This window comes from Chionomys nivalis, chromosome 19 (assembly GCF_950005125.1).
Source record: "Chionomys nivalis chromosome 19, mChiNiv1.1, whole genome shotgun sequence".
Taxonomy (NCBI): Eukaryota; Metazoa; Chordata; class Mammalia; order Rodentia; family Cricetidae; genus Chionomys; species Chionomys nivalis.
In genome coordinates, this window is record NC_080104.1 from 36882786 (window position 1) to 37026964 (window position 144179).

Here is a 144179-nt window from a genome sequence, read left to right on the forward strand (position 1 = left end):
CAAATACTCTAGAATTCTTACAGAGCTACAATGCTTCTACTCCCAGGAATTTTAGATAAGAGCTACTCAACTAGTAAGAAAAGCCCTCAGTCAAAATGGATTTGTGTGGGAATAAAGCAAATATGTTTCTCACTTCCCACAGGGTGGAAGAGTCAAGGGAAGTCAAAGGACACCTTTCCTGGTGGCTCCTCCAAGCCCGTGAAACACGTCAAGCTCAGCTGCACCCTCCCGAAAAGGACCCTGCTCCCCTTCATCTCATTCCCACCCCCAGTACACACTGAGGAGGCAACAGGACCACTAGAGGATCCAGGCTCTCATCTCTAACTCCATCTATTTCACTGCTTCTATCTAGTCTGTAGGTTTTTCTCACCAGCATGGTATCGCCGTAGAAACCACATCTCAGATTCTTGCTCATTTTCCTTGAAGTAGCATCAATTGTCCCAGGAAGGAAGAACAAGCGGTAAGCAAAGCTCATGCCAGCAGCTGGCTTTGAGTCACTGAAATGAGTGCCCCACCTTGTGACTGAAGAGTGGGGACGTTCAGATTGATAAGCCACTTGGCTCTTGCTGCCAGAATTCTGCATTCTCCCAGTTCTCTTTTGGGATCTGTCCACGGGGGCAGGGATCCTTGGTTGCCAGTCACAAAATAGGAAGTACTTCTATAAATTCCATAGGTGGGGGCAGTTCTTGAATACCTTACCCAGGGATGAGAGCTTCTGTTATTTAACCAGAACTGCTTCCGAAATGCCTAGGACCCCATGCTGCGGCTCTCACAAACGGAGAGGAGACAGATAGAAACAAGAATATTGTGGATCTGTCACAATTTTGATGTGGTCCTCATAAGTCATTTCAGTTTTCACTGATGTACACATCAGCGTGAGGTGAAAGATGTACCACCCCTCCTTGCAATCACCTGATTCTACTGCTTTTCTCTCTCCCTTCCTCACCCCTTCCCTTCTTTCTCGTCTCTGTCCTCCATCACTAGTTCTGTGGGTCACAGGTAATGTTGAATCTGGCAGACCTTACACTCAAAATCCAAGCCTGGCATGGATCCATAGGCCAGAGGTTCAGTTGGGCAAAAAAGACGGAAGAAACACAAAAGATGGTCCTATCACCCAGCCTAGGATTGTGTTGTGAAGGTTTCCCTGTATTCGGAGACTGTACTTTTGCTTCCGGGCCACCCAGACCCAAATAACCACATAGAAACTGTACGAATTACAACAGTGTTTGGCTGATGGCTTAGGCATGTTTCTAGTTAGCTCTTACATCTTAAATTTACCAATCTCTATCAATTTATGTATCGTCATGAAGCTGTGACTTACCAGTAAGGTTCTGGCATCTTTTTCTTTTGGTAGCTACATGGTGTCTCCCTGACTCCGCCTTCTTGCCTCCTCTACCTCTGCTTGGAATTCCCCCCTTGCTCTATTCTGGACTGCCATCAGCCAAAGCAACTTCTTTACTAACCAATGGTAATAAAACATATTCACAGCATACAGAAGGGAATCCTGCATCAGTTTCCCAAAGATTAAAAGGCCAGAGCCAACTTTTGATTTGGTCCAGAGTAAGTCACAGGAAGATTTAGGAGGACTGTATTAGCAGGTGTATCAGTAACATCCATAATCCTTATCAGTGGCTCCCATGAGGGCCCGGGTATGAGTGAAAAGGCCAGTGAGGCCCACATCAAAATCATGATAGGCCATCTTCCCACCTGAGAGTTTACACAGTACATCTGCTTGGGACTCCATAATTTTTCTCCTTTGCTTGAATTCCCTAATAGGATATGTAGGAGATACTCATTTATTTGATCCATATAGCATTTCTTTGTGAGTTGCACCTTATCAGCATAGCAGGAATTAGTCAAACCAATGAAAACCGGTCACCAGGACCCAGGAATCGAATGATGGAGCCTAAAATGCTTAGCCAAAGGCTTCTGTTCCCTATCTGTGATGGATGATACTCCTTTAGACATTTAATCTAGGATACTTGGAACCGTCTCCATTGTCAACAACAAAAGGTGAAATCTTCAATACTCTTGGAGAATGAGCTTCAAAGGTTTTGTATCTTTTTTTTTAAGGCGTCTCGGCTTATTTTGACATAGCAGAAAAGTTTTGCATGCATCCCAGCTTCCACTGTTGTGACAGCCGCACTTAATGAGCGCAGAACGATCAGAAAAACATCCTTTGCCTTGAGTTGCCAGTTGGTGACAGGGGAGAGGTGACGCTGTAATCAGAGCACTGGAGTCATGCACACATCTGGGGAGGTGGGATGCGTGCACGTCTGGCCGATACCAGGTGGCACAGCACACGGCCTCGAAACCAAATAAGACCCTCAGCCCCACATCCCATGAAAACCTTCCTCAAACAGCGGGGTTAGGACTAGGCTGGCCCCCTCGGGCTGTTCTGCAAAAGGTTTGTTCAAAGTCAAGTTCTTCTAAAAATTCTACGTAGCTGTCTTACTGAGAAAACATGTTTTAGCTAATCTAGCATAGTGATAATTAACAAACTCAGGAGAAAACGAAAAAAATAAAGGGAAAGGCACACTAAATAATTCGTGCATAAATGCTTAAATTTGTAAATAAAGGACTTCCATTAAATATTGATGATCGCAATAGATTGAATTATTTTTCAGCAAATATCCAAGGCTCATATCTTGACACAGAAGCATAGACCTCTGTGGGAAGGGTTTGGCCCACTGTAGTTAACCTTGAGTCTGAGCCTTATTCTGCCAACGAAAGAGCAGATGGTTGGGTGCTGATACGGAGCCTTGATCCTCACCCCATTGTGGGCTTCTACTTGCGCTTCAAAAAATCATAAGCCAGCAGCTGGGAAAACTGTAAGAGAAAGAAAAAGTCACAAACCTGAATTCAGATCCCCACCAAGCATGCAAAACGCCAGGTGTGAAAGTCATACGTGTAATCTCCATACTGGAGAGGGCAGAGACAGGAAAATCTGTAAGGCTTACTGGTTAGTTGGTGAGCTCCAGGTTCAGTGACAGACACTCTCTTAAAAAGAAAAACATTAGCTTAAACTGGCCATCCCCTGTGATGAGACTGGTGCCCAGCCCAACTGCCATCAGAGAGGCTTCATCCAGCAACTGATGGAAACAGATGCAGACCCACAATCAAGCAACATTATGTGAGCCCGGGGAAGCCTGTGGAAGAGGGGGAGAAAGGACTGCAGGGGCCAAAGGGGGAAGGACACCACCAGAAAATTTGCAGAATCAACTAACCTGCATTTAGAAGGGCTCACAGAGGCTGAACCAACAGCCAGGGTTGTTGCATGAGACACTCTATACATATGTTACAGTTGTGTGCCTTGGTTCTCTTGTGGAACTTGTAACAATGGGAACAGATACTGGTTCTGACTCCTTTGCTGGCTGTGGGGACCCTACTCTTCATACTGGGTCGCCTTGCCCAGTCTTAATACATGGAGAGATGCTTAGTCTTACTGTAACTTGATATGCCAAGTTATTGATACTCATGGGAGACCTGCTTTTTCCTAAGCAGAAGTGGAGGAGGAGTGGATTGGGGGTTGGGAACAGAGGGAGGGTAGGGTGAGGACTGGGAGGACAGGAGGGAGGGGAAACTGCAGTTGAGATGTAAAGTAAATAAGCACATATATTTATAAAAAAGGAAGAGAGAGAGAGAGGAGGAAGAAGAGAAAGAAAAAGAAAAGCTAAGATAGGAAATAGGCAAGGAAGATGCCAGAACCTCTGGGCTCCACACACGTGTACACATGGGCACACACATCCACACACATTAACATATACACATGTATACAGCACACACACACACGCACACACTAATAAGCCAGGCAGCTCTAGACCCTCTGAAGATTCTTATAGAATGAGAAGCAGGTGAAACAGACCTGAACTCAAACTTGGCAGGGCCAAACAAAGTCATCCACACTGAGCATGTGCACAGCAGAGCATCCTGGGAAGAAGGCTGCCTTTTGAGCCCAGCCTCCCTCCACCAGACAGCAGCTGACCTGCAGCCCAGGAAGCATGAGCAGAGATGATGCCTAATTGAAGTCCCTGAGATTCGGGGTTGTTTGCTATTCAGTCTCATTGTGTTGTTTCATAAGCTGTTGATGGAGATCGCCAACAATGTGTGCTTGATTACGTGACAAAGAAATGATTCCAGCTGTGCGCAATGCCTCCTGCTGTTCTGCGGACACAGATTGAGGCTGCTGTTGACTGAATGTGTTCCTCCTTGAAATTCATGTTAGAGTCCTAAGTGCCAGCGGGGCAGTTTCTGGAGCGTTAAGGAAGTGATTTGGTCTCCCTACCATGTAAGAACAAAGGAAGCCAGCCGTAGACAAATCGGGAAGAAAACCCTCGCCTGGAACTTTGATCAAAGGGTACCTTGGCCTTGGACCACTCAGCCTGCAAAACTTTGAGAAACGGGTTGTTGAGTAAACTTCCTGTTCTACGGTATATTTATCACATCCTGGAGTAAAGGAGAGAAACCAGATGAGACAAATATGAAATTCAACCTATTGTGTTTACTGAACAGTGGGTAACTAACATCATTTTGGGTGACATTTACTGCTTTTCTGGTTCCACCTCGGAGACATGGAGCAGAGGCAGCTTTCGTAAGACTTCCCACACACTCTGCAGTGACCTTCCTGCCTCTCACAGGTGATATTAGTCACCTTTTCATTGTTGCGACCAAAATGTCTGTCAGAGGAATGAAAAGAAAAAGCGCTTGGGCTCCCAATTGCAGGAAACCATGCCAGTGAGGACGGCAGGCAGGGTAGGATAGCTTAGTCTGTGCTGCCAGGAGGACACTGGGAGCTGAGAAGGGCGCAGGGACAAAGGGTCAGGCTGGATTGTCAAAGGCCACCTGCTACAAACAGACTCCTGAAAACCAGACCCCACCTCCTAAAAATTCCACAGTTCTTAAAATCCCCCCACCCACCAGCTGGGGAACTGCGTTTGAAACCCGAGTCCCTGGGGGCCATTTGAGATTGGAGTTCTAGCACAGGTGAAAATCAACCCCCCACCTGGGTTCAGCCTTCGCCTTGAGTCTGACTCATTCCCATGTGGCTCTAGCTTCAGCTCCTGGATCCCTTCAGTTCTGGAAAGACAGCAAGAGCAAAGAACCTCGTGAGGCGTGGTGACAATTAACTCTCGAGGGGAGAATCCTGTGGGTGTCTAAAAGCTTACTCTAAGTTGTATTTATTTAATTTATGCTCCACTGATGAATAATTAGGGCAGGAATTAATTTTGAAATGCAAATGTGCAGTGGGTCTCCCTCTTTCGTCTTGGATACCCTCTGTCCTCACTGCTACTTCTGTTAGAGTCTTAATGGATTTAGTTAAGCAAAGGAATGAAATTATTTTTTCTAATGCTTTATTTACTTGATTGAATCACACTTTTTGTCAAATATTGACAACAAATGTTTGTTCGAGATCATATGGCACAGAATTTAATAGAAATAAAAGCCTGAAGTACAGACAGAGTCCATCATCTGCTTCGGGACATGTGGGTGATCTAAATGACGGCTGGACGCCAGGAAGGAAGTTTATAGTCATGGGCCTGTCTACCCCAAATTCAGGTGGCAGAGGCAGGCAAACCCCTGCGAGTTTGAGGCCAGCCTGGTTTATAGAGCAAGCTCCAGAACAGCAAGGGTTACACAGAGAGATCCTGTCTCAAAAAAAAAAAAAAAAAAAAAAAGGAAGGGAGGGAGAGAGGGAGGGAGGGAGGGAGAGGGAGGGGGAAAGGAGGGAGAGGGAGGGGGAAAGGAGGGAGAGAGGGAGGGAGGGAGGAAGGAAGGAAGGAAGGAAGGAAGGAAGGAAGGAAGGAAGGAAGGAAGGAAGGAAGGAAGGAAGGAAACAGTCCCTATAAGGCAGGGTTCTCGCAGCTGAGAAGTACAGCGCAGGGTAGCATGCTGTTTGTGTCTGTGTCTGTTAATAGCAGGGCAGTGATATCTTAGAGAAAACATGGAAACCAAAAGGAGAGAGGCCTTCTTCAGCATAGGGTATGGTGTAAAGTGGGTTAATGTGAAGGAAGATGCCAAGGCAGAGTTCAGGATAGGACCCAGTGTCCCTTGCGGGAATATGTACAGGGATACTCCTTACAGCGTGTGTGAAGCCCAGGAGGTAAAAGCCACGGTGACAAGCAGAGAACGTCAAGGTACATCCTGGAGCGTGGCTCATGAATGGAGAGCAGCAACTGGGGTTCCGGCTGGTAATCCAAACAGGCGCTGTCTTTCACCTTCTCTGTTCTTCTAAGAAAAATGGGAGGCTGAAGCACCCCATCTTTTGAAACCACAGTACTTCTCTCCACTAATGTGTAACTCGGCTTAAGGACGCTGCCGAGATTCTGCCCACCAGTCCTCAGGGAAGCCTGGGTCACTGTCTTAGTCCTGGCAGTGTGATACAACCTGGAGTTACCCAAAACGGCTTTGATTGAGCAATTGCCTTTGTCACATGAGGTGAGGAATTGTCTTGATCATGAGTTGATGGAGGAAGGTCACACCCACTGTGGGTAGCACTGGCACTGCTCCCTGGGAAAGTGGTTCAGGGATGTAGAAGAAGGCAAACTAAGCATGAACCTGTAAGAGATCCAGAGAGCTAGGACCCTTTCCACCTACTGGGTTGCCTCCACCAGCCTTAAGATGGGGGGAGGTGCCTAGTCTTATTGCAACTTGATATGCCATGTTTGATTGATAACTCCAGGAAGACTGCCCCTTTCTGAAGGGGAAGGAGAATTAGTGAGTGGGGGTTGGGGAAAAAAAGAAACTAATTAGGATATGAGAGAAGAATAAATTAACAAAGAAAGAAATGCAGCAAGCAACAGTGATCCTGGGTCCTTCCTCCTGCTTCCTGATTTGGGTTCCTTCCCTGTCTTTCCTCCATGGTGGACTACGATCGGGAAGCATAAGAAACCCTTTCTTCCCCGGGTCACTTTAGGTCAGTCTTCTGTCACAACAGCAGAATGAAACTAGGCTAGTCATCAACCATACAAGTCACCTGCAGCTAAGACTATCTCCTTTTGCTGAAGTACGTGATAGGAAACCGGCATGCAGATCTGGTGGCTTAGTTTTCCCACAATGCTCCACTGGCTGATGATAGATTCTGAGTGTTGGTTTTATTGTTGTTGTTGCTTTGTTTTGTTTTGTTTCTTAAAGTAAGAGTGGGGGACTGGAGAGACGGTTAAGAGCACTAACTGCTCTTCCAGAGGACCCGGGTTCTAATCCCAGCACCCACAATTGTCTGTAACTACAGTCCCAGGGAATCTAACACACTCATATAGATATGAATGTGGACAAAACACCAAATGCACATAAAATAAAATTAAAGTGAGAGTGGAGGTGGGTGTATATAACACCAGCATTCTTCCACAGGGTTGAAAGTCAAAGGGAGGCCAGCCTGGACCCTTAGGAGACAAGGAAGAAATAAAAATGGGGGAGGAGGTGGTGGAAAAGAAAAGTAACTTCCTCATAAACCCAGTCCTTAAGTCAATCCCCAGCACCAAGAGAAAATAGGGGATGAGGCTAAAGGCTCCTCCTTGGGGTAAGCTCTCAAGCCAAGGGGGAAACCCTGGAGCAAGCTTGCTAACAGCGTGAGATGCTGTGCTTCTTGTTCAGGGAGACACTCTGCTTCCATATAGAAGATGGGCATCAACTGAGGAAGCCACCCAGCATCACCCTCAGGTGCCCCCCCCACATGCTCCCACATACATGTGAATACACACACAAACACGTGCAAGTAAAAGATGAGACAGCCTTGTTATAAAAGTCTTCTTTTTATCCAACACCAAAATCATTTGTCTCTGTTTCCACCCATGTAAGAGATGGTACCATTCACTAAGAACTAATAAAAGACAGTCATGCAGGCTGGATTTCACTGGGGCCCTTTAGGGGTGGGAAGATTGTACAGTTTTGTTTCGTGAACTTTTCTGTTTTATTAGAAGAAAATACACACGCACACACACACACACACGTAATTAGACGGAGCACATGTGCAGAATCTAGTCCCTGCTTCCTGCCGGCTGCAGGTTGAGGTCATCAGTAAGTGAAAGCAGGACACTTCCATCTAATTGTGGATTCCTCGCATGTGGAGACAGACTCAGCCCTGATGATAAGGATTTTTTGAACAGAGAGAGAGAGAGAGAGAGAGAGAGAGAGAGAGAGAGAGAGAGAGAGAGAGAGAGAGAGAGAACAGAGAGTTGTCATTGTCTACCACAGTTTGTGAAGGCTGATTTTCTCTTCCTCCCTGCAGGGACAGCTACCAGGTGTCCCCTTTCCAACCAAGCTTACCACCCTAAGGCAGACACGAACCCTGCACCCGCAGACTAGAGGCCCAGCTTCCGGTGTGGGGAGAGGGAGAGGAGGGCTTACCAGGTGCAAGAGAGACCCAATGTCACCTGTCTGTGCCCTATCTCTGACCTCTTCAACTACTTCGGAGTTGGGTTCATTGCCCAGGAACTGGACGAGCCTTACTGTGAGGGAGTTTATCATCAGGTCTAAGTCTAGATACCCAGAGAACATGTGGATGGGTTGTTCCTAAGGTAGCAGGCAACTCGTGTTCCCTATCATCTCTAAAAGGAAGCCAGCTGAGGGCATTGAGCAAGCATAGGATGCCATTTCAGGGTTGTTTTATATGGGCTTGAGTTTCTTTACGATCCCCACAGTTCTCAGTGACAATGAGACTTTTCACACTGGTGTTCTCCGTTGTTTAGATAACTTACGAAATTCAAACGGTATAGATTTGATCGTATTACGTGCAGTTGGGTATCTACAGAAACCGGTTTCTATATCCCCACAGATGCCAAAATCTGAGAACATTCAAGGCCCTCATATGAAAGGACAAGAACCTCGGAAGTCTACACACATCCTCAAATATACCTTCGCTCGTGATTAGATTGCTGCCCTGTCAATGGCGGCTACACGGCATTGCTAAAAGAACAAAGGTGCGGTTTTCAGCCATCACACCATACACGGTCTGTGATAGGTCCTATACCGGCATGGAATCATGGAGACGGAAAGACAATGGCAAGAGCAGCATGGCTTTATTACATGAGGTTTGCTACATTACGCATCCTGCATTGCCTAATTACGACGAGATAAGCGGTTCTTCTTCCACTCTGAATCACAGGGTGCACTTTTGTTGACCCTGCCAGTTGGAAACCCACCTTTTCCCTGGATGGATTAGAGTGGTCCTACCACAGCGCACACAGTTGACATCGAAGACCCTGGACCTGCATGAAATCAAACAAGACTTGGGTGTGTAAAAGGGGGGGGGAGGGGTTATCTGCCGCAAAGTACTTTAAGAGAGGAACAGCTAAGCTAAAATGCTTGCAAGAGCTGTTCCACAGGTATTCTTGTTTGTGTGTTTGTTCGTTTGAACTGCAAGGGCAAAGGTATGAAAACTTAGTACCCCTGTTGCTGGGCTGTGGAACTAAAGGCCCAGCAGAGGTCCAGACAACCTTGACTGAAGTCAAGGGCAGGAGACTTGGGCTCTCTGACAGGTCGATCTGAGTCAAACACAGGGCATTGGCAGAGTCACACTGGGCCTGTTAGCTTGAAGTCTTGGGACAGATGGGGACTTGGGGTCCTCTGATTTCTTTCTCTAGCCTGGTCTTTTAGAAGAGTACAGCTTTACCAGGCATCATCTACGCGATGTCATCTGCCACTGCTAACCAGGGCTTCCATGTCAGCTCTCGCCAAAAGCAGAATTCAGACAAGACTGAAATAGAAATCATTCTGTAGGGCAGTTGATTTCTGTGTTTCTTGTAAGAAATCCCATGCAGACCCAGAACTACACCTACAGAATCTTAAAGCATAGCAAGAAAGGTTCAACTATTTCATCCACACAGTAAGTTTTCCACGGACACTTACCTACACACTCTATCAGCAGTGAAGGAAAACTACTTTTGATTAAAGAAAAAGTGGAAGAGAATTAAAATGCCAATTCACAATTTTCAAAATGAGAGGTTTGACGTTTCTTGACTCGTCTTCGGGCTCCCCACCCCCAACCCCAGGTGAAAATGTCACATCAATTTCTCCTTACAGGCAGTCATTCCCTCTGCTGTTACTGAGATCCAGAACTGACAGTGACACTTGGCAGACTCTGTTCTAATGTCATACCCATGTCACCCCTTCATCTCTGCAGGGGAGTCAGAACACGGGGATCGCAAAGATGAGAAAGGAGGTCACTCAGGCGCTGGACTCTTCCACGTTGGGTTTCTTCCCATTATGGCCCAATTCTCTCTCTCTCTCTCTCTCTCTCTCTCTCTCTCTCTCTCTCTCTCTCTCTCTCTCTCTCTCTTCTTTGTGTCTGTCACAATATGCCTTCCAATCTCACCCGTCTCCCATTCTATCCTAAATTAAAACAAAATAAAATTTAAGAGAAAAAGAAGGGGAACTAATGAAGGCGGGGAAATTCTCATCACGGAACCTTCAGTGTGACACAGTGAGTCACACAATAAACCCCGTTATCCATGTAGTTTTACATGCAGACATTTATGGAAACAAATCATGGATCTGGGTTAAGGCTCCTGGTCTCTGCTGCACCATCGATGCTGGACCCTCACTGGGATTCTTTCTGGACATCCCCTTGCTGCCCTGTGTCATGGAAATCCTGCAGCTGGGTTCACAGGATTGACATCCCTCACTCCCGCCCCCATGCTCCAGCAGAAGACAGATGGGATAGATGTTGAAGTGGTCTGGGCCTGGGTAATTGCAGTGTTAGTCAGACTACCAGAGCTCCCCTGTGTTCACCACCAGGGTGGGCTCTCCAGCATTGCCCTAGCTTGTTCACCCCAGCAGCGATGAGCAAGGGGAGGGTATGGCCCAGTTATTTATTAGAGTAAGAGCTAGTTAGTAACAAACCTGAGCAATATACCAACCAGTTTATAATTAATATAAGCCTCTGTGTGTTTATTTGGGACTGAATGGCTGTGAGACCGGGTGGGACAGAAACTTCCATCTATAGAGAAGAGATTTAAAAAGGCAAATAACAAAAGAGAGAGAGAGGGGGGGGGGAAGTTTTGTTAAAGAAAGGCTAGATGATTATAAAAGAACAGAACTGCAGTCTCTTGAGGCTTATGATGGTGAATGAGACAACAACCAAATGGCTTTGAAAATTATTATATCACAACTTGTAACATATTGATTAAAGAAGACCTAGCCTACAGTTTTACTGGATGCTGAAGGTATTTTCAAGAAGATGAATTCCAGAAAGCTTTAATGGGATCCAGAAATGATAAAACAAATGGCAGAACATTATCAGAGTGAGGGTCAAGAGGAATACCCGATTCCTCATTTTTTCATGACATAAAGTTCTCAACAAATAAAAATAGATGCAAACTATGCCCCCATCATAAAGAATATAAAGTCCCACAACCAACATGATACTTAATGAGGAAATTCAGAAACATCCTCTTCTAAGATAGGGAAGACAGCTCTGGCCATCTTTATATAAGACCCTGCTGCACCTCCAGCCAATGTGATTAAGCAAGTAAGTACATTTAAGCATTCAAGTTAAAAAACAAGAAATGGAAAATGTTGGTGTTTGTAGGTGACATTATCTTACATAACAGAAGTAACCTAAATTTCTATCACATTCCTGTACAGTATAGCAATAAACAACCCTAAAACAGAAATGAAAAAGCTAGTCCCATTTGCAATGATATCAAAAGATAAAATACTTGGGACTAATCAAAGCACAGACATTTCTGTATAATGATCTGCATAAGCCTTCAGTGAAGGACACTGAACAAAAATAATCAGAAAGAAATTTTGTGTTCACAGATTGGAGAGCTTAGCATGTCAATAACATGCAGCTAAATCTACAGATTCAATATAATGCCTATAAAAATCCAAGTGTATTTTTTTAAGAAATAAAAAAATAATCAACCTAACATTCATGTAGATTCACAATGGACCCCCAAATAAACAAAATGCTTCTAGGAAAGGAAAAACAAAATTGGTTCCTATTTTCTTATATCAAGACATACTGCCAAAATACAAAAATTAAAACAACGTGGCACTTTTATGAAGATACAGACCAAAGAAATAGGACAGAAAGCACAGAAACAAGCCTTCATCAGTAATATTAAATGACCTTCCATATGAATAGGTGAATTCAATGTGAAAAAAGACTTTCTGTTCATCAGAAGATTGAGTATTTACCTTATATATATTGCCTCATATATACATATATATAGAGAGAGAAATAACTGAAATATACACAGACACACACCTGCCCAATATACCTCTGTACACACTCACACACACACACACACAGAGAGAGAGAGAGAGAGAGAGAGAGAGAGAGAGAGAGAGAGAGAGAGAGAGGATGCTAATGATCATTTCATCACCATATACAAATCAAAACCACAAGGAGACATCACTTCACACCTACTAGGATGGCCATACCAGAACTACAGAATGACAGTAAGGTTGAGAGCACCTGTGTTGACAAAGATTCTGGGAGGACTCTTACGGAGATTGTAAAACAGAACCTCCACCATGGAAAACCATATGTCAGTTCCTCGTAGAAAAAGAATTTCCATATGACACACAATCCCATTTCTGGGTACACCTCCAGACTTCAGACTTCAGAGTGGGGTTCACTAGACAGCTGTGCATAACAGCCAAGAGAACGGAGGTGTCGTCTCTAAATATCCATCCAAAGATGTGAGTACAGAGACAATGTGGTTCATTCACACAATGAAACATTGTGTGCTATTTAAAAAATGTGTGAATCTTTAAGTTAGGCCACTAAGTGAAATAAGAAGTCGCCAAAAGACACTACCATATGATTCCACTTAGTCAAGGGATGTCAAACCCTTAGGAACACAATATACAATGGAGGTTATTAGAGGCTGGGGAAGGAAAGAGAGGGAGAGCGTCAGATGTTTGACCTGAAAAATTCTGGAGGGCTTCCCTGACACTGTTGAATTATCATTCATAGTCCAAAATGGTTTCAGTTTTATGCTGTGTGTGTGTGTGTAATCACAACAATACATTAATCTTTGAATTTTCTTTTTTATGTTTTATTTAGAGTGTATGTGTATGTGTGTGTGCATGTGTGTGTATGTGTATGTATCTGTGTGTATCTGTGTATGTCTGTGTGTGCGCGTGCGTGCATGTGTGTGTAGGCCAGACCAATTTGTGGAGCTGGTTCTCTCTTTACACAGATTCTAGGGATTGAACTCAGGTAAAGGGACGGGCATGACAAGTATCTTCACTCACTGAGCCATCTCACCAGCTCCACATTCCCTCTTCTTAAAAGGAAAAAAATCAAAGCATGGGAAAGTTCCTTTGTGGTAGAAAAACGGGGCCTGGGGAGAAAAGAGATTTGCAGGTCATGAGAAAAACAATCAAGAAGAAGCGTGTCTGGCAATGAAAATGCACAAAGATCAAACTGGATCTCAAGAAAACAAGTCCTGACTTGGGATATAGACCAGTGGAAGAATACTTCCTTAGTGCATAAGGGCCCTAGCCTTAGTCCTTAGCACCAGGATTAGCAGGGCTCCAAGTCCATCTTAGGAGAAACTGCTGGAGATGACATAAGCTTGTCTCTTGTCCAGTAGTCCAGCTTTAAACCAAGTCAAGTAATGAGTTTTCCCACAAAAACTGACCCTTGGCTTCCCTGGATGGTGTCTCACTTGGAAGGAAACCAACCCAGTGCTTGACCAGATCCCACACCAAAGCAAACCAAAGTGACATCTTGCCCAATCCACCGTAGGTCTTGTGTCACTCATCCATTCAGTGGGCTGTCCCTCTGTGCTCACTATCGTAGGAGCCTCGCCTAAGGGATTTGGTACAAATTGGCCCTGAGAAACTGGCATCTCCCAGACACCCACCAAGTGTGCTTTGTTCCTCGCGTGTTTTTGGTGTTTACATACGTCCCAGCTTGTGAACCTCCAGTACCCTTGCTTTTCTGTTAGGAGTTAGTAAATGGCTTGGTATGCGGTTTTTCTTTCATTAGCAACAAGCAAGCAGTTTGCATACTTGTGGATAAGAAGACCAAACTAAAAATAACAGAGGATGCCATGGAGGCCATTCAGCACTTAGTCAGCCATGACTAAATTCTAGCACACCAAGAAACATGGAATACATAAGGGCAAACACAAGGGTAGACTGTGGCAAGAGAGAGGAGAAAGAGTATAGAGCACAGAAGAAAAAGCAATAGAAAACCTGCTAAGGTATTCACAGCAATATCACATGCCCCAGGGTTCTTAGAAACCCATGGAGACAGTTAGACTAGGGAAGATTACTCCAATAGAAACCTTGCTCTTGAGAAGAGACAAAGACCTTGAAGACCTTGATGTACACCTCTAGTTGACTAGTCATGAGAAAGGTACAGGAGAATCATGAGAACACAAAGCAAGCAGTAAGTTTTTGGGGGGCTGAAAAGTGGCTGCAGCCTCAGCTGGTGTTAGGAGCTCCAGAAGCATTACACTATAGTTCACACATAGACACACAAACACATACATGCCCAGGCACACGCATGCACACACACACACAATCCGGCACAGAGCATGATAACTTCAAGCCTATTCCTATAACTATAGTATCTCCTGCTAGTAAAAATAAGCAAGCTTTTACTAATACTCAATTAATTAAATATCATTACTTCATTTCCATCATGACCTCTTCTCCCTGTAACCTTAACCCATCACCCCCTTCTCAGCTCTCTCTCAAATTCATGGCCTTTTTATAATTTTCATTATTACACATATGTAAATAAATATATAAGTGAAACCTACTGAGTTCATTTAGTGTTGCTCCTATGTGTATGTTTTAAGGATTGACTATTTGGTACTGAACAACCATTTAGGGTTCTCATCCCTGGAAAACAATAATTCTTCTTTTCTCAGCAGTTGATAATTGCCCATAGTTCTTCATCTAGGGATGGGGCCTCATGAGATTTCCCCCACCCACATTGGCATGTCAAGCGGTGTTTTCATTGTTTAAGTCTTGTTTAAGCAGTTACATTGTTGGGTTTTCATAGTGTAACTTCTAGAAAACACAATCTGAAGCAAGCATTCTTTTTGTTTCTTTTTAAAATTAAAAATGGATTCTTTTCTCATACAATATAATCCAAATATAGTTTCCCCTCCCTCTACTCCTCCCAGTTCCTTCCCATCCCTTCTTCCCTCTAGATCCATTCCATCTGTCTCTCAACAGAAAATAACAGGCTTATAAGAGATAGCAATCAAACATGACAAAATAGAATATAATTAGACAAGCAAAAACTACCAATCATATCGAAGTTGTGATGTGGAATATCCTTTTGTATGTGTTGCTCTTATTGGTTAATGAATAAAGCTGCTTTGGCCTATGGTAAGGCAGAAAATAGCCAGGGTCAAAGAGATATAGAAAGAGACTAGGCAGAGTCAAGGAGATGCCATGTAGCTGCCAAAGGAGAAGGACACGTTGGAACCTTACCAAATAGTCACAGCCTCATAGTGATACAAAGCTTAATATAAATGGGTTAATTTAAGATATGAGAGTTAGTTAATAAGAAGCCTGAGATAATAGGTCAAACAGTGTTGTAATTAATTTAGTTTCTGTGTGATTATTTGGGTCAGGGCAGCCAGGAAATGAAAGAGCAGTCTTTTTTGTAAGTTCACTTACAAAATGGTACCCACTGTCTGGGGGCATGGATCCACATAAGACCTAAAAAAAGGCTTAAGGGAAAAGAGGGCTTCTAGACCCACAAAAGAAAACAGGAGCCAAGCACAGCTTCTTGGTAGTCACATTTTTTTCAGATAGGTTCTGTTTGCTGACCGCAAGTAGAGGTGTGGCTTCTTTAAGAGAAGGCTTTCTGACTCAGCATTAGCAGCAAAAATTAAAAGACAGTTTCCTGGTTTGTGTTGGCAGTACAAACTGCATCTTTTGGGAGGTCCTGCACTTAAACAGAGTTTGTGAATATAGTGCTACTAGTTGCTTAATGGCAACATAGACCCGCTACATCCCTGGAGCTGGGGTGGTGAGTGTGGCTCGCAAAGGTGGTGGAACATACCTCTGCCATGTTGGATGGTGTGGAGCCAACAGACAGGGCTGCAGAGTTCATCCTAGCCACACCCGCTTAGCATAAAAAAAGGCACTCTTGGTCAGAAAATTATTAAAAGTATACATTAAAGACAGATTCAAACAAAAATAAACCTCTGAATGGGTCACAGTGTGTTTAACAAATATACATAGGCTTGGGAGAGAAAGGAAAATGTTAAGAGACAATAAAAGTAATATTAAAAAGTACAGACAGTCATAAATTAAAGATAATAAAATAAATATTAAGAATTAACAAATTAAAAAATAAGTCATGTAAAGATGGAAAATATACAGAGAGTCTGGATTATGCATATTACTATATTTTCTTTGAATTTTTTGACTGTGAATGAACTAACAAGAGAGAAAAATTTCATTGTATAGGCTGCTAAGCAAAACCAAAATATGTATTTTTAAAGGTAGCTTGACTTCAAAACTTGAGTCTAAGTATATGTTACTCTGGAAAAGAAGTTCTGATTTTGTTTCCACAGAAGATGAGAACGTGTAGATTCCTTCCAGCCTAATGTGGTTTGATGGAACAAGACCCGTGAAAGGTCTCCAGGAACCCTAACAATACTTCACCCAACAAACAGCAGGAAGCGGTCTGGAGAAAACAATGCCCAAACTCCCAAAATGATTGTTTATAAATGTTTGTTTTAATTTAAAGGGAGTTGATTATAAGTGATTAATGGTTACAGTCAATTTCAAAAACATAAGTAAGGGAGATATTATATATAAAAATGAATACATTGGTATGGAGTTGATTTATTGATACAAATTTAAGGTCAATTTTGTTATACATATATTTCTACTCTTGTTTAAGGTATTATGTTTCTACAGCTCATTTAAAAATGTAATGTATAATTAAGAAATGTAGGTTAATAGAGAGTCATCTGCATTAATCAAACTTTTAATCACTTTAGTTAGATTTTCTAACTACAAAAAGATATATTTCAGCTAGATAATCTTCAACTCTTCACAGACCTACAGTATATGGCATTTAAAATGTTTTAAGAACTTGGGTTTTTATCGACAGTAAGGCATGTCTGCTTCTGGCAACACCAATTATTTCAGAGAGATTGATGGGCATCAAAGAAACTCATTATAGAATTTGTCTTCAAATGTGACAAGGCTAGCCATTTGGGCATAAAAACTGCTCTTGTCTGGACTTCTTGATGGTATGCTATACGAACTTCTGCATATGCTGCAATCCAGAAGAAGCAGGCTCCAATACCAGTGCAGGAATGGATGTGCTGGTAAGGTGAGAGCAAACAGAAGAGAGAAAGGACCCTGCCTTCTTCCATTGTTCTTATACAGACTTCCAGCAGGAGGTGTGACCTTCCCACCTTAAATGTGTGCCTTCCTGTCTCGAGATCTGAATTAAAGAGAGGGCTCAGCGATAAAGAGCATGAGCTGCTCTTCCAGAGGTCCTGAGTTCAATTCCCAGCAACTACATGGTGGCTCACAACCATCTAGAGTATGAGCTGATGCCCTCTTCTGGTGTGCAGGTGTACCTGCAGACAGACTACTCATAGAATGAAATAAATGAATTAAAGACATGTGTCTTCCAGTTTCAAGATCCGGATTACAAGTGTGCCCTCCATTTCTGGATTGTAGTTCATTTCAGATTCAGTCAAACTGACAGTCAAGAATATTCCTCATGCCGGGCGATGGTGGTGCACGCCTTTAATCCCAGCACTCGGGCGGCAGAGGCAGGCGGATCTCTGTGAGTTCGAGACCAGCCTGGTCTACAGAGCTAGTTCCAGGACAGGCTCCAAAGCCACAGAGAAACCCTGTCTCGAAAAAAAATAAAAATATTCCTCACACATGTGAAGTCTCTGTTTTACAAGCATCATGAACATTTAAACAAATTAGCAAGCAAATACCAGGGTGCCTCAGTTAGAAGAGGCTAGATTGAGTAACAAAGGCCCCTGTTTTGAAGAATTCGCACAAAGGAATTTGGTTCTTGTTCATCTCACAGTACTGCACAGGAATTCATATTTCAGGAACACAAATCTCCAACATCGCCTATTTCAAATTTCACATTGAATATTGTTATAAAGGCAGAAAATTACTCAAAAGGTCTGCATGAGGCCTGAGACTGTACATCTCTGATTAGAAGCACCCAGTATCAATGGCTTTGGTCTGAGGACAATTCCTTAGTGAGCTGGCTAAGAGAGTATTGCCAGGTACAGAAGAAGGCAAGGAGTAGACACATCTGCTGCTCTTTGAAGCATTGCCTTGTGATACTGGCATTTCCCTCTACATTCACTCTGCCCATCTTCATGGTCTCCTTAATAGAAGGAGGGTGGCTGAGTGGCTCTACTATAGGAAGGAAGAACCAACTGGGGTACACAGTTAAAGTCTTTACCATATATCCTCCAAATTCAGCTGCCACTCACCATTCAAGAGGTGGTTGATATCACCACTTTCCTCTACAAATATAAAAACCCAAACTTGCTTTGGCCCCTTACATAAAATGGAATGGCATGGAACCTCTATACATCCTCCCGAATACTTGAATCATTTCTAGATGACTTACGCTGCTCAGTACAAATAAACACTGTGCAAATGATGGGTGAGACATGTTACCTAAGGGAAGGTGATGTGGGAAAGTCTGTTACCAAGGAAACAGTGATGTGGGAAAGACTACATGTGTTTTGCACTGACACAGTTTTTCTCAAATAATTTTACTTTTGGCTGTTGAATTGAAAGCCAGAGAGCCCACGTATGCAGAAGGCAGACCACACATTCAAAGATAACAGTGAGACAAGCAGGTTTTTTGGATATCCTATCAAAATATGACCTTTTCAGAGTTCCGAGATCCTAAAGAAGTGCAAATTAGACCTTTTACTGTGCAAAAATATAAATAAAATTACATGGTGAAGCTACATATTATAATAAATGAAGGCCTTTAGAATATTTTTGTTGCTTTGTTTGACTTGTTTATTAAAAAAAAATAGTTTAAGTAAGACAAAGCAAGTTGATCCATAGATAGCTTTTTAAAAGCAGGGTTTCAAGGGAAGACCCAAAGATGAGGAAATAGCAACTGAGTACCATGTAAGAAACTGAAGAGAAATGGATGCAAGGTTTCGGGGTGTGGAATCCAGGAGACACTAGCCAAAGGGGCTAGTGATCCATGGGCGGGTAAAGATATTCCTTCAGCAACAAAGAAAATGAATTTTTGATTCAAACAAGAAGAGGCTATGATCAGCAAAGGGGTCAAGATCACAGAATGGGAGCAAGGACAGTTTCATTCAAAGAAGGTGCCGCGGAAAGCAAACATCAAGAGGCAACCTTGTATAGACCTTTGCCTTCATACATAAAAACTGACACAAAATGCATAAGAGGTCTAAACATGATACTCAGAACTAGGAAAATACAAGAGGAAATGTTGGGAAATTGAAATGAACAACGATTTCTTGGCTATGACCCCAAAAGCACAGACAATAAGAGCGAAAATAGACAAGTGGCACCATACCATACAAAACTTCTGCACAACACAGAAAGTGGTCCAGAGAGCAAGGTAAAAATATGTAGACTGGTTGGGAAAAAAAGACCTTCAAGTCAGATATTTCATAAGAAGTTTTATCAAGTACATAAAAACTACAACTCAATAAATAACAAAGCTGAGAGTATAGCTCAGATTGTATAGTGCTTTTCTAAAACTTCTGGAATTTCTCTGGGTTCAGTTCCCAACACTACACAAATTCAAGCATGGTGGCACAAGCTACTTAGGAAGGAGAAATGGGGAATTCAGAAGTCCAAGGTTATCTTCAGCTACATAATAAATTTGAGGCCAGCCTGGGCTACATGATGCCATGTCTCTAACAATCTGAAATGATATTAACAATCTGATTGAGAAACAGGCCAAAATCTTGGGTTGATAGTTCTCTCTATGCAGATGATTAATGAACACATGAAAAGATACTCATGTCAATAGTCATCACAGACATGCAAATAAAAACCAGAGTTGCATATACACAATGACCCCATAAAGAAAAAAGAAAGCAGGAACTATCCAGTTTGACAAGGATGTGAAGAAACTGTGGCCCTTGGACCATCAATTTGACTGTAAAATGGTTGGCACCTCTGTAAAACAGGACAGCATCTACTCAAAAGATTCAAAACTTAACTATCATAAGACCTGAATCTGACTTCCAGATACACATACAAGAGCTAGAAGCATGACCTAAAGGAAATAATTCCACTTCCATGGTCGCTGGGTATTATTTTTAAGAACTCAGAGACAGATGTACCCAATGTCACTTAGGAGGTGAATGACTAAATAAGGGAGACAGATGCCTGTGATGAAACATTGCACAGGCTCTAAACAGATCTCAGAGCATGGTACAATATGAGTTACTGCAATGGTAGACGAGCTTAGAAGTCCTTAAATCAGACACTGGGTGTAAAAATTGGAGGTATAGATAATGCCAAAGATACCATGAGTGAGGCAGGACAGTGACAGCCAATGGTCTGTGATTCCTAGCACCCCAGAAATTCAGAGAGGGTCGATTTCGAGAAGGCAAAGGCTGCTCAGTGATTGTCAAACACAGAACAGGGGCCAAGGGCTCCGAACCTGAGACAGCCATGATTGCCTGGTACCAGGGCTTAACGAGGCCCAAAATTGAGAAAAAACGCTCGAGAGATGAGTCCTCACTCAAAGAAAATGGCCAGAGGTAAAGAAGAGGGGCCTCACCAATCACCCTGCTCTTGATGGAGGGGTCCAGGTATCCTTATCCGTTCCTTGGAGAAGCAAGGCTGTTGTGTGTAGAACGGATTCCAGGAGTCTGGCATGCCTCAAACTGCTGGAGGGCAGGAGGAAGCACCAGGAGAACCTTCCTGGTCAGGGAACCAATGTCGTAATTTAAAAAAGGGCATGAAGGGAAATCATGCCATGCAACAGGGCTCACATAGGAGGTTTATTGAAAGAAGAGAGAGAAAGGGGCAGAGAGAGGAACAGAGACTGGTTCCTTAGGGACAAAAGTGGCAGAAAAAAAAAGAGAGGGGAGGGGAGGAGGGGAGAGAGGAGGGGAGGGGAGGAGGGGAGGGGAGGAGGGGAGGGGAGGGGAGAGGAGAGGAAACGTGGCTCCCCTTTTAAAAGGGAATGTCGCAAATGAGCACGGGGGCAGTGCTCTTAGTGGTTGCAGCTGGGGATGTATCCTGTCAGGACCAGAAGCGCAGATCAGCACAGATGCCAGAATACTAACAGCTGTGGCTACCTCCGTTTTGACAAGTGTTGAAATAAAACTGGAAAAGAAAAAAATTAAAGGCTAGCCTAGCCAATGGTGCTGGCAAAACTGGACATCTACCTGTACAAGAATGAGAACAGATCCACATCTCTCACCCTGCATAAAAATCAACTCAAAGTGGATCAAAGACCTTAATTTAAAACCTGTACTCCGGGAACTTCTAAAGGAAAGCCTGTAGGATACACTTCAAGAAATAGGTATGGCAAGAACTTTCTGGCAAGACACTGACAGCGCAGGACAAAGCCTGAAGAATTAACAAATGGGTTGACAAGAAATGAAAAGCTTTCTAAACATCAAAGAACACACTCAGCACTGAAAACAGACAGCCTGCAAAAATGGGGAAAACTTTTGCCAGCAATACTTCAGACAGGCAACTAATATTCACAATTTATAAAATTCCAACAAAATTAAGCACAAAAGAAGCCAATGGTTTATTGAAATACTGAAATGAATAAATAGTTCTCAAAATGACAAGCATTGGCTTGGTAGCACATGCTTTTAGTCTCAAGAAGCAGAGGCAAGTAAGTATTTGTGAGTTTGAGACCAGCCTGGTCTACTAAGTGATTTTTAAACAAGCCAGGACTATGCAGTGAGACAATGTTTCAAAAGAGAATGAGAGAGAGAATAAAGAGCCAGTAAGTATTTTTAGAAGTGTCCTTAGCCATAAAGGAAACACAGATTAAAGAGACTTTGGCATTCTATATTTTCCTAGGCAGAAAGACTGTCACCAAAAAAATTGACAACAACAGACACTTTCTAGAATATCGGGAAAGAGGATCCCACTCTCAAAGTTAGTGGGAGGATAAACTGATACAGCCATTGTGGAAATCAGAATGAAGGTTTCTCATAATATTAAAAAGATAAATAACTGTATGTCATAGCTGTACAACTTCAGGGCAAATACCAAAAGACGCTACACTCTACCACAAAGATACCTGTATAACTATGTTCATTGCTGTTCTATTCATGATAACGAAGAATTAGAACCAGCCTAGACACCCATCTGCAAATGAATCAATTATATGGCACATGTGTTGGGCTGGAGAGATGGCTCAGTGGTTGAGAACATTAACTGCTCTTCCAGAGGATCCGGGTTCAATTCGCAGCATCCACATGACAGCTCCTAACTGTCTGTAACTTCAGGATCCAAAACCCTCACGCATCCATACAGGCAAAAAATATCAATGCATACAAAAATTAAAAAAATAAAAAAAATTGTTTATTAAAAAATAATATGGCACATGTGTACATTGGAATTTTATTCAGCTATAAAGAAAAGTGAATGGGTAGAGTCTGAGGGTATTACATTAAGAGAAGTGATTCTGTCTTGGAAAGGAAGAATTGGCACCATCTCTTTCATAGGCAGACCTAGCTGACAACATTTATATTTATGTGGTTGTGAGTGTAGGTATAGACCAAGAAACTAGGAGAAAAAGACTATGAGAGGGGAAGTGAGATGTTAATGGAGGGGCAGGTGGGGGCAAAAGGAAACTTCCATGGAAGTAGATGAGAGACTGGGGAAACATAGAAAGGGGAACAAAGGGTGAGGAGGTGAGTAGGGGAAGAAAACCAAAGGGGTTTGTTTGAATATGCCATAATGAAACCTAAGCCTTTGTGTGCTGATTAAACTATTAAAAAATAAAAATAGGCCAGGCAATGGTAGTGACACAAGCCTTTAATCCCAGCATTTGGGAGACAGAGGCAGGAGGATCTCTATGAGTTTGAGGCCAGCCTGGGCTACACAGTGAGTTTCAGGACATCCAAGGCTAAACAGAGAAACCCTGACTTGAAAAATAAAAAAAAACATAAAAAATAGGTAAAATAAAAATGAGTTTCCTGAGCTCACAAGTTGTAAGGACAGAAGACCAAGTATCACTGTGCCAGTCCTGGAGAGGACCCTTCCTGCTGGTCGTCTCATGGGGCACAGTAAAGTGTAGAAGAAGCCTTTAAAAGGAGAAGAAAGAGCCAAGACAAGCTAACCAGTGGGGAGGAACCACTGTACTTTAATAACAGCCCCCTTTATAAGAGACAACAAGGCCCCCACTAAAATTAATCTCTCCAAAGATCTGAAATTTCTGTCTTAGGGTTGCTATGGCTGTGATAAAACACTGGCCAAAATCAACTTGGGGAGAAAAGTGTTTATTTCATCTTACAGTTTGTACTCCATCAACCATTAGAGTATGGTCAGGAACTCAAGTTAGGAACTTGGAGCCAGGAAGAGATGTTGAAGCCATAGAAAGATACTGTTTACTGAATTGCTCTTCATGGCTTGCTCAGCCCACTCTCTTATATAGCACAGTGTTGTAAGAGGCCACTTGTTTGTTACCAGCCGCTCAGACCCAAAATCTTATTGGCTAGCTCTTACATCTTAATTTAACTCATGTCTATTAATCTGTTTAGTTTTCCCCGCCTACCTCTATTCTGCCCTGCACAGGCCCAAGACAGTCCTTTATTAACCAATGATATTCACAGCATACAGAGGGGAATCCACATCAGCACAGGACTGCCTGTTCAAGAGTGGTATTGCCCACAAGGGCTGCACTCTCCCACATTAATTCTCAATCAAAAAAAAAAAAATGTATCACAGGCTAACCTGGTGGGAGGGTTTTCTCCGCTGAGATTTCCTCTTCTCAAATGACCCTAGTTTGTGTCAAGTTGATATAAAACTAGTTGGCACAAACCCTATTAGGTCACACCCTTAAGGGCTCACCACCTCCAACTTTATCATAGTAAGGACACCAACCCTGAGAAGAACCATTAAAACTGGTCAAAGCCACAGCAGTCTGCCTCCCAAACTCTACTGTACAGGGGATCTCCTCAAAACGTTTTTTGAAAAGTCCAGGACCAGGCTCCCTCTTCTAGATATTCTGACTTCACTGTATATTTAATCCATGCTACATTACTGTAGCAAGGTACCAGAAGTGACCAATTGTGGTAGTCCGAATATAATTGGCCCCCATAATCTCATAAGAAGGGCAATATTAGGAGGTGTGGCTTTGTTGGTGTGTGTGGGGGCTTATTGGAGGGCATGTGTCATTGTGGATGTGGACTTTAAAGTCTCAAATATGCTCAAGCCACACCCAGTATCACAATTCACTTCCTGTTGCCTGCAAGATAAAGAACTCTCAGCTGCCTCTCCAGCACCATGTCTGCCTGCATATTACCATGACCCACACCATCATGATAAGGGACTGAATCTCTGAAACTGTTAGTTACTCAATTAAATGTTTTCCTTTATAAGAGTTGCCAAGACCATGGTATCTTCACAGCAATAGAAACCTTAACTAAGGCATCAATCTTAAGAAATAAAATTGGGCAGGGGTGGGGGTCTCTTAGTCTAGGAAATTTCAATCAGTGTTGTGGGACTTGGGGGCAAGGCATTGTACCACAGGCAGAGTGAGGGGAAGTCATTCAACTTGTGGTTAAGTATGAAGAAAGGAAAGGGAGGGAGGGGGGGAGGGGGGGAGGGGGGAGGGGGGAGGGAAGGAGGGGAGAGGAGGGAGGGGGGAGGGAGGGAGGGGGGAGGGAGGGAGGGGGGGAGGGAGGGAGGGAGAGGGAAGAATTGTGATCTCAAAATTCTTTTTAAGGACGTGGCTCCAAAGACCAAGAGACCACCTAAAAGGCCCTGCCATCTCTCAGTAGTATTGTACTGGGTACCAGCTGTAACACATGGATCTCAAGAAGAGACTTAGCCAAACTACAGCAATCAATGTAAAGTTAACACTACCACAATCAATCTGAAGTGAACACTACCATGCCACCAAGATAGGGAGTCACTAGCTACAGACTTCTTCCTTGGGTAACAAAGTCTGCTGGGAAGCATCCAAAGCCTAACCCTGTCTGTACACAGGGGTCCTAAGGTGTATTAAATAGGCACTATAATAGCTGCCCCATGCCTAGATGTAACCTGGACACGGGGACTTTGGAAAACTTCCTGGGTGGCCCTAAGAGCTTCTTAGCCAAGCACTGTACCCCCACACACACACATCCCTGAAATCGGAATTGCCCAGAGTTTTTTGTAGGACAGAAAGTGAAAGAAAGAGAAGGGTTTAAGGAAATTGGTTCAGGTCCCAGGCCTGCTGACTCAGCAAAAAAAGCACAGGCGCTTCACACTGTGAGGCTATGGCTCCAAGCTTGACAGCTTCGTGTGGGGTGCTGGGAGTTGACAGGGGGTCTACCTTATTCTTATTAGTAAGGACTGGGAAAACCCACATTAAAAATATTTAGCAGAGGAAGCAAGCGTTTCTGAGAGGGAGGAGGGGAAGAGGGGACAGAGAGAACAAGAAGGACTCTGTTCATGTAGCAAGAGTGGGCAGTAGAAAAGATGCTTAAGACACAGCCTCCAGGCTCCAAGGTATAGCAAGGACAAACCTCAAGGTCATGGTACAGAGAATATCTACTAAAAGTTCACCCTCTCATGATAGACTAGGTGGATATTTCTTTTCCTTTCTTAAAAAAAATTGTATTCGCTCTTTGAAATCTTGAGTTTGATAATATTGACCTACACAACATTTGATCATATCCCATCCCTTCCCTATCTGCCCAACTTTGAGTCATTTTGTTTGTTTGTATTTTTTTTTAATCCTTCAAGATCAATTTGTACTGCCCAAATATTCTTGGATGTGTAGCCATCCGCTGGAGAGTGGTTGATTTGCCATGGGTATACTGTTAAATTAAAACGCCTCCCCTCTCCCAGTGGCTAACATTCCTAACTGGCTGGATTCAGAGCTGGCGTCCACTCCCCAAGTCCGTGCCAGGTAAGGGCCATGCACTGAGCTCTTCCAACAAGCTTGCAGCGCTACAGCCACAGTCACATGGTAAGGACTCAAACTGGTATTTGCACAGAATATTTTTGTCAGTTGAAATGGACATCAGTGAGAGACATAGAGTGGCGGATCTCAGCTTGGTCAACCTGTACTCTTGGGAGGGGACAGGAGCTACCACCCAGGACCAGAGTAAGCAGGACAAACTACCTACCTTGTGGCTTCCTAAGTCTCTGGCTTAATATCCTTCTGTAACCCAGAGCCCCATGACGTGGTTCAAGAGCAAGGTGCTTCTAGAAGCTCCTCATCTGAGTGTCCACAGGGGAGAGGATAAGAGTGAGAGCTGACCATGGGATACATGGTGATCACTGTTGTTCTCAGTGAGTAGCCTTGGCCCCTTCAAACACAGCAGAGCTGTGCTCTCTGAATCAGTCTAGGCTCCAACCACACTGAATCAGAGACCAGCCTGGAATCTCTCTTTATTCACAGTCCGATGTTTTCTCACCCTCCTGTAAGCCTGGCTCCGTCACCTGAGTTCTGTGGCCCTGTCCAGAAAGAGGGAGCCAGGGTATGCATAGTGACAGTCTACAGAGCTGCTCAGACACATGGGATTCAGATGAGTATTGTTGTGGGTGAATATCAGCAGGAACAACACAGACAGGCTGTGGGGGCACTGTCGGCCTCACCATCTCTAAAATATTTCATGAGAAAGGTGTAACTTTGGCGATTAGATCTCCCGGGCATCTTAGAGTCACTCTGTTCGTCTCTCTTATTCCACCCGTGATGAACATGAAGCCCAGGAAGAAAGTATGATGTCAAAAATCTAAGCCACTACTATCCAGCTGAATGTACCTGCTTCATGCAAATATTTCTGCAGACCTCAAAGGGCTCCCGAAGACCAAGGAGGCTGGGTAGCAGCATCTGTAACAGAAAAAAATGACAAGAAAGAAGAGATTGTTTGCCCATGCCATACCTCTGCAGACTCAGAATGGGAGCTAGTCATTTCTAAAACCATTCAAATTCAAACCTGTGTGTGTGTCCTTTAACTTCTCATCTTAAATGTGTGTGTTCTTAACTAAGAATGGTTTTACACATCTGAGTCACCACCGGGAATGGGAGGATTGAAAGGCTAAGGTCAGTCCTATCTGGAACGCAAACAGGAAGATGATTTAGGATACCATTCTGCTTGTGACTGCCCCCACATACATTTCATAAGTGAACCCCAAAAGAAAGAAACGCCTATGGTAAGGTTTGTCCCGTGGCTAGATCACTAATGTCGTGTGTGCGTGAGTGACAGTGTGGATAGTGGAGACAAGCCACTCAAAGGATCCTACCCACCATAGAACTATGTCTCAGCTTCTGAACAAAGATTGTCAAGGAATCTGACAGTTCTTATCAACACCCCTCCACTTCTCTCATTTTAAGAATTCTGCACTGGTCTGCTTTAAAATCCAAACCTAGATCAACTTGAAAGAGTCTTTTCCCAAACCAGCACATTTTATAACAAACCAGAGATTAAAACAGTTCTGATTCTATGCACCCACAATACCTCAAGTAAAGTCAGAAGACAGTTTCCTGAGCCCAGTCTGACAGATCTGGGCCCGGAATGCATGATGGGCCAGTTATTTCCTTCTCTTGTCACCTCGGTAAGAAATAATCAGTTTGAGAGAGTCGATAGAAAGAGTAAAAAGCCAGCATGATGCACGCATGCAGTTTTCTGAGGCTTCTTGAGAATTATGCTGTGGCTGTTTTATTTTTCCAATCATGTTAGAAGTGGCAGAGAATGCCCTCACTCTCAGGTGTGTGATTAAAAGGGCTGCACACTATTAGAACTGCCCCTCCCTCCAAAAAAAATCACAGAGAAAAAACAGCCTGACAGGTTAACAAAATTTTATATTGTTTCCAGTTGAGAGAGAGAATAGCCCAAGGCAGAAACATTTTGTTTCTGGTTAAATTCTCATAAAAAGAACCCTGCGAAATGTCTAACATGAACACAAAGCATCCTTTCTGTTTTTTTTTTTTTTTTAACCTTCCCTCAGATGTGGAAATCTAGGAATGACACTCCATTCCGTGTTTCACAGCCACGGTGACTTAAGTAGAAGTGTCTCTCAGCTCCATGAACTTCTGTTTCTCCTGAAGCGAAGGGATGAAGGATTTGTTAGCTGGTCTAATGGCAATGACTTTTCGATAGACATGCCCGGAATCATTGATCACTGTGTCCTCTTCTTGCTTGCATTGGAACACTGTTCAATTTACACCAATTAAAGAATGCTTGGCTTGGATATTGAAGAATAATTAAGGCATGCAAATTCCCCAAAGGCTTCTAAAAGTGACATCTGACTAGAATGTTGATCGCGGCACGAAGGCCACATTCGTATTTAAATAGTCTGACTGATACACAAAATCATTACAACATCTCTCCAGGAAGAGTGACATTGGGTCAATGTAGGTACTTTTCCTGGCCGCCCTAAACAAATTTGACAAGTCTAATTTTAAGTAATTGCTCCGAGTTTAGTGGCAGGCTCCGTCCCCATAAGGGCAGCTGTCTAGACCACATCTTGTAATTGAGATGCATCTTTAAGCTCTATGAGTCAGCCCAGTGCGCCTGTGCACTCTCAGGAAAGGTCAAGGACTGGTGACATGATGTGTCCTCTTCAAATTTCATCGGGAGGACTGCACTGTCTCTGCTGGACAACCTTGCTCCATCTCATCCACTCTAGGAAAAAATCGAGTCATTCCACCAGATGCGGCTCTAGAGTTCCCAGACAAACCAGCTCACAGTTTGCTTCTGAGTCAACAGCAGTGCTGCAGACTGGTTAGGTATGCAGCATCTTGGGTCCTTCCACCCAGTACGCCTGTATCGGCATCTTTGGGCTAAGACTGTGTAGTGAGGTTGAGAAAGTGCTTGCCATCACTCTGAGACCTTCCATGTCTAGCAGCCACTACGGTAAGCCCACAGACAGACCCACCTTCCATGTGATAGTACTGGGGATACATCACAGCCATTTGCCTAACTGAGGGCACAAAGCCAGATGAGAGTGGACACAGGGGTTGATGGTTCATTTTTTTCTCAATTTTCTTAAAGTAGGTGTAACTTTAATCTGTGTTGTGTCCGTGTGTGTGTGTGTGTGTGTGTGTTACAAGCATGTACATGTGCCAGTGTGTATGCCAATATGCACACATATAGAGGCCCAAGCAGGATGTCCGGTGTCACCTCTGTAGCTCTCTACCTTATTGCCTTCAGTCAGTATCTGCCTCTGAACCAGAAGCCCGCCATGTCTGACATTTTAAGTGGGTGCTAGGCATCGAACTCAGGTACTCACGCTTGCCAACCAAGTGCTCTTTTTCACTGCACCATCTCCCAGGTCCCCGCAGCTTAAAAGCTTAAATGCTAACTTTAAATTCACAGTTTAGTGAAAATTCGGCCAACTCTGCGAGCTGGTGATGTTCTTCAGCTGGAGTGTCGAGCCCGTGTTGGTCTCCAATTTCTCATTCTGCCTACTGCTTATCCACGGCAAGCAGATACGGCACAGGACCTGTGGTGGTGGCTGCTTCTTGTCCTCTCTGGGATATCAGAGCTGAGCATTCGAGTTCCAGGTAAGCGGGAAGCCACTGGACCAGTTGTAAAGGAAATTGCATGACTAACGGGAAAGCCCTCAGAGGCCCCTCTTCAGTTCAGACGTTCCTTTGTCTGTCCTTCCTGCACGAGATGATGGACAGGACACATGCAGCTCCTGGTCATGGGGGACAAAGGACAGATGTCATTAAACCACTCATTGGGGGATATTTGTGACCACCAGTATACCCTGATATCTTTCAAGACCCCCAGATAGACCCTCCCCCTTTTCTTAAAAGTACTTGGCCTGGATGGAAGACAGGTGGAAGAGAAGAAAGTTTTAGGATAAAATCAGATAGGATGAGGTTTCCAAGGAGATGGGAGGGTACGTACACAATCTGCGTTACTAACCAAATGACAGGTTTGAGATTTAATTTTCCTTCTTAATCTTTTTTCCTTTAAAATAATTATTGTATCTTTTACAGTTTGTTCCAGCCTGCCAATCCTCGAGCTACACATCATCTGTACTTGTCTAACTATGAGTGGGTGGGTAAAACCAAAGCAGAGAGATTAAGGGCACTATCCCATGAGGGCTAGGCCAGGATGCCCCACCCCACTAGCCCCCCAGCTCAGCTGGGGAGCTCAAGCCCCTTCCCTGCCACCACCCAACACTTCCATTTTCACCTTGGCTCCCCTCATAGACTGCTAGCCCTCTTTCTCCTGCTGAGCGCCCTCACCCCCAGGTAAGCCCCTGCAGCCTGCATCCCCAAGTGGCCCTCTTCCTTCATTCTTTCTTTCCGGGTTGTTCTCAGCAGCAATGCAGACAGCCTAGGCCTCCTTCATTCCTGCTCTGTGTGGGACAGGCAGTGAAAGGTGCCTCTGAATGGAGAGGAGTAGACAGGGTGAATTAATGGCAGAGGCAGAAGAGTAACACAGCCCAAGCAGAACAAAACGAGGGTGACCCGCACGAAACAAAGCGCCACAATAGATCATTTCTGAAAAGTCATCCAGCAGCTTTGAAACCATGGGCTGTGGGCTCCAGGGCAGCGTCTCATCCACGGCTTTCAGGAGGCATGAATGGACGGGAACAGTAACTCTTTTTCATGCCTCTTTCAGGGGGACTTGTCGGCCGAGAAGGATTTACCATTCAATTCCCATACTTTTATGTGGGAAATTAGGAATTTGTCCCTTTAAAAGAAATTGCCTTTTAAACTCTCATAAATTGTTGCGATTTTATAGATTCACCAAAACTTCTTCTTCCTTCCACTTATATATCATTTTTAAAAACACTCATAAATACACACTCATATGCACACGCTCGCACGCGTGCACACACACACCCAGATCCGTCTTCTCTTCTTTGCACAGAGATCTTCCATTCAAGACGTGTCCAGTGACAGAAACATTCGTCTTTCCGTTTCATGCCCTGTTGGATTTTGTCTCCCCCATAACTATGTTATTTTATCATTTTTTGTCAAACTCTCAAATTCTTTTCTGAATAGAGAAGACAAAAAAAAATAAAAATAACACCGCCGAGATGCGCAGGTGCCAAGTGCTAGGCAGAGCTGCTGAGATGCAAAACTGACCAGGGCATTCAATTCATTTTCAGCAACCATGTAGAGGTCTGTCTGACTCCCTCCACCAGCCCTGGGCACAGCACTTTCTGAATTGTGCAGTAAAAACAATCAAGTTTTACTAGGAGTCAGCTCCATTCAGTGCTCCCAGCCACCACGGACTGATCGTTGGTCCAACACTGGGCCTTACTACCTGCCTGTTTGCTTCCCAGAAGTCCACTGTGTTTGGCCATATTAATCTCATTAACCTTCCCTATCAGTTTCAACAGCAGTGAAGACTTGAGAACGTGGAGTTCCTGGCAAACAAGTCAAGCTTTGGCTCCCTGCCAGTACATTTGAACATTTGATCTGGCTCCCCAGGCCCCTTCCAGAGGCTTGCTGCTTTCTTTCCCCCCTTAGGAAGAAAGCACAAACAAGGGAGCCTTGCCATACAAAATGCAGCCATGTGTGACTCCAGGCTACCTCCCCTCCCTCCTCTTGCCAGTGTTTCCTGGTCCCCAGTCCTTAGAGTGGAGGGAGCTGAGCTGATGATGCTTGCCTTTCTCTGGGGTCGGTCAAGCATGCGGCACCTTAGGCAGAGTCCCCCCCCCCCAGAAGGCTTTAGGCAAAGAGGGAGGACTGGGGGGAGCAGAAGGTCTTCCTCCTCAGCAGGTCTATATAAGGCCAGACTGAGGGCTTCTAAACACTTCCTCCGGTGTAAACGCTGACACTAGACCTCTTTATAGATAGACAGATATAGATTTCTTAGACAGCAGGAAAAAAATCTAACCCCATAGAAGTCTCTAATTCAGTGATTCTCAACCTGTGGGTCACAACCCCTGGGGGGGGTCAAACAACCCTTTCACGGGGGTCGCCTAAGACCATCAGAAAACATGGCTATTTACCTCACAATTCATAACAGTAGCGAAATTACAGTTATGAAGTAGCAACAATAATAATTTTATGGTTAGGGGGCCAGCACAGCATGAGGAACGGTATTAAAAGGGTCACAGCATCGGGGAGGTTGAGAAGCACTGCTTTAAACAGACTCAACTTGGATGGAGTCAGACCCTGACATCGCTTCCTGTAGTTTTTTTTTTTTAAATCAATTTGTTTTATTTCTGAAAGTGTTAAAAACCTGAGAAAGAAAGTCCTAGTACTGACTTTATGGAACTATGAGCCTGAACACTGAGCCCTTTTCTTACTCGTAATCATGTCAAGAGATAGACTGTTGCTTTTTAAATGTAATTTATATGTATGTGTGTCCACCTGCCTGGGTGAGTGTATGCACACATGTGTGTGAAGGTCCCCACAGACACCAGAAGAGGCCATTGAATCCCTCAGAGCTGTGGTTATACACGTTTGTGCGCTACTTGACGTGGCTGCAGGGATCTGAACTCTGTCTTCGTGATTTAGCAAGTGTTCATAATTCTGAGCCATATTTCCAACCACAATACTGCCCTTTTAAGAGAGAAATATGCCTTAAAATTAATATTTGGGGTTGAAGATATAACTCAATGGTAAACTTCCTGACTACCATGAGTGAGACCTAGGTTCCACCCATAGCATTGAAAGAAAACTTCAATTAATATTTGAAAAAAAAAATGGGAGCTCTTAAATACAGGTATCATTTGCTTGTAAAAATAGGTAGCTTTAATGATCTGGGAAGATTTAATTTGTAATTTAAAGTATTTGTTTTGATTATGTTTAATTTAAATATATGTTGCTATTAGGTACATGTTGCAATATACTTAAGTATCTAATTTCAAATTACAATATTTCCGCTTCTTTACTGTCTTCTAAACCTGTAGAACTTCCAAAGTCCAGGACTTTCTAATCCTCATGGCAACAGCTCTCACATCCTTCAGAAACAGCAACACTCAGCACCTCTGGGGAAGTCTTTTCATCAACCTCACCCACACCACTGAAGTAGGCACATTGACAAGCTGACATCACCACTGAGTTCCCAAGCAGTTACTCCAGCCATTTGGAATCATACAGCATGCTGCTTAAGAAATCCTTCTTCCAAATTAAGCCACGAGAAAAACAAAAATAAGCTTTTGCTTATATTTTAATTAAACTATATGGTTAGAAAACCTTTTCCATGATTTTGCCTACAACCCTTGCAGCCTGCGGCGCTATATGCATTTCCTCTCCGTAGCTGTGACAAAGCAGTTTAAGGGAGGAAGGGTTTATGGGGGCTTCCAGTTCCAGAGGAGACACTAGTTCATCGTGGCAGCCAGAGCTCAAGGTCATTGCCTCACAATGCATCATCAGTCCAGCAACAGAAAACAAAGAAGAGGTGGGGACCTGTATTCAACTCTCACTCTACTTCTTGAATGTCCTCACCTTCCCAAACAGCACCACCAGATGAAGACCCAATTGTTCAAACCACAGGGGTCAACGCACAGTGGTCAGTGCAACTGCAGAAATGTAACTTGCCATGATGCTTTGCCCACAAAACAGTTAACATTGTAACATATTCATGAAGTGACTTACCCTTCTTCCACCCCATGTCTCCCGTACAGTGTCCCTCTACCTTCTTTCCTCTTGTTTTCCATTCCTTGTATCCAAGAATTTTTCCTTGCCCCAGGGATTTTGCATGTATTGCTCTGGACTTGGAATGGCACGCCACCCCTTGCATACTTAGCTTCTTCTCTTTGTTTTAGGCTCAGCTAAAACATCAACTCCGCACAGTGACTTTATCTGATCATGCCATTGGAAGGTTAGGTCAAGTTTCTTTTGTTGGCATCATATGTAACATGTAACACATTCCATGTAACAGTCACAGAATCTATAATCTAAATCTTTGTAATGATGAAAAGAAGAAAGAATTGAGGAAAACAAAATATTAACTTGAGGCCAGCAGTAATTGAGTAGCGATCATACTACATATATTCAGTACAAGTAATTGAAGGCAATGTTAACTTGTCAGTCTAGGAATGATCTAGATTATTCAAGGTCAAATCTAAGGTCACATATTAATAAGGACTTGAAATTCATCAACTCATAGGATTAAATCAATTCTCCTTTTACACAGCAGTATGGTATTATTGGACCGTCCAGGCTAGCAAGATGCTCTGTTTCAGGTGGTAATGATGAGATCTAGGCTCCGGGGCAGTTCCCAAAGGCACAGGACATTGTTTGGTCCAGTGGAGATGCCAGCATAGTGAGGGAGAAAGCAATAATCTAGTGTACAGTGACATCCATTGAAGTCACACAGAGTTGTTTGTACCACTTGGGCTCATGTTTCCCAGTTGAGAAGCTGATCTCACATGATGTGTAGGAGGCTGGTAAAGATCATCTCCAGCTGTGTGACTGTATGCCCAGGAATAAAGGAAAGACAGACTGGACAGCTAATTTGTCACCTTTTCCTTTGGCTGGAATAGAGAGATCTCAAACTCAGCCCCGCCATCACCCTATAAACCTTGTGGCAATTGAGGAGGCAACTCAACATAAGGAAATACAAATAATCTCTACTGCCCTGTGTAAAGACTCCAATATACCCAATCCTTCTCTCCCTCTCTTACATCTGAAGCTAACAATATAGTCAGATGTATTGCTATTTCAACAGCTACATTCTCCCACTGAGACTTTCTCTGTCTGTTTAAGAAGGACTCGGGAAAGGCAATTGAGTGTCATGAGGGAGACAGAAAGACAATATCCTTCCATGTTCCCAAGAGAGTCCCAAGAAAGAAAGCTCTTTCTATGAGTTCTTGACCAAAGTACTTAATGTTCCTAAGACCCAATTTGATCACCTCCCAAGCAGAAGCTGCCATTCCTGTCTTAGGGTTTCTATTGCTGGGAAGAGACATAGACACCATGACCATGGCTGCTCTTATAAAGGGAAGCATTTAATTGGGGTGGCACACTTGTAGTTTGAGAGGTTCAGTTTATTATCACCATGGAGGGGAGCATGGGGGCATACAGGCAGACGTGGTGCTAACTGCATCTTGACCAGAATGCAACAGGAAGTCAATTCAGACACTGGATGATATCTTGAGCATAGGAAACCTCAAAACCCGCCACCACAGTGACCACAAGACCATACCTACTCCAACAAAGCCACACTTAATAGTGTCACTCGCTATAAGCTTATGGGGACCAATTACATTCAAAGTACCACAATACGTAGTTATATTATAGATAGTCTCATTGAATTCACAACTTCATGTGAAGTTCTAAATTTGGAGGTTTGTTGGGTTTTGTTTGTTTTTAAGATTTATTATGTATACAGTGTTCTGCCTACACACCAGAAGAAGGCACCAGATCTCATTATAGATGGTTGTGAACCACTGTGTGGGTGCTGGGAATTGAACTTAGGAACTCTGAAAGAGCAGCCAGGGCTCTTAACCTCTGTTGGGGGAAGCTGCGGGCTGTGTTCCTGCCGCCCCAGCTCCTCCTGGTCGCCTAGCTAGCTTATGCCCCAAAATAACAACACACAAACTGTATTCTTTTAAACACTGCTTGGCCCATAAGCTCTAGCCCTTACTGGCTAATTCTCATATCCCGATCAACCCATCTCTAATAATCTGTGTAGCATCAGTCTTACCGGGAAAGATTCAGCATGTCCGACCTGGCGGCTTGCTTCATTGCATCTGCTCTGGAGAGGAGCCTCCAGAGCGGCATCACGTCTGCCCCAGAGAGGAGAGGAAATGGCATCTGAGCTCACTTCCTCTTTCTCCCCGCATTCTGTTCTGTTTACTCCACCCACCTATGTTCTAACCTATGAGGGCCAAGCAGTTTCTTTATTTTTTAACCAATGACCTTCCTCCATCAAACCTCTAAGTTGCTTCTCCAGCCCTTTTGTTTGTTTCTTAGAAACATTTAACCATATTCTCTAAATTATTTCTGTTTCACTCAATGCTCTTTTTGTGCTGAGCAATCCACCTATTTCTTCATCCTGAGGAGTTGGTTCTCTGGACTATCTTCAACTCCATGGCTACCTACAGCCTTCTTCCAAACAGATCCATAATCTGTCTCCATTCTTATCCTACTCGTGATTGTCTTTGTTTATGATGTTGTGTGGTTGTCCCCCAGTTCATGAGTGTTGGGAGTAGTGAGACCCCAGATCCTGAATTTCTTGTAATCCCCTGATCTGAGTGCCTACAGCTGCTCTGAGCACGAGACCTTCAGGAGTTCCTGATGGCAGGAGAGTGGTTTCTGGTGGGTTTGGCTGGGGCGTGGCTATCTCTATATAATCTGCCTCTGAACACAATAAAGGGAGCATTCTTGGGGAATTGAAGGATGGCCCATGTCTCTGTCTCTTTGTCCTTGTGTGTCTGTGTATTTTAACCTCCAGCCCCTTGCCCGAAGCTCGCAAACTGGGTGCCAGCGCACAGAGCAAAGACACGGAGGGCGCAGTGCGCGGCACGTGAGCACTTTCCCTACGGATTGGACTACGAGCCCTTCCCATAGCAGATAGTTCTGGCAGCCATAATGTCTCACACAATGGGACTTCACAATATCCACTCAACAAACACTCTTTGATTTATTGAAACGGATTAAAGTAAGCTCTACATGACCATAGAAACACAAATAAATTCAGAAGACTAGTTCCAAACATTGGCGGATTCCACATTTTTTTTTTTTGCTAGTAAAATATTATGCTTATAGGTTTGTCATTCATGGCCCACTTGCCCCTCTCTGTAGAAAAAGCTGAAATGTGGCTAAAGTTATATAACACCCTGGAACTTCTGGTAACTCGGGCTATTTCCTTCTGGGTGGTGTTTATTCTATGCCGCAAACACCTGAATTACTGAAACTGGAGTCCTTCCAGGTTCCCTGGTTGGGGTTCTAGTACCTTGTGGATTGGCAAATATGTCTGACCAAAAAGAAAAAAAAAATGTAGGGAATGCTTGGCCTTTCGTTCATCTGAGAATTACACCTTTTCCAAGAAAAGCTAAAAGGCTCATTCATGCTTTCGTTTCTCTTCCTCCAGGCTGGTTTCCTGAGGATATTTCTTCTCTAGGCCGGTGTGTTTTCTTTCTTTCTTTCTTTTTAAATAGGTTGCAGTAAGACGAGAATTTTAGACTTCAATTGGATGAATCTTGGTTTTGAGTCTGTTATGAAAACGGGCACTATTCCCGTCATCTCGTCTGTTACAGAGGGAAAACAGCTCGCACATGAATGGCGTCCACTCAGTGGCCTCTGCTGACCAGCTCCCCCACAGCGGGACTCGGATCCACATGGAGTCTCTCAGCGCCGTCTCTGATTAGCAGGGCTCACTAATAGGCACCATCCGGGAACTGAGCTGTTATTTTTTCCTTTCTTTCTGCATCACTTTTATCATCAAGAGAAGTGGAGACTTTCACATGTCAAGGGCTTTCTGCACAGGAAACTCTAGTATGGCCTTCACACACCCTGAATTCTCTAGAGGGGAAGTCATGGAGTGACCCGGAAAACTTGAGCAGAGGAACAAAGCTCCTTGGCCGGAAGGCATCCATCTGGGGCTTCCAGCGGGAAACTGGGGAATATATATATATATATACCACCCGCAAACCTGGGGCTTGCTCCAGATCACCTCTATCCTTGAAACCTATTTTCAAAATAGAAGATGTCATGAGCTGCAGACCTCTGGTCTAAGATCTCCTGCCCTGAACCACGCAATAAAGTTAAACGCAGGGAAGAAAAATACTTTGTTTGGCTCACCTGGAAGACTTGGGCCACGGAGAACTCGGCAGGCCAAAGTAAAAGTCTCTTAGAAAACCGAAGGGCCTCGTCAACAAAGGCAACCTTGCCGTGCAAGTTAATGTACCATTTCCAAAACGCCAACAAAATTGGTACCCATTTTCTCAAAGTGGTAAACCAGGCAGGGTTGCGGAGAGGGTATTTTGACCTTTATTCATGATGGAATAAAAGTTCGTGGTGGGTGAGGAGCATGCAAGTGGAAGCCGTGTGGGATGTGTAGGGCCTCAGGAGGAACAGACTCTAGGCTGTGGGGAGCTTGTCGACCTGGGCTGTGGACAGGGAGGTCATTGTTCTCTAACAGCCTCCATGCAGCTGAGGATTAGACAATCTGCACAAACCATAGGCATTCCTTTACCAGAATGTATGGTAAAGGTTCCCTTACCTGAAAATATATGATGATGAACTACGTGACTTATCAAAGAGCCATTAGTTGGTCCTAGTATGTGGTACACACCTATAACCCCTCCTAGAGATGCTGAGGCAAGAAGACCGTGAGTTCAAGAGAGCCAAGGATGTATAATGAGAATCTGTCTCCAAAGACAAACAAAACAAGTCATCGGAGAGCACAGTGGCTTGACCACACACCAAAAGGGGTGTAGGGTTAGCAAGAACCATTACGAAAGCATCCAGGGGGTTACAGGATGGAAGGATTTGCCCTTTGCATAGCATGAAATCCTCTAACCAACTGCCGCAGTCGGGGTCCCAGGGGACACTGAGAGCCTACTCCAGAAAGTAACTAGGGAGAAGTCAAGAATCAGTTTCTGGAAATAAAGTCAGCGTTAAGAAAGTCAAAACAGTGTTAAAGAGCTGTCAATCCACACCCACCCCCAAGACTGATGCAGTACTAGGGAACTCTGAATCCTTCACTGGAAACGATGGACTTCCTCCGGCTGATTCTCACCCCTAACGATGGTTACCTTTCCCAACTGAAAAGGTTGATTCCCATCATTGAGAAGAAATGACTCTCACCATTGAGAGGGCTGACCCCAGCCCCATTAGAAGAACTGACTCTCACCATTGAGAGGACTCCCTACACTGCAGATTGTGGATTCCTCCTTTGGGAGGGCTCTGAACCTACCTCACCCCCGCCCCAAATCCATAAAAGCAAGAGTGTCACATTCTGGCCATCAGGAAAGCAGGGACTGGCCATCAGTATCTGGGACTCACCATCTTGCTATCTATTCTTCTAACCCAGCTGAAACTTGAAAACAAGAAAGTCATTGATGCCACGGAGTTCTCCACAAAAGCAGGAAAGTGGAGAAGGTGTAGCGAGCGCAAATGGAAAGGGTCCAGTTCACAGCCTCCACACTCCCATCCAAACTTTCATTTCATTGCCTAAACATAAGTTCCTGGAAAACCCCAGCCAACTCAGCCTTAATGGTGTCCCAAAGATCTCAGTCCCTGTACACTGTTTGCAAGAATAGATTTGTTAAAGATTGAACATGTTCATTAAAAAAAAAAGGAACTGCATATTTAACAGCAACTGTAAAATAAAAGGCAACATTTTTTTTTTACAATGTAATACTATTCCTTAACTGGGCATTTCCCTATAGTAGACTAATTCTTAATTTGTCCATTCTGCCTAAAGCCAGAGAGCCAAGATACATACAAAATAAAACAGAGGCTGGGCAGTGGTGGTGCACATTTTTAATTCCAGCACTCAGGAAGCAGAGACAGGTGGATCTCTGTGAGTTCGAGGCCAGGCTGGTCTACAGAGTGAGTTCCAGGACAGGCTCCAAAGCTGCAGACAAAGACTGACCCGAAACCACACCCCCCCTAAAAAAATAAAAATAAATAAATAGAAATAGAATAGGCTAAAACCAATGCACTGAGAGTCTATGTATGCTTTAGCTGGAACGAAGAAAAGTCAGGGGACTACAGCATTTTGAATTGCTTTTAATGCAAGAATACAGTAACTACAGCATTCTCCAAATTTCCCAGACCCCAGAACTAAGAGAGTAAGGCAACTGTTGCCAGGATTGCTCAGCAAGCTGGGCTCAACCACGGAAAGATGGCAACAGTGGAAAGATGTGGGCCTTTTTTACCACAGGAGCTTTTTGGAGACCAGTGCTGTCTGGATTTGATGACAGGTAATGACATTAACTAATTAGAAAACTAATCACATTTTGAAGCAGTGGAAGCTGAGATCATGATAAGCATAATCAAATCCCTGACTTCAGGGCTTCGGGAATTGGAGGATAAGTTTCCTCCATGCACAAAGCTTGACCAGATGCCCTTCGGGGTCCTTTGTCTGGATTTTTAGGAGCTACAGAGCAGCGTTCGAACCTGTTGTGAACAGCAGCACCCAGTGTCTGGATGTGAGCTCAGCAAGCCAAGTGTGCTCCAGGGTCTTCCTAATGAGTCCCAACTGACGGAGGATGTACCTTGCCTTTCTGCTCTCAGGAGCCCCATCAAGGTAAGCTTGTGACTCTACAACCCCTATTTCTTCCTCTAAGCCTCTGAAGACCTGTAACCCCAACCCCTACCTCTGGCCCAGCCGCACTGGATAATCTACAGCCCACTGGAGCCTCCCTTAATTGCTGTCCAATTCTTGCAAAGGTGAACACATCTATCCCATTTGCCTTGGCACATCGATGGGAGAATGCCGTGAAGTCTTGTTTAATTGGTGTTGTAAACAGTTGTCAATATAAAGTGTCTTGCTAGTATGGAGCCAAATTAAAGGCCCGAGTGTTTGACATATGAATATCACAGTCGCTAAAAGGGAATCAGACACAGTATTAAAATGAGAAGCTGGGTACTTTCCAGTGGTCTGGCAGTGGCCCCTCTGTCCATTCTGTGTTTCCTTCTAAGGCCTCTGGCCTTCTGGGAAGAAAGGGGCCAGGCCTACTGCTTTCAGAGCCTCGTCAGTCTTTATGGAGACAACAGAGCAGGAAGCTGTGCTGTAGAAATGCCCTGGTGGTTCTTCTCATCTGTTGATATTTCCTAAGCACCAATGTAAGACTTAAAAGGAAATGAAATCCTGATGTAAACACTGTCCCTGTCCCCTGGAAAATGATCTACCTCCACTCTCTAGCGTGCATGCCCATTCACTCATCCTACAATTAAAGCTGTTCTGTGAGTTTACCCTCACTGTTCAGAAACCGAGCCATCACTTACGAAAAAGAGAAGCATTCAGAGACGTGGGTTTCAATTAACTTTGCCATTGATTTTTGTGTAATTCTGGGGAGGCATGACTCTTTTGACAAAATGGGGACAAGGAACTCAACAGTTAATAGAGGTTCTGATGACAGCAGCCAACCAGCGTTGAGACGTTTGCAATCCTGACCCTGCAAAAAAGGCAAAACCAGGAGGCAACAGGATTGGAGGTGAGGCCTGTTGAACTGCCCCCAGCCTGAAAATCTGTCATTCATACAGGATGATATTGAAAAGTAAAATGTGTCTGTGATTTATTTGTTTGTTTGGGTTGCTTAGTTTGGTTTGATTTGGCTTAATCTTTTTGCCTTTTGAGACAGGATTTTACAGTGTAGCCAGTGCTAGCCTCAAACTCAAGATTCCCCTGCCTCTGTCTCCCCAGTGGTGGGATCACTGCTATGCATAGCCTTTTGTAGCTATACTTTTTCATCTTTAGGCAGTTCCTACTTTGGGTGATTTACATAACTGGGTTTTCTGGAAAACTGGTAAAGAAGATATATGCCTAACTTTGCTTTTCTAAACCCTACAATTGTTTCATAATTGTGAAATATCTATTAGTCACATGAGGTAGTACACACATGCACACATGTGCGAACATACACACACACACACACACACATACACCATGCCCAGAAGAATAACAGAGGAGGTCTCTGATATGAATACAATGTTTAATGTGGTATGTCATGAGATGTCTACCAGAGGAAGAAGTCTCTATGAAATAGATTTAAACTAACAGTTTAATCAGATAAGTATACAACATTCATCTCTATCCCCAGCAATATGATTGGGGGATAATGAATGAAGGGAAGTCGTTCTTTGGAATACATCTCTAAATGAGTAAATCCAGCTGTCATCAGAGGTCTTTCCCTGGGGAGTGTTGTAGGGCGTCTATTGCTGTGATAAAGCACTATGACCAAAAACTTGTGGGGGAAAGACTTTATTTTTTCATCTTACAGCATGCAGTCCATCATTCAGGGAGACCAAGGCAGAAAGTAAGGCAGGAACTGGGAGGCAGGAGTTGATACAGAGGCAAGTAAGGCTGGCCCACCATGCCTTGCTCTGCCTGCTTTCTTATAGTATCTAGGACCACCCATCCAGGGATGGCAGGCACAACCCACAATGGGATGGACTCTCCCATGGTGATCATCTATCCAAAAAAATGCAACACAGGCTTGTCCCCTCGGTGAGGGCATTTTCCTCAACTAAAGTTTCTTCTTCCAAAATGACTCGAGCTTGTGTCTAGTTGACATAAAACTAGCCAGCACAGGGAGGTAGGGGTGGGGGATGGAACAGGATCCACCTCAGGCTTCATATTCATAGACAGGTAAACCTTTAGAGACAAGGAAATAAACAAAAAGGAAATGTGGGACAAGGAACTATTATTCAAAGTTTACTGAACTTTCCAATGATGAATTCTGCCCTGACACACACTTATCAAGTTTTGGAAGACCTGATGGTGGAGCAGGGGTTCCTTTCTCTAGGGGAGGGAGAAAGGAGTGATAAATAACCTTTCAAAGAAGTATAAGGAGAAAGAGTTAGAACCAAGATCCTCCTCAAACACAAATGCAAAAAGTGAATTCACTCAGTTTCAGGACTGCTCAAGTAAACCACACAAGGCAACCTATTCCTAGCTGAATACCTTGAAATCATTCCTGATAATGGAGCTCTGTCATGGGGATGCCGACATCACCTGATGTCTCCAAGGAAACAGTAGGATTATGGAGGGGACTTCCTAGAAGTACCATTGCCCACAGTAGTACTTAGGAAGCTGCTGTTTGTACCTCTGTCTACTCATAAATCAGTCCTGATACAAGGGCTTTGTCCCTCACCACCATGTGGCATGGGTCCTGATTGTCCAGTCCTTCTAGAGATGTATGGGAAGATATGAAGTGGCTTTCCTGGGATCTCATGGTGACTAGGTGTGGTGATTTGAATGTTATGAACTATCGTTTTTACTGGATATGCCAACTTGTCTGTCCTTATAGAAACATAATGATTTAAATATGGAAAACAAAGACTTTTGGTTTTCCTACTGTCATTCTTCAGCATGAGTCAAATTAGTTTATCTTTAAATGGCAATTTGTTAGAGTTTCATTAAAATCACTAAGTGAGTGCAGGTCTAGGGACAGAATTTGCAGCAATTTCTGAAATGACCCTAAGTGTACTTCTTTCATTTTGTGCCACATATTTATGTTCGGCAGCATTCTTGGTATTGGTAATCATGAAATAAAAATATCAGTCAATATTGAAAAACACTGGGAGTGTAAAATTATATTTCTTTATGATCTATTGTCAGTAAATATTTAGTTTCTACACAATATATAAATAGATAGAAAGATAGATGATATATCATAGACAGATAGATGATAGATAGATAGATAGATAGATAGATAGATAGATAGATAGATAGATAGACTAACAGACAGATAATAGAGAGATAGAAGATAGATAGATACTGACAGAAATATATGTACCTGGAGACATATAAAAATTTATTTGGTAAAAACATAGTCCCAAGTAGAAAAAGTTCAAGAAGCTGGATGCTTTCGTATATCCACAGGAAATGTATTTTGACTTCGTGCTACATTTCCCTATCTGTAAATGAAGACAGTGTGCTACATACCTCACGGGTTTGCTAAGAAGCAAGGCGGTTGCCATGCAGTGCCTGTCCATACAGGGCCTTTCTGGTGTCCTGATAGTGCTTCTCATAGCAAATCCTAAGGCTTCACGGACCAGCAATCAAATCCAAATCAGTGCTGCCTGCAAGAGACACAAAGAGAGACCCTTTCACCTGGGCAAAACTCTTCTCCATGGGCTTTGAGGGTGAAAGATGGTAGCAGTGGGGAGCAGGCTCAGGGTACGCCTGGCACAGCTGACTGGTCCTAGTCTATGGGAACTGACCGCTGACCTCAATGCTACATAAAACTGTTGGCATTCAGGTGTGCTGAAGGAGGGGCATGGCTTTCTCACCCACAGTGGCACTATCCACAAACAGACTTCCTCTGTGGGGTTCTTCTGGTGACCTGAGGACCATGCGCTTCTGCAGAGACATTTATACCTGAGTGTGAGGGAGTATTCTAACCAATAATCAGTATACCTGCTGACCTAAGAACAAAACAAAGTTAACCCCATCTCTGGTTGCATAGGTGAAATGCCAATCATCCTGCTTGAACAGACCTTACCTGAATTCCTGGTACATTCTCTGATCCTGGGTTAAGAAAGACAATTGCATTTTATTCAGAGGTGATGGCTGGTATGGCTAATATCCACAGAGTCTCTGCCACCAAGCTAAATATAAAAGGCAATAGCAGAGTAATAATTTTAAAAATAATAATAACCTTCAACTATCTATAGCCAGCTTTTATGGGTAAGAATGGATCTTGCTTGATATGCATCAAGAACTAAAATTGTAGCTAATCAGAGGAAGGCGCACACCTAAATCTGGCAACAAAGATGGCCTGACATGTATGCCAACACTGTTGTGGTGAAGAACAAAGTCACTGAAGAGTTAAGACTCCCATCAACACTGCCTGCCCAGTGTAGGCGGAGGCTGTTTGTTTGTTCCCGGCAACCTAGACCTGAAATAATCACACAGAAACTATATTAATTACAATACTGTTTGGCCGATAGCTTAAGCATATTTCTAACTAGCTCTTACATCTTAAATTAACCCATTTCTATTATTCTATGTATTACCACGTGGCTGTGGCCTACCGGTAAAATTCCGGACTTCTGTCCCCTTCAGCAGCTACATGGCATCTCTCTGACTCCACCTTCTTTCTCCGAACATTCAGTTTAGTTTTCTCTCCTACCTCTAACCTGCCCTGTCATAGGCCCAAGCAGTTTCTTTATTTATTAACCAATAAATGCAACACAGACAGACTTCCCACATCAGCCCAATGCCAAATTCACCACGGTGCTTAGAATGATTGATCACTTTCTGCCCAGCAATGGATTTCACAGAAGACACAGAACAGAATCTCTCCTTGGATTCCATGACTGGCCCCTCCCCTCCTATTTGGCTCCTTTGTGTCACCAGAATATGAGACTCCACCACCATCAAAGTCCATGTCCAGTTTCACTTAATCCCTAGGAAGAAGAGGAAATCATGTTCCATGAATTGAGGAGAACTATTGGGACTGACAGATAAAGTCTTCCCACCCCAAACTCCATCAATCTAGATGAGTCAGTTTATGCCCTGGAGGAGTGGTCTTCTAACACTGCCATTAAAACAAGCCAGTGTGGTTGACAAATACCTGGGATCCAAACATTCAAGAGGCTGAGGCAGAAGGATTGTCAGGAGTTTGAGGCTAGGCTGGGGCACACAGTTACATAGTGAGTTCCAGGTCTTCCAGGGTTATAGATTGACAGCTGTCTAAAAAGAAAACTAAAAATAAATAAAAATAAAACACGAGAAAATGTGTCCTTTTGCAGTTCTAGGGGCCCGGGTTCTGAAATTCATGTCCTTCTTGTTGAAGCAGGGTATCAACAGTGTCCCCCAACAAGCTTCCAGGGAACCCCAGCTGTTGATGGCTACATCAGATTGCCAGGATCACATGATTCTGTTTCCTTGGCCATCCTGTCCTCCCTCCCCACTGGGTGTCCCACAAGCCTTATCTCCCTCCCATGTGGACACTGGGGTTGGTAAATACCACCCATCCAGGAAATCTAGCACAGTCTCAGGCTCCCTCCATCATTTCTTCAAAGTCTTTGCCCTGTGGCGTCAGTTCCTCTCATTCCAGGGGCCAGTGACAAATGATCCAGCAGCCAGTTACTGCTGAGGCTGAAGCTTAGTGGCCTCCAAAGGCTTGTGTATCATAGGCTTGACGCTTAGGGTGGCACTATTGAAAACTTAGGAGATGGACCTAGTGGAAAATCGGTACATCTTTAAGGATGTGACCTTGAAAGAGGTTGGGAGTTGTGAGACTCCAGCACCCTTCCTTTCTTCCCCTTAGCATCTTGGCTATGAGGCAAGGGCTCTGCTCTGCCACACACTCCCACCATGCTCTGCTGCCTCTCCACAGGCCCAAATTGATGAGGTTCAGGAGATCCTGGAATGAAATCATCACCCAACATGAATATTCTTCTCTTTTTAAGTTGATTATCACACATGTTTATTACAGTAACAGAAAACTAAGACAGTTATGCCCCCATGCCAGGTCGGGGCCGCATCAATAAAACACCCTTTGTTTGCTCCTCTTCTTCCAGCCACAACCACTATGCCCCAAACCCTTCCTACTCTGGGACCAACTTCTCCATTGGAGAGGCAGCACATGAGATTTTCCTCAAGTTCTCTCTTTCTGGTAACTCAAACTAAATCAGGAGGACCAGTGCACATGCTAACAATGGGCATGATGATAGGAGTCATGATACAAGAATTCTCCGAGTTTACAGGGAGGAATTGTAAAAAAAGAGGCTGATACACCAAGAAAAATGTATGCCTTTTAAAAAACATGCATCTTCAGTAGTGGCATTTATACTGTGTCAAGAAGTTTATTTCCATCCTGAAAAACATTTCCAATGGGGCAAAATTAGAATGTCAAGGTGGACACAATTAGGAAGTAAACAGAGTGTGGTGGTCTAAATGAGAATGACCCCTATAAGATCATAAGTTTGGATATTTGGTCACAAGTTGGTAGAATTGTTTTGAAGGGTTAGGAGTCATGGCTTCTTGGGAAGTGTGTCACTGGAGATAAGCCCTGGGGTTTCAAAAACCCACTCCACTCACAATTAGCTCTCCCTGCCTGGTGCTTGAGGATCAGATTGAGCTTTCAGCTACTGTGGCAGCACCATGCCTATCTGCCTGCTGACACACTCCTAGCAACAATGGTCATAGACTCTACTACTCTCTGGAACCATGAGTCCCAAATTAAATGCTTTCTAAGTTGCCTTTGGTCATGATATTTTACAATAGCAGTAAAGAAAGTAATCAAGATGGAAGGGAATACACTGTGCTAAGAGGGACTTACGCGAGCTGATGAACATACCCCAGTTCCCTGCGGAGGGGTGAGTACTATCTGCCACAACACTAGGTGTGACTTTGAATATGCTTTCAATGTGTGAAGCAACCTGCATACCTCCAATGGGCAATGTGTCTTATGTCCTGGGCGTGTCTAGGAAGCAATATAGCACATCAACAAATGTGTACAGGCTGTGGAGCTGTGCCTGCCTACATAGGTGGGGAGAAGAGCCAATGGGGGAGCAGGGTAGAACTTTCTGCTACAGCCCTCAGAGGTGACACGCGTGTAATTTTTCCATCAGGCAATTTTGTCGGTTCCTTTGTTTCAGAGACTCATGTAACTTTGAGGTAGGTTCTGCAAAGAACAGGCAGACAATCACACCGAACATGAGGGAAATCAAAGGACAAATACCAAAAACAGAAGCTATCATTTACACACCTGTCTTCTACCAACACAAGGAAAGTATAAAGTACACACTTTAGTGGAGTTTTTTTTTTTTTTCTGAGTACTTTACTACTGTTTCCAAGCTGGCAAGACAGAGGCGTGTAACCAAATGTGTATAGCCGCACAGCTGGGAGCACCTACCTCTGGCACAGCCGTGTTTAACAGGTGTTTATTGAGCGGCGCAGCTGGATCATTTCTCTTGGAAAGATTCCCCTGGGCCGTGTATTTTCAGCCTCCCAAGCCTATGTTGTCTCCATCCGTTCGTAGCTACAGTGATCAGCTCCCCACATTCCAATGTTCTTTCTCTTTCCTCCTTTGGCTTTAACACACACACAATGAACAAGGTGTCGGGACAACATTTTTCTCAATGGCAATGCATTGGGCCAGCATTTGCTACTGTGGCAAAGAACTTGAGATAGTCAACTTTAAAAGAGGGAAGGAAGGTTTGTGGTTTGGGAGTTTTCAGTCTATGACTGGCCAATCCTGCTGCAACCTTATCCCTCAGATGACAGAGAGGATAGCATGATTTTATCTTTATAGATAACGTCAACCACCAATACAATAGCTTAAGCTGGCCAACGGCTTGGTACCCTGGCACCTCAGCATCCGAAACGCTGGGGTTTCAGAGGTACACCACCACACTCGGCAAGGATAGCTACTGCTTGGCCTAGAAGCATAGCTGTACAGTACTGACCTTAGAGCACTGACATCTTTATAAAGATGCCACCCATCCACAAGTTCCTGTCATGTCCAGCTCGCCTTGGGTTACAGACAGAGCAAATGCCTGGTGTTATCTGTGTCTGTCACAGAGCTGACTAACCATGGCAGGACCTTCTCTCTAAATTCACTTCTTGCCCTAAATTTTTGCTTCCTTCTTTCTCCATGCCACTTCTACTCATAAAATTACTGAGTCGCCAAGGTTTGGGAGCATTTTATTTTAGTGAATACCTTTATAAAAATACGTATGAGAAGCAGGTAGCACAGAAACAGAACAGTGCTTAGCGTGTGCTCAGTCCAGAATACCATCTCCAGAAAAACAACAAAGGACAAAGAGACAAAAATCCTGACACATCTATTTCTTCAGCTGTGTTTAATAGATACCGAACTAAAATGACTGATATTAGGAGCCAAAACTTTTTCTGTAAAGAGCCACTACGTTTCTTAGGCCATACAGTCTCTACCATAGCCACTTGGTGCTGTCTGCACAAGCCCCATAAACAATACAGAAAACAACGGGCAGGTCTAGATCTAACAGAACTTTATTAATTGGAATCAGCAATGGGAAAGACACATCCCAGGGACCCTTCTTGCCAACCCCTGGACCAGTACCAACTTGGAGGAAAAATTCTATCGGATGCATCATTTCTTCATCCGAGCACTTCCTGTTGGAGAAAAGTCTTCATAAGGCTTGATGAACACTCATATCTAGGCACTCTGTCCCTCTCCCTCAACGTCCTTTGATAAGTGCCAGTTGGCAAGGGGACCGTCCTTCCACGGCAGTTATTCTGAAAGACAAAGCAGGGGTAGAGATGAAAGCCAGGCCCAGGTCTTTGTGCCATGCTCAGCATATCAAGTGGTCCTCTTCAGATCGGACTGTGCTGGCTGTACACCTTCAGAAAGAGACAGAACCATTCTTTCGCTCAATAGTCTTCCGTGTGGGTGTGGGAGGGAAGGTTGACGAAAAGGCCCTTCTGAAAGGCGGGCTGAAAGGAAACCATTCTCCCTGGCACCACGGACGACTCTTTCTCATGTGAAGCTGCGTGATCACTTTTCATTTCACTCCTCAAGCACCCCATGGCACCCATCCACGTATTAGGCTAATAACTGCATGAAGCTAGTTAAAAGGAACCCGAGCAATTATTTTAATTAGAAGAGAACAAAAATAACACTCCTGGCTTCTGTTTTGAGGGGGCAAGAAGGAAGTAGTCAGGGTTCAAAAAGATCCCACAAAATATTTTTTTGTGAAAGGAAAAATAATTAAGGCCAAATTTAGAATGTACTCGCAATAAATGGGCCAAATAAAATGAATGGCCCCACTGTGCAGCCAGGACCCATTCACAGAGAAGAGCTCCAAAAAGCTCATTTCTATGTGATACCATCTTGAGGACACAGCCAATTTTACACAGTGAAAGTGAATGTCTAGTAGACTTTAATGATCCTTGTGAATCCCTCACGCACCCTCTTAAAGAGTTTCTGTGTAAACTCTTTTATTAATAAGAGACAGGGGCAGGATCTGGCTCAATTTGCCTTTTAAGCAGGATTTTTTTTGTTTGAATTTTTAAATTGCTCTGGAGAAATCTACCTTCACAGCAGATCCCTGTTGCTAATCTATTCCATACAAGGTGGCCTCCGTCACAAGAGGACTTTAATCGCTGGACAGCGCTCCACGACACAGGAAGAGCACGGAGCCACAGATTTCCCCAGCCTTGGCCTCAAGCCTCCACGGAGAGACTCTGCCACTCTGACCTCTTCCTCACATCTGCCTCTTCTAAAAAAGAAACAAAATGAAACTCAGAGCCCTCAGCTGGTTGCTATTGTTTGTGCTCTGTGTCTCTACAAATGCTAGCTGAGCACCTACCCCCCCACACACACACACACACAGGCACGAAGTTACAGATTCCCACAGATTCCCCCGGGCCTGAGCTCCGCGCACACAGCTCCATAACCATTTACTCCTACAGACAAAAACATGGGCAGAAACAAGAGCCAGCCGCCCCGGCTCGATGGGGTCAAGGTATTCTAGCCTGAGCTTATTATTAAAGAGTAGATTACCCGAGAGAAACACATGGATGTTTCACGCAGAAAGACCAGCACAGGCAGAAGCTGAGACACCCAGAACTCTGGTGCGCAGACAGAGCTAGCCCCACTAAGTGAGCGAGTGATCCGTCAAAGACAAGAGGAGCCGAGAAAGCAAGTTGCAAAGAGAAGCCCCAGCCAGATGCTATAGTTTGAAGACTGGTATCTTCTCCGGGTCCCGCTTTATCCTAGGACAGAGTCGGTCTATTGTCACTTGTAGCCTAGGCTATGAGTAGGGTAGCCTGGGCTATGAGTAGGGTAGCCTGGGCTATGAGTGGGACATCTGAATGCTAATCCATCCTTCCTCAGGCGTTCAACTGCTCACTCTTAGAAGGAAAATGGACCAACTCTTGTTTACCTCTTGTTGAAAAGCATGAGGTGATTTTTGAAGTTTGCTTTCTGTTGCTATAATTAACACCACGATCAAAAGCAGCCAAGGGGAGGAGAGGTTTTTATCTCACCTCACACATACAGGTCACAGTCCATCGCTGAGGAAAGCCAGGGCAGGAGCAGAAGCAGCAACTACAGAAGAATGCTGCGTGCAGGGCTCACTGTCATGCTCTGGCTTGTTTATATAGCCAAGGTCCACCTGCCTAGGGATGGGGCGGGCACGGTGCGCTGGTCCCTCCCACAGCAATCAATTGAAATAATCCCTCACAGATATGGTCACAGGCCAATGGGATTGCAGCAAGACTTCAGTTAATGTTCCCTCTTCCCAGGTTACTCTAGGTTGTGTGAGTTGGGAATGGGAATTAATTAGGATACTGCTTTTGCCAGTAGTGAGTGTGATGTTATTAAGAGGTGTGGCCTTTGGGTGGTGATGACATCATGGGCCCTCTACCTTCACGAAGGAGAATCGTGCCCTCATTTTACAACAAGGCACAAACTGGCTCCCTGCACCTTCCACCATGCAAGAATTCCACCACAAGACACCATTTCTACAGTCCAAACGGGACACTGTTGCTGTTGGCACCTTAATCTTGAGCTTCTCCCTCTCCCAGAACTATGAGCAATACATTTCTTTTGTTTATTAATTACCCAGGCCAGGGCCAAGAGTGTAGCTTAGAGGTCAAACACTTGCCTGCCAGGCAGAAAGTCCCAAGTTTCATCCTCAGCAGCACAGAACAACAGATCACCCCATCTAAGGTCCGTGGGGAAGCAGCCCACACAGACTGCAATAACAGGTCACAGGTGAGCCTGTGCCAAGCCTACATTCGCACTGTGAAACTATACAAGCCACCTCACAGCTGGCAGCAAGGGGCTGAGACGGTCAACTGTTCAGTTCAGAGGCCAGGCTGTCGGTGAAAACAGGGTTGGCCTAGGAAGAGAGCAGGTGAGAACCGGGAGCGCGTGCCATAGGACTGGAGCAGGTTTTAAAAATAAGAAATCTCTCTCAGGAGCAATGCCTGAGGGGGTCAAAAGCCAGAGTTAAAGCCAACTTTGAAGACTCACCCTGAGGACCACGGGCTTTAGTTGAGTATCATCACTTGTCCCAGGAGGCTTTTTCTGTCATAGGTTTTCTTTTAAACCCAAATGGCCATTGATCGTGGCTTCCAAAATCAAAATGGAGTAACTAATTCCAACCTAGGCTACATGAATATACTGTTGAGTGCCGTTCAGAAACTCAGCCAACAGTCCAATTCCATTTACTTTTTAAATTTATTCATTTTTATTTTGTGTGCATTGGTGTTTTACCTACAAGCATGTCTGTATGAGTGTGTCGGATCCCTTGGCAATGGTGTTACAGACAGTTGTGAGCCGCCATGTGGACGCTAGGACCGGAACCTGGGTCCTCTGGAAGAGCAGTCAACGCTCTTAACTGCTGAGCAGTCTCTTCAGCCCCCTATTTACTTTTCTATGCAAATCTTACGCAAAGCCAGAGCTTCCCGTTTCAAGTCTAAGCTAACACACACAGGAGACGGAAAGGAAGAGGAGGCTATGGTGAGTGTTCAGGCCACTGCAGACAGGTTTAATCGCTCTGTTAGATTACCAACCTTCTCAGGGGGTTCCCTGTGAATGCAATCTGAGAGAAATCCATCTCGCGGTTTACGAGCTAAACCTGATGACACAGTGGAGGAGAACCTTATGGCAAGTGGCAGGAACACTTCATTCACAAGCGTCATCACCAAAGTACATATTGCACGAATCCTCATGCAACACGTGCAACAGTATGTAAAGGAAAACGCCACAGCCAGGTTGGGTTCAGTCCAAAATACCAGACGGGTTAGCATTCGAAAGTCCATCGGAAAAAAAGAATATGAGAGAGGCGATGACTGTGTTGAATACAAGATAAGTTCTAGCAGGAGAGGGGCTGGAATGGGGCATAAAAATGACAAGTCATTGTCTATGAGCATAAAATTGTCATGGAATTTAAAAATATGAGGGAAACCCACCGAATAATTTGTCACGCTGGTGGAAGGAAGAGAAAAGGGCATATCACTGTGCACAAAAGGAGGGTTTCACTTAGGGTAAAGAGGTCGACATGAAGCGCTGGGGAAAGGTCTTCCCAGGGAATGGCGCATAAGCAGATACTGATAACAGAAGTCAACTTGACTGGTGTCATGGGCCAGGAATACAATTGTGTGGTATAGAACATTTTGGCAGTCACAGAACCCTTGGGTTCAATCTCGGTTATAAGAAGAGAAAAAAATGATGGGAGAAAAAAAGGGAGAACGAAGAGGCGGGAAAGAATGGCGGCAGAGGGGGAAAACGAGGGTCATGTAGACTGTGGATTTAAATATAAAACATGAAACAGCAAACTTACTGGAAAATGCCATTAGGGTGTTTTCATGGCCTTGGGATAAGAAAAGCTCTCTCGAGATAACGAAAGTGCCAACCAGAAAGAAATTAACCATCCACAGAAACCACAAAGAAAATGATAAGTCAAGTACAGAAGACTGGTAACGTTCCCAACACTTGAACCCATAAAAGATTCATATATAAAATGTATGCATATCTCCTACAAATCAGCAAGAAAAGATTATGAAAATAAGCAGTCTGTGTTGAAGCAGTGGCTCGGTAGGTAAGAGTGCTTGCCCCACAAGCATAAAAACTGAATTTGAATCCCCAGCACCCATTGACATAAAAGCTGAGCACTATCTTCCATGCCTCAGTACAGCAGGAGCTAAGTCAGGTTGTTCCCGGAGACATGACCACACAACCAAACCAAAACAGTGAGCTTGAGGTTTGGTGAGACACCCTTTCTCAAGGGAACAAGGCAGACATGAATAGAAACAGACACCCGATGTTCTCCTCTAGCTACCACATGCACACACACACACACACACACACACACCAAGCAGGCAACTCGAGAAGAATGTCCATAAAAGGGAATACTCAAATGCCCAAAATACCTAAAAAATATGTCCAGTTCTGCCGGGCGATGGTGGCGCGCGCCTTTAATCCCAGCACTCGGGAGGCAGAGGCAGGCGGATCTCTGTGAGTTCGAGACCAGCCTGGTCTACAGAGCTAGTTCCAGGACAGGCTCCAAAGCCACAGAGAAACCCTGTCTCGAAAAACCAAAAAAAAAAAAAAAAAAAAAAAAAAATATGTCCAGTTCTTTTAAGAATCTAGGATATTGCCTATCTGTGGTGGTGCACACCTTTAATCCCAGCACTCGGGAGGTAGAGGCAGGCTGATCTCTGTGAGTCGGTCTACAGAGCAAGTTCTAGTATAGCCAAAGCTACACAAAGAAACCCTATCTAGAAGAAGGAATCAGGAAATTGAACTAAGTTCACAATGCCAGTCGACTGTGTGTCACCAGAATGACTAGCAAGCATGAGCTGGGCTGGGGAGGGAGCAGCTACATTCACTGCTCCAGACCGACACAGTCTCCTTGGAAAGGTACTCATATTCAGCATCATATATTAACATCGAGCAGTTCTGCCCTGCAATTTAGCGATTTCCCATCCAGTGTAAATACAGACTAAGCATAAAGCGTGCGCACACTCAGCAAGACGCGCTCAGGAAAACGCACAGCCGAGCTCCCTGAAATCATCTAGAACTCAAAACCATCAAAATATTCATAAAGGGGAAGAAGGACACACTGTGCAGTATGTGGTATTTTATGAAGAAAATATACTACAATTATAGCCAACATAATATTGAGAGAAGAAAGCCAAACACAGAAGACCTATCCCATGTTTAATTCTGTACTACAGCAAAATAACTTAAAAAAAAAAAAAAACTATATATCTGCTGTGTGGCTGCACTTATATGAAGTTCAAAAAAATGAATAAATAAAGCAAAACAAATTCCTGGAGTCAAAAAACAGGATGTGGGTAATTTTGGGAAAGAAGATGCAATTGCTTCATAGAAGCAATTGGGAATATCAGCCATGTGATCTTTCTTGTCCTGCCATGGGTGGGTGTGGCTATGGGATGTGTTAGGTCCAGATCAACGCACTGAGGCCCACATTCCTGCTTCTCACACCCTCCCCATGTGGAGCTCCAGCGAATCCCTCACTTGAACATTCCAAAGATTCTTCTTGCTTCATGGTGTCACTCAACATGGGTGTGAAATAGGTGGGGAACAGGAAGAATGGATTCATGCCAGACGCAGAAGGAGAGGATGCTTTTCAGTGCGCTAAGAAGCAATACATTAAGAAGAAGGAGGGGGAGAGAGAGATATCCAATGTGAAAAGAGTACCTATTAACAACAAGGACAACAGAGAGGCAGAGGACACAGAAACTCACAGCTAGCCAAAGCCAGTGGAGTGTCCAGCCACAAATGAAACACTTGCAAAGAGGGAAAGGAAGGTTTTAAGGGTTAGAGGTGAGAAAAGCCAACAGTGCTTGTGGACATGACAGGACCAGGGCCATTGCACACATAAACTCACAGCACCATGGTTGCCTGTCCAAGACCAAGCTACTTTGCTTTCTAGCATGGAGCTATTGACTGTTGACAGCTGCTAGGGGAAGGAGAGTCAGTTTCCCTTAAGAGTGTGATCCCAGGCAGGTCTACCATGCTCCAGTGAATGGCAACAAACCTAGGGGTACATAAATAGCACGAATTGCAATCAGTGGTTATTAAAAACAAAAATTAAAAAGAGGACTTGAAGTTGGGAAGGGTGGGCCAATGTGGGAGGAGTTGGGGGAAGAGTAGGGGCAAATATAATCAAAATATATTGTATGTATATGATAAAATTCTCAAAGAATTAATAAAAAGATTACTCTTAAATAAAAACTGTGTGTGTGTGTGTATGTGTGTATGTGTGTGTGTGTGTGTGTGTAAAATAGAATGTTATACTTAAACAAAAATACAGAACTAGAGGCTCCTGTGTTTCAGTATGGAAAGTGGAATTAAAAAGTAATAAACATAAACTACATACAAAGCACTTTCTTATTTAATGTGTGTAATGTTCATGTCAACAAGTTGCAGTGTGGGGAAAATAAAATCCAGCTCCTCCCCCCAAAAGCTGGCTCCAGCAGCCAGGGCTGCATCTGCAGAGTGGTAGCGTTGAATCACAAAGCCTCCTATGCAAACAGGTAGAAGCCCACCCCGAGTCGGGGGTCAAGGAGAAAGGTCCCCCGTGGGATAGTGTTTCACAGTGCTGTGACCTAATCCTGAACAGCTCTCCAGTCTGCACAGGCGTACCTGCCTCCACTCCAGGCACCTGGCTGGAAGCGGGATGCTGGGGTGAAGCAGGCTATTGTTTCTAACCTTGGGAGGCAGCACCTGAAGGCCTGTGTTTAGGCTACACCATGTGTTTCCGAAAGGTAAATGCAACAAGGAATATAATCAAAATTGTTCCTAACACTACTGTTTTTACATCAACAAGCTATAAATGTATGGAAGAACTCAACATGCACATGAAATAAACAGAAGGTAGGACTACGCCGAGCTACCTGAAACACAGCTCTGGAATTTAGAAGCCTGACTTTCAATTGCTGTGTTTTTTAGATAGGAAACAGTGTGAAAAACACAGACGATATTCATCAGAGTGATTGTCCTGTGCACCTGTATACCTTCTATAATTTTTTTTTCCTGGGCTTTTTACTTCAAGGAAATAGCTAGCTAATGACATTTCAGACTTTGGAAATTTTTCCCAATAGCACACTGGAGTTCCCTCGGGGAGGAAACTGTGAGTGCGTGGATTTTTTTTTTCCCGAGATCATTAACAGATATTACAAACCAATTCAAACTGCGCATTTTCTTTGCAAATTACCTTTAACTTTTAGAACCATTGAAGGAAGTGGTGGGGGGGGGATGTGAGTGATTTGATTTACTTAACTTGTCGACAAATTGCAGCATTGTGCTCCAACGGTGACTGCATTTCCAACCCCCCAAAAAACAGATCTCTAACTATCTCTAATAGATATATTTTTCTAAATTACCGCTTTGAATGAGTGATATTTCCAGAGAGTAACATTGTCTTTTTTTTTTTCCATTTAGCAAGTTGCCCTGGATTTGGGGTGTTTATCCTATTGGTATGTTTAAGGTAAAAAAAAAAAAATAAATTAAAAAAATAAAACAGAGCCCCACACTGTCTATCTGAGGCCTAATTAGGTCTTTTCAGTAATTAGTTGATTTATCCTCTCCTGGGTGCACGCATGGTGATGCTTTGGTTGTTGGTGTACTGTGCCTTTCAGAGGGGAAGGAAGAATTCTTTTATCTCATGATCAAAACCTAGTTTCCGGGCTAAAAAGCTAATATTTGGGTGAGCAGTCCCTCATTCCAAGATTACATCAGGCCTGATTCTGATTTGCATGTTTTCCACTCAAAGGACCCCCGTGGACTTCAAGAGGAGTCTCCTACAAGGACCAGCAACGTGGGAGTCCTGACAGGTTCCAGGGCAAAAACTACACCAAGCACTGCTCAAGTTGGAGCCCAAAAGCGGGACACAAAACTAAAGGGTCTTCCCTGCCTATGGCATCCCATGGTGCACATGGGAAATGTCCCCAGGCCTGCTAACTGCTATCCTGGCTTCTCGGGCTCCTAAGGTAAATACGTGATGAATGGTGGTTAATTTATAAGAACATGCATAAGAATATTCTTTGCATTTGGTGCCCAATAAGGCTTTTTGATCATTGTTTGAGGTGCTGGAAGTTTCTTTTTCCCCATTTTACAGTAACAAATCCCTACCCCTCAATTGACTGCAGTACTTGGGAAAGCCGGCCCCTCACCTCACCTGGGCAGTGCCAAAGAGCTGTCCCCAGGGGCATGGGCACAATGGAGCCAGTGCCTGCCCAGGGCGTGAGAATGAGAAAGCCAGCCCACCCTGCTGGGCTTTGGCATTCAGGCGAGTTGGCCCCATCTTTGCCAGGGCAGTGTTAAGAGCTGGCCCTGATGGTATGGGTACAGAAGAACCACCTCGATAGCTTGAGTGTGAGAAACTCAGTCTGTCCCTTGCCAGCTACCACAGGCAGGAGACCTGGCCCGGCCTCTCACCTGAGCAAATCAGGAGAGCCAGCCCTGATGGTCTGGGTATAGAAGAACAACCGGGCTCACCAGCTCAACTTCCACCCAGGCCCAAATCCAATGCTTTGAGTCAAGCCACCCAAACATCTACTGCATCTAAGAACTGCTGAAGCATGTGAAGAGGTCACTCCTGCAGAACCAAAGCTGCAGGATCTCCATGACACAGGACAACAACAGGGTATCTGCAAAGGACCCCCGTTAAGGATCCAGCATTGATAGTTTAGCAGACGCTAAAGGCGTCCAACCAGATGGGTGACTCATTACAACGAACACTGGCAAGTAAAGCTGTTTGGGCAAAAGAATAGACAGGGTGACACACCATGAAACACTGCAGCTTCCAGAGCAAGATGGGCGTTGTTGTTGTTCAATTTTCGTTTTTTTATTTTTTATCATTTTTATTTTTTGTTTTCTTTGCGGGGAGGTTGCAGGTGGAGGGTGAATATAGAGGGACGGGGAGAGGAGTGGGATTGGGGTGCATGATAAGAAATTCACCAAGAACCTATAAAAAGTTTTTAAAAAATTAATGCAAGAAGCCAACTTAAGATGAATCAAACAGAAGAATTTCATATGTCTCCATATGTCCTGCTAATAGGAAGTGGGCAAGACACCATCTGAAGAGTGTTCTACTTGGGGAAGGAACCATTCTGTTATCAAGAATAAAGGAACTGGGCCCATGGTGGTGCACGCCCTTAATCCCAGCACTTGAGAGGTGGAGGCGAGGCAGGAGGCTCTCTGTGAGTTCAAGGCCAGCCTGGTCGACAAGAGCTAGTACCAGGACAGTCAGGGCTGTTACACAGAGAAACCCTGTCTCAAAAACAAACAAAGCAAAAAGAGTAAAGGAACTTTTGGAACCTCCCACTATGTTACAGGGTAGATAATATCACCCCCACCACCACCCATGCGAAAGACGATGGTGTGGGCTTCAGAGATCTCTACTCCAAAGTCCTAGGGTCCGAGTGTAGAGAGAGACTGAGGAACCCAGATCTATCCAATGCCCTAGCCAACATTTGTCTGTCTCAAACTCACAGATGATTTTAAATGCCAAGTTCATAGCCCAGCATCTGACAGAGAAGCACACCCTCAGCCCATGGTCCTCTAATTTGAAATCAGACAAAGGGTAGGTACTAGATTCTACATTTGCATGATTAAACTGCAAGCAGTTGGTTCCCACACAGGTTTCCCAGTGGGACCCTGTCAGGAAAGGCAGACATGGTTGGATGTCTAAACTAGCATGAATGATAGGTGGGTATTACAAAATGCTGACACACTTTAGAACTTCAGAAAATAAGACACAATCTTAGCATGAAGGAAGGCTGACGGTCCCAAGAGGATTCTTATCTGTGGGCAGGTACCTCAATCAAAATCATCACAGCTTCAAATGTGTGTTGGAACAGGGGTGGGCTGAAACTCCCATTGATCCACTTGACCTGTGCCCCGCCATCAGAACTTTAGAGCTCTGATCAAGTCTGCTGGGGATATTCAGGCCATGGAGGAAAATTAGAAGGTGGTTTCCTGTCTGCCCAGGGAGCACATACTGCCCCAAACTGGCTGCCTCCAAGTCATATTAGGAGAGGACATAGCTGTTTCTAAATGCCTTCCTGTTCACTAGACTTTCACAACTAGGTCTTCTGAAGCCAACGGAAGCCCAAACTATTCCTTGTGTGGCCACTGGGACCCTTCCCCCCAGGAACTCAACTCTGAGAAAGTTTGCCAGGAGTGTTCGTGAAGATGAGTTCCAGCTGATTCTTCTATCCTTTAACAAACATCCCAAAGAAACATGGATACCGACCTAGACTAGTATGCTGGGTAAGAAGGGCATGAGACAGGTGCCATTTGGGAAAATACTCCACGAAGGGCCATGCGGAGAGGCCTTCTCATGCCTCTTCTCTCCACCTTCAGCTACAGGGCTGAACACTACACTGTTTCCCACCACTCGACCCCTCCGAGTGGCATCCAGATCTAACGCTCACTCCACCCCTTACCTGGATATCCCTGTCTCCTGCTGATCCCTTCCTCTTCTACCCTGACTCAGAAAGACCTGCCATGATTTCTAGATATGGCTCTTCCCAAGCACAACCCAGGGGACTTGCTTCGGGACTGTCATGGCCATGATGGAGATGCTTTCTCTCTTGGTCCCTGGTGAAACGTTCATCTCCTGGATTCGGGAGAAGAGCAGTCATCTCGGCATCTCTTCTTGTTGGTCTTTAGGCCCCTGCCCCGTGTGAATGACTCAGGAGATGAGTTGTGCCTTACCTGAGTAACAAACACTAGTATCACAGCTGCTGCAGATGCTGAGGCAAAAGGATCGCCAGTCCCAGGCCCATAGCAAGACCCTATCTCTAATTAAAACAAATTTAAAAAAAAAAAAAAAAAAAAAACAAGAGCATTTAAACCTCATATCTGCAATTAAAAAAAAAAAGCCTATCACTTTGTTTCATTCATTACTCTTGGCCATCCTTGAAGCAGATCAGAAGATAGTTCTCACCTCTTTCTCTCCTCCAAGTTCAAGTTCCTTCCCGCAGTTAATCCCTGCCGTGCCCACTCACACCTGGTCTGAAGGGATTGTTGCCTGCTAAGGACATACAACTTCCCAGGTCATCTAAGGTCCCCATGCCATCAGTGTGCAGGCTAGCTCTGAGTGCAGCGCTCTGTGGGCCCAGGTGTGACTCTCAGGCTGTTCCGCGGGACTCCATCGACAGCTAGCAGGGTTTCATGGCAGCTCGGAACTTTGTCCCATCCCCTAATGAATCTCCACTTGGGAGAAGAGGGCTTTTGAGAGAAATCTTTTTTATTCCTTAATTTTTTTCTTTGCCTTTATTTTCGAATTAGAAAAAAAACTACATATTGTAACAATACTTTCAATGGTGAGAAAAAAAGCAGAGATGAACATGTCTCTCTGCCCTACCCATTACCCTGGTCTTGAGACAACCAGTACATGCATAGCCCATACCTACATTCAAGTCTACTACATACGATACGTTGCACATAGATGTCCCGTGCTGTAACAGTTTGTGTGCCTTTCATCATCTGAATAACATTGCGATGATGGGAGAATCTGAGCACATAGCTGTGTCTTTCATTACCTACCTATTTTTCACACTTTTCCCCGGGTACATTACTCTAAACACTTTCAAGAAAACACAGATTTGCTTTGGCCAGAGGGTCATGGCTGTCTTTAGTGACCTCTATTTCCAGTTATGATTTTGCTGCTGCTGCTGCTGCTATTGCTGTTATTGTGGGGTTTGATGCGATGTTTGTTTGTTTGTATGCTGAGATGCAACCCAGGACCTCATTCCTGCTAAGTATTATTCTTTATTACAGAGCTCTAGCCCAACCTCACATTTTTGCCCCCGAGCATTCTTACTGCCCTGGGCATGCTGGGATTGGGTAGATATTGAGAGAAGCTATGTGGGTTTCTTAACTTCTCATTTGGTTCTGAGGGATAACCTGTCTTATACACCTGTTGGCTTCTTATCTTCCCCTCCTGATGGATCTACTGTCCGATTGTGTCTAACCTCATTCTTTCCCTTGTTGCTCCCAAAGTCATCAATATTTCTACTGTGGACCCATTTCCCTTTCTCCATCTACTGTCTAGAAAAGAGTACCCTGGTCCTTAGTTGGTACCTTCTATTTGTCCTTCTGCTTCTTACCTTACCAGGTCACACATTTGAGCCACATTCTTATGCCTTGTGTTGTAGGTTTCAAATAGAACAAATCTTTACTCTAGCCTTTAAAGCAGAGGCTAAATATACCTACTGTACACAATACACTTTGCTAGGTGAGAGGGGAACTATTACTAATTTTTTTGTAATTGTTTTTATAGCCAGATGTGGTGGTGTACATCCAGGGTATCAGCTCGTAGGGAGGCAGAGGCTGAGATGAGAAACTCTTTAGAGTAGAATAGTAGGAGGAATTCAAGGACACACTCAACAGCCTCATCTCAAAATGAAGACAGACTCAGGAAGACCTCTCAACAAAAAGCCACAATAGCAATGGGCCGGGCGGTGGTGGCGCACGCCTTTAATCCCAGCACTTGGGAGGCAGAGGCAGGTGGATCTCTGTGAGTTCAAGACCAGCCTGGTCTACAAGAGCTAGTTCCAGGACAGGCTCCAAAACCACAGAGAAACCCTGTCTCGAAAAAAAAAAAAAAAAGAGAGAGAGAATAGCAATGCATGCAGTCACAACTGGGTGAGAGTTATCCTTGGAACAGGAACGAAAAGATGATACCTGAAGTGCAGAAGGAAGTGAAAAATGGAAAGAATCTAGAAATGAGAGCTTCTTATTCCTGCAGGCTAGACATAAATGGTAAGGGGAGCCTGACTGGGAGAGAGACCATCCCATGGGCTGCATGAGTGCGTATAACAAATGAAAGATCTGGTGATTCATCTTTTGCTTAAGTGACCATTGACAATGCAACCTGTTCTCCTAAAGATCCTTCTGAGTATGCAGCTCAAACAAACCCCCCACCTCCAGCCCCTAGATGGCTCCCCCTCCAATGCGCATCAATCAATTTCCCCAGCAAGAAACAGACACCCTGGCACTGTCCTGTAAGAAGTCTTTGGAGCCACCAGGGTACCATTTTGTTACCCTAAAGGATAGCTGAAATATTTCAAATTAATTAAATGCATCAACTTTGAGTTATTTCTTCCCACAAAAGACAAACACACACAATAAAATAAAATAAAATTGTGCCGATTCTTCCCCAGAAGCCCTCTTGTCCACTTGGACACCAGGCTGTGGTTCAGAAGGGAGACCAGAGTGAGGTGAATTTGTCTCCTGGGGACTGAACCTGTGACCTCATTAGCGCAGGGTTCTAATCAACTAAGCCACCAGGCGCATTCCTCACTGAAGGCACCATGGCAGTAATTTGCTACATGTTAATTCTAAGATTAACTACAGATGAGAAGCATTCCTAGGGGGCAAAAATGAGAGATTTGCTAATTCTTGGGAAAAGATGTAGGTCATCAGTTTTTGAACCCTTCAGTTTTAAAATATAATTCTGTAATCTTGAAACGATGCTCACCATCGTCTATACCTTCATGATTTTTTTTAATCGCTGTCTACATCAGAAGGGCAAAGCAAATGGCTTCGCCATTGCAACCGCAAAATACTAATCAAGTACTTATTTAGAGATTTCTCTACATTTTCTGTGTTTTACGCACAACACAGAAAGAACAGGTCCCATGTTGAGCTGAAGATGATTTTCCAAAATCTCTAGGGCTGCACACCACCACTGCCACCAAGATGCTAAGTCCCAAAGAGGCAATCCTCCCTCCCCCAAGAAAAAGGGAAGGTTAGTGTTATAGACCTGTCTCAAGACAGAGGAAGTTTAATCCACTCCCCTCTCTTCCTTTTCCTTTAACCAGTCTTGAAAAGTTAATGTTTAAAAACAGTAAATATGGCTGTAATACTGTTTTGACGCTGGCTTCGTATCCTGTACTCAAATTCCTATGAATATTCTGCCTGCTTCCCATCTCTGAGAACAATTTCCGCTCTGAGTCTACATTAAACATTCAGACCATTTCAGCTTCAGCTGCCCCCACCCTTACTGTGACTTTGAACTTGATATGGCTGAGGAAGAAACCAAAGCAACGATTTAAAAATATTAATAAAGATGGGCTCTATCCCAGACTTTGTAATTTTGTGGAGGAACCTCTGTGAGGCGTCCTGGGAAGGGCGTTGGGAATGTGCCCGTACTAGCTTTTCTATGGGAAGCTGACTGGAATTCCACTGCTTTCTGGAAGGATTTTCCCCATGGAAAAACTCAAGCCTCACACTCACACATTGAACCTTCTCTCCTATGAGCTTAAAGCAATGATTTAATACCTTCACCTGGCTGAGGATGGAGTTCAATGGTCGAGCGAGCCTTGGCTTTGAGCACCGACTTACAAACACCTTGACGGGCATACATATATACATCCAGGTTACTGTCAGTTGTAAGAGGCACCTCCCACATTTGTTGGTAACTCCCAGCCTGGCATCAGTGGAGCATCCTGGGTCACGCCTTGACCATTAGAGGTTCATAGGAAAGTTAAGTCTCCTGTGTTGACTGTCAATTTTTTCATCTGTAAAATTATGGCAATTATAATTACTACTAAATAGGATTTCTGCTGTGCACTATAAAAGCACATAAAATTATTCAGATCAAGGATGAAACACAGCACCGAGGAACTCATTCAAATGTAAGCATTCGGGCTGGGGGTATAACTAGGGTAGAACACTCATTTGGTTTGTCCGGTGTATGGGACCCTGTGTTTGAGTTCCAGCACCACAAAAACGAATGGCTAAACTGTGACAACCCAGCTACTGTGTGCCTCTCTCGAGCAAAGCGTCCCCATCTGGGTGTAATACGTTGCATTCCAAATATCCCTCGCTTTACAAAGTCGCAGCAGAAGTTAAATATGTGCTACGACTCTACATCCACAAGGAAAACACTAACGATTCAACTGAACACAACATGCTTAAATAGCAGGCTCTGATTCACAGAGCTAAGAGGCAGAAGCCTAAAATGAAAATAGCTAGCCCTGATTTCCAAATTAATGCCTATAAAAATGTTTTCTTCTGAAATTCACTCTAAAACAGAGCAGTGGAACTTTCCAAATTAGCATGACCGAAATAGATGATCTTGCTGTCTACAGCGTATCCAATTCTTAACCAACCTAAAGGTTTGAAGGAATTTCAAAAAAAAGGGGGGTATAAAAATATTATCTGCCTATTCAAATAATCAGGCTAAGTACGTTTTTATCTGAAAATATAATCTGAGACAGGCTCATTTTATAGTCAAGAAACACTCTTAACATATTCAGGGAGCTGCCGTTTTAAACAACTCAAGTTGAAGCTGCCAGTCAGAAACTAAATAAACAAAACCTAACCTGCTGGGTAGTATCCGTCCATACAGTCCTGGACACAGTTGCTGTAATCTGCAGGGGGATGGGTGGTTCAGTAAAATAAATAGTTCTCATTTCCTCTCTATATTTTCTCAAACCACACCAATGCACTTGTCTGTGGCTCACTTGAAGGGCTCAGTAAGCACTCTCCCTGTCTCGCTTAGAAGACTATGCTTTATTTTTATTTCATAACGAAATGGGAGAAGGAATGTGGGTGTCTATTGTCCCAATGCACTGAGTCCTAATCGTTTCCCATTCTCACTTGTCAGCAAGGTTGAGTTTCTAAGAGACTCGGGGGCTTTTTAGCCATTAAATATTGCCTTTCGCTTTGTGATATTTGCTTCTTTCCATAAAATGATGCTGTATATTCCCCCGAATGGTGAAGGATGAAAGAGAGAGAGAATTCTATTTGGTGATATTGGACAATGAAGAGGTGAACTTTAGAGATCAAATCCCCAATAGAAGAATAAAATGTATGATGCGAGATGGAAACATGGGATTTCTCACAAATAGCCAACATGATTGGTGATTCAATAACACTGCTGTTTTGTTAATATTTGAAGGGGGAAGGATATAGATCTTAGGCATTCGCCTTCAGCCAGACTCTCTCTGCTTGCCTCCATTCCCCAAGTGAGCCGGGATGTTTGTAGGCACCAAAGTCTGAGAGCCTTGCAAAGGGCTGTTGAACTCACGAAGGTCGTAGGCAAGAGTTGAAGAAGCCATTGGACTTACCTCGACCAAGACTACAGCTGCAGCTTGGTCTTTGTGACTCGGTAGCCAATGGGAATCATCTGCCTTCAACAATGCAGAATACCTACAGCATCACTGCAATCTGAGCAAGAAAGACATACAAAGTTCTACAGTGAAGCCAAATGTGCTGGTGTATGCCTATAACCCCAACTACTTGGGAGTCTGATGCAAGAGGATCAGGAGCGTAAGAGTTCAAGGCCAACCTGGGCAACATAGTGTTGCAAGGCTTCTTAGTCCCTTTCTGAATATTTGGGTAATCAGGTATCATTTTGAGCTTTGGCTTCTTTATCCAGGGTACTCTTATGGCGGTGGTGGTGATAATGTATTGGAAGAAGTGCTGGTGGTGATGGTGATAGTGATGATACTGAAGGTTGTAGTGGTGGTGGTAGTTATGAAGGTGGTAGTAATGGAGATGATGGCAAGATGTTGGGATTAATGGAAGTGGTGCTGGTGGTGTTGGTGGTAAGGGTAATGATGAGCGTGAAATGGTAGTGGTGGTAGTGGTATTGGAGGTGTTAGTGTTGGAGTTGATGGGGGTGGTGATGGTAACAGTATTAGAGTCAGTGGTAATGGCGGTGGTTAAGGTAGTAATGGTAGTTGTGATGGTAATAATGGTATTGGTGGTGGTCATAGTGGTAATGGTGCGGGAGGTAGTGATTATGTGATAATGGTCATGGTGAGCATGGTGATGTTGGCAAATCAGAACACCAGCACTTTACCAGTGGAGTGAGCACGATCTTGACCTTAAATCTCAAAAGATGAACTGAAGACTTCAGCTTCAGAAAGACAATCTTTCTATGTTTTCTCAGTCTTCATTTCTAGTAATCAGATGCTAAAGTAATCATACTTATGCTGTTTTATAAAATTTATTTTACTTTTAGAGTTATGTTTGTCTCTGTGTATCTGCTTCTGTCTGTGTTTGTGTGTGTGTCTGTTGTGTCTATTTCTGTGTATGTGTCTGTATGTGTGTCTGTCTGTTTGTGTCTATGTCTGTGTGTGTATCTGTGTGTGTATGTTTGTGTCTGTCTGTTTGTGTATATGCCTGTGTTTGTGTGTGTGTGTGTCTGTCTGTGTCTGTGTGTGTCTGTGTCTATGTCTATATCTGAGTCTCTGAACATGAATGTAGATGTCCATGGAGGCCAGAAGAGAGAGTGGGAGTTACAAACAGTTGTGAGCCACCGAATGTGGGTGCTGGGAACCAAGCTTGGATCCGGTGCAGGAGTATGTGCTCCTAACCTTGGAGTCATCTCTCCAACCTCTACAACAGTATTATTGATTATGAATTGAAAAACACTTTTAAAACAATGGGAAAACAAAGCAGAAATCAAGCCACTGCTTCGGCGACATATGGTGAGCTTGACTTATCTCCATGCATATTTGTTGTTGTTGTTATTCTTAGCTATTACTTTCATCATAACCATTGTCACTGAAAGCATTTCAAAGTCCCAGGAGTCCTTGAAGATGCTACACTGTGAAATCCCAAGGACAGACGAGTTCAGTTCATAGAGATTTGTGTAGACCCATGGGACAACACTCTTCTAGCAATGTCTGGACTGTCTGGGAGTGGAAATTCCTACTTACAGCACTCGCCATGATAATGAAGAGACCCCCTCACACAGTAGCGTAACTTAGAATATAAGGAGAGTCGTGGCACAGGTCACTTACATTTCTCTTCTTTCTTCTAGTCTCACTGTAACGTAGAATGTCTACAGTCACTTCAAAGTTAGGCGTGGTCATGCTGACTCAGGAAATATGAGCAGAAGGGGCAGGTGTCACCAGTGAGCAGAAGCATCAGGATCCTGGAGAATAGCCACCAAGTTCTCCCTGCAGTGAAAGAGGAAGCAGTAAAAGAAGGAGCCTCCATCACTCCAGAATTCTAAACAGCATTGACAAACAGACTTCATTCTGACCCACAATAGACTTACAGGGAGAGTGAGAAATAAATTCCTGATATCTTAAGCCACTGAAATTTGGATAGTAAACCACAGTCTATTGTCTCCTAACAGACACCAATGTCCCAAATAAGAGTGTTTAAAGTCCCTTGTGGTCACACAGCAAAGAAGAAGTCTACATTTCTCCTGCAGTAAACAAAGCCTTCTGAGACTTCAACTCTGTTCCATGTCAGAATGAAATTGCCTACAAAAGGGAAGGGCTGAGTATCACAACCCAGATGTGATGGAAAGTCATTCTTCCTCATGGCAATCCCATCTGAATATAGGGAACTCGTATAGCTGCACTTGACTTTAAAGAATCAAGTATCCCCTCATCATGAGGCAAGAGGACAGGTTCAGCGCCACTATACCTGCCACCCATGGTCACCTTCAGAGCTGCTCCTTTAAACACGTTAACGTGTCAGCCACCTTAACTGACTGTTTTCCAGAAAACCAGAGCTCATCAACGTTAGTACCATGCTGCATACTAAGTAGGGCAGTAGATGAGAGATGCCCGTCTGTGCCTGCCCTCCAGCCCCCCAAGCTCCACCCCCAACAGAACTGGGACTGGGTTTGAAAACCCTAGAGCATGCAAAGCCCAGGCACTCTTTGAAGACCTGGCCCGGCATTATTTGTGAGTAAAAGACTTGCTGGGTCTTGCCAAGAACAACAGGGAGGGAAGAAAAGCAACGGTTGTGGGGTTTGTTTTGTTTTTGCTTTGCTTTTCTTTTTTCTGAACTTGGGAACTAAGCATAAACCTCCTCTTTTCTGAAAGACTGGATGGCTCCAATCTTTCACGGTGGAGCTGACCTCTCAGTGGCCATTGCCCCCATCAGATCCAAGTGGCTTCTTAATGGTCATCCCTTCAAGTGAATCTCATGCTTGCCATAGCCAAAATAAATGTCCTGGTTTCTTACAAAGAGGCATCAGGTCCTGTTCAGTATCCAGGGACATTGTCAAAACATAATGAGTGGTGTGTATGTGCTTTGATACTCTACAAGTGGCATTATTTCTTTCATTCCCAGCCTCTCCTGTGTCTAGCTTGCTCTGCCCTAGCAAGAACAGAAGAAATACAAATTTGCTAGACATATGCCCAATGCAAAATCCTGACAAAACCTTTTGAGTTTGGTTCTATTGTGTCTGCGAATGCAGTGTGAGACAGAGTTCTGTGGTTCACCCAGGGCATATATACAGTGCTGACTGTAGAGCCTGAGTTAAAGACACAGTATACACACAGCAGCAACTCTGATCTATAATGATCTGCTACCAGGCAAGTTTTGTAGTGGGATAATCTTTTTGTATACTGTGACAATGTGCCTCTGCCAAGGCACCTTCTGGTTGGTTTAATAAAGAGCCGAATGATAGGTGGGACTTCTAGGCAGACATAGGAACTCTGGGTTAGAATCTGGTGTGGGGAATTGGCCAACAAGACACAGAGGAAGTTGGACATACTATATGGAGGGGAGGTAACGAGCCATGTGACAGAATGTAAATTAATATGGACAGTTAATTTAATATTTAAGAGCAAGTTGGGAACAAGCCTAAGCTAAGGCCAAGCTTCATACTTAATCAGAAGTCTCCATATTATTACTTGGGAGCTGGTAATCCAAAAAAAGCCCAACTACAAAATTGTTTACTTGCTTGTTTGTTTGTTTGTTTGTTAATGACTATGAACATGTTATTCTGTTAGCGTTTATTATTATGGTGGAATATCAAAATAAATAATGGAGCAAATAATTGTTTGACTCATAATTTTAGAGGTTTCAGTCCACAGTCAGTGAGCCCCATTGCTTTGGCCTAGGTCAAGCCAAAAAGATCACGGTAGAAGAACAAAACAAAACACAAAGCTGCTTGGCTCAGAGTAGGTAGGATACAGGGGAAGAAGAGAAAAAGGAGGATCAAGAAGAAGGAAAGGTGCCAAAGACAATATATATCCTTCAAAGGGCCCCCAAAGAGAATGGCACTATTAGGGGTGTGGCTTCGTTGGAGTAGGTGTGTGTGTTTTTTTTTTTTTTTTTTTTTGGTTTTTCGAGACAGGGTTTCTCTGTGGTTTTGGAGCCTGTCCTGTAACTAGCTCTGTAGACCATGCTGGTCTCGAACTCACAGAGATCCGCCTGCCTCTGCCTCCCGAGTGCTGGGATTAAAGGCGTGCGCCACCACCGCCCGGCTTGTAGGTGTGGTCTTGCTGGAGTAGGTTTGTTGGAGTAGGTGTGTCACTGTGAAGGTGGACTTTGAAGTCTTGCATATGCTCAAGCTATGCCCAGTGTCTCATTTCACTTCCTGTTGCTGCACACGATGAAGAACTCTCGGTTACCTGTCCAACACCATGTCTGCCTGCATGGTGCCATGACCCATCATGATGATAATGGAATGAACCTCGGAACTGTAAGACACTCAATTCGATGTGTTCTTTTATAAGAGTTGCTGTGGTCAGTTGAACAGGTGTGGTTACTCCCCAAGGCCATCAAAACAACCCCCTGAAAGGACAAATAAGGGGAAAACAATCCTTAGAATTCACCCGTGGCTGGGCCAGTCACCTTTATAATTCACAAGCTATGGGAAATGCTCAGACCAGCACTGCCCCAAGAGTAAAGGCTGTTGTCCTAACAACTGCTTTACAAAGGAATCAGAGCTGCAATAATAGCCCAAGGTGCACTTCTCTCATTGCTGGAGCGGTTTCATGGCTTTGGAATATGTACCAGAAGGGCTCAATTTCATTAGTCAAAAGAGACACACAGATCAGAACAAAATAAAATACTATCTCCCTCATAAGAATGGCTATTACTAAACAGAAACCAAAATAACCAATGCCAATTAGGATGGGGAAAAGAGAGCCTGTATATACTACTGATGGGAGTAAAATTCCTAAGTCCAGTCTGGAGAAAAGTGTGCAACTTGGGGCTTGCTCACTTTGCTTGACAATGTCTCCATTTTCAATAGTCTCTTGTGAGATTTACATTGCTGTGGTGATTTAAATGAGATATCTAATGGTATTCTGGCATTTAAACACTTGGTCCCAAGTTGATGACTGTTTGGGAAGCATAGGAGGTATGGGCTTCTGGGAGGAAGTGTGTCACTGGGGGTGAACTCTGAGGCTTCAAAAGACTGCTATTGAGTTCTCCAACCCCCCTGGAAGTAAGAGTCTTCACTTCTGTAAGCTGACTGAACCTCGGTGCTTTATCCTGGCAGTAGAACAGAGTCTAATACAGCTATCTACTATGCTTAGGCTTGACCACCTTCACCTCATTAAACTAACTGTGATTACTGATGGAACAGAAGAAAAACAAAGCGTTGTTGTGGTCATGGTGTCTCTTCAGAGCAATAGAAACCCTAACTAGGACACCCTCCCTACAAGCTACTCCCTCTCACCAGACCTCATCCACCAATAGAACATTCAGCACAGTGACATCTGAGCCCTCATGATTTTATGACCTCTCGGGAGTGCTACCAACTTGAGACCAAGTCTTCGGCACTTGATGTATATTTTACACACAAACCTCCACAGGCGTGCACATAGTTGCTGCAAAGAAAATACGCTAAGCCCTCTATCACTATGAGAAATGCAGAAATCTCAACCTAGGGTCCCAGAGCACAAGCTCAAAGCCTGCTGAATAAAGTAGGATTTGAAGCAGCAAAGGAGAAAGGTGTCTATGGCCATCTGGGCAACTACAGAAAAGACATTTTGAACTGAATCCATCTGATAAGTTCATTAAAAAACTGCAGGAAAAGGTAAGTTTCCATTGTTGTATATTGATTTGAATTTATCAGTAGCTTAGGATTTTTAAAATAAACCACTATGAAAGAACACAATATATTGCACCCATAAAAACAAAGAGAACAGAGAGAGACGAGAAAATCACAGACACAGTATAGTCAAAAGGAATATGGAGAGAGGAGAGGGATGATGAGGCAGAGAAGAAATTCCAGCAAAATCACTGAGAAGGAGGGAAACAGAGTAATACAAAGAAGAAAAGTGTCAAAAAGTAGGTAGCTTTTAAGAGGAGAGAAGAATTTGATCAGGGTATTGGTTATGTCTCTACCGCGTGTCAAAAAGCATGACCAAAAGCAACAAATAAAGGAAGGGTTGGTTTGGGGCTTGTGGCTTAGGACCACCATCGCAGCAGAGAAGCATGGTAGCAGGCACCAGGAACAGCTGAGAGTTCACAGCATGGACCACAAACAGGAAACAGAGACAGCCAACTTGAAAAGGCACAAGCCTTATAAACCCCAAAGTGACATATGTCCTCCAGCAAGAATACACATCCTAAGCCTCCCCAAACATCCACCAACTGGATGCCCAAACTATAGGGAACTAACGTTCAAACTACTACAAAGGGCGGGGTGGGAGGTAAAGAGGTCCTTACCAAAAATAATTCTGCACAAAATACGTAAGTACTGGCTGCTTAGAAAATACACAGAAATGGACATCAGAGGCAAAGGAAGAAGCACTAAAGGCTGCCTCAATTGAGCCAGGAAAGGGTGCAGATAAATATATTAGCTACTTTCAACACCCAGCAAAACTCAGAGAAAGGAAAGCCTTTTATTATTCAAAACACATGTATATTTCTAAATAAATACATACATACATGGGGGGATTTTTTTTATAAACCTCTAGATTTTGATTAAAGTCTTTCCATTTATTTTCCTACCCATAAAGCTCACATTCATCTCAAGTCCTTTCAGAAGATGCTCCCAATCTGTTCTATGACTTTGTAAAAGGCATGGGGGCTGTGCCCATATTTCTTCACACTATTCTTCGATTTTGACGTCGCTGCTTGAACCCTGCAATTCATGTTTCAAACTTTAGCCCTGCTGAATCTGCGTCCTGAGTTGACTAGTTCCCCCCACCTCACTAGAATTTTTAGCTGACCGCATCCCTCACTCGCTTCAGCCCAAATGGACCAGACATTTAAGCCTGTGCTTCACAATGCACTTTTCTCTGTTAGTCAATTTGTGGTTCTTCCTCATAGGAGTTATTGATAACATGGCTGCTCTTCAGACTCATATCTGCAATGTAAACCTCCGGTCCTCCACTCACCGACCCCTAAATCCTAAAGTTGGAGGGATAATTTCACGGGCCACACCTTTCTTTATAGTGAATTACACCTCTGGGGGGAAAAAACTTCTTGTCTCCTTTAACAACCCTCAGCACCAACAAACTCTTGCTGGCTCATAGCACACCAAAAAGAGAAAATTTAGCACCTTGAACAATACTGTGAGAACAACTAGGGTTTTTTAAAAAAAAAAAAAAAAAAAAAAAAAAAAAGTTTTATTGTAACAATGATAATGTTTTTCAACCCCAGAGTAAAAATACTGACAACTGACACCTTCCTGGCTTATCTTTGTAACGCTATGAACATATTTTCTCAGTTCCACCTATAGAAGAATCTAGAATTCTGGTTTTGGGTTCTCGCTGCAGAAGAACATGATGGTAAAACATCTGTGGATGAACTGCTTCCTATTTACTTTACAAAACTGCTCAAGAATTCACTTAAGTAATTAAGGAAATACCCATCTTTTGTGAGATTTAAAAAAAATACTCCTTGGGCTGGAGAGATGGCTCAGCGGTTAAGAGCACTGCCTGCTCTTCCAAAGGTCCTGAGTTCAATTCCCAGCAACCACATGGTGGCTCACAACCATCTGTAATGAGATCTGGTGCCCTCTACTGGCCTGCAGATATACATGCAGACAGAATATTGAGAATATGTATACATAATAAATAAATTTAAAAAAAAAATACTCCTTGATATCTTTGCCAGCTAGATGACCAATCTGAAGGACCTGCTTCCTTCTATGAAAACATATAACCTCCCTGAGCTGGGGTTCCACACCCAAGTTCTGAAGAGTAATAATAGCAATATCCAATCTGAGTGACATGCCCATGATGACCTGCTGTGGGACAATGGTCTGTACCTTGTCAATTGTATTTTAATAAAACGCTGATTGGTCAGTACCCAGGCAGGAGGTAGAGAAGTATAGGTGGAGCAAAGAGAATGCTGGGAAGAGGGAAGCACATTCTGCAGTGGTGACCCAACCACAGAGGAAGCAAGATGTGACTGCCTCGCCAAAAAAGGTACCAAGCCACGTGCCTAACATAGACAAGAATTATGGACTAATATAAGTTATAAGAGTTAATAAGAAGCCTGAGCTACTACATCAATCAGTTTATATTTAATGTAGACCTCTGTGTGTTTGTTTGGGACTAAATGGCTGTGGGACCGGATGGGACAGAAACCTCAGTTAACAATGACCCTTATTTCAAAACCGAAATGGTGATGCACAGTGGGAAACGCAGACTAAGGGCCAGGGAGCCAGGGAGCGTTTCCCAAGGCATCACAGAAATCCGTCGGCTGCCTTTTCCACGTTGTCAGAAGCACCAGGATCTCTGACAGCAGAGCAGTGCTGAGTTGCTACAATTGTTGCCTAATTTTGACTTACAAAGCAATTTTCCTAAAGAGCTTCTTGCTTATGCTACTTCTCCCAAAGTCCTTATGATCCTAGTCTACATATCAATCCTGAAATATCACTCTCTCTCTCTCTTTCCCTCTCTCTCTGTCTGTGTGTCTGTGTGTGTGCGTGCGTGCGTGTGTGTTTATGTGTGCGTGTGTGTGTGTGTGTGCATGTGTTTATTAATTGGTCATGAAAAGTTGTCAAATGTTAGAAATGTGTTAGTAATAAATAAATCAACTACTACTAAGCCCCCAAGTTCTCCTGTTTCTAAGGATTGTTAATGTGTATCACATAAGCCAGACATCATACAAGGTTCATCAGTACAGATACACGGTTGTGTAAGACCCTTTCAAACTTTATCCTCCCCTACAAGCCGTCTTCCCAAAAGTCTTAACCCAGAAGCCAGCCCCCCATCTGCAATAGGAGACAGAGGTTTAGAGAAAGCGAAAAGAACAGGAAGGTTAAGGTTTGGGAACTCTTGAGGTTGGGATCTGGGATGCAGCCTGCACGGAAAGCTGGGCCACACACTCAGCTGAAACACAGATATGATGATTATCACGAGGGCTCTGAAAAAAACCTGGGGGGAGGGCCTTTCAAACGAATGCTTCTCAAGAACTGCCCCACAATGGGGGTCCCACTATCTCTGAAAGTTGGGTCTACATGACAACACAATAACTAAATGCAAGGTGAGAAACTTCCAGAGCCTTTGAGAAATTGGAGCTGTGCCATCCCAAATCCGTGGAAATGCCGAATAGCCTCTATACCAAGGCTCCATGTCCACTGGAAGAATTCTCTGCATGAGAAGCGTGGGTGCTAGGGGCTAACGATGTCACCAAAGTCTGCAGAGGCGTAAGTTCTCTCAGAGAAATAACAAAACTCCACGGCCACTTCTGCTATTCTCCTAGTAGCCCTCTGAGAAATCCTATCTGACCTGTGAGGTTGAAATCCCATGGGGAATCTTCGGGAATCTATCAAAAGCTTGGCGTCCCTGTGCAGTCTCAGAGCCTCTGAATACAAAACAGGACCATTTCCTGGCTCAGAACTCCATCACCAAATTCCTTAGGCTCAGAACTGATGGGAAAACAGATCCCCAAGTTCTTCTGATTTAGAAATCATGCAGACTGACAACAGATAAGAAATTGACAAGGAGATTTGAAATCTTCCATTTACGCAGCCAGTTTGTTGTTGTTTTTTTCTTTTACGTGGTAGAGAACACAGCATCCTTGATTTTTCTCACTTTTACTCAGTTGAAAGCAAAACCATGACATGAATTAAAGCGTGTGTGTGTGAGAGAGAGAGAGAGAGAGAGAGAAAGAGAGAGAGAGAGAGAGAGAGAGAGAGAGAGAGAGAGAGAGAGAGAGAGATGGAGGGGAGCGCTCTGTGTCTCATATGCTGTACCACTTGGCATCCTAAAAGAGCTGTACAGTTTTAGGGGTCTTTTCTCCCAGTCCCATCTCTACAGTATTCGTACACTCTTCAGCCAAACAACATCACCTGGATTTTACACAGAAGCTTCCCAGGAACAGCCTGAGAAGGAGTACAGACTCGCAGAACAAAAGCAGATGACGGTGTTGACTGATCGAGGGTACAGGAAGAGGGAGTACACTTCCTCCCAAGCTGAACTCCGGAATCTCCAGTCGGACAAGGATAAGGCGTCTGAGGCCATCAAGCTACCTTTTCTTCTATTACAAAGGCCCACAGAGAGCAGGGTGGGCTCGCATAATCTTTATAAACTGCAACTCTTGGGATTTCCTAGAGGTAAAGTTTTTCTACTAGCAAAGGGTCATAAACTCCTTCTAGTTACTGCTAAGAATTAAGCATTCTCTGCAAAAGAATAAAACACACACGCACGCACACACACACGTGTACCAACTCAGGGGTTTCTCAGAGGCCCTAAACCTCATCTCTTAATGATTAACAGATTCATGGCCCCTAAGTTAAGAAGTTCTGCCCCAGAGAAAGCAGTTTTTCTTTTTCAAAACTTACCAGCTCGGGCATATACACTCATCCTAATGGTGCAATCTATAAAATTCAGAGAGAAAGCGATTCCCAACAATTCAAAAAGATGATTTAATCCCTAATCAATATTTCCATATTTCTAACATGTGTCAAGGAAAGAAAATGTGCAGGAGAAATTGAAACCTATACATATTTCACTAGCGATTTCACATATGGACCTGGAATATCTTTTCTCCTAATATGGAGATGGCTCAGCAGTATTTAAATGACTCCTTATTCCAAGTCATATAAATATGCACCAGATGTATCTTTTGTAAATGTTATGTTTTTCAAGTTCTCAGCATTTGCAAGTAGTTGAAAGCTATGTCAAGCATGCTTTAATGGGGCATAAAAGTGTATTGTATTCAAAGAGATGGCACCGCTTTGTAATAGGCGGAAATACAAATGCTGTCGATGGCTACATTTCCACTTATTGATTTATGCTGCACAGCGGAGTGGTCTGTATTCTTTACACACGAGTTCCCTATCAGTTCGAATCTAACCACAGACAAGAAGTCATGCCTCCATTAATGGATTCTCTAGACGACAGAAAATTCCCAACACTCCTAGAATCTCGGTCGACAGAGACTGAAAAGGTCAGCTCAATCCCACACCCAGATTGAACAGATGAGCAAAGCTGAACCCCAAAAGTGTTACACTGAAGCCACCTCAGCACTGAGTGGCTGTGGGAGAGGATGCAGGAACTCGAGTCCCTGGGCATGAGGAACTTCCCTGTGCTCTCTCTCCACAGCACCTGTGGCCTGCACAAAAACATGAACAGTCAGAAGTGGAGCACAGATCACGTGTTGATTTCCTGGAGGAACTGTCATCTATGTTTTTTTAAACTGCCGAAGTAGCTTATGGGAAGTAAACACAGGTAGTAAAATGTCATGCAATGGTCAGCACTAATGATTTTCAAGGAAGATCGTAATGCCTTTCTCCGATATGAAATTTATCTGACTCAAGATGAGCTTTCTCACTGAGACACCCAATAAAAGGCACCCAATAAGTTCTCCTCTCAATATTTTTAAATAATCAAAAATAAAAATATATATATATAGATTAAGAAATGTTTTCAAGTCCCACAGAAACCAAGTTGAAAATGTTTTGGGTTATTTGGGGTGGGGGGCTACTTTGCTTTGGTTTTTGTTTCTGAAGTTTTGTTGTTGTTGTTGCTCTTTGTTGTTTGTTTTTCTGTTTTTGTGTTTGTAAATGACCAAGAATGAGTCCTCATTGCACAACTTTTTGTCTTTTTGTTAAGGAGAAAGAAGATCCTTTTCTTCCGGAATTCCGTGTGTCTGGAGCCTCTCGAAGGAGAAGGAAGGCGTTCGCTACCACCCCTTAACTACCCCTGACTCTTGCCTGCTTCATCTCCTACCATGTACTGCCTCAAATCGTTCCTGGGAATGAGACAGACTATTAAATAATGAACCAGCTAGGTAAGAGGCATTCTCTGAAAGGCAAGCAACTTTTCACTTTGACCTTCACAAATAGCATCTTGCCCTCCCGGGCCCAGGGGCAGCAGTGAATAATCTCAGGTAAAAATGAAGTCATAATTGAAGTTTTCACAGACTGCGCGTCCCTGTCCCCGTGAGTGGAGTACCCCTGCTTCTCAGAGTTCCACAGCTGAACATATGTCCTCTCTGGCTCCAGATAAAAGCACATATTTTCCTTCTCTAGCCAGGAACCAGGTTTTGCACACCAGGTCAGTGCATGAACCAGCAGCTCACAGACCAGAGAAGAGATGCAGACAAGGCCAGCTCAGAATCCACCCTCCACGGGCAATGCCGGGTGCTTATGAAACACTGCCACTGTTTCCCAAGCAATATCATGGCTCCTAGAAGCTTGGGCAGTGGTCCTACCCATGTGCCATAGGCACTCACTAGTCAAGCTGGTGTTAAAGGCATGTCCATCACCACTGGCCCAGGTTCCCTCACAAGAAGGTCAAAGGCTCCTTTGCCAGCAGTCAACGCCATGGTTAGGGGTGTTGCTCTCCACCACTAAGTGATTTTTTTTTCCCAGGGTGCTGGGAGACGCAAAAGCCAATACTTTTCTGTCCAGACGGGAGCACAAGAGGGAGTATAGATACACCCATGCTCTTGCCAAGAGGCTTAGTCTAACTTGCCATGCTTCTGTGTGAATGCAGCATCCACAGCAGGGTTGTGCCAAGTTAAGATGGGAGCCTTCTTCTGTTCTTGTTATCACAAAGGGCAGGGATACGGGCAGGACATAGTTACAAAGGGTCATGTGGCCTTAGGAACGGTTGCCACCTTTGTTCTACTACGAAACGGGGAGAAGGGGCTGAACTCACCAAATGTCACAGAAGCACTTAGCAAACTAACATAGAGATGTCCTGAAGGGGCAATGTTTGGGGAACTCCAAGATGCAGAAGCAAGGACAGAAAGCAGAGGTGCACATGTCCCCTCACCTACACACAAATTCAGAAAATGGTAAACCATTGCTACTGGAAGACAGTGTCTTTAGCAGACAAGCTACAACTTGGAAACGCAGCATCCCTATACCATGACCTTGACAGGTGGCATAGCCCTGTGTCACTCAGCTGGTGCACCTGATACACAGAGTCCACCTTGAAGAGAATTGGAGTAGGAGAATACAGATAAGGTTCAAGCTTCAATGCCTGGCTCATTATTATTTTTTTAGTAAACTCTAGTAATATTATTAGTGCCACTGTCTGTGTGGGTTTTATGATGGTGCAAATTCTTGCATCACCCTGCTCCTAAATGAGGTGTTTTCTCAGAAGAGTTCACCTTTTCTCACACCTCTGAAAGAACTTGAGCACATAGGACTGGATTCTGGTCCTCCAACCCAGGCCAAGGAATTCAACACACAAGAGAAGGGACCAGAAAGGGGACCGGACCCAGGTGAAGACCCACACAATTGCCTTCTGTAGCATAGCTTTAGCATGTGTTCGCAGGCACAGTGACCTGACCACATTGACGAAGTCACCTGCCCCTTTTGATAAAGTTCAGACTAAGGGTAACAAGGACAGTTCTAGAGACGGCCAAAGGAATATCGCCTATGTTGACAGATCCCAGGCCCCCCTCTCTGTCCATTGTGAAAATAATGGCCTTAACTTGTTTTTCATTCCCAGAGAGCACAAAGGGGAAATCTTACCCAATTTAAAGTGACACTAACGAGATGTCTATTGGGAAAAGGAGCCCAAATGGGACAATCTCACATCCAGCAGGTTGATACTTCTTCTACCAAGGACTCTCCCTAAGAACACAATCATGCTGAATTGATAGCCAACAAACGTAGGCAGGAGAGAGGTTACCCTTCACAACATTGCTTCCCCAATCCCACCAAGGCCAGCCCTTGCCTTTTCTGAGTTACCCGAAAGACAATACCCTGAGAGACCAATCCAATGCCTTCTCAAGGCCTGCTACTCGGAACTGTACCACTTAAAACATAAAGCTCAGACGAGCATTTAGAAATGGAAAACGAACCTAATCGAGTGGTTAATGCACTGATCCTTTATGGGGATGTATAGTGTGTGTGTGTGTGTGTGTGTGTGTGTGTGTGTAGATATATACATAAAGATATGTATATCAATATATATAAAGATATACATAATACCATCTTTTAATATCCACAGAAATCAATTTGGCTGTTACCCACTGTCATTGAACTACAAGCAAAGAACAGATCATGTATGCTCTTGGTCCTGCATTGATGTCTAAAACCTGGAGTGTAGAGCAGATATACAGCCCAGGCCCCATGAAGAGATTTCTGTAAGTTCAACTTCAGCTACCCCAACCCACACAAGAGTTAGAGAAAACTGGTAGGCAGGCAGTGTTTAGTAGATGGGGGGGTGGGGGGTGGGGAGCAGGAACTTTGGTGTGGCCTGGGCAAGGAGAAGATATGCAGCCCTGGTCTCAGCCGTGCTCTTCTGAGGGATTTCTTCCTTGATCTAACTCACTTCCTATTCACAATTGATTTTACTCGAAGAACCCTCATCACTGAAGGCCTGAGAGTTTCACAAATGAGACTTTTGCTACCACATAGCACAATGGTTGCTGCTGTCTCCAGCTCCCCAACGTCAGGAATGGGCGGCAGCATTATCTCAATACGTCTTTTTGTTTATAATAAAGGGAAATTTTGAAAAATCACAACACAACCGTTTTTAATGTCTGAGTTTAGGGGTTTTTCTTTTTCTTTTCTTTCTTTAAGGCTGAGGCTAAAGGCAGCTGATAGTGGCCAGTCCTGATTGGCCAACATCTGCTTCTTTACAGGGACCTTACTTGCCAAGTAGCTGGACAGCAACACCCATTTGGTATTCATGGGAAGTGCTTGCCGAACAATAATGACAATAATTGCCTCTGATTCTTGTGTTTACAACACTGCCAAAGTATCATTAGGGCCTTATTTATAGATAATAATGCTTATTAATCACAAGTATTTGAATTTTGGAATGTATTAGATTAATATTCTTTTGTACCTCGGCTCTGTACTAATGTTGTGAAAGGCGCTCACTGAATGCAACTCATTGGGAATGCTTATTTCGAGCTGCAGAATAATGTGCACAACTTGCAGGTGAAAGAGAGAGAAATTCCATGGCTACCTCTCCACAGCCTCCACGGAGGCCAGTGGCCAATGGGGAGAACCAGCCCAGCCTCTTGAACGAGAAGGAAAAGAAAGCAAAGTAAATAGTCCTATAGGTATTTTTTTTTTAAAGAAAATCTTGTAAATACTGAGCTTGAGAGACATTGCAGACAGGACCTGTGTTGTTCTGTTTTGCCTCAAATCTGTGGATGGGTCGTTTTATTGGGTAGGGTCTGGCATGAGGAACAGTCATTGATAGCTTTATAGTGCATATGTTTTTAAAAACTCCATGGAAGAAAAAAAACATTGAGTGGTTAATAAAGCTGGTAGACGCACTACCTTAATGTCTAAACACCTACTCGTTACAGGATCCACCGTATACTTATTTGCTAATCTCTTTCTAAGCATTTAATTTCTGTGCAGGCATATACGTCACCTAGTATTTCTCTACGGTTGTGTACAACTGAAAATAGGAATCATTAAAATTTTCAGAAGAGTATCATCATTTTTCCAGGCTAATGCAATCTCCATTAGTATAATAAAGAAAACAACTTTATAAATAAACAGACAGCATTACCAGTTCATAGTCCACTCGGCCTCCTCTCGCCAGAGATCGCAACAGAAATGAATTCTGCAGGGTTTTCTTCTCCTGTAGCACATTTTTATTTACCTTTCAGTGTTCGCGCTGTGTGTGGCGGAACCGTGTTCAGCTTGTTTAATTAGAGGACTGCAAAGTAACGAAAGGGACATGATTCTCCAGGAACTTTTTTTCAGAATAAAAGCAAAGTTTATCAACAAAAAGTCCAGGTGCCCTTTCCCTCAACAATATTTGCAACTAGATAAGACTTTTGAAGGCGCCTGGAATTAATGTCTACTAATGTTCTTTAGCTAACCCGTATCGGTTCAACGCCATGCTGTTCTACACACCACTTTAAATTGTCCCCAGCCCCATTGCCACTCACGATAATTAACTTTGTCTTTTCTCCTCCTCTCAACTTTGTCCTCCATAAAAAGTAAGGAGGCTACATCTTTAAATCACCAGATTACACTATGAGAACTGCCCACCCCCCAAACCGGAAAAGCCTGGAAGGCTTGTTCAACAAAAGTTTCCTAGTCTGATCACCCAAAGAGACAAAGACCCTAATTCATTACAAGTAAAATGGAAAAAATAATTCACAGCTTAATATAAACAATTCTAGTGTTCCCAGTTGGGGTCCTTTACTATCAAAGCATGCTATGATATGTGCGTGTGAACTCTCATGAGTCAAAGCAGGAAGGTGGACAGCTACACAACAATTTAACGAGTATCCATGGCAAGGTCTGGTAAGTTGGGCCCCTCAACCCTCTTTATATAAGTCTTGGCAGGCACACTCCTCTCAGCTCGGTGCAGAGGTGCATGCCCATATATGCAGGGGTATATACCCATCTGTGCAAGGGTGCATGCCCATCTTTGTGAGCATTGCTAGAAGGACGCATCATCACTCGATAACTGACAGACTTAGTCCAGATCGTCCAAACTCACTATGACAGCAAATTTAGATTGCACAATTTTCACTATTTTTTTAAGGGTGAGAAGAGAAGGAGGGCAGACATACCTGAATTATACAAATAATTCACTCAATTCTCCCACTTATTTTTGCCTTCTTCAGACATGGCCTGAAGATGACATTATCTCTTTAAAAGATGTTGTTACTTGGATGAGGAAGAAAAGTAAGGCTCTGAGAGGCCCCAGGTCCTAGGATAACTGACTTGCACCACTGAAGTGGAAGGATGGAGGTTGAAGATCTTATACCTCCCTAGGTATTGCTGAGCCCCACTATACATCTCATCCAAATGCTTACAGATTTGGTGTGGGAGACACTAGAGACAGCTACGGAAGAGGAAAATAGGAAGGGAGAAAGGGGGAAGGGAAAGAGAGAGACTAGTCTATGAATTTGAGTTTAAATTTGAGGGTATTGAGAAGATAATTCTTTATGAAAAATGGTTTGACAGAATAACTTATATTCCACCAACACCCCGCAGTTTTCTACGAGCCTAGTTGGATATGAAACTTGAGATCTGTCAACATTTTATAGTTCCCTGATTTAATAAGCATTTTTCCTTCTTTTCTTTAACTGCCAAATTTTTTAATGAAATGGAATCTTGGATGCCTACGTTCTGGGGTTTTTTTATTTGCTATATTATAGTTGCCTGCTTTTAGGCCATGAATGCCAAAGTCTTTATTCTTACAAATCTCTCTACATGTGTAATTTGAGCTTGCTAACTAGTTCTTTACCCACTTCATTAATTAAATTGACAGAAAAGGTTATTTTCCCATGTTGTGGTGAATGACTCTTCAGAGGAATGTTTGAATGAACATTTCAGTCTTAAGTTAGGACGTAGCCCCGTGTCCTCAGATCACACCACAGCAGCAGATAGGAAACTTGCTCAATTTTAGAAAAAAAAAAAGTATGTTTTTGAAACTCATCTTAAACTGCTAACTAGAGAAAAATGTTTTGTTTTTAATTTTTGACGTGTTATTGCCACCATTTTAATTTCGAACTTTTAAAGAGATTAAGGATAAAAGTAAAAAAAAAAATTGGGATAAACTAATTTTTGGTTCGCATTTTTGTCACTAATATTTGGGGATCATTGATGAGTCATAAACCTTTTAAGTGCTCTTCCAAACAAATAGTAACAAATCCACTAGGGAATCACTGTCACCATGAACATATATATTTTGCAAGGCAAATGTACTTTTATTTGAACATAAAGACTCAAGATTATTTTATAATATCAGTGTAAAAGATCATTCATAAAAAATGTCCCTGATCACAAGATTTAGGAAACTTCAAAACTTTATCATTTTGATTTGTTCAACTAGGACCAATAGACCTCGAAAGAGAAAATTCAGGTCCGACATTTCTTTACATTTATTTAACACAAATGAACGCTTGGAGTCCTGCCAACAAATGTCAATATATTCACTTTGACAGTAATCCCTAACAGCAACAACAAAAATAAAGCTTCCAAAAAATCCGAAGATTCAAAATACCACTTAAAAGAAGCAAGTATGGAATACGTCACCCCACATCTATGCAAATTATTTCAAGGGCAAATACATACTTCAAATTTGCTTCTTTTTTTTTGCTTCTTGAACAGTGTTCGCCTACAGATCACCTTTTAGTACACAGCGAGGCCTATAATAGTAACTACCTCAATGTGGTTTCTTTACAATGGGGAGAATAAAACAAAACTGTTGCTCTTTCTTTCATCGTATCAGGATTTAATTTTTGATCTAAGACAATAGCATTTAATGTATGAAAAAAGGACAAAAGGAAAAAATATCTGACTTTAGATGGAATGTTTATGTTTTAAATGTGCCTTTTTAAAATGCGCTACCATTTTTTTATTCTACACCAAACACATTATTTAAGTGCAGAGTACTTTTCAATGGACTTAACATAGTGCTAGGAATCTCTTCTTTTCTGGGGTGTCAGCTACCAAAAGCCCATTCGTATTTGGAAAGAAATTTTGACTTGTTTCAGTATCAGATACACCCAGTTCCTCTTGCTTTGAGTCGCTGCTATTTAATGCATTGTTAATCACAGAACTTCGGTATATTGCACATGGATGGGCATGTTCTATGCAAATATATTCAGTTGGGGTATGTATATATTTTGTTATGTTCTGTACATAAACATCTACCCTTGTGCATATGTATATTTACATCATGTGTAACTATGTGGAGTATATTACCAAACTGTACTATACTTAAGAGGAGGAGGAGTTTCGAAGGGGTGCCAGGCAATATTTTAGTTAACTGTTAACTGAGTACTTTTTTTTTTTTTTATGAAAGCCATTAAGTTGTATTTTGGGTTTTGTTTTTCACAGTCCCAAAGGTGGGTGTTGACAGACACGATTATTTCCTGTTTTCCAAAAAGGCCAGTTTTAAAATATTATGTTAACATCTGCTTTAAATAATTAAAAGTGGAACCATCCCCTTTGCATCTACCTTCTCCTAGCAAAGCCTGTGGGCAGAGATCCTGGTAAATAATTCAAAGAAAAACTTAACTTTGATTTCACAAACAAAAGCTCATCCCCTGAAACACCAACATCCCACCATTAACATGCTTTGTGAAAATGTGCTCGTTTCTAAATTATCTCAGGAAAAGGACTGGCTGACACTGTATCAAGATGCTGGCTGCAATGGCCTCTTGGGGTAGGTTAGTGTGTGTCACAGTTACTCAGAGGTTTTCTGCTGAACAGAAGGTCTCCAAGAACTACAACCCTAGCAAAGTCCTCTAATATTAGTAGATCCAAGAAACTGATGTCTACCATATTTACACGTGATGTAAATATGCATATGCACAAGCATCCATGTTTATGTACAGAACAAGATCTACACACATCCCAGCTGAATACATTTGCATAGTAGTACATGCTCTTGTGCAGCAGACCAAACTTCTAGGGCTAACAGCAGCAGCTCAAAACAGAAGAAAGGGAATCTTTTTCCTATTGAAAAAAATTGCCTTTGGTATTTCTTAATTATTAGAAAACCTTGGGTGCAAACTGTTGTGCAACAGAGGGCAAGCGCCATGAAGTTTCTTTCTGTGGTCTTCAGAAAGCTCGTGGTACAAAAATACAATGTAGCTTCACAGCCCAGAAGAGAAGAAAATCTTTAACGTGTTTATAAAGGTCCCTGTCCTGTCTCCCCTTGAGGAGTGAACAAACTGGATGGGACACAGAAAGGAGAGCGAACAATTCCTGGTTAATGACTTAAGAGAGAGGAATTTATTTTGCCTCAACTTTCCTTTAACTAGTTCACTTTTTTTCCCATGAAGAGAAATTTGATAGGCCCTGTTCTTTATGAAATTATGGAAACCACAGACTAGAAGAATGGGGAGTCATTATTTCAGAACTGAAAAGAGGTAGGTGTCCTTATTTCCTCCTTAAATTGCCCATTACTGGAAAGGAGCCAGGAAGTCGAAAAGGTGCACAACAGATCACGGTTATGGGCTCAAGCCCATGTTCTTCCTCCTCCATATTCCGCCAAAAACAAAACAAAACAAACAAACAAACAAAAAACACTGCTATCCAAAATCCTTAAGACCAAGACAGAGAGAAAGTAGCTACCCTAAGTACTCCCTAAAACGTGACTTTTGGATGCATGAACCCCAGTGTAAAGCAAGAAAGAACAAGCTGTATGATTCTGTTACATGTCCAGCTAGTATTGTCCCTGTCGGCTTTACCTTGGCTCACGTGGGGCCGGCTATCCATAACAGCCCCGGAACCACGGGGGACAACAAGGGACATCTCTGGGGATCTGCAGCGATGACCTAATCGAAAGAGAGAGGACGCAAAATCGAAAGATAGAGAACCAGCCTGGGGTAGACGGAGGACTTTAGGCTCTGCGCCATAGGTACCCACACTGGCGGAAACCGACTAGTTAGCACGGAGCATCCTGCTGCGCCTCCTGTCCTGCCTTTCCACGCTACGCCCTGCCCTGCCCGGAGCTTCCCTGCGCGCGCGCCTCACTCACACGCACACGCCTTAGCACACGCACACACGTGCGCACGTACATTGCTCCCAGCAGCGCCTCTCGCCTGACCGTGGGGCGACGTCCCCCCTCGGAGGGGCGGCGGCCCTGCCCCGCCTGGCACAGTCCCGCAAAGGGACAGAGAGGCACTGGGGGCTCTGGAGCGCGTGGGCCGCGACCGAAGACGCACGGCGGCAGGTGGCAGCAGGGACTTCTCAGTGGAGGGCGCATAGCGGCGGGAGGGAACAGCGTGGGTCTGGGGAGGGGGTGGTGCATCCTTGGTGGCTTTTTCCTGCGGCTGCGGGGAGCTCGCCTTAGAGAGGGCACTGAGTGCCGGTTCGCATCGCCAGGTTGGGGTTGTGCGCGCGCGCATGGGGATCCGGCTGGCACGAGGAGGGCAGTTGAGGGAAGCCGCGCGGCGGGGCATGAGAGACGTCCCTCTCCGAGCCTACCTGCAGAGGGCGCCCTCATGGTGGCGCCCCGCCGAGTCGGGCCGCCATCCCCAGAGCAACAAGGCTAGGTCCTTCTGGAGATATCCCGGTTGGTTTGGTTACACTAGTCACCATCTAAGGCCGCAATTCCAGGCAGCAATTTTTTTCCCTCGTCTTCCAGCTGGAAGACACCAGGGTTAGGAATGCAAAGGGAGATGACCTGCTGGGCAAGTAGCTCAGCTGGGCCAAATCACCACTGTGGATTGTTTCTTGGGGGGAGGGGGGGTTGGGGGGGTGGCTGTTTCTTTTCTCTCTTCGAAGAGCCACAGAAGACGCCGAAAAGTTTTCTATCACTTGGGGGACACAGGAGGATGAAGTATGAACCTTACTTCCTAGCTGGTATGGCCTGACAGTACGAAATCTCAGCGGGCAAGCTGTCTGTCACCGAATAGCACACACGCACTTTCACTAGCTGTGCTAAGTGACCTGAGGCTGTTTAGAACCCGCCGGCCTCGCAAACAGCGCCAGTTGGGGAGAAGGCTCCCTGTAAAAGTCTTGCCCCCAACCACTGGGTGTTGCCCATCCTGCCACCTCTATCACATGGAAAAGTGGGGGCCACATTCCCAAAGAAAGCTCAAGACCTCACAAGGACGGACACCGATTGGGGTTTGACCGAACCCTGGCCTTCTGCAAGTATGAGCCAGCAAAAAAGTGTCTTCTCAGTAAAAACTGACCAGATTTTGTGATACTCTACACCCGGGTGGCCCTGTCTGCTCCTCACTGCAGAAGTTCAGCTGAGCTTGAAGTAGTGACAACCCTCGGCCCCGTCCCGGTACCTTTCCCACGTCTTGCAGTCAAGCTGTGGCCAGAAGTGTGCAGAAAAAAAATTTAGAGACACCCCCCCCCCTTCTTATAAATTTGAGAATTTGATCAGGCCGCACAGATTACTCAAAGCTTCCGTTTTTCTGCGATCCAATTTTATTAGGATTTATTCTCATTTGTGCTCGGCTTCTCTGGGGAAATAATGCTTTGATTAATGTAATCCTGGCCCAGGATCCGCCTCACGCCCCTCGACCCTCTCCCAAGAGAAAGGGCCTGTTTGACAAACAATAACAGAGGAGCAACTCTTGCAATCTGCCCACACCTTTGGGGAGAGCTGGGAAGAGGGTGACACCACCAGCTAAATGCAGTGTTGGGGAGGGGAGGGGGCTCTGTGGTGGTGAACTTTCCGGACCCAGAGCCTTAGGTACAGAGGCGGGGTGGGGGTGAGAGTTCAATGGAAGGACCTGAGCCTCGGTGTGTGAATGGATGCATAGATACCAGTGCGCGCCTGTCCTCTGCTTGCTCCCAATGTCTACTTCTTTGTCCCTCGCCACAGGCCTCCACAACAGAGAACCGCGCGCTGTGGTTGTGCAGCTCCTTGACCCCAAGGTATATCCACAGCGCCCACCCGCGGCCCCAAAGCACCTGGAGAGCACGACCTTGGAGTTAACCAACCGAACCAACCTGAGACGCCCTACACCTGCCAAAACCCGGACTAGAAGCCCAGAACGTGGGACCCAATTCAGTGGTTTTTCCTCATCCATCCAACCAAGCATTCATCCATCCTTGCATGCTTGCATGCATGCATGCATACCATACAAATCGGTGGACAGAAGAGCGGAGAGTTCTCTGCCCTGCTATGGGCTAAGAGCGGGCGCCCCCTTTGCAGTTCTTTAGCCTCCTGCTCAACCAAGGCCCCCTCCGCGAGGGGAGAACAGCTCAATTACGAAAGAAGCAAAGAAACGAAATCCCGGGCTCCAACGCCCTGCCCACCGGAGCTTCTCCGGTCCCCCTTTCTCGTTCCCCACCCCCACTGTCGCAAGCTCAGGGGCGGGCGGGGAGGCGGCGGTGCGAGGGGTCCTGCCCGGCTCCGCGGGAACAAAGCCCGCCGCGGGAGCTCGCGGCCAGGCTCTGAGCGGGTGACAAAGGCAAGCAGGCGGTGCCAAGCTCCAAGGCAGCGCTCCTGTGGCCAGGCGGGGAAGGAGGCCCCGAAGATGGGTGCGATTTGCACCCAGATTTTTCTGGACTTCTGTGTTTCTCTACCGTGTGTCCAAAGACCTGTTGGGTGACTCAGCGTTTATGTCTCTGGTCCTTCAACCTCACCAGCCTCCCACTTCTCTTCTGCCCGCCACAGCCTCTCCCATCTCCCCCAGTTTTTTTTTTTTTTTTTTCCCACTTCACTCCTTTTACCTCGGCCCTTTCTCGCTTTGAAGGTTAGGTTTTTCCCTTTTTCTTTTGCATGGTAAAGCAATGATAACTGGACCTCTGCAGACTTCTCTGTGTTCAAATAACATTCTGAAAGACGTTTCTGGGCATTTGTGGGCCGAAAGGGGGACGTAATGAGAGTCTTTTAATTTTATTATGCAAACTGAACCCTAAATAAAATAAAATGCCGTTAGAATACGATCTAAGAAAGACAGACTTAGCCCTGAGGCCGAACAGATTCCTGCTGAATTCGGCAAGTGTCCCTGTCGGTTCCCACAAATCACATAAATGACTGCGGGGGGGGGGGGGGAGCGGGCGGGGGCTTCCTGTGGAATGGGGCTCCCAGTCCACATGGAAATGGGAGTTCAAGTCTCTGAGGCAAACCTTTCTGGAAAAAAAAAAAAAGTTCTAATCTTACCTTCCAACCCGGGGTGGGGATTGCTGCCAAGACCCTACCAATAAAATCATACAGTTTTTTAATTCAGAGTACTTTAATGGTGTTTACTCCAAGCAAAGTTTTACTTGATCGGTTTTGATGGGGCGGGGGGGGGGGGTTAAGCATAAAGGGAACACAGTCCACGCCATTGGACAGCACAAGCTGTGACTTCTCAGTGAATTTTGTGCCCTGGTTTGATTTTAAATTAAGGTTTAATGTTATCAAGTACCACTCTGAGCCGGGGATTCTCCCCCTCGGGCTTTATTAACAAGGATTCTGGCAGAAAATTTAGGCAGAGAAGTGAGTATTAAAAGAAATTCTGGACCTACAACTTTTAAGTTGGATATAAGCCGGAGCTGCAGGAAGCCATTGTGAGCAAGGTCACTTCATTCTCCCACCTCAACTTCTATCAATTAGTTTATCAGCTGAAATTCTTTTCTTGCACACTCTGGGATATTGGAAGCACCAACTCCCAATGAACACATTTGCTACTGCATTCTTTTTTTTTTTTTTAAGTGAATAGCAACAACCCCACTTTCTTGGAAACACCGATAAAGAAGGACAGCCCCAGACAGGCACTGAGTTGGGTAGGACCCCAGAGAAGGAACAGAACTGTGAAATGGAAGGAAGCTATGGCATTCTAGGATAGAAGAAGCCACGGAAGCACTGCTTGGAGATGAAAAAAAAAAAGACAAAAAAAACCCACTAGACTTCAGTCTAAATGCCCAGATCTACACCCACATCCAGCTCCTCAGACAGCAGGGAAGGTCAAATGTCGAGAGAGAGAGAGAGAGAGAGAGAGAGAGAGAGAGAGAGAGAGAGAGAGAGAGAGAGAGAGAGGAGAAGAATTGTTCTCTAGGATGCCAAACCACCTCTCCTTTCATCCTAGCACTACTGGTTTGGTGCCAGAGAAGATGCTGTGAAACTAGATAGAATACTTGATGGAGGAGAGCCCCAGGCAAAGAGCAGCTCAAATCTTTCAGGGCTAATGTAAGAACACAAACTTCATATCCCCCTCTAGTAAAGCTGAGTTCATATTTCTGGGCTTTGTTTTTGTATAAGACACCACACACACATACACAGTTGCCTCAAAATATTTTTTTTCAAGCTCGAACATATCCACATTTGTTGCTAATGAATCGTATTTTCACCATCACCTCTAGTCAATCAGCTGGGCTCTGGGCTACCTAATCCTAGGAGTTGAAATTTGAAAAAGTCCATAATGTCAGGGAGCCCAGGAAGGGTGGTGAAGGGCAGGCCAGAATAATCCATTAGTTGCAGCTTCCCCAGCCATTGGAAGAGAGCATTACCAGCCTTGACAGATGCATGCACGCAGCTCCCGTGAGCAAGCAGTTGGAAATGGGTTGCTTCAAAAGCACATCCAGGATCACCAACTAAGTTGCTGTGCCTTCTCAATTTATTTCACACAATCAGCAATGCCCTGTAGTTTAAGGCTGCTGCTGCTTACTTTAGAGTAAAGCATCATAGTTTCTTTGAATTCATAATTACTCCTTCAAACCAACCTGAAGAAACCTAAGTGTTTGCTCCCTGCCTCCAGATCAGAGGAACCGGTTGTTTATCAAAGAGATGGGGGGGGGGGGGTGCATACTCCTAAACCTTAGCAATACCAAGAAGCAACTCGTCTACTGTCCACCAAATAAAGTCTATCTCCTAGCCAAAAGTCACTATTGCAGAGCCCTCTCCCTCTGTATGGGCCACAAAGTACAGACTGTGAGTAAGCTGACTATTTCAGAGTGTGAACGTAAGAGAAACTGCCTGCTTTCATCCTGCTGCTTTCCTGGACGGCCTTATCATTGTGAAATGGAAGCAAATGAGGAAAAATACCCATCTCATGTTGTGCACATTTGACCCAGGTAATGGTCTACATTCTCTCGTTTGGCGAAAACAATTTCACAGTCCCCAGTAATTAAGCCTGTAGATTTTGCCCAGAACTTTGAATCTTAATTCATACCCACCTTGATTATTTCCAGCCCCAAGTCATGACAGACCTCTACCATGGTCCCTGTAAAGGAACAGCTCATCTCAAAATAACTTGTTGCTTGTCCAAGAATTCTTATTTTCTTTCACTGCAAGGTATATCAATCTCTAGAAACCAGAAGGGTTCCCTCCACTTCTCTGTTCTTTCAAGAACATTTTCAAGAAAGGAGAGGAGGAGCAGCTGCTTAGACACAGCCCCAAAGAACTGTAACACTCGAATGTTCCCAGAAAAAAAAAAAAAGAATCATGAGGGTTTGACCAGTGTTTTACAATACAAATGAATTTTTAAAGTTTCTTTCCCTGCTTTTACAGCCTAACTTCCTCGAGCAACCCTGGGCTTGTAAAGCAAACTAAGCTTTGGGACTTGTCCCATTCTGTGGATCTCCCCTGGATGTCTTTTGTCCGCAGTGCAGAGCTGAGGAAGAAAGCAGTGTTTGTGCTCAAATTACAATTTCCTCAATTCTTCACTTGGATTTCCTAGCACCAACCTGGCAGTGCATTTCCTGACTCCGAATGTGGAAGGAGTCCAGGGTGGAAAATCGTATGCTTTCATTTGAGTATCCCTCTTGCTTCTATGAAAGACTATAGGAAAATAGTCTTTCCAACCTAGACGAAGTCACAGTTTCTACCAAAATCAGTTTCAAAAAAAAAAAAAAACAAAAAAAACAAAAAACTTACAGTTGAAGCCTGGCCGACTTGGAGCCCAGTTGAAAAGAAGCCAGTGGTGACACCCCCCATCCCCCAGTAGCAGAGCTATCAGAGAGGTCAGGCTTTGTGACACTCGGGTTCACAGGTGCCTTCAGCTGCACTGTGGAAGCCCCCCCCCCCCCAGTCACCCAGGCCTGTCTTAGTAACTCTCTAAATCTCCTTGGGAAATTGTTGTTTGAGACAAACTGACTAAATCCTCAGAACCAGCTAGGATTTGCCCTTCACTGGTTTAGGAAGTTTCCGACTTTGCTATAGGACTTTTTCATCCTTTGCTGCAGTTTTCACTGGCAGCCCTTCCCCACCCCCACCCCAAAAAAATCCTTGGATCTAACACTCCTCTTTACTGTCCTAAAAAGGTTCAAGTCCACAGTTACCTCTACCCTCTGTCTAGCTTGCATTTTCTTTTCTCTACAAAGCCTTTCAAGGCTATTAAATCCTTCTAAAACCAGTAAGAGCTACTAGGTATCAACTGGAGTGAAAGATCCCAGGCACCTGCTCCATCCTCAAGCCTGTGAGTTCTACACAACTGTGAGACTGTGTCCTGCTGAAACAGCCATTATTCAACATATAATACTTCAGGATTCATTTTGTTTTCTAGTCCGATTCCAAAAGGATAATCATCACCAGCCTGAAAGACAGTTTCTTAAGTTGCCTATAATATAACTAACAGTATTTCTTTAGCTGCTCTGGGTTTTTGTTTTTATTTTTACTTTTGCTTTTGTTTTTCTGCCTATTTTATTTAAAAAAAAAAAAAGCCCTAGTCACACTTCCCTGGAGAGAAAAGGGGAACAGTTTCTGCACTCTCTGTCTTCCTGGGCCATTTACAGGCATGGCTGGTGTGAGGAGAGATCATTGTCCTAGTATTTTAAAATCCTGTGTGGTGCAATCATTTCCCTTCTTCCCTTGAACATGCATAGAAAGGTAAGGGTGTTTGTTCTTCTGGCAAGTTCGTAAGGGCAGATTTGTTTTTGAACTGGCTACATTTTCCTGAGTGCCTGCTACGACGAGTCAGTGCGCCCCCTGCTGACTAGTCAACAGTATAGTGCTAAGCAAAGTTTATTTTGTTCAGTAAACCGTGTCATATAAAATTAACAACAACCAATAAAATTAGCTTATATGTTTCAACTGCAAAAGTCCAAAACAAAATAAAGCTAGTTTTAGTGGTCCTAGAAATTTCTAGCTTGCCTTCTCCTCTTTGGCTGAACCAAGGTCCTTTTATCTAAAGCCCAGTGCACAAACATATAGCTTAATGTGACTAGTGTTCTTCCTTTTATTTCTTTCTCTATGGCAACCAATATGCTCTGCTCAGAAATGTTCCCCATCAAGGAAACAAATGATCTTCAGGGAGCAGCTCTATATGGCATCTGGTCCAATGGAGCACACGGAGTTAACCCCAGTCAGATGCAAGGCTGTAAACAAGGGGAGGAAACCTAGTGATTCTCAGCCCCTCCCCAACTGACACCTCTGCCTCCCTCATTACAAACCAGTGCATTGATTTAGCATCAACTGTTTCCAAATAAATTACCAATTCTAAATTGCAAGGTGTTCTGTATACAAAAGTGAGTATAATTCCAGACATTTGACTCCCCCTCCCCCACCCTCCCACCCCCGCCACTCCCCGCCCAAATGTGGCTTCCTTCGAAAGATCAAACCCAGACTATTTTACTAAAATCAGATAAATAAAGTCACACTGGCCTGAACTTGGCATAGCTATTTCTTTCGGCCATATTTATCTAAGTAAGTACACCCTTGAATTTTCCAAAACCCGGGGATAGTGATAAGGAGGGTTAGGTCTGACTGTCACAAATAGAAAACATATGAAATCTGGTACTTTGGATGCTGAAGCTCCAGCGTCCTTGGGGAGTGGAGAGCAGGGATGTCCTGGTTAGTTTTGATTGATCACCCTCTTTCTGATGGGCTTTTACTACTGAGCCAGGAGCTGCAGCTCACCGCCTGCTCCCCAGTTGCAGCGTTAACCAGGGATACACTAACTTACTCCCTCGGCTCCCTCATCGCTTCCTCCTCTCTAGCCCTCAGTCAGTGGTTACCAGGCCCTTTTCCCCACTTGATCGTACTGCTCCCCATCCTAACGTGGACAGACTCACAATTCAGTCACCCCCACTAGCTACAGATCCCAGGCTTTTTCCTCTGCATCCTTGATTCTCTGGGGGAAATTCCAAACAAGAAATATTTATATACTCCATGCTTAGTAGGCACCTCTTTTCGAGGGGTTTACTCCTCCCATAATCAACAATTAAAATCAATAGCACTTTCTCGCTCTCACCCAGACGAGTAAAGCTCTTGCTGTGAGGGCCTCTGGAACCAGTCCACCTTTTTATGTATTATTTTAGCAACGTCAGATTCCTTTTGCTCACTCCCTCCGACACACTTTCCCTTCCTCTCTCCTCCCAAGCAATGAAAATAAAGCTTCCAAACCTACAAGAACATAAATAAATACACCAGAAAGGACGGAAAGGGAAAGGAGAAAGCAAAGGAAGAAAATGGGGGGGAAAACCACTTACCCAGCAAACTCCCAAGGTTAGACTTTTAAATAAAAGGTTGTTGTTTTTTTTTTTAAATAAGGTGCCTGGAGGGGTAAAGGAGAAGGCGTTTTTCTCCACTCTCCAGAACCGGCGCATCCTTAGCCTTCCCTTTACACTGACTCCTCTAAGCCCAGTTCTCACTAGTCTATTATTTTCACCAAAATATATGAAAATGTATGCAAATGAAAATCAGCACTAACTGTTCTCCCCTTGTTATATACTTTGGATTTTTTTTTCCAGACAAAACAATCACACTCGGCAGAGGGAGGGGGCGGATGGGGTGGGGCGGGAGTGGGGGGGAAGCTGGGGAGCGATTTGAGAACTAAGTATATGGAAGGGAGGGGAAAGGGACAGACCTGGGAACAGAAGTGCGTTTCTGTTATTGAGGAGCACAGCGTTTGGGGGGCTTCCCGAACGCGCACACCCTCCTCGCAAAGGAAGAGTAGCTCTGTTTGCAGAGGCGCTATCCCGTTTCGTCAGGCCACCTGAGACGGCTTTTGAAAGCGTGTACTGTGAAACTCATAGCAGTAATTTAGACAAAATCCTCACTGTATATTAATGAAAGGCGGCCCCATGGCTCTGTTCCTATCCTCCCCATTCAGTGTAAACAAAACCACGAGACTCTTTCGGTTTTTGAGCCGGATCCAAGCAAAATCGGCAGGAAAGGAAAACACGGGGTGCTGGCACCGACCATTCAAGCGTCTGCACCTGGAGATCTCAGATTTATTCAATGAAATCTGTGTTCCATCTTTTATATATACATATACGCATACATAAATATAAAAAGGAACCTTTGGGGGAGGAGGGGGGAATCCGTTCTGTTTGGGGCTTTGGTTACTGCTGCCTTTTAGATCTGTTCCTAAGATGGTATCTTTTCACCCGGCAAGCAGGAGCTGGACCCAATCCTACATAAATGCTTCGCGTCTACGGTTAATCTCGAGATCACGCAGAGGCTGCGTGGCTGCTGCTGAGCTGGAGAGCTCCTACTGTAACTGAGTTCACCTAAGTGAGCTCGGCAGAGGAATTATGCATGGGGGAGAAGGCAGGCCAGTTCTTTATATTCGAAGCACACTGGTCGCCAGGTTACGTTCTCGGCTGCAGCTCGGGCTGGGACTGCAGGCTTCAGGCTGCAGGCCGGTGCCCTGCAGCTGGGGGGTGCGGGTGCAAACACAAGCACCCTCATTAAGAGTCGTGTATTTATTGAATGTCCGAATTGGGTTAGTTCATTGGAAATCCCCAAGGAGGGTTTAATTTGCCCTTGTTTTCGTTGCCACTTTCTCTTTTTTCTTGGTTCGCTGAGGTTCCTCTGTGCAGCGTTTCCGCTTGGCCGCGTCCCCCCACACACACACCCCGCTTCTCCCGCCTACCGGGCGCACTCCTCCTCCCGGCCCCCTTAACTCTTTCAGCTGAGTTGCGGCTGAGAAAGCACTTGTCGCCAGCGGTCACAGCCACCGCGCAAACCTGAGACCCAAAGAAAGAGGAAAATAAAGCGTCCCCAAGCCCAAGAATAGCAAGCGAGTAAAAACCCCACCGATACACACACACACACACACACACACACACACACACACCACCACCACCACCACCACCACCACCACCAGTCAGCGGTGGAGCGGCGGGGGAGGGCACGGGTAGCGGACCCGAGCCCTCTGGGCAGGCTGTGGCAGTCACAGCATTCTAAAGGCATTGGTGTCGAATACACTTACGATGAATCTAGGGGGACGGTCGGGCTGATTGCCTTTCAAATACCTTGAGTGGCTTCGTTGACCAGCACCCTCCAAACTCACAAGGGCACGCACGCTACTTGCAAGAATCCCAGAGGAGGGTGGGAGGGAGGGAGGAAAGGAGGGAGAAGGAGAGAGAGAGAGGGGTGGGGGAAAGCGAGCAGCCGCAGCAAGCGGTCCGTCTCGCACGCGCGGGCCCCGCGCTGGTACAGGGCTGCAGGTTTCCCAGATGATGGCATCCGAGAACTTAAACAAAGAGGGTCGCCGCCGGCGCGCGACGGATGCACAAAGTTGCAGTGGCGGATTTCCAAGAAGCTTGGCCACCGGAGCTCTGAGCGAAGCAAGACTCCCTTTCCCACCTCCGGCAAGACGGAGATGGGGGCTCGTGCGGGAAGGGAAGAGGAAACTTTGAAACCATTGGGGACACATCTGTCTATAGGTATTAGCTTGAACCGTACATCCGTGGCGCGCGCTTTACAAATCTCTGGCGTGGGGTGGGGGTGCAACACAACGCAGTCTAGGTAGAATGGGTAGACTGCTATTTTTCGTGATTTTTTTCCCCTCTTCATTTTCCTTCAAACCCCCTTCATCCCCGCCTCCTCCTTTTCTCTTCCCTTTCTCCCCCAACCTCCCAGACCAATCACGAAGGCAGGGAGCCGCGGAGGGAACGCAGACGTTTGGGCCGGACACTAAGAGTTAAGATGTGGCGGAGGGGCGGAGGGGCGGAGGGGCGGAGGGGGAGGGGGCGGCGGGGGAGGGGCGGGGAGGGGAAAGTGGCGCGGGGGAGGGAGGCTGAAGGGGGGGGGGACGACAGATTTCCAGCTTCTACGACGCTCTGCCTAAATTAAAAAGCAACCAATCGGAACGGCCGGAAGGGGGGCCGCGCGTCCTAAGCCAGTCATTCCAGGCCTGCCAATCACCCAGCGGGTAGCCAATCAGCGGGGGCCCTAGTGCTCGACTTCCTTGTATTTGGGAAAGTGTGGTGGTGGGTGCGCGCTTGCGGCGGAGGGTAAACATTCGACAGTCCCTGCTCTGAGAGGGAGGGACAGCGAGCGAACTGTCAGATCCTAGCGAGAGCGGGCGCTCGTGAGAGGGAGCGGGAGAGAGAGAGGGAGAGAGAGAGGGAGAGGGAAAGTGAGACAGGGAGAAAGAGAACCCGGGCGCAGAGCTAGCTCCGGCTGCAACTCTGCCCCGGCACGCCCGCGCCCGAGCCCGCCGTCGGGCACTCTAGGAGCGGTACAACGTGCCCACAGGAGTTGGTTGTGTATCAAGGATCCCCTGTATGCACACACACATCTCCATCTCCACCAATGCACTCTTCTTCTTCCTCCTTCTCCAGACAACTGCCGGGGAAAAAATAAAACACCAACCCCAACCTTCAGCAACAAGGTAACAGAACAATTCGACTTTTTTTTTCCTGTTCAATTTTTGCCTTGTTATATTTGTTTCCTAATTTCTGCCCAAAAGGAAAGATGTCGCACCAGACCGTGACTGTTGCGAGGAAAATGAAAAGGGACTCTTGTTTCAGAGACATCCAAGAGCTCCGGCAATAGCAACTTCAGAGAAATGCACCATCGCAAGAAGTTTTTCTAGGACAGAACAAAACTTGAAAGGGGAGGACCAGAGGGGGAGAACAGGAGCAGCCTCCCCACTCCGCAGACGCGAGCCGCCAATATCACCACGCCAGTAAGGACCGGAAAAGTTTTACTATGCTAAGGGGGAAACAGTGAAATGTCTTGCTGAAGAGGAGAGAAGCCAAAGGACTAGCAAGGAGCGGCCCAATTGCTGGCCACCCACAATTTGGCCGAGGAAGAAAGGAACCGTTTCGTCCTTTGTTGTCTCGCGTGAAACCTTTGCTTAGCAGGTGGACAGAGCCCCGCGCCGGGGCAGAGTCCGCACCCGCCCGAGGACGAGGACAGGAGGAACAACCGGAGCCCCTGCGCCCGGAGAGAGCGCCCGAAGTACGGGTCCCCGCCCCACTGGGCGAGCCTTGCTGGAGCGAACCGATTGCTCCCGGCCAGGGGGGAGACCACGACCCCCCCTGAAGGGGCTGGCCACGGAGCTCACCCCGAGAAGCGATCCCCCCTCCCCAGGGCGCTGCTCCTGCTGCGGCTGCTGCAGCGTCTGCTGCTGACCGAGGCCGGCCCGCGACCCCCGCGCCCTGCCGAGCGGCCTTGCAGCTGCAGCCCCGGGCCGCGGCGGCGGCGGCGGCGGGGGCGGAGGCGGCGGAGGAGGAGGCGGCGGCGAAGGCGGCGGGGCCGGCGGGGACCCGGGGCGGGGGAGGAGGAGCGGGGGAAGGAGGCGGGAGGCGGGGGGGCGCGGCGGCGGCGGCGGCGGCGGCGGCCGCGGCTGCTGCTGCGGCGGCGGCGGTGGTGGCGGCGGTGGGGTGGCGGGAGCGGAGCGGCATGGCCACGGCGGCTTCTAACCCCTACCTGCCAGGGAACAGCCTGCTCACGGCCGGCTCCATTGTGCACTCGGACGCTGCCGGGGCGGGCGGTGGCGGAGGGGGCGGTGGCGGCGGCGGCGGGGCGGGGGGCGGCGGCGGTGGCATGCAGCCCGGGAGCGCTGCTGTGACCTCCGGCGCCTACCGGGGGGACCCGTCCTCGGTCAAGATGGTCCAGAGCGACTTCATGCAGGGGGCCATGGCCGCCAGCAACGGCGGCCATATGCTGAGCCACGCGCACCAGTGGGTCACCGCCCTGCCCCACGCTGCCGCCGCCGCCGCCGCTGCCGCCGCCGCCGCCGTGGAAGCCAGCTCGCCGTGGTCGGGCAGTGCGGTGGGCATGGCCGGCAGCCCACAGCAACCTCCACAGCCGCCACCGCCGCCGCCACAGGGCCCCGACGTGAAGGGTGGCGCTGGACGCGAAGACCTGCACGCCGGCACAGCGCTGCACCACCGCGGGCCTCCGCACCTCGGACCCCCGCCGCCGCCCCCTCACCAGGGCCACCCTGGGGGCTGGGGGGCCGCCGCTGCCGCCGCCGCTGCCGCCGCGGCAGCAGCAGCAGCCGCTCACCTCCCGTCCATGGCGGGCGGCCAGCAGCCGCCGCCGCAGAGTCTACTCTACTCCCAGCCCGGAGGCTTCACGGTGAACGGCATGCTGAGCGCGCCCCCGGGTCCCGGCGGCGGCGGCGGAGGCGCGGGTGGTGGAGCCCAGAGTCTGGTTCACCCGGGGCTGGTGCGCGGGGACACGCCCGAGCTGGCGGAGCATCACCACCATCATCACCACCACGCTCACCCGCACCCGCCGCATCCGCACCACGCGCAGGGACCCCCGCATCACGGCGGCGGTGGCGCGGGGCCGGGACTCAACAGCCACGACCCGCACTCTGACGAGGACACGCCGACATCTGACGACCTGGAGCAGTTCGCCAAGCAGTTCAAGCAGCGGCGCATCAAGCTGGGCTTCACCCAGGCCGACGTGGGGCTGGCTCTGGGCACGCTCTACGGCAACGTGTTCTCGCAGACCACCATCTGCCGCTTCGAGGCCCTGCAGCTCAGTTTCAAGAACATGTGCAAGCTCAAGCCACTGCTGAACAAGTGGCTGGAGGAGGCGGACTCGAGCACCGGCAGCCCCACGAGCATCGACAAGATCGCGGCCCAGGGCCGCAAGCGCAAGAAGCGGACCTCTATCGAGGTGAGCGTCAAAGGCGCGCTCGAGAGCCACTTCCTCAAGTGCCCTAAACCCTCGGCACAGGAAATCACTAACCTGGCCGATAGCCTGCAGCTGGAAAAGGAGGTCGTGCGGGTCTGGTTCTGCAACCGGCGCCAAAAAGAGAAACGCATGACGCCCCCGGGCATCCAGCAGCAGACGCCGGACGATGTCTACTCGCAGGTGGGTACCGTGAGCGCTGACACACCGCCACCACACCACGGGCTGCAGACCAGCGTGCAGTGAAGGCCCGCAGCGCGAAGAGGGCCGCCGCCGCCACCTCCGCAGCCGCTGTCAGCACCGCCGCCACGGTCGCCGCCGCCGCCGTCTCCGAGCCGCCGCCAAGAACCGCCGCTGCCGCTGCTGCCGCCGCTGCCGCCGCCGCCGCCGCTGCCGCCGCCGCGCAGACCCAGCACCTGGCCTGGGCCAGTGCGTCTCGGCCGCCTCCCCTCTGCCCAAAGACAGGCGTGCCAGGGCTCTAGGAGGAGGGGAGAACGACTGGGGAGACACCGACCGAGGAGACTCTTTTTGAAGTCCAAGGAAGGAGGGACCAAAAAAAATTAAAGCATAATAAATACCAAGACTGTTTTATATGCATATATAACAAACAAAACCGGAAGAGGAAAAGGGGGCAACCGGGACATGTCGTTTATACTCTGGTGGTGTTTTGTTTCTATTTTGAAAGAAGGTTGAAGATGCCTAACGCACCGAAACTGCACTCTTGAGGTACTGTACACCCCGAGATGTCCTTCATGGCATCGGTGGAGAACACCTGCTTCGTCCTCTCCTCTGAGACAAGAGAGACACCCCCCTCCCTTTCTTCCTCTTCTTCCTAAAGGGCTGCCTAAAAGATCCATGGAAACTTTATTGGGAGCGACCTGAAAAGAAAGATGCACCAGGTTTCGTGCAGGTCTGACTCTACTCCAGAACAGTGTTTTTCTTGGCCATATTAAAGTCTTTGGGGAAAAAATAAATCAACTATGAAATGGGAAGGAAGGAGAAACAGAGTCTGGGACGGGGGAGAAGATTCACAATTTCTGAAGTTCACAGACTAAATAGAAAAGCCAAAAGAAAGCATCCTCGCGGTAACCTTGGAAATAAAAGCAGCGCGAAAGAGCCCGGGCTGGGCGAGGCTGAAGGCCAGGCACGTCCAGCCGCCAGCGGGGAGGGCACAGCAGCGGGGGCCAAGGCCCAGCCTTTGAGACCGCCCAGAGAGGCCAGGCCACCGCCACCGAACCCGGGCTTTGCCGACTGCCACTCGGGGTGGACCATGCCTAAAGATTCCACCGCTAATATTTTTTTTATTAACATTTTTTTATTTTTTATTTCTGGACTGACTCCGATAAAAAAGGGTGTGGAAAGAGAGCACCAGCCGCCGCACTTCCCTTGACTTCTGCCCTCAATCCGTTGCCAACTTTGATTGAATGGGTGCTGCGGATGTGATTATGTAATACTGCCATTTCCAAGCAGTGTTTTTGGTAGGTTTTAATAAACAGACTTTTCAAATGACGGCAATATAGAATCGTTAGATCCGTTGTTGATCTAAAAATATTTGCTTTATATTTTCATTAAATGACTTCTTTTAATATTTTATTCAGAATACTTATGAACTGCTGCAAAACGGTAATTTATTTTTCCCCAGATCTTGTATTACGTGTTTTTTTCAGACGAGCACAAATCAAAATGAAATGAAAATATGGACAGTTGTTAGGTAATAAGGGTATCTTTTGATGTGATCCTTTGATTGTAATTTAATTTGAGTAGTGATTCCGTAAGAGCTGATTGAGAAAATAAATTTGTTAGAATGAAATAGTCTGTGTCTGATGCATCAACACTGTGTGGGAAGAAGAGTTCTCTAGAAAATATTTTTTTACTAATGGAGATCCTTAAGTCATAGAGCATCAAGGGAGCAGAGCTTCCCCACGCAAAGGTGTGTTTGGAAACCTCCAGAACAGGCTAGGATTGCTGAAAACATCTGTGCTTTAGCAAAAGAGGTTGTTCACTCCTTGTTGATCCATAAATTTCCCAGTATTTTCCTTACCCTCAGCTTCAGTGTCTCTAGTGTTTTTTGCTGAGCGATCTATAACTACTAGCCATTTTCTTGAAGATACCTGTTTTGAATTGCATAATTGAGCTACATCACCACTGAAAATAAACCCACCCGGTCAATCATGGTAAATACAACCCCTCATAGTTCAGTCTCTCTCTCTCTCTCTCTCTCTCTCTCTCTCTCTCTCTCTCTCTCTCTCTCTCTCTCTCTCTTCTTACCCTCCAATATATCCCTGTTTCTTTTTTTCCTAAAGATCAATAGTTGCAAAGGATAGCTTATAAATCATTGAAGTATTTTAATATCAATTACTCCCCATTACTACCTATATGTAATTAAATTTCGGTTATTAAGTTTATGGTAAGCTTTCTTATTCCTTTCTTGAAAGAAGACCTTGCAGAGAGCCCTGCTTGACTCTGTACTTGGATGGTCACCAGCTCAGACTCGAGGCTGCCCATTTCTGTGGTTTGGTCCTCCGGAAACTTGGTTCTTCACCTTTTCCAGTGCTGAGGGCTTTAGCTTTTCGGGTCACTTTTTAGATCAGCCCCTGCAGAGTGGTCACATTAATCAAGTTAATGTATCAATATTTGCAACATGGAAAGATGAAAACCTAGTGCCTCGGGTTGTGAGTGCTAAAGATGAGAAAGGCTCTGGTTGGTTGACTCCCTGAATGTTTTTTTCTTCTTTAAAAACTGAGGGAGAAAGCAGTGATTTTTACACAAGAGTTCCCCCCATCTCATTCAGCTACCACTCACCTTTTGCCTAATTTTGTCGCCTTCATTGGCCCACCCCCATAATTTAGATTCAGGAGTCTAAAAATCCTGGGAAACTATAAGAGTATGGAACAATTATTTCTCCCAGAGAGACACTATAGCACAAACCAAGCCCCAGCCAGAGGGCCATGTATCGGGTGGCATTATTTTTGACACTAAATTGCACTAAAACTCACAATCATTATGATTTGTGAAATCTGAAAGAGCCCATATTTATTCAGCAGAAGGGGGTTGTAGATAAGAAACTACATTTTACTTTTCTCTGGGTTGCTGTTTTCTGTTTCTCCTGCTATTGTTATTGCCCTTCCCTGGGAACAACTTGGTGTGGGGGTGGGGTGAGGCTCACCATCATTTTTCTTTTGGTGTTGTTACTCTTGTTGTTTGAGGGACTATAAGAGTAAGCAAAGAAGACCTGTCTGGAAACCCAGGAAAAGGCAGGTTGGTTGTGAGTGGAGCACACCACTGGCATATGAGAGGAATCGTGAGTTGGTTTTTTTGGATGGGGGTGCTTTTTGTTTTGTTTTGTTTTGATTGATTGTTTTCTTCCTGGAATAGTGGTGCTTAACTAGAAGGGGGAATGGGTCTATTTAAATTTTTAGGAGGTCTCTACTTACTTGATTTAGCTGAGGACAAGGGAGCTAACAATTAGATTTTTTTTTACACTGTTTTCTATTAAAAAGAACCTTTGCTGATTATTTCGGAAGAAACCTTGATTTAGGGGTGAAGAAGCTGGGCAAGCAAGGCAATTTGTCATTTTGCATTTTGTAAAGGAAGCTGATGACTTTTTTTTTTAAAAGTCAACCCTTTGAATGTATTTACAAAATGAAATTCATGGTTGAAACATGACCGAAAAGATATAAAGCAAGAGGTTTTGTGCTAAGGCTCATATTGTTACACATGTAAATAATGAAAATATTGTTATATATCCCCAGATCTTCTCGATGAATTTGGTCATTGTGTTCCGTTGCGGCACAAATGTCTTGTGCTTCCTAAGCCTCCCATTTGTTTCCTCCATTGCAGTCGTCTCCTCCTCCCATTTCAACCCAAAGGAAAGTGGCAAAGTTCTGTCCCATCAACCTGGTTAGTTACAAACTAGGCCCATTCATAGTTCTCATAGACTGTGGCTCCTGGGCTCTAGAGCCATGATCCAAGCCTTGTCCACCTCGTCCACCCAGTCACCTTCCCCTGGCAATCCTCTCCAATAAATAATTCAAGGTGTATTTAAAAATATAAGTAAATTTGCTGTTATTGCTCTGCATTTTTCCCTCCTTAGTATTACCCAAGGACTCTCTGACTCTCTGTCTCTGTCTCTCTCTCTCTCTCTCTCTCTCTCTCTCTCTCTCTCTCTTAGAGATTCCCTCTGCTTCCTTGTGGCCTCCGGTGTTTGCTCATCCCATGCTCATGATCTGTTTTGTATGAATGGTTTTCAACATTCAGAGAATAATTGGTTCTTATATCAAATGCAGTATATACTCTTCATAGTTTTATCAATGAGTGTAATATTTTAAATAATTTTAACAATTAAATTTGCTTTTTAAATTATATATTTGTAAAGTATTTATCCTGTTGGAAGCAACAATATATTGTTGTATTTATTCGTTTATTTTTGTAATAAATGATCAACGTCTTCAAGCTAAATCAAAAATGACACTTTTATATATCTATACAAAATGCATTTAAAGAGATGGGCACATTTGCACCAATTTGTATGTAAATAGAGTAAGAGCCATCAATAACTTGTAGCTTTCAGAACTAAATTGAAGGAAGAAACATTCTTTCCACATGGAGTTTAGTTTGCCCAAGTTCCAGGGTAATTAATCAACTCTAAAATAAATGCAACAGGTATTGGCAGTACATATAGGCTTGAAATTAGGATGCGAGCCTGCTTTTTTTTCCCCACCCTCTTAAAATGGAAAGATATTAAAGAACTTTGTTCTTTCCCGAAGTGCACGAGATTGGCTGTACCGATCAGATGCTGAGTTTCGGTGACAAACCCCCAAACACCTGGCTGTGCTTGATTTCTGTGTTGGGGGAAGGAAAAAGGCAGCTGAGAGTTCGAGTGTTTCAGCGATCCAGAGCAGGTGACGGACTGAAAAGAGTAACGCCAGGCTTAACAGCAACAAGCAAAATGTTTGGACCCTTTTAAAATGACCGAGGGTCGAGCCCCTCCTTCTCCGGTCCCGCTACAGACAGAAGTAATCAGTGCAGGTGTTGTTGTTAGCAGTGGTGCGTGAGAGAGTTGGGGGGCCCCTTGGCTTCGCTGGACCAGCCAGAGCTCTTTGCTTTGCTTGGCTGGCCATTTCAATTCCTCGGGGTTCCTAGTCCCAGGGCCTGAAGGTCGCCCATGTGACCTCCTGGCTGCGGGAGCCTCAGGATAGGCTTGATCTTGATTTCAGTAAGGAAATCAGAGGGCTCTGTGTTTACCTCCTGAACTTTCCAGCCTAGGGAAGGAAATAGAGAGGAGTCTGGAAGAGCAGGGGGTGGGGGGAGGCGGAGATAGCAAGAGGGGTACTTGTGTAATCAGATTCTTTGATTTTGTTAGCCTGGCTCATGGCCTATTAATTAGATTACTCTCTCTTTCATTCTTGATTTCACATCCGTGTTTGTTCCTGTATCCTAAAATGTGGGCGCGAACTTGGCGAGCAGGAGCCTATGATGTCACTGCCGGCCAGTGGCGGCGGCCTGGCCTTCTGGTGGGCTGTGGGCTGCTTTCTTGATGAGCCCGCTTTTCCTCGAGGAAGAGTGGGGCTCTGGCAGTGACCTCAGAGGGGTCTGGGAAGAGGGCAACAGGCATTCTCCTGTGGTGTGTGTGTGTGTGTGTGTGTGTGTGTGTGTGTGTGTGTGTGTGTGTGTGTGTGTGTGTGTGTGTATATACACGCGCACAAAGGGAAGGAATGGGAAAATTCAGTCAGGTCTGGACTGGGAAGCCCTAGGGACACTGGCGACTTAGTCAGGTGAAGGTTGGCCTCAGGTGAAAACCAGTGAGCACCGGAGGCGAGCGGGAGGGTTCTAGGCAGTTGGCAGCCAAAAGTCCGCTTCCCTCCCTGAGGGAGGGCCGTGCTGGGAGCCGAGGTGGGGTGGTGGCAGTGGCCGCGGGGGCCCCCCCGGTTCAGGCTCGGCCCAGCAAGGCCCCGGTAGTCGAATGGTGGCAGCTGCTGCGGGTCCCACAAGTTGTTTTCCTCGTGGAGACCATTCAGCAAAACGCAGGATCCTTTCTCAAAGATTTAAATTTCGCGGATGAATTACCATACACCGGTTGCTTAGCAACTAAATTCAAGCCGGGCTAAGAATATGCAAGCTTTTTGTATTCTCATTAATAAAAATGCCACTCTGACACAGCAACCCGACTTTGGATCACTGCAACTTCTGTAAAAGCCGTAGGAGAATACAAACCGATCCTGCCATTTAATTACAGATCAAAATGGCTTGAAACGTGATGTTTTGTTCATCCATCTTCCTAAAAGCGATGTAAAAAATAACGGCTTTCAAGAACAGTAGTAAATTTTCTTCTTCTTTTTAAATGGAGTTGTCTGTCGAGGTTACTGATAATTGTCGAGTGAAACCTCTTGAAATGTCCCTTTTCATCAACGTTTCTACTCTTTTCTCGAGTTCTTCCCCCAACTCAGTACTATTATTGTTATTGTGGAGATCCTCAGGCCTTGGACACCTTCGAGACCGTGGCTGTTGAGAAAGTAATCCACATGCCCACATTGGCTAGAGGAAGCCTGAGAAAAAAAAAGAGAGTACAGGCAGGAAAAGTTGTGGGAGTTTTCTTGAAAGGCTGGAGGAGTTGCTGAAGGCTCTGACGCCCTAAGTTTGGAGGTCCGGTCTGTCACTTTCTGTCAGGCAGGTGGGAAGTAAAAGAGAAACGCCTGTTGTTCTTAGATTTTCTGTTCTGGGGTCGTGAGTCTGCCTCCTGTTCACTGATAGAGGGTTGAATTTAGGGCCTTGCTGACCAGGACTTTCCCACAAATTCTCCTCCCAGTTTCTCCCGGCCCAGGAGCTTGGGGCCCCTGACAAGTAAAGACTCTTGACCCCCTGGGTCTTCAAAGAACGCAGCCCAGGCCTCGTACTAGAGCCAGAGATTTATTGTATTCAAGGGGCAAACTTCGCGCCTCTCCCAAAGGATGCGGCCCGTGAAGTGTGATGCGTTGCTTTAGAAGAGGGTTCCGAACGACTTCTTTTGAAACGTTCCAAAAGTGGAGGGTGAGGCAGTCAGGGCAGACTGACCTTGTGCAGGCAGGCCTTGTTGTTTGGGAGTGTATGCGAGTCTTGGCTGCTGGGACTGTGGAGCAGCGGGGGTCAGGGCTGTGTGCTTTGTGGAAGTTTTGGGCCCTTGCAGACCTTTCCCAGCGTGGAGTTCTTGAATAGCCCTGAATGCTTGGACAGGCTTTGGCTTTTCTTGGCTTCTCTTGGGCCACAAGGACGCCAAGGTGACCAGGCTGTTACCAGATCACCTAAAGCACGGGATCTCAGCCCGGACACTGGGGACCCCTAGGCCTACCATACCCAATGTCTTACTGGCCTGAGCCCTGACAGAATGCCAGTCGGCTTGTGTGTACCCAATGTCCTACCAGGAAAGATGCATGCTGACTTTGCTTTGAAACTCACAAAATGTGGAGGAGCTTAGCTTTAGATAAAACAGTGGTAAAAATGTGAAGCCCTCAACACACACACACACACACACACACACACACACACCACGCAAAGGCTCCGGTAATATTCCCAGAGAACCAGCCTCCCCCTGCAGTCCTTAAAATTTTGCAAACGGGAAACCTGAGATGAGACATGTCCCCAGGTCATTCTGGCAAAGCAGAAATTGGGAACCTCACAACTGACTAGATGCAGCGGGACTTAAGGGGAGCAAAGGCAAATGAGTTACCCTCTTTTCTAGGGTGTTAACAAGGCAATACAGCTCCTTTTTTTCCTTTTGAATTAAAAAAAGATACATAATAAACAATGACTTGTTTACTTACAAATACAGTTTCCCGGACAAGCCATATTCTGTATGTAAGTCACTAATGGACCCTGGTCATTTTTTCTTCTACTTTGGAAACATTGTTAGCTCTTTGAAAAGAAGGGGGCAGTCTTCCTGTTGCTTGAAAAAAAAAAGTAGCAAGTACTTGGACAGTTTCTGTCTGTGGATACATTTAACACTATGAAATAACCTTCTAAAATACGTGAGAAGGGGTTTTCTCTTTGACTCTTCGGTTGTGTTGGGCATTGGGCGTCAGTGAGTGGGCCCAGTGGGGAATATGAGGTAATGTGACCCTCTGCATGTGCGCTTTGCTTGGGGACACAACGATACAATGAAACTTTAAATAACTGGAGTTGGCTAAGAATATGAGGAGTAAAAGATCTCTGGTTTCCAGAGTTTAGGGACAGTCTATGGGATGCAGTGCAGTGCTTTGGGCTGCCTCCTTCTTACAGGGATGGGGAAGCAAGTGTGGAGGTGTCACTTACTTGGGGCACAAGGTTCATCTTTTTAATTTGGACTTTCCTTCAAGTGTCTCCCTACCCTCTGGTAAGAACAGTTCAGGGGAAGGCACGGAACACATCTAGCCTGTGACTGTGACTCTGTAAGTCCCTGATACCAGACAACTTACGAGAGACAAATGATGGGCCAGACACTGCATGAGGGAAGCACAAGCATCTTTTAATTCTTCTTTCTTTCTTTCTTTCTTTCTTTCTTTCTTTCTTTCTTTCTTTTTTTCTTTCTTTGTTTTCTTTTTAATGAACAAGTGATATTTTGTTGAAGCACATCCAGGAGCTCAGGAATGATGTGCCCCCCCAAGGACAGGCTCTCAGCAGAAGGTGGATCCCGGATCATTGGCTTGAACTTTGCACACTGAAACAAAACAGATACCGGTTTCCAAAGGCTCCCAAGTCAGCACTAGAATGAAAAGTGTCAAATCTCATTCTACCCAGGTTAGACACAGCGCCCACCTCTTTGAGCAGAAGCCAACCTGGCAGGCTCTCAGGACTCCAGAAATGGGCTGGCAGGGAAGGGGTTAGCTTTTCATTTACATTTTCAAGTCTGAAAAACCCACCTGCACAGTTAAAGAAAAATTCAATAGATCTCATCAGAAAGTGGACCGGCATCCCAAAAATAGCAAAAGGAAAATAAAAGTCTTAGTGGTTTGGCCTCAAGACTCTCCTGACTTACAATGGTAAAAAGGCCAGTCGGCAAACAAAATAGAACCATTTGCAACGAACACTTTTAAGGAGAGAGGTCTTTCAAATTTTAAAATTGCACCAGCAAGTCTAATTTCTATGTTGTAACCCCTGAAGATTTCTACCCAAAAGGGCTTTTAAAAATTCCCAACCCCGAGAGAAAGACCTTTAACCTCTTCCAAGAGCTATTTAATAGCTGTCCCATGTGGTTTTTGTTTTCTGCAGTGATGAGAACACAGGGCCTTGCAAATGCTAGGTAAGATGGAGCCAGCTTCGAGGTGTGTGCGGGGAGGGGCTTCCTTTAAACGCTCTACCTCTGAGATGAATCACCAACCCTTGTCCTCAATGCTTTTAACAAGAGAGGTGTGTGTAGCTGTCAGCCTCAACTGCGCAGTCTTGGGGGAGTAGAAGTGGTAGGCACCCAAAGGCACAGAGCAGCTAGTATCTGAAACGGGCTTTCTGCTCCTCAAAGAGGAGGGGCTGGCAAGGTCAGCAGTAGTGGGCCTGTTCCCCCAGGCTCTCCTGGGGGTCTCAAAGAAGAAGCCTGCAGAGGGGCGGTGGAAGTGAGGAGCCAGGAGACCAAAAGAGAAATCACTTACCTCAACCCTTTGTTCTGGAGTGTGAGCTAGGGCATCAGAGGGAAACAAAGGCCCCCAGAGAACGAGGCTTCTACTTCATTTGTATCTCCCGGACCCTTACCAGAAAACCAGACTGGTTGGCTGGGGTCAAAAATAAAGAAAAGGCAACTTGAGGGATCTTTACCTTTACAGATAGACCATCTGCAGGGAGAGGTACATACACTTGATTTTTCTCCAAGTGACTGTGTGGTGTGCAGGTAGAAAGGCCTGGAAAAGAAACAGGAAAACAAATGGAATAGGAAGGCTTGGGGTGGGGTGGGGGTAGCTGTATAGGAACAGTGTGCATGCAGAGCTGCTGTGTGTGCAAATAGTTGTATTTCTACCCTCTGTGTACCAGAGCGCCCTTCACAGATCCTGCTTAACCCTGTACCCTGGCTCAGGGGGATTTATACTTATGGCAACTGAGTGGAAAGCAATTGTACCCACAAATCCTGCAAGCTGACTGCCGTTTGGCAAGTGCCAGCCAGGTAGTACAGAGCTTGGCATCCTCAATCAGTGAGCTCTTTCTGCCTTGAGCCTTACCAGGGGAGGACAGGTGTCTTCCTCTCTTTTGAACCCTGTGGGTGTCAAGCTCAGTTGTCCCTGCCATGCTAGGAAGGCTTACTTCTTGATCAGGGTACTGGACTAGAATGTGTAGCAGCATTCCTAATGCCTAATTTGTAAGGATGGGGGTGGAGAGCCCCATCCCAAAGGCCATACAAACCATGTTTATCTGCCCAGATCTGGGGGAGAGATTTTAAGTAGGGGGCAAGCATCTGGTCGAATGCTATGGACCCCAGGAAGATTCTTCTCTGCAGGGGTAGGGAGGGAAGATAGTGAGGGGTCTGTAAGAGCTGCTGAAGGCTTGCTCTAACAAAGCTCTAACAAAGGCTTCCTGCAAGCTTACTATCGTGGCTCTTTCAAAAACCAACACCTAGCAGGTATGTCCCCAGGTCCCAGGGTATGGAGCAGATTCATCATTCAGAGAGGTAGACGATGTCAATGGTGTGTGGCTAGCTGCCTGGGGGGCGGGGGGGGGCGGCTCAGCCTAAGTCCTGTTATCCCACAAGCCTCTAGGGACTTGGGTACATGATTGTGCCTGGGCCTTTGCGGATTTATTTCTAGCTGATCTCCCAGACAGCTCAGCAAGGCTGAGGCCAAAGCCCTGCTGAGGAACATGACTTGCTCTTGGTTGTCTTGGTAAGGTTTGAGGGTAGCTTTGACTCAAAGAAGCTTCCTTGCTGAGTAAGAGGAAGAAGGTTCACAAATGGAGAAGGCTCCTTGGGTTAGGTGGGTGTCTGAGTCAGGATGGCCTTTGCAGGAAAAGAGCAGGCTGCTGTGGAAAAGATGTTCCCATACCATGAGATGGACCACAGAGACGACATAGGCCATTAAGCCCATTACTTGGCTATTGCTTTCGCAGCGCAGCGAGAGACTTGCAGGATTGAAATCTACATGGGGCAAGAGGGAGAAAAAGAGAATGAAACAATCACAACAAACTACCTTAAATATCATAGCTTTACATCCCCACAATGAAAAGTAAGGCCCAGGTGCAGCTTCCATACCCACCTCCAAGTCGGTAGCTGCAGCATCACTTTAGGAACCACAAAGCAGTTCAGCGCACAACAAGCAGATAATGAGGCCTTTAGAGCTCGAGTTCAAGGCCAGGAGCAGGTACAAAAACTCCACAGATGTTATTCCTTACACCACAAGGTAGGTGGTGAGGATACAACTCTAGGAAAAGATTTGACAAGTGTGTGTGTGTGTGTGTGTGTGTGTGTGTGTGTGTGTGTGAAATACAGTCAGTGATTGTTCCTTCCCTTTCTAGAAAAGGTGTTCCCTTTCCTAATTCAACCCAAACAGAAACCCAAAGAGACTGCCACAGACCTCTGGTCCAGCAGAGCCTCCCAGCTCCACTGAGGTGCAAAGAGGAACCCCATTCCCAAAGCTAACCCCCCAGACTCCTCACCCTCTTTCTTTTCTCACAAGCCTAGGCAGTGCTGAGCCACCCCAGGAATGGCCTCAGCAGGATTTTCTAGACATTTCTGCCAGGGAGAAAGTCTTGGTGTTATTTCAGGAGGCAGTGACTGACATGGACTCCACCCTTGGCTGTATCCAAATACAAATGAGACGCATTTTGGCTGACCAGTCCAATGTAGTTCATGAAACTGTCTTGTCAAATTTTCTAGTCAAAAATAATAGAAGAAGAAGAAGAAGAAGAAGAAGAAGAAGAAGAAGAAGAAGAAGAAGAAGAAGAAGAAGAAGAAGAAGAAGAAGAAGAAACACTATAAAGATCTTACATGTGGAGTTTCCATACAAAGAGCCAGGTGAGGGCAGGTGAGGGGAGCTAGCTGCAAGTAGCATCCAATAACCCCTCCTAAAGGGCAACCTCATGCCACAAAGGAGAAAAAGAGGTGAAACTGATTCTGGTTGCCAGTGAGAAACCCTGATAAAAGTAGACGGGCTCTAGCTAGGGAAATCTTTAAAGCTGCAGAATTTTGTTCTTAAAAAACATTTGTTTTCATAGACTTGGGTTGCTGGGAACGGGTCAGCCTCCCCCTAGCTTACCTGGCATCCTGAACCACCGTGCAAGAGCCACCTATGAGGATGGTATAGTGATGGGTAGGTTTTCTGGCCTAATCTAATCCTAATCGGAAAGATGGGAGCTCACCTCCTTTCTTGTCTATTTCCAAAGCTTATAAATTCGAGAAACCCCTGGTTCTCCCATCAGGTATTCTGAGAGGTAGGTCCTATCAGTGCTGTGGACCTCTTTGGATTGGGGATGTTGGGGGGGTGGCAGACAAGTGTGAGGACCAGTTTTACTGGTCACTTTGGGAGAGCTCTGGTCTTTCCTCTATCATGGAATCCTTGAATGCTCGGGACAAGTGGATTAGACCACAGACCTAGGGTTAACATCACTCCCATCTCCTTAGCCTCAGGACATTCCTGGTCTTCAATTTGTCCAAAACTACTGTTTTTTTTTTCCTTGCCTGTCCCCAAACCCTGCTCCACTCCACCATGGACTTGGTAGGGAGGCTCCAGAACCCCCAGGAGCCCTGTTGTAGCCTCCAGTTCACTCTCCGCAGGGAATTTGTTCTCAGGACACTTAGGGACAGAGGGAATTTGCTGCTGACCTGGACGCTCTGTTGTTGAGCTGTGCCCCTGGGGTGAGCTGCCCACTGAAAGCAACACTAGTTTTACTTTCAGGACCCTACTCATGGTACTCAGGGTACTAACAGTCTAAGCTAGACCAAAAAAAAAAAGTATTGTTCCCTGGGGAACCACTGAAGAGAAAATTCCAAGCACTATCCCATTCAAAGGAAGTTTAGGGTTCAGGACCCTTTAGATACCATAGACAAAAGAGAATCCCATGCCATCCTCTTACCTGTTGCCTGCTGAGGATACTGTCCTTGCCTGCAGTATTTTTTGGCCATCCCACCATGAGTGACACCCCACTGCTGGGGCAATTAACTCTGACATAACAGAAGTGAGGAGGTCGTCCATGGGCTTCACGGAAGGGAAGAGGCCACCCAGAGCTCCGAAATAATCAAAAGCTTTAGTGCTGCTGAGAGAGGACCTGTTAATCCCAAGCAGGTCAAGGGTGGGCCACACAGCCTAGGCATCGATGCCCATATCACCCTGGCAACCTGGCAGGTACATCGGAACCAGATGCATCCTGGCGTTATGGGCTTCCACCCAGGAGCTGAGGTGCTGGGCAGATGTCTTGAGCAAGACAGACTTCAATTTCGTTGCCCCGAACACTCCCAATGCTCTAGAAAGCCAAGAGGAAGACACTATGAGCAGAGGCGACATACAAGATAAACTGGCCCCTCCAACTGCTCAGCTTGCCTGCTAACGAGAGGTAAGAGGACCTGTGTTAAGTTGTCGTCCCCTCACCCCCACTTTTCTAACTGTGGACTTGAAGAGCAATTTAATTCCCTCCTTTGCTCCATGCCTCCCCTGCACACGCAACTGAACATGGTTCTCCACTTGGGGATAACAAGAGGCTGGCAAAGAGACAGAGAGAAGTGGCAGATGGCCTCCTGGAAAAAGCAGGCCCAGCCACTCGGTAGCCCTGAAACTGATGAACTCCGCTGATACTTGCCCCTCTTCAGACAGCCACTCTGCTCCTTTCATCTGACTCACCAGAGACCCGTGAGCTCACCAGCCCACGAGCAAAAAGAACACTAAAAACATAGCACCAGTTCTTCATTTTCTCCTAGTTTCCGTCTCTTTCACGCTCTCCCCACCCCCACCCAGGCAGGCCTTGCCCCATCTGAAGTAAGAAGTTAAAACAACTTGTTCTTTTCAATGACCTCCGGTTTTCGCCACTACCAGAACATTGGAAGAGCGTGTACCCTCACCTTGTCCCAAGTCCACTTCCAAAGCAAGTCGGTTGTAACCACCATCGTCAATGACACTCTGCAGAACTTGACAGGATCTGAAATCAAGGTTCCATTACTTACCAGAAGTAGCAACGAACTTTACTGAAAGAAACAAATTCAGCATTGACAAGGAATACACACACACACACACACAAACTCCTTAAAACATCATGCAGTCTTCTAACTTCCTGGGGGTTCAGGGGAGGGATGATGTAAAAAATCTTAGGCAGCCGATTTTAAAAATCACTTGATTGTATTGTCCGAGTTTGAAGTTCTCGACTATAATCATAAGTAATAAAGTCGTTAATAGGCAATTGGTATCTCGTTGATCCATGTAACTGGTAGTTTATTAGTGACCCAACTTAGTTTTGTGGCAAAATACAGGTGGTTTAGGATCCGTAAAAGGAAGCTAGTCATTTTCAGGCAACTTTGCCCAGCAGAAGGCAAAGTGCAGATAGACATCTGTCTCACACATTCGCTCCTCTGCTTTTCTGTACACTTAAGAATAAACAGTACAAATCTGGGTTTTGATTTCTCTAGATGAGGTCATAAAGTACCGTGTGTGTGTGTGTGTGTGTGTGTGTGTGTGTGTGTGTGTGTGACTGAAGATTCATGGTTATCGTGGCTATCATGCGCGTTAAAAACAGCGAAGAACTCGGTGTAAACAGAGAAGGAACGGGCTCGCTAGTGAGATCAAGTGTCTGACCAAGTTCACTTTCCACCCCTTCGCAGGAAGAGGGTCGGTCACCCGTTGAAAGCGAAAGCTCTGGGGATTTGGAAGAGTACCCCGCAGACATCCTGGGTTCTGGGGCTTTCTCCCAGCACTCCCACCCATACCCCGCTTCAAAGTCCTTCCACAGGACTTGGTGATCCAGGGTGCCCAATGCGGGCTAGCTTCCCGGAGCTCTCCTTGCCCCGTGCTGGCTCAGCAGCGCCCTGGACTCACCCCGCGCGGTCGGTCCACTCCCTCCAGACTAGAAACGGATCCCCAGTCGGGCAGTGCGGGAAGCCACATCTCAGCCACGTCAACCCACACCGCGGCGCTTGCCTGAATCTGGGCTCCAGAGGAGCCGAAGTCGGGCAACCACCGGCGGTGGGGGCAGGGAGGCCCGGGAGAGCCTCAGCCTCCAGCTGGGTTGCGGCTTTCTTATGGAAATGACCCGAGCCCGCCTGCTGGACCCGAGCAAGTCAGTCTTCTCTCTGCTAAGCTTTTCCTCCCCGCAAACCCTTGTCCTCCGCATCTTACCCTAGCGGGACGGGTGGCGATGAGCGAGCTGTGCGCCCCGGCCTCAGAGCCTGGGCCGGGTCTCCCTCTCGGCCCGAAGGGCTTCAGTTCCACATTAAATATTCATAGCAATCGCTACTTTCTTAAAGGGGAACCCACCGCGCGGGAAAGTTCCCAGCCAAGGGAACTCACAAAGGAAGGTGTCCGCTCCCTCTAGTCCTGGGGGTGGCTCGGCGCACAGCTCCTAGGGCTCCGACAGATAGAGAAGGGAAGGGCCAGAGTACCCGCTCTCCTACTGTCATGATATTTCTTGTAGAATGTGAGAGAAGAGGTGAGCTTGGAAAGCTGATCACTCCTTACATAATTACTTGAAAATGAGGGGTCACATCGAACGCTTTTGGGGTTTCCAAAACATTTCGTTATTTTCTTTCATTTCATGATTTTAAAAGGAAGGTGGTTTAACTTCATTCGGGCGTCATCGGCTCCGAGGACCAGAAAGTAAGTTTGGAAAGAGGCACTCAGCGGACTTATAAAACCTCACACGGAGAAACCGTTTCACTGGAGAGCACCTGTCCCAAGTTCTGAAAGAGAGCCTGGGCTGCCGTGCAGAGCTGGGGCTTGAGGGTTCAGAACCTGTGTGGAGTGTGCTTGGGGAGGATTGATTCGAACCCCAGCTCCACTGCTCAGTGCCCGGCCTCTTTCTTCCAGGAGCTCAGAGGGCCTGCGTGGTGTGCGGTCCCCGGGCTTCCCAAGGCCGAAACTCATCTGCTTGACTCCTCAACCGGGCCCAGGAGAAAACCGAGGTGGAAAATGGAGAGGAAGCAGTGAAAGTTCTGGGCCCACTGCGGAGGCCGGGCCTGGGATGCACCCCGCCCGGGGCCAGCTGACCCGTGACTGCTCCTCGCGGTGCCAGGCGACGCCCGCGCCTTGTGTCCCGTCCACCGGCCCCCCTTCCCCGCCCCGCCACCACCCCCTTCCCTGAGCACGCCCACTCCACACACTCTCACTCCCAAAGGCTCTTTTTGTTCCAGCCCAGGAGCACTTTCACAAATGGTTAGAAAGTCTTGAGCGCCATCTAACGGGAGCAGCAAAAAGTTGAAAGTGGGTGGAGGTTAAGACCCCAGGCTGGGCGTGGGAGAGTCCCATCCCTAACTCTAAAGGGCACTCTGGAGCCTTGACACCTCTCCTCTTCCTCCTACGACACGTAACTCTGTCGGACTCTGGAACTCCAGGCTTGTCCTCCCCGATCCCCGAAGCTCACCTTCTCAGGGTCCTGGGGCAGGTGTGGACTCCTTGCTTGCGGCCTTTTCCACTACAGGTTGGACTGCTTGCCTGGGTTCCCTTGAACACTTCTGCCTGAATAAGGACCCCTGTATCATTTAAAGTCTTCAGAGCTTTGATTTTGGTCTGGGATAGAAAATCTCACGGATTTGGATGAGGTGTACCAGTTTTGTGAAATGAATTCTCTAGCCGAACGAAGCTTCTGCAGACAGGACGAATGAAGCAGAAGGCGGGTGAATAAAGTTAACTGCAGCCAATACAAAGGAAAGTGTGCAGCCGAGAGATATAGCCTGACAGCGGCCCTAGAAGAGCTGAAGCCCGTCTCCAGGAAGGAAGGTGGATCCTGAAAAGATGCCCTGGTGTTTGAGAGCAGCCAGACTGATGGCTCACAAGGGATGCAAGTCAGGAAGGACTCTGCCCCTGGGAGGTGTAGCTGAAGGAGCATTGTGTGATAGGCTTTTCCTGGGGAGCTGCAACAGGTGCTGCTCACCCCAGAAAGGGACCCCACGACAGACCAAGGAAATGACTGCCCCAATGTCCAATTTGGTGAATCAATGAGTTTCTTATTTAAGTTTGGGTTACTTAATGAGATTACAAATGAGGGGTTAGTTACAAGGGGGGGGGGGTAAAAGGCAGTGAAGCGACTTCACAGCAAGTCAACACCGCAACAGGACACAGATGAATGCTGCAACCTTGCAGCTCTTTCCACAGTGGGAACGTCTCTTTCTCTGAAGTTTGGCTGGTTAGAGCCCCGCACAACCCCTATCCCATCCCACCCCAGCAACTGTTTAGCTCCCTTTTTATTGTTTCAGGGAACCTCAAAGATCCTCCAAGTTTTTGGTCTCCTCCACACGTGACCTCTGGTTTACCTACTGATGCCTGTGAGCCTTACCTTCTCTTCTGAAGCGAAAGCTTCAGTTTGGAGGGAACATACCCTATGAAAAGGCCATCTAGACATCCCCTTCCACCCCCACCCCACCAAGGATTCCTGGCCAATGTGAGAATCAAGCCTCATGGGAAGTTCAAAATGGGGTCCTCCTAGTCAGGGCAGAGTGCACTGGAAGGTATCCTGAAGACCGTGTAGGTGGGTGACAGAAAGGCCTGACCAGCTGGGAAACCAGGGAGAGAAGAAGAGGTGACCACCAGGCCCACACCATCCTCCAGTCACAAGACTCCAAGACTTTCTTCACACAGGAACTTTCTCCACACCTCAAGTCAAAAAACCAAAACAAACCAAAACAACAACAACAACAAAAAAAAAACCCAAAACACAATAAAAAACCAAAAAGCGACATAGATGGGCAGTATAGAAGTTCTCTGGCCACCTTCTGGGGTCTACAGAGGTCGTTAGAAAATCTGTTTCTCCTCTTTGCTGGGTGTTATGAAGGCAGTAAATGTTATGGTGATAAAATATGTGTGGTATAAAAACTTGGCATCTTTTTCTTCTAAGCGCATGTACGGCGGTCCAGTTGGAATATGCACATTCACATTGCTGAGCAACGCCACCAATTACCCATTTCCAGAAGTCCTCCCCTTTGTCTTTATCCATTACATTGTACTTCCTATAGCCCCTCCACCCTGCCCCCAGCAAAGTCTACAAATTCGATTTCACCTCCATAGAACCATACAACATTCATCTTTGTCTCTGATTTATTTGAGTTTGTGTAATGTCAACCTTTTATCCGTGTTATACCATATCCCAGCATGATCTCCCCATTTAAAGACCATCTCACTTCTTTATCCATCTATGGATGGATTCTTGGTTTTCCTCTCGTGTTTTATGAGTAGTGATGCTGCTGTGTGCATAGGTGAGGAGAAACCTCGAGTTCCTGCTTTCAACTTTTGGGTCTACACCCTGAAACAGAATTGCTAGGTACTATGACAATCCTCTTCAGAACTCTCTGAGGGGCCTCATGGTGCTTCCCACAACTGCTGCATCCTCATTTTACCTCATCCACAGTCAACAGAGATTCTGTTTTCTCCACAGCTGCGCAACCCTTGCCAGTTTCTGTCCTATCAAATAGTAGCCATTGTAACTGCTATAAAGTAACAGCTTGCGCAGATTCTAAAACATTTCTCCCCCCCCCCCAACCCGCCTTTTCTTTTGAGATAAACTGATTTCAAGCTTCTATCTCTCCTATCTTTATCTCCAAAGTCCTGGGATGGCCATCTTGAAATATTTTTAGATGTAAATACAAAAGCATAACGGATACTGGGCATGGTGGCAAATGCCTGTACTCTTTGCACTCTGGAAGCAGAGGCAGGAAATCCAAGCCAGCCAGAGCCAAGGAGAGATCGTGTATCAAGCAAACAAACCAGCAAACAAAGTCAAACACAAACCAAATTCCCAAAGAAACCTGAAACCAAATGAGATGACATCACCAAAGCAGTTAATTTATCTACCAGTTGATAGATGATAGATAGATAGATAGATAGATAGATAGATAGATAGATAGATAGATATCACATATCAGTACTAGAGAATGAACACACCAGTCCACATGTACTAGGCAAACACTACCATTGAGCTTTATCCCCAAGACAGGCTCTTACTATATTGACCAGGGTGGCCTGAAATTTATAGCCTCCCAAATGTCTGGGATTCCAGGTCTCTAGCAAAAGCCTTTCTAAAAATACAAAGCATCCATAGGTTATGCCAGCAAAAATATCTCAGTAATGATAAGGATTTTCAGTCTCTGGCCTTTGGAATTTATGTCTAGGAACAACAAGAAGAGAAACAATTAAGACAGAGGAGCACATAGAATGGATTTTTTTTTTTTGATGATCACATTTTGATCCATTCTTCCAATTAGAAGCCAGAGAATTATGGGGGCGTATTATTAGTAAGCCCTATTCATTTCTTTGTTCCTAGAAGGAGACCTTCCTGAGATAGAGAGGATGGGGGGGGGGGTTACTTGTCTTCCTAGATTCTTTGATGTATTCAAATTGAAAATGAGAGAGACTGCAAGTGGCCCAGACTTTGGCTGTGTGGGTACCCAGTGGAAATCTTTGAAGTCCCCTTTCCTAGAAAAGAGCTGAGAAATGGCAAGATAGCAACTATATATTCAGGAGACCGACGATGTTCTGTGGCAGGACCCCCCGTGCGGAGTCCCTCAGCACAGTTCTCGGGACTGTGCTTGTGGTACCCTCATGCCAGCCTTGTTTAGTATTTGTGTGAGGCATACCAACAAAGTGCCCTATTATTCTTTTATTTCCCCCTTTTTATATTAGCCATTTCCTTTTACAGCCTGGGGAGCCAGGTTGGTATTTTTATTTCCCACGTGTAAAAGAAAGCGTCAAGAGTGGGCACAAGATAAGAAATGGAACCGGTTGTGATGACAGGGTCATGGCTGGGGCTCCCAGCCGGGGCTGCAACTTAGCCTGCTGAACTACACTCTTCTGTTACCGCACAGGGTGCTTGATTCAGGGCAGAGATGAAAGAAACAGGAGCAGCAAGCCTTGGCAGTGACCACCACCTCCTCTCTGCCACCAGGCTGACAGCAGCACTTGCTGGGTGGGGGGGTGGGGGAGTGAGGGTTCTGGGACAGGGTGCAGGAAGCTTGAAGGGGGTTGGGAGCCCCCTTGGGGCAGGAGGCTGTGGAAGCAGTCCCTGGTACCTCAGCTCTGAGCACTTGTCTGGCCCTCCCCTTTAATTGCTGTGTCTGCTCTCCAGAGAGAAGGATGATACTTTGCCTCAGGAGGCTCTGTAACTTAAAACAAAAGAGGAAGCCTTGACTGTAGCAGCTCACAGGAGCCATTTCCTCTCCCTCATTAAAGCTACTTCCAGGAGAAAGAGAAGCTTCTGGAGGCCCTGGGACCCAGAGACCTCTCGGCATCCTAAAAAGCCCATTGCCATTCTTGGATCTAAGCCATTTGTTTCCGGAGAGAATCATGTCGGGTGGGAGCTCAGTTTTTTCCATTTGCAATGGCTTATTAGGTACAAGCATTGCTCTTCTCTCTGTTTACTGAGTGAGTAGGTCTCCCTCCAACTGACCCTGCAGAAAGAGATCGCCAAAGTGGATCTTTAACACACAGTTACCTCGCAAAATGCCCTTCTCATAAACCCAGGGACCTCAGCCAGGACTGTAGGCTTCCTTGTGGTATCTTGTTTGCGTGGCCAGCGATAGTAAATGCCACCGATGTTTACAGGCTCCATTCAAGCTACAGTGCAAAGAGACTGGAACCTGCTGAGATGGAGGCCAGTGAAGGGTGTGCCCTCAAATGGGCATGGCCAGAAGGCCTCAGCCTCTGGGCCCCATCACCCCATCACCCCATCACCCCATCACCCCATCGCTGTCACTGAACCTTTTCTAAGTTGTACCATTGCCCTGCCCACAGAAGAGTGAGACAGAACAGAGGCGGAAACTGACAGTTCTCTGTGTCCCCCACCTGGCAGGCAGCAAAAACCACCTAGGAACAGGGAAGATTCACGGGGTACCAGTTAGTTAGTCAATGGTCACCTGGCCCGACTGGCTGGTTTAAAGACAGCCAGCTGAATTAACAGCCCCAGCCTCCACCAGCCAGGCTCAAAGGCCACAGTGAAAACAAAACCATGCCATTTACCCAAATTTCAGAGGATGAATTCAATTGTCGGGCTTGGTCTGGAAATGAAAATGAATTATTCCCAGCTAAGTGGATTCTCTCTCCTCGCTGCCAGTTTCTTTCCTGTGACCCAAGGAACACCTAAGGCACGCCACTGATACTGCTAGATAGCAGGGCCTGTCTTCATATACCAGGGCCTGGGTAACATGACTCAATCAATTCCCACCTCGCACATATTCTCAATGGGAGCCCAGTGCTCTGACTCTGCCCTGTGTTTTCATGATAAGGGTGTACTGTGACTGCCAGACACTTAGACATCCTGTTTATTGTATGACTCTAATATGATCTGATCCCTGGTAGAAGATAGGGCTGGGAAGACCCTGCTCATCGGAGCTATGAGTGTGCCAAAGAGTAAATAAACTAATAGATTTCCTGAACCATCTCAAGATTCACTATACTATATCCTGAGATTTGTATGAGTGTACACACATATCACACATACCATACACAGAACACTTGATACAATATACCTCCTGTCCACATGACACACATGATACATTATAATACAGTACACACATAACACATGAATACCATATGCTATATGCATAGAACATAGCATATACTATATATTCAAACACATACATAACATACAATACACAAAGACTAAAAAATACATAGCACATAGCTATGTATGTGGAAAGGGCCTGTGCCTTGGGTATCCTGGGCTCCGACCAGAGCTTCCACCCCTGGAGGTGTCTAAGAGACCAGAGCTGTTAAGGGACATGGCTGCCAAACATCACCAGTCTTCAGATCAAGTGTGGTGACCTCTGTTGAGAGCTTGTGAAAGATGCCAGAAAATTTGCTTTTCATATTTCTTGTACTTAGAATTTGTTCTCATTAGTTTTTGTTGTCATTTGGTTGGTTGATTAGTTGTTTCATGTGTATGCATTTTGTTTTGGATTTTGGCTTTTGTTTTTTCAAGATAAGGTTTCTCTACATAGCCCTGGCTGTGTTGAAACTCACTGTGTAGGTCAGGCTGGCCTTGAACTCAGAGATCTGCCTACCTCTGCCTCCAATTCCTAAGTGCTGAGATTAAAGGCATGCGCCACCCCACCATGTCTGGCTCTTTTTTTTTTCCTTTTCTAATAGTTTCCAGCCAAATATATCTATGTATACCTGTTTCAACTAGGTTAAGAGAAATCACCAGAAGCCAGATTACACCATGTTGAAAGGGTTGAGTGGCTGCTTTGTCTTCTGCAAGAGGAGTTGTGAGCGGTCGTAGTGAGAGCCCTTGAAGCACATAGGCTCAGAACAGCTGCTATTCTCCTTTCCCGCCAAGAGGACGAAGTGTGCTAAGCAGTGTCCAGTTCGGGTTGGGAGGAAGTCAGGCAGGAAGAGGACAGAGAAACTGTTCCACAGGCAACTCAGAGCATCTTCCCAGAGCGGCACTCCCTGCAGGCACTCCTGGGGAGGAAGGTAAGAAACTCAGCTGAGAATGTCAGGCTCTGCATTTACATGGAAACAATTACAGGTCTATTATACAATAGAATACAAAATCATCATACAATTGGAAAAAAGAGAAACAAGGTTCTGGATGTGCTTCGTGACTGTTCGGGGTGGCTCTGGGCCAATACCTGTCCCTTCTCATCCAAGCACATGCGGTTTCTTCGCACATTAGTGATATTTCCGTGGAGAATTTTGGGAATGCTACCTTATAGTTTATTCCTCCTCCTTTCTGTGGTTCGGATTTACGTTTCGGGACATTATATTTTCAGATTCATCCTCCCTCTTGCCTCCATCCCCTCCCCACACAGACAGATTTAGGGCCACCTGTTCTCTTCAGAGCCAGGAGAATTGAAAAGATACCTCATGCCAGACTCCCCTCCATCCTGCCATCATCACACACCCTCTCCAAAGTTGCAGATGAAGGCTCCCCTGGGCTTCACGTCCAGACTCTGTGCTCAGGGAGAAGGCTACTGTACAAACACTCTCACTTGGCCAGGCTGAGTGGAGTGGGAACCATGGGAAACCCAGTGTCTCAGGGGAGTCCCCGAGGCACCAGCCATCCAGATTTCCTACCCAGCATTCTACCTGCCTGTTTCCACCGGGCTGGTAGGTTGTGACATTTGTACTTATTGCTGGGGACTGTGTCCCTGGAATGAGCGTAGTCTTATTTATTTTCAGGCAATGCCATCCAAACCATTCCGATCTATTTGTCTCTCCATACCAAGAAATCAGGGTCAGAGCACAAAAGAGAGAATCTCTGTTCTGTTCTCTGAGCTGCCCTTAAAGAAACTGTGCACTGCTGGCCTAGTTCTGAGTGAATGTCTTGGCTGTATTCTCTTACCAATGCCTCTCAGTACCTGTTACCTCTTCTGGGGTTAACAGCTAAGGTTAAGATGTGTCTAATCTGGGCAGGGTTTGGGTAAAATTCTACTGGATAAGCTCACACACAGCTGCCCTTTCCCCTGAGGTAGAGGTCTCGGAATTAGACTTTATTTATCACTGACTTGACACTAAAGAGTCAAGGAGGTAAAGATGTGTATCAAAAACAATGATTTCATTAATCAGGTGGAAATAAAATTTCCATAGATTTTAGATTGTTTAAATGAGGGAAACCTAGTTTATTTCGCACATAACCTTCCTTTAACCACGCAGCATCTTCTCGTGTAAAATAGTTACACATGGACACACATAACACTCATACACACTACTTTCCCTTCAAGCTGGCATTTCAGCTGGTTGCTGGGCCTGTCTTTGGGTATAACCTTATATGTGTCCGTTAAAAAAAAAACAAAAGGACAAACAAATAAAATGGACAAACAAACCCAATAGATTTCCTTGAACTTAGCAAAAATAATCTGGAATGTTTTAAACCTGGTAGTTTGTTGGGACAGGTAAAGGTGGCTACCAGGAATCCCTGTGCTTTCCTGTGACTCTTGGTTTGGCTGGATGTCACTTGGGAGGACAACTCCACATCCAAGGTGTGTGTCACTACAGCCCATCATCTTCCACAGCTCTTCCTTCCTTCCTCCCTTGGAAGTTGGAGAGGAAGAAAAGTCCACACCCAGGAGGAAAACAGTGGACAGGCTGAGATCCTATGTTTGGGCTAATTGACAATTATGACCTACAGGGTTATCAGAACACATAAAGTCTCCTGTGGAAAAAGAATAAGTTTCCAAGAAATCTGCTGTTTCCAAATGAAAGGCTGTTTATGTGTATGCTTTCCAAGTCTGATTTAACATTTCAAATATTGATCTGACTTGATCAATCCATACACTGTTATTCCTGATTAGAAGACCTCAGTACGCTCTTCTTTCTTTCTTTCTTTCTTTCTTTCTTTCTTTCTTTCTTTCTTTCTTTCTTTCTTTCTTTCTTCCCTTCCTTCCTTCCTTCCTTCCTTCTTCCCTTCTTTTTTTCTTTTTCTAGTATGCTTATTGTTCTTTCCTTCAGCCTGACCCTGTCTTTCCATCAAGTACACATTGGAACAAAATGCGTTTATAAAAACAGTTTATCCTTTTAATGCCCCAGACCTTGGTGGTTGAAGCAATACCACGAATTCTGCCATTTTCCTCTGACAGCATGTGATTGAAGTGCTGGAAATCCCAGTTCAGAAGCACGCTCGTTCCAAGTGCTTCTGGAGTTGTGTGCGCATTCCTGTGTAGCTCTCCTCCTCTTCTTTGATCTCAGTGCAACTTTCTCAAGGGGAAAAAAAAGCCACAGAATAACCTGGACACTTTGCCGATTATACAGGACTAGAAAGTGAATGCCGGAAGAGCAGGGGAAAATGACAGGGAGGTTGTACGGATGCTATCGGATGGTAATAGCCCAGCTGAGAGTAATTCTGTACCAAAGTCCTAGGAGAAGGCGGCTCTCACATCAGGTGCAAGGCAAGCTCTTGGCAGGAAAGAAGGCTGAGAGCTTGGCTACCTTGGGGGAAAACAGGTCTTTCCTGGGGAGAATTGCAGGCTTTACCCCGAAATAAATTAAGGAGCAATGCTAGCGAGAAGAACTCTGCATTTTCTGATCTGTGTTCAGTGAGACGCCCTCAGTGCTCAGGACCATTAGAAGAACAGAATTGCTTCACCAGAAACAGCATCGTGGGAGCACCCCCACCCCCAGTCTGGCAGCTCCCGTCCCCAGGCCTGTGGCTGCCTTGCAGGTTTTTGAAACAGTTTAAGATTTTTGGATTAGTTTTGGGTAACAGAAGCTGCACACTGATGGTCGTTTTTTTCTTCTTCGTCAAATTGGGCAAGATTACACACTGGTCTATCATTAGGCAGACCCTCCCTCTACGGGAGCCATATGTACAACGTGCTATGTTGTGTCCAGGTTCCGGCAAAGGAGGGTCGGAGGGATGACACACCAGAGCTGGGCTCTGTCCAGCTCACCATCCCCGGTCCATCTCTCTGCTTTTGGCATCTGGGGATTCTAACAAATGTAATTCCCTCCTCCCCATCTGGGGATGGTGTGTTTCCAGAACCTTCTCAGCGAGTCAGCAGGCTGTATCTCCAAGTTGCAAACAGGCAGGAGTGAATATCACCATTGTCCTGACTGTTAGGAAGACAGGAGGGGCAGAAGAAGATGGGGGGGGGGTGCAGGAAGCTCTTCTGGTAGAAGTCAGCATATATAGTTGGCCCTCTATAGCTCGGAGTCCTCCATTTGCAAATTTAACCAACTGTTGAATACATCTCAAAACACTATGCCTGTACTGGGGGTACAGAATTTTTTCTCTTGTCACAATTCCCTAAAAAATTGATAACACATTCCCATTGTGTTATCTACTACAAGTAGTTTACAAAAAAATTGAAAATATGGAGGTGCATGTGCCCAGGTTCCATTCAGAAACATTTTTAGACAAGGGGCTTGAGCACTCATGGATGTTAGAATTAGTAGCTTTGAAGGCCATTCCCTGTGGATAACTAGGGGTGACTTTCCTCAGTGAACTGGGTAGCCTGGTGCTAGGCAGAGTCCTTCTCAGATGGGCTCAGCTGACAGCAAGAACAGGGAAAGGGCCAGAAACAGGAAAAGGAAGAAAGAACGTTCTCTGCAGCCATCCCCTTCCCAGGTAACTCTGAAACTGCTGCATATGGCAAGGATCTGCTTTTAGTTGTAGGAACTAATTGGAGCAGAGGTCACGCTCATTGCGGAACAGATGATGACTATCTAGCAGGACTATGGAGCAGGGACAGAGAGGGAGTCTACTGGATAGAAGACTAGAGGCAGAAATATAGAAGAAGAAGAGAATATATAGAGAATATAGACAGAAACCCACTGGGGCCCAACACAAGATGTCTGATAAGGAGGGCACAAAAACTTCCAGAATTCCTTCTAAACCATGAACCTGCCTGAAGAGGATGCCCTTTTTGCTCTGTTCTCAAAGGTGGTAGGACTGTCATGCCACACCAGGGAATCACTTGCAGCTCCTCATGGATGCAGCTAAGGACTGTCCATCAACTCAAGAAATGCCGCTCAGCCTCCAGCCCATGCAGGAGGTGTGTGCTGGGAGCCAGTTTTCTCAGGAAGCCACACACACCACTCAGTTTCCGCGTATCCATCACACAGGCCCTTCGCCAAATTCTGCAAAGTCCCTTCTCCTATAGAAACTCATGATGTCTATCATAAGCTTAAGACGACTCCTCTCACCATACACAGAGACACATGCACCCTAGCACACCGGAGAGGTGGCTCTCTCTGAGTTTGAGGTCAGCCTTGTCTGCAAATGGAGTTGCAGGACAGCTAGCACTATGCAGAAAGACCCTGTCTTGAAGAAGGTGGTGGTGGGCAAGGGGACTCGTCTGCATTTCAGCACTGCTGAATGAGGGCCATTCAGCATGACTGGGTCAGGGGAGGTCAAACGAACTGCAAAGGAAAAGTACTGCTGGTTTCCTTACTATGCAGGAGGCCTTCCAGTTTTAGAAAAGGAGAAAGGCGGAGTGGATTGTTTACTGGGGAACAAGGTAGGTAGATAGGTAGGAACCATTGAAAATGGAACTGCCGGGTCAAAGTTTCACTGGGTGGAAGGTTGGCAAAGATAGAAGTCCCATCCCAGGCTGGTGCAAAAAAAAAGCAGACTTCCTTTAATTAGAACAGGGAAGGGAAAGCTGACTTAAGGCACAAGGGACTCAACTTAAACTCTGCTACTGAGAAGCGCCTGTCCAATGACCTTCATGATAAAATATCCTCAGCTAAATAACAGAGCCAACTATTTAAAAATATTTTACTGTGTGAGCACTGCTGTGGATTCGACTTAAGGAAGTCCTTTGTGTTTCCTTCCCGAGGTTTGGGCCAGAAAATCTCATTCGTTCATAACCCAAACAGGGCTTCAGAGCTTGCCAGCACATACTGGGTCCCTGCTAAGTGTGCAGAAGTTGAACAGCATGACTCTGGATGTCCCAGAGTGCAGCCTTGCCGGCTGCGTGGAGCACGGGGCGGGGGGGGGGGGGGATTCCCACAGGGAGGGGCACCCCACAAGTTTACAGCAAGCCATTCACATGCAAACGTGTTTTATTTTCGGGTTTTAAATGGAGGTACTAAAAACAGAGTTCAAAGGAGGATTCGAGGAACACTTAAGAAGTTCAGCCTCTATTCTGAATAGCAATTAGGAGCAGCTAGGTATTTAAAAACATCTACAAATTTTTCTTTTGTAGGCTTGCTGCAAATGGAGTACAGCAGGCACTTTCAGAAGGGCGGAGAGGAGGTTAGGACATCTCCAAATGCTATTGCTCTTTGTCTTCCGAAAGTGCACTCATTCCACATATAACCCTGCCCTGGTAACAACACTGCGTCTAACAAAGACACTACCTGAAAAAACACAAGCCTAGCTCTTCCTGCAAGCAGCTTTGGTACTTGAAGAAATGGGCATATTCCTTATAGCTTTCTAGGAGGCAAATAATAAATACTTTGGGATGGGTGTTGCAGGGGACAAGCACAAAGGCTCCACAAATGTGAGGGAAAATTTTATATATCTGTAAGACTGAACTGATTTGGAAATGGTTAAGATTATGTAGGCAGATCCGGTAGGTTTCTGTGCTGGGGTGGGGAGGGATTCAGGTGCTAGCGCGGGCTTGATCAGTGAAGCTGGCTGTGAGGTGAGACTGGCAACCGCCATGATTGACTGGGGCAGCTGGGATGCTTACCTGGTGACCGGCACCTCGGTACCCTTACTCTTTCTTCTCCCAGAAGATCTTGCCGTTGATCAAGGATGTCTGCATCCTGGAAGGTTGACTGACTTGGATCACGGGAAGGGAAAAAATGAGAAGGTTTTCCAGGTTTGGTTTTGATATCTGGCCTAAAGAAAACACACACAGATCCCATCCTCAGGAGAAGGAAGGAACTTGGAGGGAGTAGCTGCTAAGATGCGTCATCTGAAGTCTCGGGTTTCCGGCTTGATTTTACCAGCTCCTAGCCCACCATCCACCCACCCATCCATTTCCTTCCCAATCTCAGGAGAGGCAGTCGCCAGTTTGGGGTTTATATTTAACTCCTGCAAAGCTTGGCGAAGGAGATCTCCGTTCCATTCTCCTCCGCCATGGCACCCTCCCTCTCACTGTCTAAACACACAGGATCAGTGCTTCTAAACCATGCACAGAATAGAGGGGACTCTTATAGCCGCCACAGAGGCCTCACATTTTCACCTCCAGTTTCTCTTACCAGCCACCTCCAATCAAGTCTGATTAGACTTCATAAAGTAAGTTGAACCCGGCTTCTCACAAACTGGCAGCAGCCCAGCTTCATTTGAATAAGGTGGAACATGGTATATCCTTGTGTATCTCACCTTGTAGACTGCAAGGGTGGCTCAGAGGCTAAGGGCACCACTATTCTTCTAGGCAATAGAGATTCCATTCCCAGCCCTCACATGGTGGCTCACAACAATCTGTAACTCCAGTTCCAGGGAGTCTAACACCTTCTTCTAGCCTCCAAGGGCACCAGGCAGGTACGTGGTATACAGACATACATTCAGGCAAAATAGATAGAGATAGAGACAGAGAGAAAGATTCTAGCTCTCAATTAGAATCTCAATTAGACTCTCAATAAAAGCAATGAGACATTCTCTCTTTTTCTCTCTCAATCTAAAATAAAAGAAGGTCTTATCTTCACTTACCTTCACTATGGTAGCAATAGCATAGTGCATCTGGACGTGGCGGGAGGTGGGGTGGGGATGGAATAACATCTCATTGTCTATATAGCCCAGTAGGGTAACTGGGGATGACAATAACTAAAGAGGATTTTAATGATAACTGTGCCATTTGACCTAATTTCATCATCGTTGCACATTACATACATGTGTAGAAACACAACATATATAAGTAAATAAGTACAATTTTTTTAATTTAAATAGTAAGGATGCCCATTGGGAAGCAGAGACTATGCTACTGAATCATTTCCATGATCTGCTTTGATCCTCATGTGTGTACCTTTAAAGCGTTCATATTCTGTGTATTATAAACGAGACTATCTCAGGCTGGAGAAATTACAGCCCTGGGCCAGTGTCGGGAGATCGGGACTTTTCCCCTATGTAGATTTCTCCCTTTGATAAGGGCCATGATTTTAGGACAGCACAGATTTTCTCAAGCCGGAAACCATACTATAAAGGGTGCCATTGTAGTTCAGTTGCCCATTAGGTAAGCAGTCTTCAGCATTGCATAGCTTCTTGGCTCTGTGCGGAAAGGCTCCTGGCAAGCTCCAGTAACAGAACAATTCTTGTGACTATTGCAGACATTGCTGAACTGGGTAGAAGGAAGAAGTTTGACACATGTTGAATATATAGCAAATGCATTATTAATAGTCTTTCCTTATGTGTTTTTCATTTCTGTCCACTGGTTTGTCTGAATCCAAGGGGCAAGTAACTGGACCTTGGTGGTCTTTCCAGATGTGAGAAGGGCGGCTGATCTAGGTGCCTTTCCTTCTACCATTTTGGATATCTGCCCCGTTGGATGAAGGGTTCCTTAGGAATGCATCATACTGATGAGTGACCCTAGAGGGCTCTCTCAAGTTACATTTACCCACTTCTTTTTCTCATCAATGGCCTCAATAAAATACCCAGGACTGAATGATACCCAGCTCATTGCCTAAGGAACACCAGATCTGATGAGAGAGGAACGTAACCCCAACCAGTCTTATGAACCTGACATTTGCCACCCTCTGAATGTTGCTGAATACACGTGTTGGGTGCCAGCACGAGCTTGCTAACTCTTCCTTCTCTCTTGTTGTCCTGGGTCTCCTGAGCACCAATTCAATGCTTTTTCAGTTATGATGAGGATCCCATCATGCCAAACTGGAGCCTTGCCAAACCTGCAGGATGTTACCTAGTTAGCAGGCATTTTAGGAACCATGACTGCTTGCACAGGGAAAAACTACTGCCCTTTAAATGAAGGTTAATGGAACCTTCCAGGTTCCGTTGTTCTTGCTGATTTTGTGCATGCTTGTTTCTAATAAAGCTCCACCACCTCCGCAGCCCATTGAAACTTACGAGGAATCAGTATACAGTTCAAGTCACCGACTCACTCTTTGAGGGTGACCTGGAATAAGCTTTCCTTATTTTAATATTAAGTTCTCTACCTAATGGTGCTCCATTTGTTTTCTGACCATGTGATGGATGACCTCAAATTGAGCATGTGCAGTCTTTCCCGAGTAAGTAAAAGCTTCCAGCTTGGCGTGTGGGGAGGCAGTGCCTTGAGAATCCTCTCCAGCGTTCTGTTTGTCTGCAGCAAGTAATTCTTCCTTCATTATTTCATCTCTTGCTGGTGCGTGGGCTTTGCTCTTACCAGGGGTGAGCCCCTGAATTTTTAGAAGACAAGTAATCCATTCCTAAATTCCTCCACAGCCCTGTCGATAGGCACAGATAAACCCACCTACCTATTGACCCGTGCCTCCCACTGTTATGCCGTCATCATGAATAGAATTCCACATTTTCCCCCCAACCATGTTAGTCTAGCAGCAAAATAGTCCAAGCAGACAGAAATGCTCTGGGGAGACTCATAAGAGAGACAGCTCAAGGGAGACGGATCGGTAGCACAATGGCCTTCCAAACAAAACTAGCCCAGGTTAGCCTTCAGTTTCTCTGGCTGCTGGTTATGCACTCTTCACCTCTCGGAGCCTTAACTGTCCGCACCTACAAGCCGTGGGAAGTGTGAGACCTTGTATATGGTCTCTAGCGCTGGTCTTCACATCCGTGACAAAGTCAATATATATTGGCTCTTTTCCAGTCAGGGCTTCATAAAGCATTTCTTTTACCCAAATGTGTTACCATGAGAGATAACATTCAGTTCATTTTAATATACTTTATATTAGCAATAATATATTAATTTATATCAATATTTTATTGCTACATAACAGTAATGATGTGTTAATATTTCAGTATGTTAAACATTAATGACTATTTAATGTTGATTGAATGTCTACCTGATGAATATTTAGAAGGTGTCTACTATGTGCCGAACTCGAAAGTCATTGGTCTGTGTTTTTATTTTATTTTATTTTTTGCATCTAGAGGCTTAAACACGTTGACCAAACGTTTAGCCTTATTTGTTCAACACATACACAGCAACAAGTCCCAAACTGGAAGGCCAGTTCAGAAATGTGACACAGGGGCCTAGAGAAAACAACAGGCTGTGCTCGAAAGCTGAGATGAGCACCTGCAGGTTCACGAGTGGGGACAGCGGCCAGGACTTTGGAGGCTGTGGAGGAGGAAATCAGAATCCTTTCTTCAGCTGCCACGTTTCTCCTCACAGCCATTTCATGAAATATAAAATAGCTATGGGAAAAAAAAACTTTTATATAAATCTTTTTTTCTCCCCCTCAGAGGACTCTGACAGTGCAGTCTCCCTAACATCAAACATTCCCATGAAAAATTAAAAATCCAGTCAATCAACCAGCTGTTTCTAAATATACAAAAATATGGTACAAACCATCTGAGTTTTTACTCTTTGGTTGAAGAAATACATCATTTAGACAGAGCCTAAAGCACATCTTGTTCATCACTCACTGAAAAAAAAAATAGCATTTCTTTGGTACTCAAGAAAAAAAATATTAACAGCAAAATTCTTCCATTAGACCACTCAAGGACACACCTGTGCTCAAAGCAGACCCTCTGGTGCTGTGAGGCCGACCCAGAATCTGAGCGAGAGAGGGGGTGGGCAGGGCCCCTGTGCCGGGGGCTTCCCTGCGCTCTAGACCATAGCCCCCTTACTCGTCATGTGATGGAGTGACGCATTTTGTCGTGTTTTCTGGAATGGAAATGGTCCGCAGCTGGAGGTAAGGGGGGGCCTTAGGAAAACCTGCCTTCTCGACCCGGAACAAGCAAATGCAGCTGTGTCAGGGCTCAAGGTGACTTCTCAAGCTTACTCATTTACTTACCAGCGGAATTAGTGAGGAACTCTGGCTCCTGCACCGTTCAAGTCTCTTTAATGATCTCCGTTGTAAAAAGCTTTCCACTTCAGAGATTTATGCTTCAGGTTATGTGTTCATCAGCTTGCTGTCACTGTGACAAAATATTTGAGACAGGCAACTCAACAGAGGAGAGATTTATATAGCTCGTGGCCGCTTATGTTCAGTCCGTGGTTGCCTTGGGCCTGTCCTGAGACAGGACGCTGTAGCGGGGAGCACATGGCGGAGCCAAGCAGCTAAGCGCATGGAGGCCGGGAGGAAGGAGAGAAGGAGAGAAGGAGAATGTTTCAAAGCCTGTGAGAGCTAGTTTTTATCAATTTGACACACATCTAGGTGTCCCCAGGAAGAGGTTATTTCAATTGGGGAATTGCCTTTCTCAGACTGGCCTGTAGGCATGTCTGTAGTGTGTTTTTCTTGATTAATAATTGATGTTGGAGGACCCATCCCACTGTGAGCTGTGCCATCCCTGAGCAGATGGGCCTGGACCATATAACAAAGGTATCTGAGCAAGCCAGGGGAAGCGAGCCAGTAAGCAGCATTCCTCTATGGTCTCTCCCAAGTTTTTTTTTTTTTTTTTTTTTTTTTTTTTTTTTGTCATGCTTTCCTTTTTTTTTTAAATCACAGCAACAGAAAGCAAGCTAGTCTAGGTTCCAATATTTCCTTTAAGAGAACACCCCCAATGATCGAACTTTCCTCCCATAGGGGTCTACCCCTCAGAGGTTCTACTGTCTCCCAGCACCGCCACACATTGGCAAGCAAGCCTTTATTTAGCCCATGAGGCTTTTGGGGACAATTGAGATCCAAACTGTAACATGTTGAGGAGAGAAGCGATAGAGATTGGTGAAGACAGCTTTCTCTGAGAGGTTCATTTGCCCTGAAGACTATACAGTTGAAATTTGGATAGTGATCATTACCGTTAATGTTATTTCTCAAATTCAAGTTGCACAGATTATCAAATCGGCTAAGATGTCCATAAATGGATGGATGAATAGTGACAGTGTGGAACCCATCCTTGAGAAAGTTTTGTGCTGCCATAAGGAACGAAATGAGACCAGACATGCTGGCACACGTTTAATTTCAGCACTCAGGAAGCAGAGGCAGGCGCATCTCTGTGAGTTCGAGGTCAGCCTAGTGTCTACATAGTGAGCTCCAGGAGAGTCGGGTCTTATAGAGAAACCCTGTCTAAAAAAAACGCTTAGTAGGCCAGGAGGAGATGGTGAGATGGTGGCTGCTCCAGCTGCTCTGGGAACCCCAGGAGAATTGGTGCTTCGAAGGCCTATGTACATTTCCCTAAAACCTTGCTTATGTCCAGACTCAGCTCCCAGATCCATGGAGCCCACCAGAAGCTGTCCGCTGTCCAGAGATGCCCTCTCTGTCATCCTTCCCAACTAGGGCCATTGGTGTCGGTGACCTCCAACCAGTACAGGATAACCAAGAAGTTTTCTGCAGTGCTGTGACCCAGAGTCTCATCGTGGAAAGTTCTGGAACTGTAGGCCATGTGTGGGACAAAGCATCTGAGCAGAACCATTTTGAGGATGTTGGCAGGGCACAGGAGGCTAGGACCGTGCATGTGATATCTGTGTAACCTCTCTGTTTGGAACTTATCTTTGAGGTGCTGGCTGTCAAGAAACCTGGTTCCTTCCTGGCAAGCAGCGGGTAGCTAAAGAAAACCAGCAGGTAGCAAAGGATGTCACATCGTATCCAGTCTGACTTCGACTGCCAAGGCCAGGCTGATCTCTTGCTCACCTTCACTCTAACCTCCCTCTAACAGCGGGTCTCTTGGCCCAGAAAATCTGTCGTGTCCACCTTGGAGTCTGGGTAACTCTGAACAATTGGTGACTAGTTTGACCCTTCATCATTCCCACATCTTCCATGGGGAAACACAACATACTGCTGACGAGGCCTCGGGAACCCAGTTCTTAGAGGTAGAGTTTCTTTCTATTTCTTCACTGGCCATAAACATAAGACACCTCCTCTGTAGACATCAACTTGCTTTATAAACAACATTTTTTAAAAAGAATGAAATTATGTTATCTGTAGAAAAATGTATGGAACTGTAAAAATTATAAATATTTCATTTCTTCCCACATAAATAATGTAGAATATATATATTCATATATGAATATATCTGTATCTTTATCTATGGCATAAAAATAGAAAGAGTATAAAGCTCGAGTTTCAGGTTCTTCAGTCAATTGGTTGGAGGTACTTGGGGCCTTACACACTGTTTAAGAGAGGAAGATAAACACAGGTGGCCATGGTGAGATGGAGGCACCCCTACGATTATGAAGAGCCCAGCCATGCCCCCATCCTTAGTAAATACCTTCTGTTGATCACCTTAGAGCTAGATTTTATTTTGAAAACCTCTGTCCCACTGCATCAAGGCTGGAACTGTTCCTATTGGGAGTTTGAAGGACAGAGAATAGACCTTTGCTTTATGTGACACAGCCCCAGAGAAGAAAGGGGCAGTCTCTGAGTCCTCTGCAGAGGGCAAGGGTTGATCCCCTACTCAAGGAAAAGAAATACTTAGGATTAGAACCATCCACATAGACCTTGAGTGGTTTTCAATGAAGACGGTTATTGCACTGATATCATTGAAATGGGCAAGGGTTAAGACAGAGTGCGTGCAAAACGGACTTATACCTGGCAGGTGCTTAAGTAATAACAACTACGGAGGCACAGCTACATATGCATTAAATTATGTGAAATTCTATAGATATGGGTATGATTACATGAATTATGTTAAGTGTTTGCTGGAGATGACAGCTGGCCAGCTGTCAGCATTTTGTTGTGCCAGTAGAGATCTTGGATTTATCTATTATCTGCATGGCCCTTTGCCTCTCTGTGCCTCAGTGTCCTTGTATATCCCATAGATTTTTGTGAAAATCTTTAAGGGTGATTAAGAAAGATCAAACACATTTGGCACAAGAGTCACATCTGGCACACAGAAAGTGTGCCACTGAAAGTTAGGTGTAGCTAGTGTTGAGTAAACAACTCTGGGCAGATCTGCCCTTCGCTGCATCAGCCTTAGTGACACCACACTTTAATCTAAAGATCTAATGTGTGTGTGTGTTAGAGAGAGAGACAGACAGACAGACAGAGACAGAGAGACACACAGATAGACAGACATAGAGACAGAGACACAGAGATGGAGACATGGCAGATAGCAGTTAGCACTGGGAATCTACTCAGCGTGAAGTAGAACTTGACATGGGACCCGAGCCTAGCACCTAAGCGGAAGGCAGTAACAAGTAATAGGATGCTGGACTATGACTTCCTCCTCATCCCAAGGCAGCCACATGACTCAGAGTTTTCCAGCTCGTATTTCTCATCCTCCTGACTCTTACAAACTCTTTCTAGTTAGAGCTAACCTGGCTGCAAGGGTTTCTGTGTTTGTTCTGCGCCTTCAACTCCATGTCTGATGGAGATGATAGTCTCAGCTATCTGAACACATCCCAAGCCTGTCACCATGCAAAGAGAGTGGAAGCAACAACCCCAAGGACCCAGGAACTTTGGATGAAGATCATGCGAAACAGTGCCCTGCCTGTCAGAAGTCAGTCTGTGATGAATATTCCATGCTTTAATATTCACTTTGTTTTCTTTAGTTTGTTTAATCTCCTCACTCATCCATGGTACATGGAACATGCCTTAGAACATTTGAGACGTCATCAGCAAACCATCAGTCTCAGAGCCTGAATCAGAGGTCCAGACTGCCCCTCTTTTTAATTACTCAAGTGCCCTATGCTCTGTTGCTCCTTGAACATATCACTCCTTGAACCGGAAGAAAATTCATGGCAGGCTCTGTGCCCATCTCTGGAGTGTCCCATTCTAACATGGGCTTCTGTGGCGTATAGCACGCTCGTAACTGACTGAAGGCATTGTCTTTGCCTATGGGATCTGGATGCCTTAGGTCAGGCCCTGGATTTAGACACAGCACAGATCATCTCTCTGAGCATCAAGGACCTTGGGTTCTGACTCTTGGGTACCCTTCTGCAGAACCACCTGCTCACATTACATGGCAGTTTTGAGCTCTGCCTTTGATGATTAATATTGATTGTCATCTTGGTGGGATCCAGAATCACATTTCAGACAGGTCTCCAGGCCTGTGTGCTAGGGCGTATGTAGATGAGATGAACTGAGGTGGGGAGAGCCGCAGCGTTCATCGGACTCTCCTCCCTGATTGGGCAGATGTGATATGACCAGCCACGTCAAGCATCTACCACCATGACTTCCCTGCTGTGAAGGACTGCACCCTGGTATGGTGAGCCAAATAAACCCTTCATTTTTTGAAGTTAATTTTGTCACAGCAAAAAGTAGCTAGTGCAGTACCCTAAATAACCCTGTCTGAATCTTTCTTCGTTTAAGCTTACTATTAAAACCCAAGTGTGGGGCCAAGGAGATGGCTCACTGGTGAAAGCACCAATGGTACAAGCCTGACGGCCTGAGTTCGAATCCCCAGACCCATGTAAAAGCTGGATGCAGTTGTCTACATGTCTGTAATCCTTGCTCTCCCATGGAGAGATGGGAGATGGTAACAGAGGATTTTCAGATCCAGTTACCATGGTATCCATTCAGCAGTGAAAAAGAGCCCCTGTCTCAAGTAAGGAATGGTCCCTAAGGTTGCCCTCTGACCTCCACAGGTACAGCGCGGCATTGTTTCTCCCTCTTCTCTCCTTCTCACATCCAAAAGCACACCTGTGTGTTGATAACACCCAACAATCCTGCAGTGGAAGTAAACCAGGGTTGTAGATATAGTGGGAGCATGTGTGCATGTGCGTGTGTGCATGTGTGCATGCATATGTGTGTGTGTGATATGTAGATGCCAATGCAGAAAGGCCACCATAGGGAGTGCTATATTTTGAACATAAAATGTCATCAAAGAGCCATGTTGGAAAGTGAGCTTCCCGAGGTTATGTGTTAGTCAGGTTTGAAAACAAAAGCCGCAAACTGTTCCCTAGTTCACGCTAAGTCTTTATTTCTAGAGAAGTTCCTACTAGTTCCTCTACCCGGAATTGGGGGCTTCTGTACCCCAAACCTGGCATCTTAGTAAAGCCACACTTGCGAGGGAAGCAAGAAGGAGCTTCCCATTGCTCCTTATTTTCTCTTCCCTCTTGGATCAGGGAGAAGAACTAGAAGTAGGGGACACTACCACACAGCCACACTGTCCCCAGAAACACTGCCTCCTGGCTCACGGAGGAGGTTCGTAAGCACACTGCACATTCCCCAGAAGGGCACAGGACAGAGCCAGAGCCAGGCAGGACTGAGCTTGTCTACAAAGCAATGCAGGTAAGGTAGGTGTCCCCTATTCTCATGAGAATGAATCCCCAGGCTGGAAAGAAAGGGAACATAATGCAATGATGACCCCAAAGTCGGCTGTTTAATCTGCATGCTGTTGAAACATTTAGATAAAACGTGAGACGTAACTCCAAAGGAGGCATTTTCAATGTACTCCCACCAAGTTGAGATATTTGGAAGCGTGTGCTGACTTCTCAGCATCTTTACAAAGACCACAACATGGAAGCCAATAAAGGCTTCTTTCTGGGGCCGGATGAAGACAGAAGAGATAAACTTGGCTAAGTTTAAAACTACAGCATATGCGACTATGAAAACAGCTGAGAGGAAAAAAAATATTGTCCTAAATGTTATAGACTGTTCGTGTCCCTTCATATTCATCCGCTGGAAGCTAAAGCCCTGAATGATGAGTTTTACAGGCATGGTTTGGGAGAGGCATGCAGTGTAAAGGCGGAGCCTTCAGGAATGGGATTCATGTGGTCCTAAGAGGTCAGAGAACTGGGAGGGATCTCATCTGATCAAATGAGAAGGCAGGAGGTTTGCAGCCCTGCAAAGGGCAGTCCCTGGAGCTCAGCCACATTGACACTCTGAGCTAGGATGTCTAACCTCTAGAGCTATGAGTGATACATTCTCTTTACGCAGAGGCTGTTTAGCCCTGTGGTCCTTTGAGGTAGTCGCCCAAGAAGACTAACATTGCTATTATTTAAATGGAAATGTCTGCACCGGGCTCATGTTTCCGACACCTGCTTGCCAGCTGGAGGTGCTATTTCTGGAAGCCATGGAGCCTCCAGGAGGAGCAGCCGGTCTGGAGGAAGTGTGTCACCGGGGACAGGTGTTTGAAGGTTTTACCCTGCTTGGTCCTCTCTCCGTTCGCTGCTTCTTAGCTCACCATGATCTAGCTGCCTTCCCTGCCTTCATCGGCTGAAGCCCTCTGTACCCATGAGCCAAACGGAAGGCTCTCCTCCCCTCAGTGACATCAGGTATTTAGGTCACAATGATGAAAAGTGACAAATACAGACGTGAATAAAATTATCTTTCCCTGTGCAGATTAGAGACAAATATGGCTATAGAATGAAATAAAATAAGTCTTCAAATCAATGATGATTTGTGTCATCAGATTTTTACTGTTCTTGAGACAGAGTCTAACAATGTAGTCCAGGCTGGCCTCAAATTTTGATCTTTCTGCCTCAGGATTCTGAGTGCTGGGATCACATTAACCTAACTTCTATGCCATCAATTTAAAAGGCAATGACTGTCAAGTAAAATTGCAACATATAATAGAAATGTTAATATAAAAATGCTAGGATTTCTGGTATATGCAGTATACTATAGGCCTTTTGTATATGTTATGATTGAGGGGTAAAATATACCATGGTGTCCCTTTTAGATCTTGTGGATAAAATCTATGGAGAAAAATATTTTGATGGGGCTGGAGAGACAGAGAGACGGTTTAGTGGTCAAGAGCACTTGTTCTCACAGAGGATCCAGGCTTCTCTTCCCAGCACCTTCAGGGTGGCCCACAACCTTCTTTCTGTTACTCCCATTCTAGGAAATCTGACACCCTCTTCACAGGCACCAGGCATGCACACGGGGCACAGACTTCATACAGGTAAAACACACGTTCACGTAATACAAAAAATTTAAATACGTATTGTAAAACTTACTTTTTAAAAATTTATATTTAAACATGTACACTGTAAAATACAAATATTTTCATTTAACTTAGTGGTTAAGACTACTTACTGCTCTTTCAGATGTTCCAAGTTCAGTTCCCAACACCCATCAGGCAGCTCACAACTGTCTGTAACACCAGCTTCAGGGGATCTGATACCCTCTTCGGGCCTCTGCAGGTACCTGCACACTCATGTATATAGCCACATACATATGCACATGTGTAGACACACAAATAATATAAAAAAATCTTTTTGTTTGCTTGGTTTTGTTTTGTTTTGTTTTTGTGACAGGGTTTCCCTGTGTAAGCCCCGACTGTCCAAGAACTCACCCTGTAGACCAGCCTGGCATTGAACTCGGAGATCTGCCTGCTTCTGACTCCCAAATTCTGGGATTAAATGCATGCTCAGTCACAAATAAATCTTTTACAAATCTTTATAAATTAGATTTGCTCTTTCTATTTTATGTGTGTTTTGCCTGTGTATATGCATGTGTACCAAGTCATGTGTGTGCCTGGTGCCCCTGAAGGTCAGTAGAGGGCACCAAATTCCCTGGAATTGGAGTTATAGGTGGTTATGAATCACCATGTGGGTGCTGGGACTTGAACCTGGGTCCTCTACAAGAGCAACAAGTACTCTTAACTGCTGAGCAATCTTTCCAGCCCCTACAAATAAATCTTTAGAAAATACAAGGAATTCTGGATATTGTTTGGTTTTGCTTTTGTTTTCCTTAGATGCTGAATTTGGAGTAAGACATCTCCTACCCCTGTACCTTTCTTTGCCTGAATTAAAATGTTTACTGAAAAATTAGCATTTTGAAAATTAATAGGCACAGAATAGGAGATAATATATTCCATCTGTCCGCTTGGGGGAATCTTTACATTTTTCCCCTCTGTTAAATTTATCATGGAATTTCTGATAACAATATGACCCGCAGCTGAGAGCAGAGCCAGAAGACAGTAGACATAGAAAGCTATTGGATGAGTGATTGGAAAGAGGGGCAAACGTGTTTTCTGTGAGTGCTGGGACTCTCCCTGGGAAGTGAATGCACTGCACCCCCTGTCTGCGCTCTCTATGTGCTAGAACCCAGTTCGCGAGCTTCGGGCAAGGGGCTGGAGGTTGAGGAAACACACGAAGAGACAGACCAACACACGGACCTCTAATCGCTGGTACAAAGCCCTTCTTTAATAGCACCATGGAGGCTTAAATACCCTACAGTCAATGGCCAACAGGTGAAAATCCCATCCTCTGATCCTCTAGGCTAGGCACAGCTTCTAGTAACTTCAATTAGAAGGCTCTAGACAGGGAAGAGCAACTGATCCCAACAAATGCTGGGGAATGAAACAGTTGCCCTGTGACCAGGTGACGAGAGCTGGGCTCTAACCTGACAGGGAGGATGGGTGTGTGGTGCTCATGAGACATTGAGACACTGCAAAGGAGAGGAAACCGTCAGAAGCAGCACACAGCGAGTCTGCAATTGCCTGTGTGGTCTCTGTCTGTGTTTGTATCACACATCTGCTACTTAATGGAATGAGCGCTGAGCACAGCCTCAGGTGAGTTTGAATCTGCAATTAAGGACCAGGATTACTAATATACAGAAAGATGGTTTTCCAACAATGAAGAAAACACTTCTGCTTCCTTTCCCTATACACTCCTTACGCTTCTGGAATCAGTAGGAGTAGTAAAATATTTGCATCCAGAACCTTCTTTGTTCCTCCCTTCTCTGCCATTCAGGCTTCTCATGCATTCCCTTCACTGATGGTGTGGGTGGTGGTACACTTTCTCCAGGCACTCCCACCTCCTAAAGCGTCACAGACAAACTCTAGCAGGACTCTCAGGACAAGCTCCCAGCTCATTCAGCCTGTGGGAAACAAGAACTTCCTGTGGTGCAATAAGAAGCAGGCAGGCGGGGGTGGGGGTGAAGGGCAGATGTGGCAGAGGCTGAGGTGGTGGGTCAAGAAAAGGGAATGATTGGAAAGCAACCCATGCCTTCCCTCTGCACATGGGCATGGAGCATGCTGGAGCAATGAGGAGAGGCAGACCCTTCTTCATGATGGGTGGCTCTCTAGAGACTATCTACATGGGGCATGCCCCGGCCTATTGGCAGCCTTTGTGGGGCTGGATCCCATGAAATGTTCCACCACAGATTTCATTCAGCGTAAGGAAACACTCAGCCTGTTAAAGCCTTCTCAGAAAAGAATGTCCCCAAAGGGAGAAGACCCTGAGGCCAATCACAGGAAGGGCAGATTTGAAAATGTCTTCTGCAGTTTGGGACTGTGATTCAGCTACAGTGGGGTGTTTGTGCTTCCTAAGTTCCCGCATCAAAAAGGGCACCCGAGCTGGGCTGTAGACACTGAACAGGGGGATCATAGTGCCATTCATAGCCAAGAGCTCCTGATAGATAGAACCTGGGCTTATAACCTAGGCATATGCATACACAAGGGTATACACAGAAGCAGACAAACACAGATAGCCAGGAGCATAGTTAATTCATTCTTACCACTGAACAAGTAATCACAGAAAAGCCATCATTCCAAGCTTAAGTAGAAGTGATGTTAGATTGAAAGCCCAGGAGGTGAGGGAGACAAGGAGACAGCCTGGACTCGGCTCAGAAGTGATCAAAGCCACAGATCTTTATGGGTGCTTCTGTCGTACAGGGCTGGGTGACTTCCCAACCCTTTTCAACACTGTTGAACTGGAGCAAATAAAACTGCTGTGGATCGAGCAGTCCTCCGACGAGGGCCGCAAAATATGTACACTGCAAATGGTTAGAGTCTGCATCACCTGCCAACCTCACATCAGAGAAAGGTGTCCTCACCCTGTGCAGCAAGGAAGAAAACTACTCAACAGTAAAGGAAGAAGCGTGCAGGAAACCATTTCATCGCATTCCTTATATGTACAAACATGAATAATTTGACATGATGTTTAGACAGTTTCTCCCTAACTTAAGTCTTTTAATTAAAATGAAAGGCAGAAAATATGCTTTAAATATGAATGCAAGAGGTGTGAGCTGGCACCCCCCAGCCTTCCTCCTCTCTCTCGCTCTCTTTTTCTCTCTCTCTGTTGTTAGCGAGCACAATAAAATCTCATTTCTCCTGCCGTCTTTTCATAATGTTTATGGTTGTTTTAGGTAACACATAAACCATGCTGAATGTGATATTCCCCTTATTACATGTCAGGGACACATATTAAACTGGAGCCTGTCCCTTTTTCTGCTATTTACTTTTGTGGCAAATCAGTCAATGTATTTTCCTCGACTCACCAGGCAATATTGCAGGGTTGCCTTCAGCCCTGAAGGTAAATGCTAACTTTACAGCTTGTGCCAAGCGGCACGCCCTGGGCTCGCCACCGAGTGAATGAGAGCAGTATATTCTGGGCCGAGAAATGGGCTCGGATGTTGCCCCTAATAAATTACGTGATTATTAAATTGCCGTGCAGTTCCAACCCACGTTATTTTATTTTACCTCTTGCCGGCTCCCTTGTCGCCTTCTCTGCTTTGCCTCCGTCTTCTGTGTGCTTAACTTGTAAAATGCTAAACAAGTTTTGATATTTACCTGTTTATGATTAAATTGCAAAATGATCTGCTTAGTTCTGTTCTAAATTAAGGTCTGCATTAAATGTCATAGCATTTATCTTTCATAAAATGAGACAGCAAGGACACTAATTTCCTAGGTATTCAATCACTGCCCTGTGCCACTGGAGAGACAGTCAAGGAACAAGCCTGCCCACAGTTCACAGCTCACTGACAGCCCTGAGATGGAATCATAAAAGTCAATTAATCATTAAAAGCTGTTACAAGCACATATCGAACCAGTCTGGCACAAAATGTTAATCAGTCCAATATCAATATAATAAATTCCTGCAAATTGGAGCGATCGATACGTTTAGGGCCTAATGAATCAATTTGAGGGCACCGGGCTGTTCCTTTGGGGTCCCCATGACATGGTAGCTGGGTGAGTGCTACATCTCTAGGCTCACTGCCAACAGAGGTCACCTATCCTAACAGGCTGTTCACTTCAGCCGCAGTTACCACGGTGACAGCATGTCACCGCTGCCCTAGTGTCCTTCTAGGTAAGGTGGAAGCCAATGCATCACTGCCCTTGATGGATTTGTCAATAATACTTAGCAGGGGAGGGGGGCTGCTCGCGTAACACGCGGAGGCCTCCTGTCCCCTAGCAGCTTGGTGTGATTTAATTGTCTGAAGAGGTGTGTGCGTCTGCATATATGCAGGAACTAAGCAGTGGTTACAGACAGAGGGAGTTGGCCATGGAGCCAGCTGCCTTTGGAAGGCTAGCAAAAAATAACCCAGAAAGGAAAGGCGGTCAGAGCAATGATCAGGGTGTTACATTAACTCAGTCCCCGTGTGAGTAAGAAATCACCTAGAGCCTCTAAGATTAACAATTTATTACCTACAACATTTTAATACATCACTCATGAGTGGAAATGGAGTTGGGTATTAATACCCGAAGGCCCAGACTCACAGTGGCATTTCTAGATACCCGCTTGCAGCTCTGTGTGTCCACCAAGCCAAGTCCGTCAGGGTAAACCTGGGGGAGCAGAAATGATTGATGGATTTGTTGGCCTCCCTCTCCCCTCACCCCTATCGCCGGCAGTCTACCCTTGCCCAAACAACCATGGCTCTGGATGCTTGAAGCAGACTGAGCATGCAGAAATAAGATTTTAACCAATCTTCTTCATCATCTGTTTTTAAAAAGCAGACTTTCCATGTTTCAACACATTTTCTCTTTCGTCACGCCTATTAAAACTGACCACTGAAGGGAAGCAAGAGCAGTTTTGGCATTACAGAGTAGAATAAAACCTCTTTAGAGATAAAAAAAAAAATCTCACCTACAGAGACTCTGGGGAATCACCACGTTCCAGAACCTTCACTGTCATTTAACATAAAACATAAAGGTTAATACTGAATAAAATAATACCCTGGGTGATTATTTTAATAGTCTCAAAGTACAACTTTCCCCCTGGATTGCTCTTCCATAGGGCACGGAATCCACAGACACCTGACTGGTTCTGTACGTCCCTGCATTACCAACAGGACCATTCGATTCCGCTTAATCCCCAGAAGTTACTGTCTGTGTTTTCCTTGCACCGTTTATTCCCTTCTAGAAAAAAAAAAAAAAAGTGGAATCTATGCCAACTAAAAGAAATGTTAATTTCTACTGCCTAGTTATTTTAAAAGATTTTTTTCTTACCTGAAAAAAATCATTTGTATTATAGTGGTCTGAATTATAGGAAACATCAAAACAAATTACGAATTCTCTGCTAAAGAAATAACGATTCAACACATTGAGACAGGGTGATGTTGCCGGTGTTCAGACAAAGGTAATGCAGGG

At 45.3% G+C, this 144179-nt stretch overlaps 1 protein-coding gene, 2 long non-coding RNA genes and 1 pseudogene across 5 annotated transcripts; 2 read left to right on the plus strand and 2 right to left on the minus strand.

Annotated features, from left to right (window-relative positions):
* Positions 1-48628: 48628 nt before the first annotated feature.
* On the minus strand, positions 48629-94171 carry LOC130890495 (uncharacterized). The gene is made up of 4 exons (XR_009058756.1): positions 94040-94171; positions 80757-80906; positions 66903-67061; positions 48629-48890 (listed from the first exon to the last, which is right to left on the minus strand). It is a non-coding gene; the product is annotated as an uncharacterized LOC130890495 (long non-coding RNA).
* Positions 94172-98152: 3981 nt separating this feature from the next.
* Positions 98153-104003, plus strand: Pou3f3 (POU class 3 homeobox 3). The gene has a single exon (XM_057794440.1). The coding sequence runs from the start codon at positions 98190-98192 to the stop codon at positions 99678-99680; it is 1491 nt and encodes a 496-aa protein (XP_057650423.1). The 5' UTR covers positions 98153-98189; the 3' UTR covers positions 99681-104003.
* A 3895-nt stretch (positions 104004-107898) lies between these two features.
* On the minus strand, positions 107899-114726 carry LOC130890496 (uncharacterized). Of its 3 annotated transcripts, none has more exons than XR_009058758.1 (8): positions 114677-114726; positions 113410-113486; positions 112431-112817; positions 110615-110779; positions 110405-110496; positions 109191-109273; positions 108201-108304; positions 107899-108102 (listed from the first exon to the last, which is right to left on the minus strand). It is a non-coding gene; the product is annotated as an uncharacterized LOC130890496 (long non-coding RNA). The 3 variants fall into 3 exon arrangements; XR_009058757.1 differs by lacking the exon at positions 114677-114726 and adding an exon at positions 114377-114474; XR_009058759.1 differs by lacking the exons at positions 108201-108304; positions 114677-114726 and adding an exon at positions 114377-114474.
* An 18469-nt stretch (positions 114727-133195) lies between these two features.
* LOC130890389 (ran guanine nucleotide release factor-like) lies at positions 133196-138083 on the plus strand (annotated as a pseudogene).
* Positions 138084-144179: the final 6096 nt, after the last annotated feature.

Excerpts from the sequence above, each read along its gene's own strand:
- Pou3f3 (XM_057794440.1), top strand. The coding sequence starts at position 98,190 with ATGGCCACGGCGGCTTCTAACCCCTACCTGCCAGGGAACAGCCTGCTC.